The sequence below is a fragment of the Trichomycterus rosablanca genome, chromosome 11 (assembly GCF_030014385.1).
Source record: "Trichomycterus rosablanca isolate fTriRos1 chromosome 11, fTriRos1.hap1, whole genome shotgun sequence".
Taxonomy (NCBI): domain Eukaryota; kingdom Metazoa; phylum Chordata; class Actinopteri; order Siluriformes; family Trichomycteridae; genus Trichomycterus; species Trichomycterus rosablanca.
In genome coordinates this window covers 20307680-20409395 of record NC_085998.1, presented here as the reverse complement: position 1 = coordinate 20409395, position 101716 = coordinate 20307680, and the positions used below count along the sequence as shown (strand labels likewise).

General features: G+C 40.2%; 1 protein-coding gene across 2 annotated transcripts; it reads left to right on the top strand.

The window, feature by feature from the left end:
• The first annotated feature begins 36578 nt into the window (after positions 1–36578).
• On the top strand, positions 36579–101489 carry bcl9l (bcl9 like). Of its 2 annotated transcripts, none has more exons than XM_063005274.1 (9): positions 36579–36943; positions 73910–73977; positions 74871–75275; positions 84057–84182; positions 90059–90221; positions 90405–90489; positions 96582–98970; positions 99075–99317; positions 99890–101489. In XM_063005274.1, the coding sequence occupies exons 3-9, from the start codon at positions 74954–74956 to the stop codon at positions 101092–101094; spliced, it is 4533 nt and encodes a 1510-aa protein (XP_062861344.1). In that variant the 5' UTR covers positions 36579–36943; positions 73910–73977; positions 74871–74953; the 3' UTR covers positions 101095–101489. The 2 variants fall into 2 exon arrangements, with proteins under 2 accessions (XP_062861344.1, XP_062861343.1); XM_063005273.1 differs by having other exon boundaries at positions 96579–98970.
• Positions 101490–101716: the final 227 nt, after the last annotated feature.

Here is a 101716-nt window from a genome sequence, read left to right as displayed (position 1 = left end):
TGAACAATTGGTAAAAAGTAAGCTTCATGTCTTTATAGACCTTGCTTTGTCCACAAGGGCACAACCATGCTATAACAGGAAAGGACATTCCATAAACTGTTGCTAGAAAGTTAGAAGCATATAATTTGCTTTATATAATTGATTTATTACACCTGTTGTGGCTGAAACACATGAATTTAGTCATTAGAATGGGTGTCCCAATACTTTTGTCCATTTAGTGTAGTTTGGTTCTCTGTACGTTTTTTTTTTTTTTGCAGAAATCTGTTTACTTTAATGAAGCCTATGTGCATAGAATAACTATTGGGAGCATAATACTTTACTGGCTTGTTCTTTTAAGGTGCAGCACAGAGTACAGAGAGATGATCGCATGTGTAGAGAAGCAAACTTTTACATTCATTATAGAATCCCCAAAGGGACAAAATGCACTAAATTCGTAAACACATACTGTACATCAAACATTGTCAGCACAATACACCACATTATACTAGCAATCCTATGGCAATTCAGTTAGCAATCGGTTAGTCAAAATGTCCAAGATGTCGAAGCAGCTAAAAACACAACTCAGGTACAGTGGTGTGAAAAAGTGTTTGCCCCCTTCCTGATTTTCTGTTTTTTTGCATGTTTGTCACACTTAAGTGTTTCGGAACATCAAACCAATTTAAATAGTAGTCAAAGACAACACAAGTAAACACAAAATGCAATTTGTAAATGAAGGTGTTTATTATTAAGGGAGAAAAAAAATCCAAACCTACATGGCCCTGTGTGAAAAAGTGATTGCCCCCTAAACCTAATAACTGGTTGGGCCACCCTTAGCAGCAACAACTGCAACCAAGCGTTTGCGATAACTTGCAATGAGTCTTTTACAGCGTTCTGGAGGAATTTTGGCCCACTCATCTTTGCAGAATTGTTGTAATTCAGTTACATTAGAGGGTTTTCAAGCATGAACGGCCTTTTTAAGGTCAAACCACAGCATCTCAATAGGATTCAGGTCAGGACTTTGACTAGGCCACTCCAAAGTCTTCATTTTGTTTTTCTTCAGCCATTCAGAGGTGGACTTGCTGGTGTGTTTTGGATCATTGTCCTGCTGCAGAACCCAAGTTCGTTTCAGCTTGAGGTCACGAACAGATGGTCGGACATTCTCCTTCAGGATCTTTTGGTAGACAGCAGAATTCATAGTTCCATTTATCACAGCAAGTCTTCCAGGTCCTGATGCAGCAAAACAGCCCCAGACCATCACACTACCACCACCATATTTTACTGTTGGTATAATGTTCTTTTTCTGAAATGCAGTGTTACTTTTACGCCAGATGTAATGGGACACACACCTTCCAAAGAGTTAAACTTTTGTCTCATCGGTCCACAGAATGTTTTCCCAAAAGTCTTGGGGATCATCAAGATGTGTTTTGGAAAAATTGAGACGAGCTTTAATGTTCTTTTTGCTCAGCAGTGGTTTCCTTCTTGGAACTCTGCCATGCAGGCCATTTTTGCCCAGTCTCTTTCTGATGGTGGAGGCATGAACTCTGACCTTAACTGAGGCAAGTGAGGCCTGCAGTTCTTTGGACGTTGTTGTGGGGTCTTTTGTGACCTCTTGGATGAGTCGTCGCTGCGCTCTTGCGGTAATTTTGGGTGGCCGGCCACTCCTGGAAAGGTTCACCACTGTTCCATGTCTTCGCCATTTGTAGATAATGGCTCTCACTGTGGTTCGCTGGATTCCCAAAGCTTTGGAAATAGCTTTATAACCCTTTCCAGACTGATAGATCTTAATTACTTTCTTTCTCAATTGTTCCTGAATTTCTTTGGATCTCGGCATGTGTAGCTTTTAAGGATCTTTTGGTGTACTTCACTTTGTCAGGCAGGTCCTATTTAAGTGATGTCTTGATTGAGAACAGGTGTGGCAATAATCAGGCCTGGGTGTGGCTAGAGACAATGTACTCAGGTGTGATAAACCACAGTTACAGTATGTTTTAACAAGGGGGGCAATCACTTTTTCACACAGGGCCATGAAGGTTTGCATTTTTTTTCTCCCTTAATAATAAACACCTTCATTTAAAAATCGCATTTTGTGTTTACTTGTGTTGTCTTTGACTAAATTGGTTTGATGTTCCGAAACACTTAAGTGTGACAAACATGCAAAAAAAACAGGAAATGAGGAAGGGGGCAAACACTTTTTCACACCACTGTAACTGAGTTTGGAAATCTCCCAACCAATTCTGTGGACACAGATGGGGGTGAGAGATGGAGCCTTGCACCGCCGCCGGCTGTTTTAGGTTTACATTCAACTATTAAAGTAGGCTGTGCTGTGCATTGTAGCTTTTATTGATTCTATCATTCATTTTTATGAGTATTATTCAATGACTGCAGTAAATTGTGGCACTTTAAAAATCTGTGAAATCTGTGATTTTTAAAAACAAGGTTCATGTAATTAAGCACATTTCCCCATTAATTTAGTGGGGCCCAACCTAAAAGCCTTCAAAATGAAATAGCCATCAGAAATAGGTTTCAGAAATAGGCTTACTATTTCATTAGTTTTCTTTGAGGTGTTTAATTGCTGACCTTTTACTGCCCTTTTGTATCAGAGACAGCACACTTCTTAACTCCAATGCACAAATGCAGCTGTTAATTATTTTATTATCACATATACTCCAACTGTTTTGTCCTAATTCTAACTGGCTCACTTACACAGATGCCATTATAAAACAAACAAACAAACAAACATTAAAGTTGAAACATTTTGTACACTCACAAAAGCTGGAACAGAGGCATGCTTACCACAAATGATGTAACATTACCTTTATTGACATCACTTATTCTTCATCACTTATTATATTATCATCTATTTATCACTTGTTGTATTTCTATTTCTTATCTATCAGTCTATCTATCTATCTATCTATCTATCTATCTATCTATCTATCTATCTATCTATCTATCTATCTGTCTGTCTGTCTCTGTCTGTCTGTCTGTCCGTCCGTCCGCCCGCCGTCCGTCCGTCCGTCCATCCATCCATCCATCTATCTAAGCACTGTCATCTCACGGCAAGAAGGTCCTGCGTTCAATCCCCAAGTGGGGCAGTAGGGTCCTTTCTGTGTGGAGTTTGCATGTTCTCCCTGTGTCTGTGTGGGTTTCCTCCGGATGCTCCGGTTTCCTCCCACAGTCCAAAGACATGCAAGTGAGGTGAATTGGAGATACTAAATTGTCAATGACTGTGTTTGATATACCATTGTGAACTGATGAATCTTGTGTAATGAGTAACTACCGTTCCTATCATAAATGTAACCAAAGTGTAAAACATGACTTTAAAATCCTAATAAACATCTATCTACATGTCTGTCTGTCTGTCTGTCTGTCCATCCATCCATCTATCCATCTATCTATCTGTCTGTCTGTTTGTCTGTCTCTGTCTATATCTATCTGTCTGTCTATCTATCTAATTACACTTGTTTGTTTGGGAACTGAGGATACTAATTGTTGTTGGAGTTTTGCAAGTGAAACTCTTGCCCGCTCTTGCTGCTCAACAGTCCTGGGTTGTTGTTAACTGATTCTCCTCTTCATAATATACATTTTCACTATGAAACAGATCAGTATGCTACTTTTCTAAGATCCCAGTATACACCTCTCTGTTAATGCTACTTTTACACATATGCAAGTCACCCATGTCATGCACTGATGCACTTTTCGCTAAACAAAAGCTCTGGATGATGCTTTTCATACTGGCACCGAGAACTCAAGGTCTGTTTTCTCGAAAACAATCTGAATTGTGTTCCACTCTCTGTCACTCCAATTGAGTTCAAGCCCAGAGAACTCGTCAGTGTTTCCACATAGAATCATGATCATTCTTATTTATATTAATGTTTCCTGCACTGTTTTTGTTATAAAGTTTTGTTTGACCTTGCGAGACTACTCACTAATGACTGTAATTCAGTACTAAATTCAGTACTATTATTGCGAACTTTAAAATCATTATACTTTAATGTGCCCAAAGTGATATTAAAAATTTTGGTCTGTAAGACATTTATCCTGGTAACTGTAAGTACAGTAACACACACACTTGCCCCATTCACAGTACAAGAGGTGTCACTCTATGGTTTATGAAAATCATGTAATTAATAAGCTACAGCTTTATACATTAGATCTTAAACTAAAGTAATACCTTTGACATTTTGAAACCAGAGCTCTTCACCACTATCATTAACTCAGTAATTAAAGGAATGTCTGTTGGAAAATAGTATTACCTTCCTTTAGAGGTTTACAGTTCCAAAGGCTTGTAAATTATATGGCAAGGTGCATTGAAGCTGATATGGTGCTCATGTTGCCCAAAAACTTACTAAGACACTTTGTCGTTTTTCAGTAGATTTAGTTTGCTTGTTACAGACAAACAAAAAAATATACAACAGGGCTGATTATGCTGTGGCATGGTTGCACAGTTTTGGTAGTTTTGGTGCTGCCTAGCAATTACACCTTATCCAGACCAAATCAAAGTGGTTATGTATAAAGATGTGGTAATTGAATATCTATATTCCATAAAACATGGTTTGCTGTAATTTATTTAATCATGTATTTTATTACAGACAACAAGCATTCAACAAACATTTATACATACACTCTTAATTTAGAACAGCCAATTCCACCCATGTTTTTGAGCAGTGGGAGTTACCAGGGTTACACGAAAAACATGGCCACATGAGGGACATGTCAATTAACCATAGATGATCAAAACCACTTTACCAGCTGTGTCACTGTGTCAACCTATCATGGGCGGCTCGTTCCTTAGGGCGACGCACCACCAAAGGGCGAAAGGGAAGAAATTTTTCTATCACATTCAACCAGTGTTAAACTAGCTGTGACTGTTCTGTCTTGCCTCTGAATATCGTAGTCCAATCAGCGTCGAGTTTAAATTAGCAACTACAGAATTAGGGCCACGCAGACCAAATTTAAACAAGTATATTAAGTAATGTAATTTTTTAATTGTGAATTGTGATTGCACTTATTGTATCTCCCCAATTGTTTAATTGTACTTCTTTATTTATTGCACATCAGCCCCGATGCCAGTCTTTATTCTGGATCTGCTGCACCTAAAATAAAATGCTATCTGATGAAGACTGAATTAAATTGTTAGTGTGAAGGCTTTACTTAATTTTATGATTAATAGTAAAGCTGGTCTCTCTCCATGTTCAAAGTTATTTGTGAGGGCAAACTGACAGATGACTTAAGATGTTAATTACTTAAGCTTTAATTTACCCATTGAACGGGTCACCTTGGCCATCATCGCAACAATTGCCCCCCCTGAGAGATTTGGCAGGAGCCGCCACTGCAACCTACTATATTTCAGCTCAGTATATTTGTAAAAGTGAAAAAGCTTTCTCAAATTAGTTCTTTAGAGCTTTACTAATATAGGTTTCATGCCTCAGAGTGAGGCATGGTTCCTGTCTAGCCTCAGTCATGCCAGTACTGACTTACAGTCTCTTAACACTGCTCCTAATTCTCCACTTAACACTCAGTATGCCCTGGCACTGCTCTACCATCACTGGTGCTTACTTCTTTCTACTATTTTTGGTTGGAGAAGGAGGAGTTAACTATCTTGCTTCTGCCAATTTGTGGTGAGCCATTTATAATTCGTTCTAAGCCACAGTGAAGAGGTTTCTTGGGTTTTTGCAGCAGAATCTTGGCTACGGCTTGAACTGTTTGGACAGTAAAAGCAGGCAGGCATCTGTTAAAGAATAAAAGCCAGGACCCAAACAGTCGGCTACATCAGAACGGTACTTCAAAGCTTTGCCACGTGGACTCATTTGCAGCGCAACGTCCTAAAACAAACATTTTGCTTTTACAGATGTTTTTCATTCTGTTGTGAATTCCTACTGCTGCTATACAGATCTAAGGAATTATAGCGTTCTACTTTCTGACCCAATTTATAGGCAAACAATGGAGAGTAGGTAAGATTGTTTGAAAATGAATCCAAATGTGTGTATACAATATGTGAAAGAATAGATAAAAGAGTTGGATCATTGGATGCAATAGAGATGCTCAGGTTGATAGATAGGATGAATGATTACACTGTTTCTTTGAAACCTGTTTCCCTGCTCTTCATTCCCAGTCTCTCAACCCTGGTGTGCCTCCTCCTGGCCTACTCTCCAACCTCATATTAACAGCATCATGGGAACAAGTGCACCCATTGTTGGCCCCCAAATTCTTCCCCTGGTCTTTGACAGGATCTGTTAGACCTCTCTTTTCTCTTCTCATGCCCGCTATTCTTCTGCTGTCTCCATAGCACACCCTTAATGACTGTAATGCTTCTTGTATCTAACTCCTTATTATGCACCTCGTTCCAAGCTGTAAGAGGTCACACAACCATTTGGAGCTCTGTAATACTGGTTCAGCTACAGACCAGGTTCAGGAGCATAAACCATTAGCTTCTTAGCCAGAGGGAAATTCATAGATCTCTGTCTGAAAGTTAGAAATGAAATTCTATTGTTTTAGTAACGATTTTACAGAAATGCAAGTTGCTCAGGTGGCGCAGTGGTAAAGTACGCTAGCACACCAGAGTTGGGGTTTCGAATACATCGTATTGAATCTCAGCTCTGCCTTCCGACTGGGCTGGGCGTCTGCATGAACAACGATTGGCTGTTGTTTATAGGGTTAGGGGTAAAAAGTCGGATCATAGGTCCTCATAACTGGTGCAACTGCTGCCCCTGCTGGCTGACTAATGGCGCCTGCACAGGGCTGAGGAATAATGCTGATGCTGATAATGCCGTTTGTGTATGAACTCGACTCGTGCAGGTGAAAATGCAGTCTGTACTGACTGTACGTGGAGGGGGCGTATGTCAGTTAAGAGGCGTCCTCAATCAGCGGTGAAGGGTCGAATCAGTATAGAGGACGCATTCAGGGTAATTGGACACGACTAGATTAGGGGAGAAAATTGGGGGAAAAAAGTGGGAAATTTTTTTTTAAATAAGAAATACAGGCACAAACCATTTAATTGTTGAATATTTCCTTTTATTAGCCACTAATCTTGATCAGGGTCAAAGTTGCCTTATGCATAAACTCTGAACAGGGCAAACCAGTGCAGGGCAACACACACTTATTGTCTCACACCTAGAGGAAATCTTTACACATGGTCAGGAAGCCTACACAGACAAAGGCTGACCTAGGAGAAGTGCTATTAAACAAAATAATTCAACACCGTCTGATTAATTAGTGTAATCAGAAATAAAACTGTATTAGTGCTTTAGTATTAATGTATTCAAAAAGTCAGACTTATTTATACTGTATATATAAGGAGATGGAAGCATGGTCTATGATCCCTAATCATGTGCTCTGCAGCTTCAACTGAGTGTAGTAGAATGTGATTTTGGGACCTTCGTCAGTGTCGTAAACAGCCTGGCAGGTGTAAAGCCCCTCCGCCTCAGCCTGTACACGCCTTATAAACAGTGTAGAGATGTTGGTGGCCAGAAAGGTTTCACCCAGTGTACTGGCCAGCGGCATGGTCTTGGGCCCAGGACCGTAGTTGTATGCAAGTGCTTCATTGCTGTCTGAATCTGTTTTTGAGTAGACCCAGATGAAGAGAGTAGGCATGGAGGATCCACAGAACAGGGACACAGTGCTGTTTACTGTAGTCTTTACTTGCTGCCTGATGTAGGCAATGTGCTCGGGGTCCGGGATCTCCAGGCCTAATGATCCGTATCATTTCCATGCATCACATAGGTACAGAAATAGACACACAGGTTGAGATAATGTTAGTGGTCAAGAAAGCGGAATGTTATCTCCTAAGCTGGAAAATCTTCTGTAGTTAAAAGCTGAAGCTGCTATCTTTGATGTCAGTTGCCTAAGATCAAAAGTATTTTACATCATACGCTTTCATGAGATGAAGAAAATACTTGGGTGTAATGAACATTATCTAATTCCATTTAAAGTCTTTATTAGAGATCATTTCAAAGTCTGAGTACTTAACACAATCAACCTTAAGGAATGCTTAGCCTTAGAAGTAAACCAACTGAACTGAAATATACTGTATATATATACAGTGGGGTCAAAAAGTATTTAGTCAGCCACTGATTGTGCAGGTTCTCCTACTTAGAAAGATGAGAGAGGTCTGTAATTTTCATCATAGGTACACTTCAACTATGAGAGACAAAATGAGAAAAAAAAATCCAGGAAATCACATTGTAGGATTTTTTAAGAATTTATTTGTAAATTATGGTGGAAAATAAGTATTTGGTCAATAACAAAAGTTCAACTCAATACTTAGTAACATAACCTTTGTTGGCAATGACGGAGGTCAAATGTTTCCTGTAAGACTTCACCAGGTTTGCACACACTGTAGCTGGTATTTTGGCCCATTCCTCCATGCAGATCTCCTCTAGAGCAGTGATGTTTTGGGGCTGTCACTGGGCAACATGGACTCCACAAATTTTCTATGGGGTTGAGGTCTGGAGACTGGCTAGGCAACTCCAGGACCTTGAAATGCTTTTTACGGAGCCACTCCTTCATTGCAGACGGGCCTGGACATGTACTGGCTTAAGCAGGGGGACACGCCTGGCACTGCAGGATTTGAGTCCCTCTCGGCGTAGTGTGTTACTGATGGTCCCTTTGTTACTTTGGTCCCAGCTCACCGTTCTCATGATCATTTTGACCCCACAGGATGAGATTTTGACCCCAAGGGAGATTATCAATCGCCTTGTACTGTATGTCTTCCATTTTCTGACAGGTGTCTTTTATACAGATAACGAGGTCAAACAGGTGCCATTAATACAGGTAACGAGTGGAGGACAGAAGAGCTTCTTAAAGAAGAAGTTACAGGTCTGTGAGAGCCAGAAATCTTGCTTGTTTGTTATTGACCAAATACTTATTTTCCACCATAATTTACAAATAAATTCTTTAAAAATCCTACAATGTGATTTCCTGGATTTTTTTTTAGTTGAAGTGTTCCTCTGATGAAAATTACAGACCTCTCTCATCTTTCTAAGTAGGAGAACTTGCACAATCAGTGGCTGACTAAATACTTTTTGACCCCACTGTACTGTATATATATATATATATATATATATATATATATTTTTATTTTTTTTTCAAATCAAGAAACTAAATATACACAGAGAGTGAAAACACTCAACCAGTAAAATATTGTGTTGGCCAATAGCCTAATCTGTATGTTGTCTTAAACATATTTACCTTTATGTTTAAACCATGTCAGTTCATAAAACTTGCTAAATTAAATATAATGTATCACATTTGCACAGCACAGATCGGTTCTGGTCTTTAGAAAAGACTCTTAAGTGCTTTGATCTATTTAGTACTAAATGCAAGAGGTAGGAAAATGTACTTTTTCTGGGACTCACAGCCAGTTTAATTTTTAAGTATATATGTGAAAATAATTAATTACAAATAATATTAAATAATGGCGTAATCAAGTTGCACCATTCTTAATGGTGCAAGTTAAGTTCAAAGACTTAGACTATGTATATACAGTATATAACCCCACTGCATGGTCAAACAGCATATCTACTAGTAATGAAGCTCTTGCCCAACACTGCCTGCTGTGTTTATAATACACCTCATACTGTTGTGTTGTTGCTCCTTACCTTCTGCCAGAATTAGTAGAATGCAAAAATACAGAAAGGAAAAATGAGCTCTTTTTAAATGGATCCCCATAGTGCAACAAATCACTGAAAGAAATGTTGATAGGAGATCGGCAGACTTCAGATATTGAATAAATCGTCTTAAAAGCCGATCTTTAAGCCACAACAGACCTTCCAAACCAGCACTGTACATACAAAGGCTATACGAGTTAACCCTGAGTTTAAATAAATTATTATAACCTTACTGCTGAGTAAGGTTACCTATCTTTCTTCTTTGTTCCCTGAGAGGAGGGCTAGAGTATCAGGATTAGCATTTATTATTAAGAGGATAGGCACAAGTTTTTGAAATTCAAGCTGGCTGTAACTTACCTAGCTGGAACACACCTTTCACACTTTTGCACACTGTTTACCCTCTAGGCAACAATTACCAAAGCTCCCTAGTGTGATCAACACATTAAAATGTCAACTTTTTGGGTCTGGTTTTGTGGATAAACATGACAAATTGTAAGGTAACTGTATATTGTGACACATTCACCTCATCACCAGTATTAAAATTATGTGCAACTTAAGCTATAGTAGCCCTTGTGTTGGTTTGTACTTTACATTATAGCCTTCATGTCCTCTAGCATCAGTGAGCCCTGGCTGCCCAAAAACCTGTTTGCATTGTGTGGCTTATCCCTCCTCAGAGCACTGTTGGTGAGTACTCACTATGCCTGCCTGTGTGCACCTGTTGCTGTTTTGGAGTTACTTCAACCCAGACGTCTGGCCATAACATTTTGCCTTATCAAAGTCACTAAGGTCTTTACAACTATGTGGCTTTTAACATGTGTATTACAAGTAACTACTATAAGCCTAACATTTAATATATTCCCGACCATGACATCCACTGCTGTTATGTAATAGGCATTATTATGAATATTTTGAGGTGGAAATAATGTTTTGGCTCATTTTATGTGCTCAAATACATAGTTTCAAAAAAGCTGGGACTGGGGTATGATTATCATTGTTACATCACCTTTCCTTTTAAGACTGTTCTGTAATCATTTGGTATCATTTGAGGACACCAACTGTTGTTTTTACATTATTGCTTGATATAACAATGCAACTGCTCAAATGTCTTTTGCAAAACTGTTGCAAATTAGGCTTCAAAATGTGCTAGGTTTTAATACTAGACAGGTCTGGACTGCAGGCAGACCAGTTAGGCATGTGCACTCTCTTACAATGAAGCCACACTCTTGTATCAAATACACTCAGACATCGTCTTACTGAAACAAACAGAGTGCAGATACTCTATTCTTATGTCCTAATATTTCATAATGTAAATGCCCACATAATTGGGGTTTAAATGTTTAATTAGGGTTGCAGTGATTTTTGAGCCTATACCAGGAACACTGGGTACAACTCTTAAACATTCACTGGACAGGCCACCGGTCCATCGCAGGGCACCAAGCATGCACATAAATTTGCACACACATATTCAGATTTAGGGTAGCCTTTTTCTTACTGGCATGTTTTAAAAGATGGAAGGAAACCAGGGTACCCAAGACATTAATTTGTTGTTATTTGGAGGGAATACAAACACCTTATCATCATGCAGTAAATTACTATTTGTTTAAAAAGATTATTAAGCGCCCTGGTGGCGCAGCAGAATATTCAACTAGCACTTGCCACCGGTCGACTGGGCGCCATCTAGCAGGCATAATTGGCAGTGCCTGCAGCAGACACGTTTCTGCTAGTGCGGGATGACCGGACTATATGGGTGGGGTCTTCAAAATCTGTGTAAGGACCCTGATTAGCAGATAGAGAGGCGCCAGTGCAGAATGCATGGGTGGAGAAGGGGTCCGCTACAGGCTGCACGTGGGCCGGGGGAGGCAATACCTGCCTCGACTGCAATTAGGGATCCCCCAGCAGCGGAAGACAAATTGACTATGCTAAAATTGGGAGAAAATGCATAACTAAAATAGGGGAAAAAAAAGTTTATTAAATAACTTTTGTGCTTTATGTTTCTTGCACTTTTATTAAATTATAACAGTGCATTTTATGGAAAAGACACCTCTGCTTTTCTTCGGACGTCCTGCAGCTGGTACAAGCCACAAACCAAGTGCGTTTACATTTACAGGTTAAAGAAAATAAAGTCAAGCTAAAGTGATGAGTTTAAGAGTGGGATGAGGAGCCATGGTATGCTGGCTGAGCAAATTCCTCACTGACGAAGCACGTCTTATTAAAGCAGTCTCAGCTCTACAGAACACTGCAGTATTACACAAGACCCTGGACACATCTGCTCTGGTAGACCCATGGGCTAGGGAGGGAGGAAGCCATGAGGAGACTGGAAAATGTGAGTTGTTTGGAAAACAAAATGTTTTGGGAGAGGGTTGTGTTGGGGGGTCAGAAGGGTGAGAGGAGACACGATGGAAAAGAACTGGCAATGGGGGTGCAGAGTGAAAGATTACTGAAGAATCTAAGCCATATCTGAGCCCTGGGTAAAAGCTTGCAGGTGTAGCCCTTTTAAAGGCAGATCTTGCCTGGGTTCTGGCATCACATAGGAAAAGTTCTGTTATCGTTTAGAAATAAAAGGAGGCATGCTGGGTGTGCTGTACATGTAGTCCCTTTTTACTCTAGTACCTAAAGTAATGTATGTTGTTGTGATGCTGTTGTTTTTATTAAATAAAGAAAAATTATGAGGAAAAGTGAGGTACACAATTACTGCAAATTAGAGAAAAAACTAGACTGAGACTTAGGGCTTCAATTATAGACATAAAAACAATATAAAAAGATGCATTAAAACACAGTATAGTTTTGAAAACACTGAATAACAACAAATGTAGTAAAATTATTTTAAAAATACTGTATGCATGAAGAATCAGTTTATATGCATGAAATGCTCACATTTGATATGAACATGCACACCAACTCCACCTACAGAACTTTTTAAATGGTGAGCCACTTAGCTACAGGCACGATGGCTCAGTGGGTAGCACTGTTACCTCACAGCAAGAAGGTCCTGGGTTTGATTCCCAGGTGGAGCAGTCTGGGTCCTTTCTGAGTGGAGTTTGTATGTCCTCCACGTGTCTACATGGGTTTCCTCTGGGAGCTCTGTTTTTCTCCCACAGTTCAAAGACATGCAAGTGAGGTGAATTGGAGATACAAAATTGTCCATGACCGTGTTTGACATAAAAAATGCAACTAATAAATCATGTGTAATGACCTGTCCTGTCATGAGTGTAACCAAAGTGTATAAAACATGATGTTAAAATCCTAATGAAATAAAATAAAAAAATATATAAAAGGATGGCTGCAGTACTTGACTGCATTTCCAGCATTTAGCAGATGCTTGTCACCAAAGGCACACAGTTTTAACTGTATACAATTCAAGCAAATGAGGGTTAACAGCGTTGCTCATGGGCCCACCATTGGCAACCTAGCCACTGTCTTTAAACAAAATGAAATGAAAACAAAATTACAATGTACTTCTGAAAATGTTTAAAACAGGATTTTAAGTTTTTCAGTAAACATGCACTAGTGTACCAGTGCACAAGACCAAAGAGATTTTAACACACAGTTTTAGAGTATAGATACATTCATTTACACATCGGTTTATTTATTTCATTTCATTTGTTTATTAATTTCATCCAGTCATTCATTCATTTATTTTCACATGGAATAATGGAGGGTTCAGTGTCTACTGAAAACATTGAGCATAAGATAGAAATACACACCTAACAATAAACTGCAGGTAACACACAGTGATATATTCACTAATTAGTCACTTACACCTGTGAGTAATTTAGAGCAGCCAGTTCACCGTCTGTTTTTGGAAGCTGAGGGGAAACATAAGAAGATACCTGTGGAACATGCAATACTCTTTACAATTGACTGGACACAAGCTGTAAGCATGCCCTCACATAATCATGCACGCATACTGTACATACTGCTTTATTTTCTTTATAGTGTATATTGGGTTCTGAGACCATGCAACATGGGAGTGAAGGGAGGAAGAGTGAAAAGAGGGAAAATCAGGCTGATCAGAGAGAATGTCCTGCGTGTTTGTACAGTACATCCGCTGATCAGCCATAACATTAAAACCACCTCCTTGTTTCTACACTCACTGTCCATTTTATCAGCTTCCATATGGAAGCACTTTATAGTTCTACAATTACTGAATGTAGTTCACCTTGTCTCTACATACTTTTTAGCCTGCATTTACCCTGTTCTTCAATGGCCAGGACCACCACAGAGCAGGTATTATTTGGATGGTGGATCATTCTCAGCACTGCAGTGACACTGACATGGTGGTGGTGTGTTAGTGTGTGTTGTGCTGGTATGAGTGGATCAGACACAGCAGCGCTGCTGGAGTATTAAATACCGTGTCCACTCACTGTCCACTCTATTAGACACTCCTACCCAGTTGGTCCACCTTATAGATGTAAAGTCAGAGACGATCGCTCATCTATTGCTGCTGTTTGAGTTGGTCATCTTCTAGACCTTCATCAGTGATGCTGTGTTTTATCCACTCATACCAGCACAACACACACTAACACATATAAATATACACTGTATTATAAGTGTCTAACTTTATTTGCTCTTTTGTATTTAGTTTTCTTCAGTTAAATTTTCTCATCTATACAATAACCTTTTTATAATCTATCTCCTTGTTCACCACTGACATGCTGAGTTACTATCTGCAACTCTCTGGTGGTTCACTAGCCTTAAGAGGGATAAAATGCAAGGACAAAGACACACTATGTTAGAAATAGAAATAAATGGGAAAATTATTCAATATAAAAATAAAAAGTCTTCAGTAAATGAGTTTGGATTTTAAACCGGGGACCTGACATCACTCACCCATCTTTTTTCTGTTGTTTAAGAAAAAAACTACAAGGTCCTGACAGCACAATAGAATCTCAAAGTATGGCATTTGAGAAATTATGCTCTACAGTACTCTAGTATGCTGTCTAACCTGCCCTTTATTTGATACAGATTTTCATTTACCAGACACAAGCATGTGAACAACGCTGCTCATTGTCCTGCTGCTAACATATATGATCAACAGTAAATGGGCACTCCTTCTAATTATTGAGTTCAGATGTTTTGGCACGACAACATGAGTCTAAAATGAATTATAGAAAATCAAGTACATGCATGCAACTTTGTGGCGACATTTTGGAGAAGTCATTTTCTGTTTCAGCATGACCGATCAACGTTAGTGCCTGACCTCACAAATGCTTTTTGACTGAATGGGCACACTCCTAAATCTTGTAAAAAGCTTTTCCAGAGAGGTGGAGGTTGTCATAGCCGCGAAGGGGTGAACGTCATATGTTTTGCTTATGCCCTTGTTTTTTACAGTTTTAATGGGATGTCAAACAAGCTTATAGTCAGGTGTTCACAGACATTTGGCTATACACTGATCAGCCATAACATTAAAACCACCTCCTTGTTTCTACACTCACTGTTTATTTCATCAGCTCCACTTACCATATAGGAGCACTTTGTAGTTCTGCAATTACTGACTGTAGTCCATTTGTTTCTCTGCATGCTTTGTTAGCCCCCTTTTCTTCTGTTCTTCAATGGTCAGGACCCACACCGGACCACCACAGAGCAGGTATTATTTAGGTGGTGGATGATTCTCAGCACCGCAGTGACACTGACATGGTGGTGGTGTGGTAGTGTGTGTTGTGCTGGTATGAGTGGATCAGAGACAGCAGCGCTGCTGGAGTTTTTAAATACCGTGTCCACTCACTGTCCACTCTGTTAGACACTCCTACCTAGTTGCTCCACCTTGCAGATGTATAGTCTGAGACGGTCGCTCATCTGTTGCTGCACAGTTTAAGTTGGTCATCTTCTAGACCTTCATCAGTGGTCACAGGACGCTACCTATGGGGCGCTGTTGGCTGGATATTTTTGGCTGGTGGACTATTCTTAGTCCAGCAGTGACAGTGAGATGTTTAAAAACTTCATCAGTGTTGCTGTGTCTTATCCACTCATACAGCACAACACACACTATCACACCACCACCATGTCAGTGTCACTGAAATGCTGAGAATGGTCCACCACCCAAATAATACCTGCTCTGTAGTGATCCTGGGAGAGTCCTGACCATTAAAGAACAGCATGAAAGGGGGCTAACAAAGCATGTAGAGAAACAGATGGACTACAGTCAGTAATTGCAGATCTACAAAGTGCTTCTATATGGTAAGTGGAGCTGATAAAATGGACAGTGAGTGTAGAAACAAGGAGGTGGTTTTAATGTTATGGCTGATCAGTGCATAACATAAATTGTGGACATACTATAGTAAAAAAGGTGTAGCTGAACTGCTGTTGGGATATAGGGACCTGTATTTGAGCACCAATAAATTCATGACATGGTTTATGTTGCTGTAAGAGAAAGTGTTAAGTGTGAGGGAGTATGATAAAGAGTTTAGACAAACTGACCCAGAAAAGGCAGGTGGAGAGCAAGCTGTGAGTACCACTGAGCCCTTCTACAAACAACATGTGGAAAGGTTCTGGCTTCTAATGTAGCGTGGAGCATTTATGTACTGTGTGCATACTCTTCCTTCCGGGTGAAACAGTAGTATGAGCCTGTGCTGACTATAGAGATTCAACGGCAGGCTGTGCTTCACAATCTACTGTACATCAACTTACTGTTTATCTTATTCCACCTCCCACTGATTCACTGTGAGCCACTGCCCTAACATCTTTCTTTTGGCTGTTCAAGAAAGCGACTATTCACAGTGCTCCTCTTGCTTTCTGTTCTGTCAACACAAACAGAAAGGTGGAAGACATAATAACATTAATAACGGCCGCTCAGGTGGTGCAGCGGTAAAAACACACGCTGGAACCAGAGCTGGGATCTCGAACAATGATTGGCCTGTTGTTCAGATATGGGCGGGACTAAAACGGATGGGGTCTGCTAGCTGATTGATGGCGCCTGCACAGAGATAAGAAAAGAGTGCTCTCAGGGTGTGTCTCTCCTGAGCTGCACTGCACTCGTCAAAGTGCAGGTGATAAGATGCATACGGCATGCTGCCCACGTGTCAGAGGGGGCGTGGGTTAGCTTCCTTCTCCTCAATCAGAACAGGGGTCGGCATCGGTGGAGAGGAAGCATGATGCAATCGGGCAATTGGACGCACTAAAAAGAGAGAAAAAGGGAAGAAAATGCATAAAAAAATATTAAAAAATAAATAAAATAACATAAATAAATCAATCAAATTTTGTTTTTAAATAGTCCAGGGGTTAAATGTTGATTGTAAATGCCCACTTTTTTATGAGCTCTGGTACTAGAAGTAAATTAATCTGCTATATGAACAGTTTTGTGATGACTTTAATACATCAAAACAAACACCAATGGGATTTATAATCACATTAAAATTATTATTTTTTTAAACTATGAAAATGAACCCAGAACTACCCAAAACTCATTGTATTGTACAAGGGTTCCGCCCTTTTTAAACTCTGTTTATAAAGAATTTAAAAAACAAATGACATAACTTTTCTACATTGTCACCTTCCGATGCATTTTTCAATCCGTAATGGTTTGAGATTATGCAGTGCCCGCAAAGTCCCTCTGCTCAAGAAGGCTCATGTACAGGCCCGTCTGAAGTTTGCCAATGAACACCTGAATGATTCAGAGGAGGCTTGGAAGAATGTGGAAGAATCAACTCGACTCGCCATGTTTGGAGGCAGAGAAATGCTGGATATGACCCCAAGAACACCATCCCCACTGTCAAACCTGGAGGTGGAAACATTCTGCTTTGGGGCTGTTTCTCTGCTAAGGGTACAGGAAGACTTCACTGCATTGAGGGGCTGATGAACAGGGCCATGTACCGTAGAATCTTGAATGAGAACCTCCTGGCCTCAGCCAGAACACTGAAGATGGGCCGTGGATGGGTCTTCCAGCATGACAATGACCCAAAACATACGGCCAAGGCAACAAAGGAGTGGCTTAAGAAGAAGCACATTAAGATCCTGGAGTGGCCTAGCCAGTCTCCGGACCTTAATCCCATAGAAAATCTGTAGAGGGAGCTTAAACGTCAAATTGCCAAGCGACAACCTCGAAACCTTCAGGATTTTGAGAGTTTCTGTAAAGAGGAGTGGGCCAAAATCCCCCCTGAGATGTGTGCAAACCTGGTGACCAACTACAAGAAACATCTGACCTCTGTGCTTGCCAACAAGGGTTTCTCCACCAAGTACTGTCACATTTTGCTTGAGAATCAAATACTTATTTCACTTAATCAAATAAAAATTAATTTCTAACCTTTATTAAATGTTTTTTTTTTTCTGGATTTTTTGTTGATATTCTGTCTCTCTCTGTTAAAATAAACCTTCCATAAAAATTATAGACTGTTCAAGTCTTTGTAAGGGGGTAAACATACAAAATCAGCACGGGATCAAATAATTATTTTTCCCAATGTATTTGGTTGAGCACGTAGCCACCGCTGCTTTCACATCATCATCACATGAAAATTTTCTCCCCTTAAAGCTTCTTTGAGCGGTCCAAAAAGATGGAAATCAGATGACGCTAAATCCGGACTATAAGCTCTCACAGTCTCTCAGACACGACCAATTACTACTCCTCCCACCCTCACCGTTTCCAACTAAAATATAAAAGTGCGGAAACTTTTTGAAGATCCCCGCTTATTATGTAATTATGTAATGTGCCAGATTGCAAAAAATGAAAGTGAACCCAGTTTGCAAGACACTTAACCAAGGTAAAGAAAAATACTGTGGCTAAAAGCCACAAACAAAAAGAGAAATAGGACTAAAAGAGCTGGACAAAATAACAGAAACAGAGTAACAAATGAAAGACAAATAAACATCCACAGCCAGCAACAGAGAACAGGCCAATTAGACTCTAGAGTTTTATTCTAGTCAGAATCTTTTATCTATTTGTCACAGACCTTTCTCGCCACATTTTTTGTTTTTCTTGCACTGTACAGACCTTAAACAAGTCTACAATTATACACAATTACCTCTTATGATCTGGCACGGCTTCTGTCGATTCCACAGCTAAAGGGATAAAGGCAGCTGAGAGATTAGAAGTACAGCTGTAACCTGAAGAGGAGCGGCAGAAAAGACCTTCAAAGACATCATCATGCTGGCTTTCTCATCTGCCCTTCCAGGCCAGACAGCTGCATGCTTTAGACAAATCAAGGCCAGCTCAGTATGAGAGAGACAGCTGATAGAACTGCTATTTCTGGCCATGTGCCCTCAGCTCGTCTCTAGTGGTCATTAGGGCGGAAGGAATAGAGTGGATTGGAAAAGATAGCTTCCTGCTGTTTGCTCACATACTCTTAAAAGAGTTACTGGGCAGTTCCTCAAGCACTTTATAGACATTGTAAAGATCCAAATTACAATTATAATAATGCAGGTCTAGTGATATTTTTTCTTATTTATTTACACTGATCAGCCATAACATTAAAACCACCTCCTTGTTTCTACACTCACTGTCCATTTTATCGGCTCCACTTACCATATAGATGCACTTTGTACTTCTACAATTACAATGACTGTAGTCCATCTGTTTCTCTACATACTGTTTTAGCCTGCTTTCACCCTGTCCTTCAATAGTCAGGACCCCAACAGGACCACCACAGAGCAGGTATTATTTAGGTGGTGGATCATTCTCAGCACTGCAGTGACACTGACATGGTGGTGGTGTGTTAGTGTGTGGTGTGCTGGTATGAGTGGATCAGACACAGCAGCCCTGCTGGAGTTTTTAAATACCATGTCCACTCACTGTCCACTCTATTAGACACTCCTACCTGGTGGTTGGTCGACCTTGTAGATGTAAAGTCAGAGACGATCTCTCATATATTGCTGCTGTTTGAGTTGATCTTCTAGACCTTCAAAAGTGGTCACAAGATGCTGCCCACAGGGTGCTGTTGGCTGGGTAGATTTTTGGTTGGCTGTGTTTGACATTAAAGACTTGAACTGATCAATCTTGTGTAACCAGTAATTAGCTGTCCTGTCATGAATGTAACCAAATGTGTGTAAAACATGACGTGTTAAAATCCTAATAAATAAATGAATAAATATGCCAAATTAAAAAACCTCCCCTAAAATACAACAGAACTTTCACTTTTTACTTTGCAAAGTAAAACACATCCTACTGTGGTCAATATTTTGTCAAAATAGCAGCTACACTATGTGGTATGCAGTATGAAACAGCCTTTACCAAAAGTAAGCTCAGTCACCATTGGCTTAGAGGCCAAAAAACAGAAACACTGCTTCAAAATAAGTTAATATAAAGTTTGTTTATAATCAATGGACAACAAAAATGAATAAACTAACAGGCATGAAAAGCTGGCTTGACTGTAGACAGTTTTAACCATGTTTCAACAGTTTCCTTTACATAGAAAACTTTTTGGTGTTTTTGAACACCTGACTGACCACCCAGAACAAAATATTTTTACAATAAAGTAATAGTTTGGATTTTTCATGACATTTGAAAGAGACCACTGTTATGTGTAATATTTACAGAGTGCAGTCAACTGTTTCAGTGGCACAGCGAAGCCACCAGCTATTATGTCATAATCACTAACAAGAAATAAGACTTTACTACAAATATTTATCACATTGTTTGTACACCAACCAATGAAATCTTATTTGCTCTATGTATATTTTCAACCAATCATAATTTGAGAAAACCTTCAATAAACTTATGAGAAAAGCAGATTCATGGTAGTATTTTAAAATGAAGAAATTTGTGTTTCATGTATTTATTCACAGAAAAAGAGCAGCTGCAAAGTCATTGAAATCCTAAGACAGGACATGCATGTTGCTTACAAATGTTTGTGTGTATGTGAAATTTAGATTTTGCAAGTGACTGATTGATTGGCTATGAAACTGCTAATGAACTTGCATCATATAACAAGCATAAACAAGATACATTTGAATATCAATGTCTTGATTTACATTATTAAAACCTTAGTAAATTATTTAATATTAGCCAACCCTAAACAGAATTCTATTAAAATGCTTTTTTTTAAGTTTGTTTGTTTGTTTATTAGGATTTTAACGTCATGTTTTATACTTTTGGTTACATTCATGACAGGAACAGTAGATACTCATTACACAAGGTTCATCAGGTCACAAGGTTGTATCAAACACAGTCATGGACAATTTAGTGTCTCCAATTTACCTCACCTGCATGTTTTTGGACTGTGGGAGAAAACCGGAGCACCTGGAGTAAACCCACACGACCACGGGGAGAACATGCAAACTCCACAAAAGACCCGGACCGCCCCACCTGGGGATCCCCCAGGACCTTTTTGCTGTGAGGCGACAGTGCTACCCACTTAGCCACCGTGCCACCTTCTTTTAAGTAACAGGTAGACTGCTAGTTTTTGTTCATTTATAAATGGAAAGCTTTTGAAGATTTTGTTTTTGTTGATAATAGTTACATTGTGGATCTGAATTGTAATATTATCTGATCACCAGAAAATCAATCAGAAAAGATGTCTTAAATTCATGTTGTTAATTCGATTGAGTTTAAAAGAAAGATTTGAAAGAAAGATAAGTTCAAATTACAGCATTTTATTATATACTGGTTTTAGGCAATCTGGACTGCATCACATTGCTGCCCCCCTTCTCTCCTTTCTTATGAATTCCCCTTCTCTTTGTCATATTTTTTGCATTACTGCACACCTTTCCCATAATGCACTGCTCCAGGGCTTTTTGTCAAAAGTTTCACAGTGGTAATGTACAGTATATGCACACCTGTTTTTACATATTTAGACGATAATTGGGTGGCATAGTTGCTTCACAGCAAAAAGGGCCAGTCCTTTCTGTGTGGAATTTGCATGTTCTCCTTTTGTCTGCATGGGTTTCTTCTGTGGGTGTGTGCGCCTTCTGAGGGACTAGCAACATGTCTGGGGTATTTCCTCTTTTTTGCCCAATGAATCAGACCCACTGCAACCCTGACCAGAATAAAATGGTGGTACAGCAGACAGTGAATAAATGATTGAATACATACAGTAGCTCAGATGTTCTTACAGGCCAGAAAATAAGCATATATATACACACATATATACACAAGGGTTCTTCTCTTTTTTTTTAAGTCTATTAAGAATTTCAAAACAAACGACATCACTTTTCTACATAGTCACCTTCTGATGCACTTTTTTCAAGCGTCTTACCAACTTTTTAATACCATCAGCAAAAAATGTTTTTGGCTACTTACACATCATCATCACATGAAAATGTTCTTCCCCCTATAGCTTCTTTGAACGGTCCAAAAAGGTGGAAATTAGATGGCACTAAATCCGGATTACAAGCTTTCTAAGACACGACCAATTACTACTTCTCCCACCCTCACCGTAACTCGCCAACGTAAATATAAAAACTTTTTTAAAATCCCTCATATATATATATATATATATATATACATATATATATATATATATATATATATACATATATATATATATATATATATATATACATATATATATATATATATATATATATATATATATACATACAGTGGGGCCAAAAAGTATTTAGTCAGCCACTGATTGTGCAAGTTCTCCTACTTAGAAAGATGAGAGAGGTCTGTAATTTTCATCATAGGTACACTTCAACTATGAGAGACAAAATGAGGAAAAAAAATCCAGGAAATCACATTGTAGGATTTTAAAAGAATTTATTTGTAAATTATGGTGGAAAATAAGTATTTGGTCAATAACAAAAGTTCAACTCAATACTTTGTAACATAACCTTTGTTGGCAATGACAGAGGTCAAAGGTTTCCTTTAAGTCTTAACCAGGTTTGCACACACTGTAGCTGGTATTTTGGCCCATTCCTCCATGCAGATCTCCTCTAGAGCAGTGATGTTTTGGGGCTGTCGCTGGGCAACACGGACTTTCAACTCCCTCCACAAATTTTCTATGGGGTTAAGGTCTGGAGACTGGCTAGGCAACTCCAGGACCTTGAAATGCTTTTTACGGAGCCACTCCTTCGTTGCCCGAGCGGTGTGTTTGGGATCATTGTCATGCTGGAAGACCCAGCCACGTTCCATCTTCAATGCTCTCACTGATGGAAGGAGGTTTTGGCTTAAAATCTCACGATACATGGCCCCGTTCATTCTTCCCTTAACACGGATCAGTCGTCCTGTCCCCTTTGCAGAAAAACAGCCCCAAAGCATGATGTTTCCACCCCCATGCTTCACAGTAGGTATGGTGTTCTTTAGCATTCTTCTTCCTCCAAACACGACGAGTTTTACCAAAATGTTCCATTTTGGTTTCGTCTGACCACATGATATTCTCCCAATCCTCTTCTGGATCATCCATATGCTCTCTGGCAAACTTCAGACGGGCCTGGACGTGTACTGGCTTAAGCAGGGGGACACGCCTGGCACTGCAGGATTTGAGTCCTTCTCGGCGTAGTGTGTTACTGATGGTAGCCTTTGTTACTTTGGTCCCAGCTCTCTGCAGGTCATTCATCAGGTCCCTCCGTGTAGTTCTGGGATTTTTGCTCACCGTTCTCATGATCATTTTGACCCCACGGGATGAGATCTTGCGTGGGGCCCCAGATCGAGGGAGATTATCAATGGTCTTGTATGTCTTCCATTTTCTTACAATTGCTCCCACAGTTGATTTATTCACACCAACCTGCTTGCCTATTGTAGATTTACTCTTCCCAGCCTGGTGCAGGTCTACAATTTTCTTCCTGGTGTCCTTCGACAGCTCTTTTCTCTTGGCCATAGTTGAGTTTGGAGTCTGACTGTTTGAGGCTGTGGACAGGTGTCTTTTATACAGATAACGAGGTCAAACAGGTGCCATTAATACAGGTAACGAGTGGAGGACAGAAGAGCTTCTTAAAGAAGAAGTTACAGGTCTGTGAGAGCCAGAAATCTTGCTTGTTTGTGGGTGACCAAATACTTATTTTCCACCATAATTTACAAATAAATTCTTTAAAAATCCTACAATGTGATTTCCTGGATTTTTTTTTCTCATTTTGTCTCTCATAGTTGAAGTGTACCTATCTTTCTAAGTAGGAGAACTTGCACAATCAGTGGCTGACTAAATACTTTTTGACCCCACTGTATATATATACAGTATATATACCTGTATATATATATATATATATATATATATATATATATATATATACATACATTTGTTTACAATCAACAAAAAATTCGGTTCCTATCTGAATACATTTCTTCACACAGATCTGCTCATCATTAAAAAAGAAAGTCATGCATGCAGTGCTCTCTGTCCCAATAAGAAACAGACCATGAACCACATCATTACAACATCTAACTACCACTGTATGTTTTTTTAGATATTAAGAGCAATAACACACACTGCACAAAACATGAATAAACAAAGAATTGTCCATAGGAACCGCCCATGTTTTCTCTCTCCCTGCCTTATTTTTGGTTATAAAATATAAATATGACGTTTCATGCAGCTTTGCTTAATAACATTACATTAAAAACGACCCCCTCTGTGCCTTTCACATCTGGAAGCTGTACAGTGTTTGTCAGAGAGCTTGTATGAATTGCTCCTGGCAAGTTGCACAGTCAGTCTGGGATCAATTACAGGGACAGCGTTTTGCAAGCACAAAGGGCAAGAAGCAAAGAATAGTGCACAAGTACACAAATACATGTGCATTCTTACCACCAATTAGTTTTTCACATCTGCAGCTTAAACACTGCATCTTCAGAGATGAGTAGTAGATTAGCTGTCATCTCAGACAAATGGGTAACGGGTGGGTTTAGCAGTTTAGCAGGGGCTAGAAAGTCTGCCCACATGCACAAAATTTTGCACAATGACCTTTTCTCTTCCACTGTTATCAAACTTTACAATACTCAGAGCTACAACTAATGGCAAGTCATAAATTAAAATCCATAAATGTGCAGTTGTTGTACATTGGCCACAAACTAATACTGATGTGAAAAGGGAATTAGAAGGAAGGAGCTGGAGGAGTAGGTATTATTTAGGTGGTAGATCATTCTCAGCACTGCAGTGACACTGACATGGTGATGGTGTGTTAGTGTGCGTTGTGCTGGTATGAGTGGATAAGACACAGCAATGCTGCTGGAGTTTTTAAACACCTCACTGTCACTGCTGGACTAAGAATAGTCCACCAACCAAAAATATCCATTCAACAGCGCCCCGTAGGCAACTTCCTGTCACCACTGATGAAGGTCTAGAAGTTGACCAACTCAAACAGCAGCAATAGATGAGCGATTGTCTCTGACTTTACATCTACAAGGTGGACCAACTAGGTAGGAGTGTCTAATAGAGTGGACAGTGAGTGGACACAATATTTAGAAACTCCAGCAGCGCTGCTGTGTCTGATCCACTCATACCAGCACAACACACACTAACACACCACCACCATGTCAGTGTCACTGCAGAGCTGAGAATGATCCACCACCTAAATAATACCTGCTCTGTGGTGGTCCTGACCATTGAAGAACAGGGTGAAAGCAGGCTGAAAAGTATGTAGAGAAATAGATGGACTACAGTCAGTAATTGTAGAACTTCAAAGTGCTTCTATATGGTAAGTGGAGCTGATAAAATGGACAGTGAGTGTAGAAACAAGGAGGTGGTTTTAATGTTATGCCTCATCGGTGTACATTACCCCCGTGAAACCTTTGCAAAGCAGCCCTGGAGCAGTGCATTATGGGAAAGGTGTGGGTTAATGCAAAGAATATGACAAAGAGAAAGGGAATTCATAAGAAAGCAGAGAAGAGGGGGGTCAGTAACGTAATGCAGTCCAGATTGCCTAAAACCATTATCTTTCCAAATGGTTTATAATGCCACGTGGTGATTTTGTCATAAACCTGAACAGAAGGAAATGCTGATGCAATGTGATTGATAAGCAAAAACAGAATTATGTGCATTCTTAATTGTCACTTTCCAAAGCTACAAGAATTTGAAAAAAGTCAACCAATATATTACTCTTTAAATTTATGAAGCTATGTTTATAATAATAATGGCAAGTCAATTTTATTAACAGGTTTTAATGGAAGCGTAGCATTTTTACATTTGAAAAAAAAATGTAGTTGTATTTGGAGGACAAGTCTTTCAATAAATTGTTCCCGTCAAGATTAATAGCAGTCAGTACGACAGCGTATTAGGGCCACTTTAAAAAAAATATTTTTTTAAGTTTCAATTTTGAGAATAAAGTCGATTTTGAGATTAAAGTCAAAATATTATGAGAATAAAGTCGAAATATTACGAAATTGAAGTCGAAATAATTATGAGATTAAAGTCAAAATATTATGAGAATAAAGTCGAAATATTATGAAATTAAAGTCGAAATAATTATGAGATTAAAGTCAAAATATTATGAGAATAAAGTCGAAATATTACAAAATTAAAGTCGAAATAATTATGAGATTAAAGTCAAAATAATTACGAGATTAAAGTCGAAATATTATGGCCATAGCAACCTCCTTGTGTTAAAATGAGGGATGTTCATGATTTGTTATTCTTTCATATCGGTTTCAGAAATAAAGAAATCCCCAATCTCCTGCACATCAGTACCAGTTTGTTATTAGTATAAGGACAATGAAATGGTTTTGCAATAAACTGGGTTGATTTAGAAGAATGTGCACCAACGGTGCGCTTGCGTCTGTGTCGTCAGCAGTACTTCAACTTATGGACTCGTACGATAGACTAAAGCCATATGGCATCGCTAAAAATGATTGCATTGACATGTTTAGTCTTCATGTCATGTGGATGGAAGTGTACAATACAAACAACCACCCAAAAATAATCGCGGGTTATTGGATAACCACAGTAACACTCAATGAGTGTGTTCGAAAATCTATGGAGCTCTCTACATAGACAGCATTTTACGTCATCCTATGTGCGCTCCTGAGAATGAGGCTGTTCGAAATCCTAGATGCCTTAATAAGCTGTCTAGTTAGGCATCTTAAAATTTCAATGTTATTTTGACTCAGGAACAAGTGAGTAGTGATCAAGGCAATCCCAGCATTCAGTGCGGCACCTCTTCTCTCACAAAAAAATTAAAAAACATGGCTGACTGCGGAGAAATGAATGGAGTTAGTTTCAAACGTAAATAAATTATTATTGATTTTTTATGCTTGCACAAGTGTTTTTATTTGCAAGTTCGGGCTTGTCGGCGAATTTAACCATTTTCGGTACATGAAGGGAGATGTTAGTTGACATGCTAGCGCGCTGTGCCACCCCATCCCATTGGTTTGAATGGCAAGATGCTAAATGCGAAACCCGATGGAATCGCTGTCTAAGTAGCGCGTTCGAATAACCTGCCTTATAAGTCATTGACTTATTAGAATCCTCTCTACTGAGGCAGCTGCCTATGTAGGCAATAAGACAGCAAGGCAGCTCCCTAGGTTTTCGAACACACCCATTATAAGCTGCCCTCAGTGCTTGCGTGCCGATCCAGGTACTGAGACCCGTGCTTCTCTGAACTGACAAGGCTACGACGGCTGCACACTCTCTGGCCATAATCTTTCGACTTTATTCTCATAATATTTTGACTTTATTCTCATAATATTTCGACTTTAATCTCGAAATCGAAACTTATACGACTCTATTCTCAAAATTAAAACTTACAAATATTTTTACAGTGGCCCTAATACGCCGGCATAGTTTCTAATAATAGTGGGAAGTCAACTTTATTAACATGTTTTATTGGCAGCATAGGATTTGTATATAAAAAAAAAAAAAGAGTTGTATTTGAAAAATGTAGTGCTGCAAAACTGAGATAAGTCATTCAATAAATTGTTCACGTCAAGATTAATAGCAGTCAATTGCCTTGTTACTTTAATTTTTCTAGAGTTTACTTGAAGAATTCACTGTTTTAAAAGCTCTCTAGTGTCATCCAGTGGTCACAATGCCTCAATACATTATGTACTTAGAATTACAAGGCAATTGTATAACACAGCAAACGTGAAAAAGGAAGAAAAAAAGCCAAAGTGCCAAATCAAAAGGAAGCTGCAAAGCAAGGCATTAAAACAAAGAGTTTGGACTGGTCCTGACAAGTCATGACAGAGGAAGACAACAGTAAATAGCAAACAGTCAAAATTGTATGTATGGTGAGGTTGGAGTGACAATAGAAATCAGATGGGAAGGCCTGTCCAAAAGTTCAAAATCTCTTTTTCTGACATTTTAGTCAGAAATCATAAGGGAATGGAAAGACGAAATTGTTAAAAAAAAAACAAGGAGGATCAGAGGGGGAAAGGTACAGGTAAAAACAGAAAAGAGTAAGTCAAATTCAGTCCTTTTAGTGTTAATTGTGTTCCTATTAAATGTTTCTGACTAACCCTAAAATTATTATTAAATATAATCATAATATTACATAATATATTATACTACAGGTCCTTCTCAAAAAATTAGCATATTGTGATAAAGTTCATTATTTTCCATAATGTAATGATAAAAATTAAACTTTCATATATTTTAGATTCATTGCACACCAACTGAAATATTTCAGGTCTTTTATTGTTTTAATACTGATGATTTTGGCATACAGCTCATGAAAACCCAAAATTCCTATCTCAAAAAATTAGCATATCATGAAAAGGTTCTCTAAACGAGCTATTAACCTAATCATCTGAATCAACGAATTAACTCTAAACACCTGCAAAAGATTCCTGAGGCTTTTAAAATCTCCCAGCCTGGTTCATTACTCAAAACTGCAATCATGGGTAAGACTGCCGACCTGACTGCTGTCCAGAAGGCCATCATTGACACCCTCAAGCAAGAGGGTAAGACACAGAAAGAAATTTCTGAACGAATAGGCTGTTCCCAGAGTGCTGTATCAAGGCACCTCAGTGGGAAGTCTGTGGGAAGGAAAAAGTGTGGCAGAAAACGCTGCACAACGAGAGGAGGTGACCGGACCCTGAGGAAGATTGTGGAGAAGGGCCGATTCCAGACCTTGGGGGACCTGCGGAAGCAGTGGACTGAGTCTGGAGTAGAAACATCCAGAGCCACCGTGCACAGGCGTGTGCAGGAAATGGGCTACAGGTGCCGCATTCCCCAGGTCAAGCCACTTTTGAACCAGAAACAGCAGCACTGGACTGTTGCTCAGTGGTCCAAAGTACTGTTTTCGGATGAAAGCAAATTTTGCATGTCATTCGGAAATCAAGGTGCCAGAGTCTGGAGGAAGACTGGGGAGAAGGAAATGCCAAAATGCCTGAAGTCCAGTGTCAAGTACCCACAGTCAGTGATGGTCTGGGGTGCCATGTCAGCTGCTGGTGTTGGTCCACTGTGTTTTATCAAGGGCAGGGTCAATGCAGCTAGCTATCAGGAGATTTTGGAGCACTTCATGCTTCCATCTGCTGAAAAGCTTTATGGAGATGAAGATTTCATTTTTCAGCACGACCTGGCACCTGCTCACAGTGCCAAAACCACTGGTGAATGGTTTACTGACCATGGTATTACTGTGCTCAATTGGCCTGCCAACTCTCCTGACCTGAACCCCATAGAGAATATGTGGGATATTGTGAAGAGAAAGTTGAGAGACACAAGACCCAACACTCTGGATGAGCTTAAGGCCGCTATCGAAGCATCCTGGGCCTCCATAACACCTCAGCAGTGCCACAGGCTGATTGCCTCCATGCCACGCCGCATTGAAGCAGTCATTTCTGCAAAAGGATTCCCGACCAAGTATTGAGTGCATAACTGAACATAATTATTTGAAGGTTGACTTTTTTTGTATTAAAAACACTTTTCTTTTATTGGTCGGATGAAATATGCTAATTTTTTGAGATAGGAATTTTGGGTTTTCATGAGCTGTATGCCAAAATCATCAGTATTAAAACAATAAAAGACCTGAAATATTTCAGTTGGTGTGCAATGAATCTAAAATATATGAAAGTTTAATTTTTATCATTACATTATGGAAAATAATGAACTTTATCACAATATGCTAATTTTTTGAGAAGGACCTGTATATGATATATTATACAACCCCAAATCAGAAAATGTTGGGGCAGCACAGAGCTTCTTACATTTACTTTGACTTTTATTTCACTGCAGACAGGATGAACCTGAGATATTTCATGCTTTGTCTGCTCAACTTCATTTCATTAATTAATAAACATCCATTCCTGCATTTCAGGTCTGCAACACATTCCAAAAAAAGTTTGGACAGTAAAGCATTTACCACTTCTTAATATTGTCATTCCTTTTCACCACACCAAGGACACCAAGTGATTTAGTGTTGTCCCATTCTTCCTGCAAACACGTCTTAAGATGTGCAACAGTACGGGGTCGTTGTCGCATTTTTTGTTTCAAAATTCTCCACACATTCTGTGTTGGGGACAGGTCAGGACTGTAGGCAGGCCAGTCCAGTACCCGTACCCTCTTCTTCCACAACCATGCCTTTGTAATGTGTGCAGCATGTGGTTTTGCATTGTCTTGTTGAAAAATATATGTACGTCCCTGGAAAAGATGAAGTCTTGAAGGCAGCATATGTTACTCTAGGATCTCAATGTACTTTTCTGCATTAATGCTGCCAACACAGAAGTGTAAATGACCTTTGCCCAGGGCACTGACACAGCCTCATACCATGACAGACCCTGGCTTTTGGACTTGTTGCTGATAACAGTCTGGATGGTCCTTTTCGTCTTTGGTCTGGAGCACACAACGTCCTTTTTTTCCAAAAAAGACCCGGAATGCTGATTCATCTGACCACAATACACGTTTCAACTGTGTAAAGTTTTACATGGCATTTGTGCATGTAACTCTGTATTGAAGTGCTTGACAAAGGTTTGCCAGAGTAATCCCTTGCCCATGTAAATGTCTAATGCTAAGCTTTGTCCAGGGCCGCCCTGTGCTTATTGTTTCTGGGTGGCCACAAACCAGTAAAACAAACAAATGTACAACAACCTTATAAATAGATTTTAGTTATCAAATCATGGATTTTTCTATTTACTTGATGTTTTTTTTCTGTTATTGTTTGTAGCTTTCTGTGTTTTGCTCTCCTAAGTGTTTGCAGTTTTGCAGCATACTGGATTCTTTAGTGCTGTTTTGGCTTATTTATAAAATCTTTGGCTTTCATTAGCTGGGTTTTTCCTAGATTTCTGTGAGACAATCCCACAGTTCTATAATTCTTTAAATCATTTCTTCTCACCCTCTCATCTTATTCAGCCCAGCCACCCTCTCTCTGAAGGTAAACCAATTTTCATTCTTGTTTTTAGTCTTTAGATCTTTGCCAGTTTCCATGACAACACATCTCTTTCTCTGTCTATCTCTCTTTCACCACATATTGGTATATTTTCATTCCGTAATGTATTGCTTTTTCTTTTACGTCTGTATTTATCTCAGCACCTTCCTCCACTGTCTCGCTTTGTTTCTTTTCATGACCTATTAGGCTCCTCTGTCCAGTTCTCATTTCCTCACATAATTGATAGTGGCAGTGCTGGCATATCACAGCAGAAGGTAGTGAACAAAAATAAAAATAAAGCAATAGATAGAAAAGTGAATGAGAACAACCTCTTTAAACAGGAGGAGGAGTTGCTGCCAGCATTTCAAAATGTCACTGCACACGTAAAGTGATTAGCTGGAGGTGAATATAAATTGTTTTCTCATGACAATGACAGCAGTAAGTAGATTTGTTTGTTTATACAAACGCAATATGTAAAAAGTATGTATAAACCATGTAAAAACACACTTTAATGAAAATACTTTCTACGTGTTAAGTATCTCTTTCCTTTTCCCTTTTTAGCATATATCTCATCAGTTCACAAGTTTAATGTCAAACACAGTCATGAACAATTTTATATCTCCAATTCACCTCACTTGCATGTCTTTGGAATGTGGGAGAAAACTGGAGCTCCCGGAGGAAACCCACGCAGACACGGGGAGAACATGCAAACTCCACCCAGAAAGGACCCGGATCGCCCCACCTGGGGATCGAACCCAGGACCTTCTTGCTGTAAGGCAACAGTGCTACCCACCGAGTCACCACAATGAGAAATATCATTCATATTTACTATTCACTTCATACAGATAAGCATAACAATTGGTTCATAGTCTAAGCTCAAGGACTGGAATCTAATTAATTTAGTGGAAATCCCACACATTAATTTACTCACACCTCAAAAGCAGCCAATAAACTCACTGGCGTGTTTGCTGAAAAGGAAAACATGATTGTTACAGTCATGGCTAATGTAGATATCTAACAACAATTTATTTCACACAAACTTAGCTTTGCACAGAGTTTGTACACTACTGTACACTACACAACTTTAAGCCAGATCTTTTAGTCAAGTCTGGTTTTTTGCCCTTCGGTGTTTTGGCAGGTATCCATGATCAACAAATAGCCTCTGCTGTAAGACTCAGTGATGTAACTTTCTTAGCACCTGATCAGGTTTTTGTATGTAAGTATGTATTGTGTAAGTATGTTTTTGTATGTAAGTATGTATTGTGTAAGTATGTATTGTGTAAGTATTTATTGTAAAAGTATGTTTTAAATTATTAGTATCAACTTAAATACGTAGGTATTGCATCTGAAAACTTAAAAAATTATTACAAACACAAATAATGAAGTGGAGTGTATTAGAGGCTGCAAGTAATGTTTCAGCAGGAAATATTTGTGGTATAATATTCACATAGTAACGCACACTATGTTTACATATTTACTTGCACTGTTTTTTACACAATGTTAACAGTAGAACAGAATAAATAATGGCAAATATGTTCGCTTATCACCAATAAACTAATTTAGAAAATGGTAATTACCATAAAAAGGTTTGTAGTAAATTACCGATTTTTGTATGTAATTTTTCACAACTACTGTTTATTGTACTTTTAATCCTATTTTGGATGGCACAGTGGCTCAGTGGGTAGCAGATCTGGGTCCTTTCTGTGTGGAGTTTGCATGTTCTCACCGTGTCTGGGTGGGTTTCCTCCGGGAGCTCCGGTTTCCTCTCACAGTCCAAAGACATGCAAGTGAGGTGAATTGGAGATACAAATTGTCCATGACTGTGTTTGACATTAAAAGACTTGAACTGATGAATCTTGTGTAACGAGTAACTACCTGTTCTGTCATGAATGAAACCACAGTGTGTAAAACATGACGTTAAAATCCAAATAAATAATCCTATTTTACAGCATGATGTATGTTCTATACAGTCATTTGCAATATTTTGTATATTATGTTAACTACAAACCTCATTGGAACCAGGAAATTTCTTGTAATATAAAAACAACAATGTGTAATTTGCAAAGAAAATAATTTCAATGTTTTAACTGACCAACGTCATCATTTTTTATATTAAAAAAATTAGAATTTTATGACTGCAAAACCTTCAAAAAGTTGGCAGATGGCACGTTTTCACCTTTATTATAAATTATGCTTTCCAACTGCTTGGAAAATAGGAATACTAATTGTTGCAGATGTAGACTGCAATTCTTGCTTGTTACAAGACTTCAGCTGTTCAACAGTCTGTGGTCACCATCGTCTGGCTCTTCTCTTCATGATGTGCCAAACATTTTTAATAGGAAACATATCAAACCTGCAGTCAGTCAAGCACACTGTCGTAGCTCCTACATAATGAGGCCTAGCATGGTGTCATCAAGGTGATGGGAAAAGACGGCAGCATATGTCTCTTCAAAATCCTAATATACACATCCGCGTAAATCAGACATCACACATATGGCTGTTACCCATGGGCAAATAATGATGGCACTGATGCACCCTCATACCATGGCAGATGTTGGCTTTTGCACCTTATGCTGATAACAGTCTGGATGGTCCTTTTCATCAGTGGAATAGAGAACTCGACATCTGTTTTCTTCAAAACAAGCTGAAACAGGGACTCGTGAGCACACACCACACGTTTTCACTTTCTTTCATTCTATCTGATATGAGCTCAGGCCCAGAAAACTGAATGGCATTTCTGCATAGAATTTACATATGTCTTTCTATTTGTGTAAGAATTTCAGTGACAATGGTTTTCCATATACAATATATATATATATTTTGGCACCGAGCATACCAAGCGATAAAGTGCTTCAGGTGTTATTTTTCCCATTTTTCCTGCAAACATGTCTTAAGGTGTGCAAAAAGCTGGGTTGTCGCATTTTTAATTTTAAAATTAAAAATCTCCACACATTCTATACCAGGGACAGGTCAGGACTGCAGACAGGCCAGTCCAGTACCTGTACTCTCTTCCTTCACAGGAATGTCTTTGTAATGTGTGCAGCATGTGGTTTTGAATTGCCTTGTTGAAAAATGCATGGACGTCCCTGGAAAAGATGACGTCTTGAAGGCAGCTAATGTTGCTCTAGGATCTTAATGTACTTTTATGCATTAATGCTGCAATCACAGAAGTGTAAATTACCTTTGCCGAGGACACTGCCACAACCTCATACCACGACAGACCCTTTGGACTTGTTGCTGATATTAGTCTGGATGGAGCACACACCATGTATTTCTTTTAAAAGACAAATATGGTTTTTTTTTGTTTGACCACAATACATGTTTCCATAGTGTGAAGGCAAATAACTGCCTTGCAGTGTTACAGTGCAGATTTGAGAAATTCTGATAGACACATGTAGAGTTTCCAGTGCGCTGCACCACCAGAGGGGGTGCTTACCTGTGAAATAAGAGAACACCCACTGCGCCTTGATCACAAACTATATGTCATACACTGTATTTATACACATTTGCACTGCCTCATGTGTAGGTATTTAAAATAAAATCTGTCTGTAGACACAAATCAGTAGGCATAGTATTTTATTTGGATCAAGATTATGTATTTAAAAAATGACAAATTTATAATGATTTATTATTGGTGCCCTAGTGTTGCAACAGTGTTGGTGTCCCATAGCTATTGAGAAGGGTTTGATTAAAATGTACTGTTACCATCTGTGATATAGGGGGTGGTTGCTGAGGTGTAGTTATGTGGTTGCTAAGGTGTAGCTAGGTGGCTCATAGTGTATTTAGCTCATAGGGTCTAATTGATGTCTAATTGGCTGTAGAGTAGTTGAAGCTGAGGGGTTATTTAGCTGTTGGGGTAATTAGGGTTGATGGGTAATTGATTGTAGGGTAGTTGGGGCTGAGGGTTTATTTAGCTGTTGGGGTAATTAGGGTTGATGGGTAATTGATTGTAGGGTAGTTGGGGCTGAGGGGTTATTTAGCTGTTGGAATAATTAGGGTTGAGGAATAATTGGCTGTGGGTTAGTTGAGGCTGGGGTTTTAGGCAAAATATAACCACAAGAATTATAAAAAATAATAATAATTATTATTGTTGGTAGTAGTAGTAGTAGGTAAACAGCATATACATTTTATTTAATTAGACATAGTGGCTCAGTGGGTAACACTGCCGCCTCACAGCAAGAAGGTCCAGGGTTCAATTCCCAGGTGCAGTGGTCTAGGTGTCCTCCAGTGTGGAGTTTGCATGTTCTCCCCACAGCTGTGTGGGTTTCCCCTCACAATACAAAGACATGCAGTCAATAAATAGGCAAAATATAATAACAAGAATCATAACAAAATAATAATAATTATTGTAGTTATTAGTAGTATTAGTAGTAAGTAAACAGCATATACATTTTATTTAATTAGAGATGGTGGCTCAGTGGTTAGGACTGTTGGCTCAAAGTTAGAAGGTCCTGGTTCGATTCCCAGGTGTCCTCTGGTGTGGAGTAATAAGTAGGCAAAATATAATAACAAGAATTATAAGAAAATAAAAATTATTGTTGTTGTTATTAGTAGTAGGTAAACAGCATACACATTTTATTTAATTAGAGATGGTAGTTCAGTGGGTAGGACTGTTGGCTCAAAGTTAGAAGGTTCTGGGTTCGATTCCCAGGTGGCGTGGTCCAGGTGTTCTCCGGTGTGGAGTAATAAGTGGGCAAAATATAATAACAAGAATTATAACAAAATAATAATAATTGTTGTTGTTATTAGTAGTAGGTAAACAGCATACATGTTTTACTTAATAGGACATGGTGGTTCAGTGGTAGCACTGTCGTCTCACAGCAAGAAGGTTCTGGGTTCAATTCCCAGGTGGAGTGATCCAGGTGTCCTCCGGTGTGGAGTAATAAGTAGGCAAAATATAATAACAAGATTTATAACAAAATAATAATTATTGTTGTTGTTATTAGTAGTAAGTAAACAGCATACACATTTTACTTAATAGGACATGGTGGCTCAGTGGTAGCACTGTCGCCTCACAGCAAGAAGGTTCTGGGTTCAATTCCCAGGTGGAGTGGTCCAGGTGTCCTCTGGTGTGGAGTAATAAGTAGGCAAAATATAATAACAAGATTTATAACAACATAATAATAATTATTGTTGTTGTTATTAGTAGTAGATAAACAGCATACACATTTTACTTAATAGGACATGGTGGCTCAGTGGTAGCATTGCCGCCTCACAGCAAGAAGGTTCTGGGTTCAATTCTCAGGTGGAGAGGTCCAGGTGTCCTCCGGTGTGGAGTAATAAGTAGGCAAAATATAATAACAAGATTTATAACAAAATAATAATTGTTGTTGTTATTAGTAGTAAGTAAACAGCATACACATTTTATTTAATAGAACATGGTGGCTCAGTGGTAGCACTGTCACCTCACAGCAAGAAGGTTCTGGGTTCAATTCCCAGGTGGAGAGGTCCAGCTGTCCTCCGGTGTGGAGTAATAAGTAGGCAAAATATAATAACAAGAATTATAACAAAATAATAATCATTATTGTTGTTGTTATTAGTAGTAGTAGTAGGTAAACGGCATATACATTTGTTGGTAGGACTGTTGGCTCAAAGTTAGAAGGTCCTGGGTTCGATTCCCAGGTGTAGCGGTCCAGGTGTCATCCTGTATGGATGTAAGTTTGCATGTTCTTGTCGTGTTTGTGTGGGTTTCCTGCGGGTGCTCTGGTTTCAGTCAGGTTAACTGGAGCTACTCGAGTCCCCCTAGATACGAGTGTGTGTAAATGTCCGAGGTTTTTTGGAACTGGACCCACCGTGACCCTGAATTATACTTAATGATATACATTTTTGCTTGTTATACAAACCTGTTTTTGCACTCGGTAATCGTGATAGCTGGTTCGGCTGACAGTGGGTAACTTGAGCAAACGGCACTCAAGTGGGGGTGTGTGTGTGTGTGTGTGATCGGTTTCCATCAGCTGCTACTTGTGTGGCTTAAGTGAGTGAGTGAGTGTTGTGTGGTACCTACACTATAATGTGCGATATGAACACAGTGTCCTGCCCTTCTCTGTCGGAATAATGCTGTGCTGTCTTCTCCGGGACTCTTCCGCTTTCATTCGAGCCACCGCGTTTTTGTAGCGCTTATCCGGATCAGCAGGTAGAGCCGCTGTGGGATCTGCACCGCACTGGACGCCTGTAGGAGCTTGAAGTCAGAGCCACTCGGGGTGATGTCGGCTCGGTTGTCACTCCTCACAACGGCTTCCCCTCGGACACGGCCGAATGGGGTAGGAAACCTATCAGTTCCACTTTAAACATGAAGCTCGCCTTCGACCGTTTGCAAACTCGACACCGTATACACCGTTCTGTCAGACATATGGCTGTAAAACGCTACACATTACGCTGAATACATCGCCTGTACATAATGTAAAACGTTAGCTGAACGGAAGAGCAGGTAGCCCGCTGGTGTTTGCTAGCTACGGCAGCTAACTGGCTAGCAAAGCTATTCATGTACTTGAAGCTAATAAGCTGACGACAAACAAGCCCATTAGCACTACAAGGCAGGCGGCAGGCCGTTTCCATTGTCATGTCAATTTGCACACAACAAAAAATGGCTGTAGGAAGAATTACAGACTATGAACTGGCCCTTTGAGAATTCTGCTTCTTTGCACATTGCATATTAGTTTATTAAATGTAATACACACACATGCGCTTGGAGGTTTTGTCTCGGTGTGCTGTCGGTGGCGCAGGCGAGTCGGTAGGTGCTAACGCTGGCTGACGAGCCGTGTGTGACAGCATAAACGTGTTATAAGCAGGCATAGTCAAGGACTGTTACTGTATGCTTAAAACTGTGTAATATCTATATAAACTTTACGAGCATGCGTAGTTTATGAAAGTTAGGGTAAGATTTAGGTTAGGGGGTCAGCCGTACTGTGGGTTACTGTAACTGATCTATGACAGATTGGATATTCATGCCAAGACTTGTTGATTTGAAGAGAATAAATGGTTGCATGCTGGACGACTATTGGGTTTGGGATTTAAAAATAGCAAAACTGCTTGAATAATCCCAGAATTTTGAGTTTTTTATGTTCTTTTAATAATTACGAAGGGCGGCTCGGTGGGTAGCACTGTCGCCTCACAGCAAGAAGGTCCTGGGTTCGGTCCCCATCCTTTTCTGTGTGCATGTTCTCCCCGTGTCTGCGTGGGTTTCCTCCGGGAGCTTCGGTTTCCTCCCACAGTCCAAAGACATTGTAGCATTTACATTTTTGGCATTTTTAGCAGACACTTTTATCCAAAGCGATTTACAGTTCTGTGACAGTGTATTGTCTAAGCAATTGGTGGTTAAGGGCCTTGCTCAAGGGCCCAACAGTGGCTTGAATCAGCAACCTTCTGATTACTAGTCGTCTAGTACCTTAACCACTAGGCTACAACTTCCCTCAAGACATGCAGGTGAGGTGAATTGGAGATACAAAATTGTCCATGACTGTGTTTGACATTAAACTTGGGAACTGATGAATCTTGTGTAACGAGTGACTACTGTTTCTGTCATGAATGTAACCAGAGTGTGTAAAACATGACGTTCAAATCCTAATAAATAAATAATTAGGAAGAATTGATATAGAAACTGGATCCGAAATGTTACTGTGTAGGTATAAATCTGATAAAGAACTAGACATGAACACCTTTTAGATTATGCCACATTAATACCTGCAAGTTCTTTTTTGCGTAATACAAAGACAGTTTAATTTTCTTCCTTTTTTTCCTTATTTAAATTTTTTTGCTAAAAATGCAATAAAGCATTTAAAGTCTGGCATTACACATCAATTGTTTATTAAAATAGTTAAACATGACTGTTTCCCCCTAACAACAATGCAACCAGATCTAACCTAAAATACAGTGGTACCTTGTAACTCAACGTCCCCTAAATTCAAAATCTTTGAAACTTAATGCCCTATGTCGAGAAATTTGTACCCTTAAACTCAACGTTTCCCTTAAACTCAACGTGTTTAGTTTGTTTCTTTTTACAAATTTATTTATGTAATTTCAAATTAACAATGAACAGTCGCTTTGTTCAGCGCTCGGCTTGAGCGGTGCGGTAAAACGTCATCAAAGTGTGCATATGAGACGAATCTACATTTGTGTGAAATAACCGTCGATTCACTGAAAGCTCCACATGTATCTGTTTATCTGGATTTTCCTCACTGTTTCACTTTTAAACTTGTGTTACAGCTCGGGGTTCTGAGAAATTGTAAGAATCAGCTTTTTATTTCAGTGTTTTTATATTATATTTGTGTTATTTTCAGTGTATATGTGTCAAAAACAACCCCATTATTTTACATTAGCCTAAAATATATGCAAGTCCACGGGACCATGGAACACACTAACAGGTTTCCTATACATCCTTATGAGAAAAAAAAAAAAAAAACTTGAAACTCAAGGTCTTTTAAACTCAACACCAGTCTCAGAACCAATTGACGTTGAGTTTCAAGGTACCACTGTACAAGGAGTGGGCAAAATAAAAAAAAAAAAAGACATTGCATGAAATCTTGACCTTGAACACAGGTTCTGAAAAGTCATGTAATATTAACATGGCAAAATCTAGTTCCAAAATATCCTTACATTGATAACATGATAAAGTATTGGACGATATTATCAGTTAAATTTTGCATAAATTAAAGGCTTGGATGCTGATTGTGTTCTGATGTCTTTGCTTATTTATTTTTACTCTTTGTAGATCTTATGCAGATGTTTTAAAGTTCCATAGCTAACAGTTTAAACATGTTAAAGCTCATAGCTTGATATTGGTTGCTGAACAAGTTATCAAAAAGTATGGAAATAGTTAGAAGTGTATGAACTGTTAAACTGACTAACTTGCCATTACAAATGCAGCTGGCTTAATACTATGATATTTAGCCCACTTTTGCTGTCACAGTCAATGAGCTCATAAGACAGTATAACTGTAAAGAATTTATTTGCTTGTAAATCAAGAGTTGTGGCATTAGAGCTCACAATAACGTCAGCTATTATTAATTCTGTCAGCCAGTTTAGTGCCATTACGCCCACGACACCTGACTATAGTAAATTCTGGATTAAAATATCACTCACTCACTTTCTTAACCTCTTATCCCATTAGGGTTGCGGTGGGGTTTGTGCTGGAACTTATCCCAGCTTTTCAATGGGCGCAAGGCGGACCGTGACAGCCTGGACGGGCCGCCAGTCCATCGCACACACACACACCCATTCACCTATAGGGCAATTCAGTGTCTCCAATTAACCTGACTGCATGTTTTTGGACTGTGGGAGGAAACCAGAGCTTCCGGAGGAAACGAGGACCTTCTTGCTGTGAGGCGACAGTGCTACCCACTGGGCCATCGTGCCGCCTGGATTAAAAATCTCTTACTACATTAAAAGTGTAACTGCTGCTATGATGCTTGTATAAAAGCAACCAATAGGACAGCTTTAAATAACACTTTTCAAATTTGCAACTGTGATACTTATCTAACTATCGTTCAGGTAAATATATCCAAACAAATATGACATTAAATATGTCTGGCCATAGTCTGATTTTACTATTTGTAATTCTGTTTTACATTCTGTTTTAAAGGAATAACATATTTACAAATAGACTGAGACCTTGCTGTGGTTTTCATGACCTTATTTTCAACACAAGACTGAAACATGCTGATTGATGATGCAAGCAGAATTTCTTTGCATCATGTACCTAGCATTTCAAAATCTTTGCAGTATAATCTGACATGGAGAACACATCACGAGCACAATCAGTCATGAAATATGGTACATACAGTAGTAAACTTCTAACACTGCTAAAAGCACCAAATTGACAGCAGCGTCTTATTTTATTTCATTTTTTTCTGTTAACAGCATGTATTTGTAAAGGAGCACGTTGACTGCAGGCCTTGCTTTAAAAATAACAGTGTAAGAAACATAAGAGGAACTAGACGTGGAAAGAACTCTTAGAACTTGGGCTTAGAAAAGAAATCTGTGTAAATGTTGAAGTGTGGGGAGATAATAGGAAGGTGTTGAAATATGAAAACTTTGTTACATTACATGAAAAGTAAAATGCGGAGTATATACACTCACCAAGAACTGACTTATTAGAGTGTGTTTAGTAGAGGTGTGTACTTATTTGTAACACCTGTCTTAAAGCATACATTCATTGGCCATTTAACTCATGTGCCAATGTGTGTTAATAATTTTCCAAGAGGACACTTTTTGATCCCATGGCACTGTTGGCTTTATATTTTTGGATGGTGCTTTATTCTCCTCTTAGCATGGACACTCAGGTGTATAAAAACACTGCTTCACAGGAGAGGAAGAATGCCTTTATTTATCATATATACATATACAGATTTACAGTACAATGAAATTCTTTCTTTGCATATTCCTGCTTGTCAGCCATTGTACGGCACCCCTGAAGCAGAAATGGTTAAGGGCCTTGTTTAACAGTGGCTGCATGGCAGAGCTGGGATTCAAACTCTCAACCTTTCAGTTTATAGCCCAATGCCCTACCCACAAGGCTACCACTGGCTGCTGGCAGACCAGTTGGGTCTGGTTTGGTTGGGTTGAGGTATCAACACTGTGTAAGGACCTTGGTTGCCCAGGGCGCCTGTACAGAAAGTGGAGGAGCCCTCTGTGCCCTCATGCGCAAATCAACTGAAGTGTGGGTGAATAAGAGGGGATTAGTGGACTGCGCACACATTGTCGGTAGTGTGTGTCGGAACCCTTCTTGGATGCCGTTGGGATTGGATTGGCAAGCTAAATTGGGAGAAAAGTGGGTAAAATGCATAAAATAGGGTTCCGTTGGGCTCAGTTTTTATTGATTGATGGTGGATGAAGGTCAGTGATTGTGTATATATGGTAGGTATAGCTCATAAAACTACACATGAACCTAATTTCAAGTCAGCTATTCCATTAGAATGTGCTCAGTGAGTTTATGTAATGTCAAGTGGTTTCCACGACTTTTTGACATCATGAAACCTTCATAGATAGTTCAAGTTCTGGAAATAAAAACGGGAGCATTCCAATCTCAAAGCAATCAGGACTTGGAAGGATTGTAACTTTTAGTGATTTACCAAGCTTGGAGAAACAAAATACAACCACAAGCACTCTCCATTAAAATCAGTTGTTGATGGATTACAGTTTAGACCAAGGGTGTCAAACTCATTTTCACCGAGGGCCACATCTGCATTATGGTGGCTCTCAAAGGGCCGTTTGTGACGTAAGTCTTGGACAATTTGTTGTTTTTTTTTGGAGGCTAAACTCTGTATTTGGTGTCAAAATGCCAAATTTATACTGTATATTTATAATGTATATCTACATTTATATTGTAGTCCTTTACCACAGACACGGCCTCATAACACAAGAGACGCACAGGTTTTTCTTCTTGAAGCACAAACTTGTATTCACTCTCCCATTATTTATTAAATTTCCTTATTTCTGCTTCAATTTTCTCTTCTTGTACATTTTGGGATTATTTGTAAATATTTCTCAACATCACTTGCTGGAAAACCGCCTCAGTTAAACGCTGGTGTGGAAACACTGCCATCCAGTGGTGGGATGCGGTCACTTTGCGGGTCACAAAATCAGCATGCATTGTGGGAGATGCCGTTTTTGTATGATTTTACAGTGTATTTTAAGTCAATCATATGTATTTTAAGCTCTCGCTTGAGTTTGACACATGTGGCTTAGACAATCTTTTAATGTCTTGACCTGCAAGATTATTAGTCGAGCAGTAATTTAGCTTATTTTTTTACTAGGTAGTATTTGGGGCATCAAAGTCTGCAAACGAGAGTATGTGCATATGAGGTACTTTAGCATGATGCATCAAATTGTGGGTGTAACTTTCAAATGTTTCATGTTATAATGTAACATACGTCCAGACAGAATTATTAAAGCTTTGAAACAGTTTTTTATTTGGAGCATATTGTTAGAATAAGCCGTCAATGCTGTACACTTTATACGCAGTATATGGGATATTAGTATAAAATGTCTGAATTTGTTTAGTAGGATGGCAGAAGAATATGTAAAATGTAATTGAACTGTGTGTGGCTGCTTTTGGCGTGTTGCTTCTCCCTTTAGTCAGTTCTGTAAGTGTGAGATTCTGCTGCGCTATTTATAGTGACACAGGGAGCAACTTGATCTGAAGGCCTGAACGTCCCATTATGCCTCTCCAGCACACAAGCTTAATGTTGCATATTGACCGTTCTTATTCCAGCCACATTTGGCCTCTAATGTGTTTAAGCTTAAGTTCTATCAGGAGAGTTTACATGAAATGTAATGTGCCGTGTCGGACCTGAAATACTATTCTGCAGCATTGCTTCTGTGCTTATAAAACTGATGTTAAATTAGCGTTTCATATTAACTACAGTAAAATGTGAATAAAATTAGGGCTGCAGGTATTGGTCTAATGCTGTGCCCATGTACATGTATTTGTAGAAATACTCAGATACAACAGCACCCGATCCCACTTCATAGCAATACAATGTTAAGCAGGTAGGTGGCGAAGGAACAATGTCATCAGTTTGAAAAAAATTAGCATAAGTAATTAGGGATGTCCTGATCACGTTTTTTTGTTCCCGATCCGATACCGATTCTCAAACCGATACTTGTATTTTCTAGATATTGTCTAGATAAGAACTAGATAATACTGTTCACACAGTGCACACTTCAAGTACATTACAGGTATTAAAATTAATCCAATGTATATGTTTAACAACTGAATAGCTCTGCAGTGCTGTAGGAAAAAAATTACCTGCATCCAAGCTATTGCTTAATGTTCTTTTATTTTTACAAAATCAAAGTAAACAAACTTAGTGCAGCATTGTAGTAGTAACACTAGAACACTCAAAATGAAGTGAGATAATTACAGTTTCACTTTGAACTTTACATTCAAAGAACATAATTCTGTTTAATGCAGTGATACACTAAAAATGAACAGAAATCTCCACTCACAAGTGGTGTAGCAGCTTAACTTGAATATAAAAAAACAAGTAAGTTACTTAACAGCATTAAAGTAAAACCAGTAGTCACTCTTTTGTTATGAAGGAAAGCCAGTTCATAAAGTGCTTGTATTGTGACAATGGTTTGATGGACGTTTCTACTTGAAGTGAGTGTGTTTTGACCCTTTGGGGCTTCCATAGTGCATGGAATAGCGTGCTTGGCTAACGCGATGACTCTAGCTGTCCGCTATTCGGTACCGTAACAGAAGAAGTTAATAAAGTGTTATGCTCCCGACAATTTGTGAATATACCGTGTATTTATTTCTTTATTAAGCAAGTGCATCACTACCACGCTCGGTTACATAACTAAGCCAATCAGAGTGCTTGATACTGAGATGTCGTTCAGTCTTGTAACACGTAAACTCGTAAAAGCTGTCTAAGTTTTCATACTTGGATTAAAAGTTATTGTTTTTTTAAACTGGAGTGACTCACACACCATATAAACAGTAAAATTCTACAGTAATAAACGCAGCTCTGCTCCTACCGCCTTGTGAAACGCTCACATTGCCGACATTACACTTCACTGTTGGACTTGTTTCACTTTCCAATTTAAAGTATTTCCACACAGCGGACATGCTGACGTAAAACGAAGGATCGGGTTATGATCGCCATTAGTAAAGCCGATACCGATCAGTTAAAAAATGCCTTGATCGGCCCCGATTCCGATCTTTGAGATCGGATCGGGACATCCCTATAAGTACTTGTAGCAAAGTAAATCCGACTGCAAAGTGTCCACCTTGGTTAAGGTGTGCTACAGCTCTGGGGTAGCACTCTGCTGTCCTGATTATGTTCTGGAGTTTGGCCTGTTCTTGTAAGGTGGAGGAACCACACTAGCTTGTTATGAATGATGTTAGGATGGACTCAATGATTGCAACAGGTTGATTCCTTGGCAGGTTGAATTTCTTTACTTGCTGAGCTATCTTGGCGATGGAGACTGTTTTCCTCTCCCACTTTAGGTCCCTGGGTATGGTGGTGCCCAGAAACTTGAGTGACACCACAATAGAAACCACAGAGCTGTTGATGTTAAGAGGGGTTAGCGAGGGGGTTTGCACCTGAAGTCCACCACCATCTCTACAGTCTTTTGAGTGTTGAGCAGCATGTGGTTGCTGCTGCACCGGGAGACTGGTTACTTGACCTCCTTTCTGCAGGCCAGACTCATCACCAGTGGCTATAAGGTGTCATCAGCAAACTTCAGGATCTTTACGGCTGGTTCCTTAGAGACATAGGCATTTAGTTAAAGGTTCAAGATAAATAACAAATCTTGTATTTTATTGAATTTTATAAAATTTTCATCATATAGTTCGGTACCGGTATGGTAATAATAAACATGCTTGTTTTGCAGTGCTACTTTTCCTGACCTCCTTCAATATTTTAAGTATACAGCCAGCTTTAAGCCTGAAAGATCACTCAGCCACTTTGCAAGCCAGCTGCCAAGTTCTGTTGTGACACTGGTTTAGATAGCTAAGTATTGCATGTTTGGTTCAGAGCATATTTTGATACTTCAAGCTACATAATCACAGAAATTAATTGATTTTACTGTATTTACTTTTCAGCAGAGTTTCTTGTGACTTTTCTGCCACTCATCATTTGTTACTAAGGCTCTACCTAATTCACGGCTGTGAAAATTGCGTCACGAATTGTGAAATGAGATTATGCAACTTGCTATGAAATTCAAAATGTAAGGTTTGTGTTTAACGATGTAACATTTTACATTTGTGTAGCATTTAAGTGGCTCACATTTACTGGTCAATTTGTACTATGAGGCGGTCCTAGCATTCCTTTGGCAATTCAGTTAGCAGTCTGTTAGTCAAAATGTCCAAGATGTTGAAGTCTAAAGCAGCTAAAAACATGACTCAGGTAACTGAGTTTGGAAAACTCCCAACCAGTTCTGTGAACACAGAGGGGGGCGTGTCAAAACATGGGTGAGAATGTTCGTCTTTGAGACCGTCGCTGGATGTTCTAGGTTTACATTCAACTATAAGGTAGGCTGTGTATTGTAGCTTTTATTCTATCATTCAATGTATGAGTAATTTAATGACAGCTGTGAAATGTGCCACTTTTCTTTTAAAATCTGTATAGAAGAACTTTGTAGTTCTACAATTACTGACTGTAGTCCATCTGTTTCTCTACATACCTTTTTAGCCTGCTTTCACCCTGTTCTTTAATTGTCAGGACCACCACAGAGCAGGTATTATTTAGGTGGTGGATCATTCTCAGCACTGCAGTGACACTGACATGGTGGTGGTGTGTTAGTGTGTGTTGTGCTGGTATGAGTGGATCAAACACAGCAGTGCTGCTGGAGTTTTTAAATACTGTGTCCACTCACTGTCCACTCTATTAGACACTCCTACCTAGTTGGTCCACCTTGTAGATGTAAAGTCAGAGACGATCGCTCATCAATTGCTGCTGTTTGAGTTGGTCATCTTCTAGACCTTCATCAGTGGTCACAGGATGCTGCCCACGGGGTGCTGTGGGCTGGAAATATTTTTGGTTGGTGGACTATTTTCAGTCCAGCAGTGACAGTGAGGTGTTTAAAAACTCCACCAGCACTGCTGTGTCTGATCCACTCATACAAGCACAACACACACTAACACACCACCACCATGTCAGTGTCACTACAGTGCTGAGAATGATCCACCACCTAAATAATACCTAATCTGTGGTGGTCCTGTGGGAGTCCTGACCATTGAAGAACAGCATGAAAGGGGGCTAACAAAGCATGCAGAGAAACATATGGACTACAGTCAGTAATTGTAGAACTACAAAGTGCTCCTATATGGTAAGTGGAGCTGCTAAAATGGACAGTGAGTGTAGAAACAAGGAGGTGGTTTTAATGTTATGGCTGATCTGTGTATGTGTGGACAGATGTTGGCTTTTGCACCTTTTGCTTGTAACAGTCTGGATGATCTTGTTTGTCACAGTGAACTTGCCAGCTGTTTTTTTTGCAAAAGCAAGCTGTAACAGGCACTCATCTCACCACAGCATGTTTCCACCTTCCATCTTTTGTTTCATCTGAAACGAGCTTGTGCCTAGAAAACCTGGCAGTGCTTCTGCCTAGAAATGATGTTTGGCTTTCTCTTTGAGTAAGAGTTGCATTTCCTGAGGACTGTGTTTAATGACGACGCTTTTCCAAAGTAGCCCATGTTGCTGTATTAGTTAAAGTTTATTACTATCTTCTAACAATAGAGTAGAACATGATAGGACCAGTCATGCTTTGAGAAATTTTCTTTTTGAACTGATTGACGATCCTCACATGGCGTTTGGTAGAGGTTAGCTAGGATCCAACTTTGCTTGCAGATACAGAGCCTTTGGTGGATCCTCTTTTTACCAGTTTTACCTGTGTTAACTGTGTTGCAGGCTTCAAATTTGGAATTTGGTCAGCCAATATATTAAAAGTCATTTCTTAGAATCTTGCTCAGGCGGCACGGTGGCTCAGTGGGTAGCACTGTCACCTCACAGCAAGAAGGTCCTGGGTTCAAACCCCAGGTGGAGCAGCCTGGGTCCTTTCTGTGTGAAGTTTGCATGTTCTCCCCGTGAGTGTGTGAGTTTCCTCCGGGAGCTCTGGCTTCCTCCCACAGTCCACAGAGAGGTGAATTGGAGATACTAAATTGTCCCTGACTGTGTTTGATATTAAACTTGTGAACTGATGAATCTTGGGTAATGAGTAACTACCGTTCCTGTCATGAATGTAACCAAAGTGTAAAACATGACTTTAAAATCCTAATAAATGAATAAATAGTATCTTGTATCCTTAAACTCGATGTGTGTGCGATATAAAGGGGGTTAGTGTTAGGGTGCATTTACATGAGAAGCGGCAAAACCGCTTTTGCTCTGCTGTGCTGTTGTTTTCAGTGGAGTGTGGCTTCCTTAAGCGATGCACACCGCACACTTTTGCCGTGTTTGGTCTGCGAGTAGTTCACAATCTTTTGTTGTATTTTTTAAATAGATTTTTAACTGTTTTTCAATTGTATTTCAGTGTTTTTATATTATATTATATTTTATATTATATTATATTAATTATATTATAATTTATATTATATATTATATTTTATTTTATGTATTATTTTATTATATTATATTATATTATATTATATTGTATTGTATTGTATTGTATTACATTATATTTTCAGTGTATACATTTTAAAAGCAACCCCATTATTTTCATTAGCCTAAAATATATGCAGTTCCACGGGAACATGGAATGCATTCACAGGTTTCCCATACATCCTAATGGGAAAAAACCCTTGAAGCTCAATGCCTTTCACACCACACCCAGAACCAACTGACGTTGAGTTTTAGGGTACCACTGTAGTTGGGCTGGTTACTAGAGATGGGACGATCGATCGGCTATGAATCGGTATCGGCCGATTTTTAATCAAAATATGCTATCGGCGATCGGCGATATTTCCTAAAAGTAGCCGATCCGATCGTGTGATATATAAAGATCACGTTAAGTTAACAGCTCAGTGGATTGATCCAGACTTTGAGCTACGACGCGCCAACCATCACATCACCATTCATCAACCATTGTACAGAAACTATCGTGAAAGCTCTTCATGACCTAAAATAACATCATTAACGTTGTGCATCATACATACGATGTAATTTTGCTAATTGTAATATTAACTTTAAAAAGATAATTCAACCCGGTCACATTTGAGTCGATTCTATCAGCACGTTATATAAACTCCTGGTTCACTTTGGTAAATCGTAAGCGGTTCTTACTTGTGATGTAGATGAGAACAGAAAACGTTACAGAGCCAATACGAGGCAAAAGTTTATTCATTACCAAATTCGTTAGTTCAGGATCATCTGCTGAACTTTTAGCTCCTTAGACGGAACGAGTCTGACTCGGTTACAGATCTGTGGTAATAGCAGTTTAATTAAGCTTTTTAATGTAAGAGAGTCACACAGAATGTTCTGTAGTAGCTGGTGTTTATTTAAAACCACGACATTTAATTAATAACAGTAAACACGGAGAGATAACTGAGAAGAGAAACTTACGCTTTGCGAAAAATGACTCGTGAATCAATGAATCACTTATAGCGATACAGTGAACAAAGCGTCTCTTCTAAAGGTGCGCACACACACACAAACACGCGCGCGCTGCTCCGGTTTATCTTCACTGTGAGGCTCTTTTTAAGTTTATTTATTTTATTTACTGCTAACCACAACCCCCCCCCCCCCCCTCGCAATCGCCTATCGGCCGATGTCCCCGATCGTCCCATCTCTACTGGTTACTCAATATTTCCCCTAGGTGGATGAATAAGTAATGCTGGTCAGATTTGGATTAGCACCCTGTTTTGTGCTTATTATTTTTGAGTAGGCTCCGATCAAGGCGAAGCTGGTATGGTATGAAGCAGCCATACATATATTGGCTGCATCTGAAATCTCATACTTAAACAGTGCGTACTTAATTGGAGGCAGTGCGCACTGCTCCTCCGGTAAAGCAGTAAGCTCTTTCAGTACAAAAGTGTGCAGTATGCATGCAACCTTAGACGTACTACGTCTGCCATCTTACCAACGCCAGTTATAATGATTTTAAAATCGGACAAAATTAATTCTGTTGTTTTCCACAAAGCTACTCATAACGTTATTCAGGATTGTACTTAATCATAACATTTTTAATGTTTGTCTTACTCCGCTTTCCGCCATCTTTCTTCTTCGCTACAAATGTCTTTGCAGCTCCAGTCAGATTATGGGAAAGATTAGTGTGAAAATGGCTGTCCAGGCAGTAGGTCATCCGGGTACTTTTCACGTACTGTTTAATGAACTCTACGTATTCGGACACACTACCTGCTTTCGCATACTGCTTTCACGTACTGTTCAGTATGGAAGTATGCGATTTCGGACGCAGCCATTGTCTTATTTATGTACATTCAAATTATGTACATTCATTTTTCACTGTATTGAGTCAGAAACAGATGAACTGCTCTATTTCTGGAAGACATACATGATATGCAGAACTGAATAGTACTTTAATGCTTGTGTGGCCTAATTTGACTGGCTGAAAATAGCTGCTTTAAGGACGTGGAATCATGATTTACCATAACGCCTTGAGAACAGCAGTACACCAGTGTGTACTTTAGTCATGTGACTGTATGACATTTCATCCCAAATGTGTATTGACCTTTGGTCGTTGTGAATGGGAAAAGAGAAGCAGTATGTGTTCATCCCTCTATGTTAATATTTGCTTGCCGTCAGCTGCTGTAAAATTCCTATTTGTGGAATAAAGCATGCTGTGGGCTTAGGCAGTTATTTGACACACATCTCACATAGAGTGATTAATTGTTATAATTTTTTGTAATTTCAGTCAATGTCAGTGATTAATCATTGACCCCATAACCAACAAGAGAGGTCATTGTTTGATTAATGCTGTTGGTTAAAAAGCTCATTTAAATTCATTTTCCAACAGCTTATTCTTAATTCCAATTGAAAATGAAGCTGCAGGAATTCAAATGTTTCTTACTTCATTAGTTGATGAACAAATAATCAACAAGCTCATAGCATCCCATAAGAGAGCACGCAACAGTGTATAAACTCCCACATTCAGATGCAAAACCAGTAATAAACTATATTACAAACAGATGGCAGGCCGAGTGGGACACTGAGGATCGAAACAAGCTCCATGAAATATGGCCGAACTTAAACACCAAACAAAACTTCCAGTTGGAAAAACGCAGCAATCAGGTGGCAAACACTTGGTGTTGAATCAGACATACTTTTTTGTTCTTTTTTTTAACACACTCCCACTAAGTAAGAGGAGAAGAGGCTCCATTATGCATTATATGACACCTGCCAAGTGCCTATATCCATCAGGCATATTCTAATTGACTAAGTATTTACAAGTGCGGCAAAGACTTGTTTTTCCTCAAGTTAAAGCTGAAACATTACTCAAAGTGTTTGTGAATATAAAACTGAAAGCACACACACACACACATATATATATACACTGCCTGGCCAAAACAAGGTTTTAACTAAGCAAATAGTTAAGAGCCTCCCATTGGATAATTACTGCATGGGTGATTATGTTTCAGCTGGCAACAAGTTATTTAACCCTAACTGATGCAGTGAGTAGCTTCTCATTTGTTAAACAACCATGTCGAAAGACATCCTGTGGTCGTGGAAAAGATGTTAATCTGTTTCAGAAGAGTCAAATTATTGGCATGCATCAAGCAGAGAAAACATCTAAGGAGATTGCTGAAACTACTAAAATCGGGTTAAGAACTGTCCAACGCATTATTAAAAAGTGGACGGACAGTGGGGAAACATCAACTTCGAGGAAGGAATGTGGTCGGAAAAAATCTTTAATGATCGATCACTTAAACGTTTGGTGAAATGAAATGGTAGAAAAACTACAGTAGAACTCAGGGATATGTTTAATAGTGACAGTAAGAGCATTTCCACACACACAATGTGAATGGAACTCAAGGGATTGGGACTGAACAGCTGTGTAGCCTTAAGAAAACCACTTGTCAGTGAGGCTAACCGGCAAAAACGGCTTCAATTTGCTAGGGAGCATAAAGATTGGACTCTGGAGCAATGGAAGAAGGTCATGTGGTCTGATGAGTCCAGATTTACCCTGTTCCAGAGTGATGGGCGCATCAGGGTGAGAAGAGAGGCGGCTGAAGTGATGCACCCATCATGCCTAGTGCCTACCGTACAAGCCTGTGGGGGCAGTGCTATGATCTGGGGTTGCAGTCGGTCAGGTCTTGGTTCAGCAACGTTATGTGCCCAAAGACTGAGGTCAGCTGACTACCTGAATATACTGAACGACCAGGTTATTCCATCAATGGATTTTTTCTTCCCTGATGGCACGGGCATATTCCAAGATGACAATGCCAGGATTCATCGGGCTCAAATTGTGAAAGAGTGGTTCAGGGAGCATGAGACATCATTTTCACACATGGATTAGTCACCACAGAGTCCAGACCTGAACCCCATTGAGAATCTTGAGAATCTTTAGGATGTGCTGGAGAAGAGTGCGCAGTGGTCCAAATCTCACATATATATACAGGGGTTGGACAAAATAACTGAAACACCTGGTTTTAGACCACAATAATTTATTAGTATGGTGTAGGGCCTCCTTTTGCGGCCAATACAGCGTCAATTCGTCTTGGAAATGACATATACAAGTCCTGCACGGTGGTCAGAGGGATTTTAAGCCATTCTTCTTGCAGGATAGTGGCCAGGTCACTACGTAATGCTGGTGGAGGAAAACGTTTCCTGACTCGCTTCTCCAAAACACCCCAAAGTGGCTCAATAATATTTAGATCTGGTGACTGTGCAGGCCATGGGAGATGTTCAACTTCACTTTCATGTTCATCAAACCAATCTTTCACCAGTCTTGCTGTGTGTATTGGTGCATTGTCATCCTGATACACGGCACCGCCATTGGATGCACATGGTCCTCCAGAATGGTTCGGTAGTCCTTGGCAGTGACGCGCCCATCTAGCACAAGTATTGGGCCAAGGGAATGCCATGATATGGCAGCCCAAACCATCACTGATCCACCCCCATGCTTCACTCTGGGCATGCAACAGTCTGGGTGGTACGCTTCTTTGGGGCTTCTCCACACCGTAACTCTCCCGGATGTGGGGAAAACAGTAAAGGTGGACTCATCAGAGAACAATACATGTTTCACATTGTCCACAGCCCAAGATTTGCGCTCCTTGCACCATTGAAACCGACGTTTGGCATTGGCACGAGTGACCAAAGGTTTGGCTATAGCAGCCCGGCCGTGTATATTGACCCTGTGGAGCTCCCGACGGACAGTTCTGGTGGAAACAGGAGAGTCGAGGTGCACATTTAATTCTGCCGTGATTTGGGCAGCCGTGGTTTTATGTTTTTTGGATACAATCCGGGTTAGCACCCGAACATCCCTTTCAGACAGCTTCCTCTTGCGTCCACAGTTAATCCTGTTGGATGTGGTTTGTCCTTCTTGGTGGTATGCTGACATTACCCTGGATACCGTGGCTCTTGATACATCACAAAGACTTGCTGTCTTGGTCACAGATGTGCCAGCAAGACGTGCACCAACAATTTGTCCTCTTTTGAACTCTGGTATGTCACCCATAATGTTGTGTGCATTGCAATATTTTGAGCAAAACTGTGCTCTTACCCTGCTAATTGAACCTTCACACTCTGCTCTTACTGGTGCAATGTGCAATTAATGAAGATTGGCCACCAGACTGGTCCAATTTAGCCATGAAACCTCCCACACTAAGATGACAGGTGTTTCAGTTATTTTGTCCAACCCCTGTATATATTAAGGCTGTCGAAGTTAACGCGATAATAACACATTAACGCAATCTCAATTTAACGCGATTTAAAAAAATAGTGCCGTTAACGCAAATTCTATTTGGCCCTGCGAGTCATCCGTAGTTCATGTTGAGACTTGTCCGTGCACGGCATCTCTCATTAAGAGTAGAGGAGTAAGTGCCCAGTGGCAGAGCCAGACAATTTTCACAGGGGTGGCCAAACTGAGACCATTGCTCACACAGGGGTGGCACAGAAACTGATACCTTTTTTATGTGGTCACTCACTCATTTACCTATACAGGCAGTGAGTGCCATGTAGAATTACATCACGAAGACCCGCATTGTTATGTTTTGTACTTAACCACGAAATACAAATGACACTAGTTATGTGGAGAACGTGTTGTCTATTTTGCTTAATCCACAACTTGGAGCATCACACTTAAACATAACACGCCGTTACCCGCTGGTCACCCGATACACATATCAGCTCATTGACGTACAACACACAGTGGTAACGTGATACGCAGATCACGTAAACGATATATATCACACGCATGATAATAATAAGCTTTTTTCTCTCTTAATTTTCCCTGACAAGTGAAAAACCAAAATATAGCAACCTTAACATTATGAGGAAGAATTTCAAAGATATTCCTTTGCAATACTTTATCATTTCAAGAATATGATACAGACTGACCAACACTATTAAGCCAAATCAGCATTGAAAATTGACTTTACTTTTAATAGCCTTCTACAATGCTGGTGCTTCTTAAAACTGAATATTTTCTTTTAAACAGAAGTGTTATTTAAATGCTATTAAATTGTTTTCCAACAAAATCCGCCCAATTTGGCGGATAACCGCCCAATCTGGCAACACTGGAACGCGTTGTTATTATTATCGCGTTAACTTCGACAGCCCTAATAAAAACGTATTGTGATATCCAGTTAGCAGCGTAGGGTTTATATAGCAGCAGGTAGAATAAGGTGAGAATAAGGAGCAAAAACAATGCAATATTGTACAAAGATGCAAGTAATATAGTCACTAGTATGAGTTGTCAGAACCCAGGGAACTAGACTGTGTTGATTGTGAATGAGTTTTTGTGTATGTTCGTGTATGTACACCGATCAACCATAACAATAAAACCAACTCCTTTAAAAAAAAAAATAAAAATTAACTATATGAAATTCTGAGATTAATCGCGATTAAATTTTTTAATCGTTTGACAGCCCTAATATATATACAGTATATTCTCATGGGGTGTCCTAACTTCTTTACATGACTGTATATATGGATTGGCATTAAGGAGCTGTTTTTCCTTCTAGTTGGCCATAAGAAAAGATACAAACCTTGACCCTTTGATTTTGCCCCATTTACATTCAAAACCAATGAATTGCTGAGTCACTTTTACCTTTAATGCTTTATCTTTGGGTTATTTACACATGCAGCCTCATTAAGATCATTTGCCTGGTTGCATTTATTTACTCTTGGGATGTCAAAAGTGTTGAATTTGCACTGAATTAACAAAAGTCTACAAATGTATCATTATTGCAATTCAAAGCAAAGAAATTGAAGACTCTGCCAATACGTTTTAAGTTCTAGTTATTGGACCTTTACAGCTTGCTGACTACTTTATCTAATGTGATTTAATGTCAAATAGTCTAAATTCTCATCTCCGCTGTCTCAGACCTCGTCTCAGACCTCGTGTCTTTTCTACACGCTATAGCTGTATGACCACAGCTCTACACCTGGCTTCTGTTTCACTGTCAGTACGTTCACTTCTGGCCTCGTATTCCTTCCTCTGTTCTCACACACCTTGGATCTGCTCAGGCTGATGTCATGTTTTGTTACCACAGCAACCTGTTTCAACACCCAGTGGAGTGATCTCATCTGTGTGAAGTCCCACGTTGCATTGCAAAGTTGCCCCCTTTATAAAGCCGGCATTGTACTTGAGACGAAAAGGTTTTTACTCGAAATGACTCGATTGCGTAAGAGAGGGTGGGATTTGACCTACAGTATGTTGTGTAAAGGCTCTTAACTGTCTTGAGCTGTGATTCGTGTTCTGATACCTCCTCCCCCTGACTGTTATGGTCTGAATATTTCACATGGCTTTACCTGGTTTATCTTATTGGGATTAATGATCAGATTATAAGTATCAGTCTAATAATAAGGCTGGGCGGTATGACCAAAAATTTGTTTTACTGTATTTTTTAAGATTCTGACAGTTTCATGGTATATCACGGTATGTTTGTTAGCAGTGTTGATCGGCTTGCAGTTATGGTTTTATTGCCTAATGGGGCAGCATGCTGGTTCAGTGGGTAGCACTGTGACCTCACCGCAAGTAGGTCCTGGGTTTGATCCCCAGTTGGAGCGGTCCGGGTCCTTTCTGTGTGGAGTTTGCATGTTCTCCCTGTGTCTGTGTGGGTTTCCTCCAGTAGCTCCGGTTTCCTCCCACAGTTCAAAGACGTGCAAGTGAGGTGAATTGAGATTACAAAATTGTCCATGACTGTGTTTGACATTTAAGACTTGTGTAACCAGTAATTACGTGTCCTGTCATGAATGTGACCAAGGTGTGTAAAACATGATGTTAAAATCCTAATAAATAAATAAATTCCTAATAGTTTCAGCAATCGTTATTTAAATAAAATAAAAGCATACATTTCTTTCCAGTTTGGATAAAAATCTCTGAAAGCATCCGACCGAGCTGGCACATGCACACTGAGGGTGAGGTGGGGTATGTTTTTAGCGAACAGCGTTTATCGAACAATGACTTCTTTGACTGTTATCTGTTAAGCAGTTAATCATTGACATTTCCACTTAGAATATAAACAAAACATGAAATTTAACCAATGATGTCTAAACTTTTGCATATGCCATAAACAATGCATATGCATATGCCATGACCGTATGCCATAAACAATTCTGTGGAATATCGACACTGGATATTACATGACAGATCAGCTGTTTGCACTGAGTGTGCTGCACACACTGTAATTTGTGTTCAGAAAGTCAGTTTGATCACCTCTATAATGAAGACCTTTCCAACTGTATTCGTTAGTTTGAAAGTGTACACATGATTTTAAAATCTAGAAAAATGTGCGCAGGTTCATTCAGTTCCCTTTTATTTGTTATCAGATGTTTGGTTTGACTCACGGCCTCCTCTGAACACATTCTCTGTTTGTAGTGGGCCAAAGTCTCTTTTAAAGATGCACATTTCTTTTGAAGTAACTGCCTGTTCTACGGTTACACCTTTTAAGCAGCTTAAGGTACATCATTTACCTTACCAGCTTATCTTACATAATAAGGTAAATAATTTACAGTACTAACTAACACGATTTGGGGTTCTCAAACTTCTCAGACCTAGTTCTACTCTTGATTAAACCAGGACCTCCAGATCACACACAGACTGAAACACAATAGCCCTATACAGTGGGGAAAATAAGTATTTGATCCCCTGCTGATTTTGTAAGTTTACCCCCTTACAAAGACTTGAACAGTCTATAATTTTTATGGAAGGTTTATTTTAACAGAGAGAGACAGAATATCAACAAAAAATCCAGAAAAAAAACATTAAATAAAAGTTATAAATTAATTTGTATTTAATTAAGGGAAATAAGTATTTGATCCCCTACCAACCAGCAAGAATTCTGACCCCCACAGACCAGTTATGTGCCCATGAGGCACACAAATTAGTCCTGTCCCTGTATAAAAGACTCCTGTCACAGAATCAGTTTCTTGTGTTCAAATCTCTCGACCACCATGGGCAAGACCAAAGAGCTATCAAACGACGTCAGGGACAAGATTGTAGACCTGCACAAGGCTGGAATGGGCTACAAGACCATCAGCAAGAAGCTTGGTGAGAAAGAGACCACTGTTGGTGCGATAATTCGAAAATGGAAGAAATACAAGATCACAGTCAATCGCCCTCGCTCTGGAGCTCCATGCAAGATCTCACCTGGTGGGGTAAGAATGATTCTGAGAAAGGTGAGGTCAGTCCAGAATTACACGGGAGGAGCTTGTCAATGATCTTAAGGGATCTTGTATTTCTTCCATTTTCGAATTATCGCACCAACAGTGGTCTCTTTCTCACCAAGCTTCTTGCTGATGGTCTTGTAGCCCATTCCAGCCTTGTGCAGGTCTACAATCTTGTCCCTGACGTCCTTTGATAGCTCTTTGGTCTTGCCCATGGTGGTCGAGAGATTTGAACGGAAGAAACTGATTCTGTGACAGGAGTCTTTTATACAGGGACAGGACTAATTTGTGTGCCTCATGGGCACATAACCGGTCTGTGGGGGTCAGAATTCTTGCTGGTTGGTAGGGGATCAAATACTTATTTCCCTTAATTAAATACAAATTAATTTATAACTTTTATTTAATGTTTTTTTTCTGGATTTTTTGTTGATATTCTGTCTCTCTCTGTTAAAATAAACCTTCCATAAAAATTATAGACTGTTCAAGTCTTTGTAAGGGGGTAAACTTACAAAATCAGCAGGGGATCAAATACTTATTTTCCCCGCTGTATGTATAGTAAGTTTATTTATTTGTTTATTAGGATTTTAACATCATATTTTACACACTTTGGTTACATTCATGACAGGAGGGGTAGTTACTGGTTACACAAGATTCATCAGTTTAAGTTTTTTTCTTTTTATGTCAAACACAGTCATGGACAATTTTGTATCTCCAATTCACTTTACTTGCACGTCTTTGGACTGTGGGAGGAAATCGGAGCTTCCGCAGGAAACCCACCAGAACACTGGGAGAACATGCAAACTTCACACAGGAAGGACCTGGACCGCTGCACCTGGGAACTGAACCCAGGACCTTCTTTTTGTGAGGCGACAGTGGTACCCATGGAACCACTGTGCCGCCCTACAGTGAGTTTGTAATATTGTAGTGAGCAGATGGATGGATATAGTGACGGACAGTGTTTGTGCAGTCTTGCAGTATATTTATTAATTAATTCATTTACTGTAACCAGTTGCCAGTCCATCACAGGGCAGACACAGACACACACACATTCTCACCCACACTTAGACTCCAAATGGCCTGACCGCATGTCTTTGGAATTGTGGGAGAAAACCGAAGCACCTGGAGGAAATCCACACAGGGAGAACATGCAGAATTTACAGAGAAATGATCATCACTGCTAGGTCGGGAAATCAAACCCAGGCCCTTCTTGCTGTGCTCACCTAACAGCAAGAAGGTCCTGGGTTTGATCCCCAGATGGAGTGGTCCAGGTCCTTTCTGTGTGGAGTTTGCATGTTCTCCCCGTGTCTGTGTGGGTTTCCTCCTGGAGCTTTGGTTTCCTCCCACAGTCCAAAGACGTGCTAGTGAGGTGAATTGCGATACAAAATTGTCTATTGTTCTAATAAATTATTAAATAAATAAATCTAAAGAGCTACTTGAAAAACTACCTGGAAAAGTATCACCAGTGGTTTAAGAACCACTGTGCTAGACAATTTGTAGATCATGAGGATCTTTCAACCTGAGTGCAGGTCCAGTGAATACTTTCAATAGTCGCTACAGTTAAACTACTGTTTGCCCTACCTAAACATACATTCATTTATTTATTGTCTGTTTTATCAGCACTTATATCCTATTCAGGGTCACTGTTAGCGCTTTTCCACCAAAAGAACCATGGTTCTTGAACCGGTTCTGTTCAGGTTTCTTCGAACCTTGGTGTTTTGTAGAGAACCGACCCGCGTTTCCACCAGTTTTTGGGAACCAAGCCTGCGTCATCAGTGGTGGGCGTTACACAAAGAAAGTAAAGAGCAACATGATGGCGGAGCCGTGATGTGTTTGTTGCAGTTGTTGTTTTCTTTAGTTCATTGACGTGAGAAGCGTTTTGGACTTCGCTTTCACCGCGACTCTCTCAGCGCTCGCCTTGAGCCATAAAATATCATTAAGGTTTCAAGACACGAACAAACGTTAGTGTAAAATAACCATCAAATCCAGTCTGAAAGCTCCACATGTATCTGCGTTTAACTGGATTAAACACAGATACATGTTTATGCAGCTCGGGGTTCTGAATCCACAAAAAGCTTCAACTAAATGAAGCGTAACGTGGCTTAATGTACTAGAAGTACCACAGAGGAACACTCAATTTCTCTCTGTTATTACGGGTTATAAGTGCTCTGTACTGGTTATAAGTTCTCTGTGCTGCCCAAATTCATCGCTCATTGTTTTAGTACAAGAAGCTGCGTTACGCTTTATTTAAGTGTTTATTCTGTCCGGGTCACTTTTACCACGTCATATCACACAGTTAATCGCTTTGAAAATATCAGCCAATATCAGTGACAGACTGGGTCAAAATTTAATCTGTTGAACTTTAAAATATGAAAGTGGTTTAAATTCTATATAATGTTATAAAGTCTCATGTGAAAACATCCACTCCTAAACTCGACACTGTGACACGCCCACAGATGGACGTCACGGGTCGCGCTGAAAAACCAAGTATTCTGTGGTGCCAGATTAGAACGCAAGTTCGCTGTCTGGAACCTCTTTTTTTCAGTGAAAACACGCGGAACCGGTTCAAAATCAAGTTCGGGAACCGGAACTGAACCGGAACCGCGTGGGTGGAAAAGGGGTATGTGGGTACATTTTACTGGGCGAAGGGTAGGAAACACCTTGGACAGGTTGCCAGTCTATCACAGGGCAAACACACACACATTCACACTTACGGCAATTTTAATATCTCCAGTTAACCTAACTGCAAATTCCACACAGCAAGTTCTAGTGCTTAGTTATGGCTTTGAACGACAAGGGAAGTGGTAAACAAAAGAGGGTGCATCTAGGTATTGCTGAAAAGTAAGAACCTATTAAGGAAGTGGAAAGTGGTGTTTCTGTGGCTCGCGTGTGTGAGGAATATGGTGTTTTACATTACTTATTTACATATTTATTTACGCTGTTTATTTGACTGTTTATCATACGTGCACGTTTAGCACTTTTGTGGACCTTAGTGCTGTGTTTCCCCCTGGAAAAAAAAACCTTGCTGTTTTGGACAATCGCATTTTACGGACCCCGTCCCCCCCTTAGTCCGTTAAATCGAGGTTCCTCTGTAACTGAAATTAGAATATGGCCATTCTGTAATTACAAAAAAAAAATTGGATTTTGCTTATTCAATTTATGTGTAGTCCATTCTTGGATTTAAACTGGATTTTACAGATTAGCATATTTAGTTGTGTTTAGCCACAAAGCCACAATGAGCAGTTTCAGGATAAGTAAAAGTGTGATTGCTATCTACAATGCAAACCACTCTCCATATTTCACAGTTTACAACTCACCATGCTGTGTTTTTCTCACAATACCACAGTTCTAATTTAAAGTGGAATAAAACAGTTCAGTCATTTGTGAAACAGGGAGAATCTTTGCTGTTGACTTTGACATGTAAACAGTTTGTCTCACTGGCCACAATTCAAAAAGGTCAGCTGCAAGCTGGGTCAAAGATCAATCCGATTAAACTTTGAGCACAGCAGTAAGTTGTAAAATATGAACGTCAAAGTCTATGCGGTGTACGAGGCTCAGGGTAGTTCAGTGTTAAGGTAAGCAGAGCCGCCAAAGTTTCACTTTGCTGGTGTGTAAATCAAACAGGTGTGTTTTTCTCCTTTATACTTTTTTGTAATATAAAGACAAGTACAAACTCCATGATCCATGATTTTGGTTATATCATCCATCCATTTACAGAATGTATTTATTTATTAGGATTTTAACGTCATGTTTTACACGCTTTGGTTACATTCATGACAGGATCGGTAATCACTGGTTACACCAGATTTGTCAGTCCAAGTTAAATATCAAACACAGTCATGGACAATTTTGTATCTCCAGTTCACCTCACTTGCACGTCTTTGGACTGTGAGAGGAAACCAGAGCTCTTGAAGGAAACCCACACAGACATGGGGAGAACATGCAAACTCCACACATAAACTAGGAATCGAACACAGGACCTTCTTGCTGTAAAGTTATTAAAGTCTTAACTTAGGTTTCTATTTACTGCAGTGGGGTGACTCGGTGGGTAGCACTGTCACCTCACAGCAAGAAGGTCCTGGGTTTGATTCCCAAGTGGAGCAGTCTGGGTTTCTTTGTAGAGTTTGCATGTTCTCCCCATGTCTGCATGGGTTTCTTTTGGGAGCTTTGGTTTCCTCCCACAGTCCAAAGACATGCGAGTGAGGTGAATTGGAGACACAAAATTGCCACTGATGGTGTTTCATATTGAACTTGAACTGATAAATCTTTAATTACCTGTAATGAAATGTAATAAAAGGTAATTACCTGTTTTGTCATGAATGTAACCAAGTGTAAAACATGACATTAAAATTCTAATAAACAAATCAACAACATTGTTTGTTATCTTGATTATAAGAAAGGTCAAGGTACAGTGGCTAGACTTTTTTTCTTATCCTCGATGATAGAAAATTCAATTAGGGCAACACAATTTTACCACAAGTAAGAACTTAGGAGCACTAACAGCACCCTGTCTGAAGAAACTCTGGTTTGTGGTTTTCTTATCTTTAAGATTCTGTGCGGGTCTTAAGTTTGTCCGTACTTAATTTAAAGTTCAAGAGGCAAAAGAGATTCATTTTTTTAAATAACTAATTTGTGGCCTGCTGTTCTATGTTACTTTGTTAACAAAGTAGCTCTTCTTGTTCCTTTATGGTACTTTTGAGCTGCCTATCTCTCATTAGGTAATTACTATGAGTAATAAGTAATTACTATAATACTTGATTATACTTACTTTGTTCATTTAAAGCATTGTTTATTCTCGTTATTAATTGCCAGTCAACCTTATACACAGTGCTTATGGTGAATAGTGCTGATCCTGTCTGTTTGGATCTTCAGGCTTTTTAATAGCTTATTTCTTGTTCCTCTAATTATATCCATCGATCTTGCTGACCTTTCTCTTTCTCTTTTATTTTCAAATTTTCCAAGCATTTTCTTTTCCAATAAATTGGTCTGCTTCACAATGTGAGTTTTTCTTCTAACAATTACATTTGTTATTCTTCTTTGCCATCCAGAGTTGCCTCGCAATGCGAATCCTGCCAATTACCCATCACGATTAAACACATACTGAGTGCCCTAAATACCAAAGGGAAAGACAAAAATTCTCCATAGTTGGGACAATGAAAGACATTCTTAACCTTGAAAAAGCAGAAAAGCTTCATTGCAATCACTAAATTAGGAATACATATATAATATTAGAGACTACCTAACAGATACAAAGCACGCACATAAACCTTTCCTGCCGTGAATGTAACTTACAAGAGTAAACACGGCGTTAAAAGATCTCTCTCCCATGACTGGTGCTATTACGACCTCCGCTGGCTGATTGATGGCACCTGCACAGAGATGAGGAAAGAGTGCTCTCAGGGTGTGTCTCTCCGTACACAACGCTGAGCTGCCCTGCACTCGTCAAAGTGTAGGTGATAAGATGCATACGGCATGCTGTCCACGTGTCGGAGGGGGCGTGGGTTAGCTTCGTTCTCATCAATCAGAGCAGGGATCGGCATTGGTGGAGAGGAAGCATGACGCAATCAGGCAATTGGACGCGCTTAAGGGAGAAAAAGGGGAGAAAATGCATAAAAAAAAGATGGATGGATGGATGGATAGATGGATAGATTGCAATCCAGGGTACTCTCAAATGTCTTGACCAGCCCTAAAGTTTAAAGGCGTCAGTGTCTTTCTTGTCCTGCTTTTTATTGTACAGCTTTCACATACATAAAGAACCATAATGAAATATTTACCTTGTCTACTATAAAAGAATGAGGTATGAATTCCAGTGTTTCTTATTTGGTAATATATATTATATTGGTTAATACAGTTTTATTAATATATGACATTTAAATGTTTGTTTAGTGACATTTCTACTTCTGCTGTGGCATAGAATTGGTACAGAGAAAAGTCATTTTACTGGTATTGCCATCAACAACTAATGTCTGTGTCCTGATCACTTTAGTAATAAATATTTTACAGCTAGTCTATGCTAAATTAAATAGTCAATGTAAATGTCATAGTGTGCACTTTTCAATGACTAATTGCAAGCCCAAAAATTAGATGCAGCCAGTGAGAGAGTTTGAAAAACAGGGAATAGGGTCATCTATGGAATGAAATGTAGGAGGAGTGTTTATTTTAGTGTATGTATAGGTGTGTACTATAGGTGTGTACAGAGTGCTGTACAGGCACTTCAAGCCAAACTTTATTTGGAAATATCTAAATTGCTCAGACAGTAGCAGGCCAAAGGGCAGCCTGCCAGGTAAGATTTGGCAAAGGCTCAAGTACAACACCATAGGCCCTTTGATCTGCTATGATAAATGTGTAGATTGTGTGTGTGTGTGTATGTGGTTGTGTATTTATAGAATATTCTTGATTGTTGCGAGAAATCAGATATCGGCTGATCATGGTTTTACATGTATCTAAGTTTCTGATTGTGTAAAAATACAACATGAGTCAATAATACAATTTCTATTAATAGATGCATATAACACTAGCATGTCTTTTGAAAAGAATTCAAAATAGCTGCCCTAAATAGCTTACTACTACTTACTTTAAAATAGTTATAAATATAAATATATACAAATATTATTGGTGAATTAGTATTTAAGGTTAATAGAAGGGGCTCTTACTGTATGTGATTGCTGTGGACTGAAAATAGCTACATTAGTCGCACTATTTATTTCTTTTAGAACAAGTGCGGCAAGCCGCTCAGGTGGCGCAGCGGTAAAAACACACGCTGCAACCAGAGCTGGGATCTCGACTACATCGTATCGAATCTCAGCTCTGCCTTGCCGGCTGAGGCTGAGCGGCCACATGAACAACGATTGGCCTGTTGTTCATATGGGTGGGACTAACCCGGATACGGGTCTCTCTCTGTCAGACTGGTGCAATTACGACCTCTGCTGGCTGATTAGAGGCGTCTACACAGAGATGAGGAAAGAGTGCTCTTAATAAATAATTTTTGCAGTGCAGCATTGGTATTATGGTTTGGTGTGGACGATAAGGTTACAAATACTGTAAAGCTTGAGTGTATACCGATGTATTCTGATAGAAACTACTGTATATTATGCCCCTGTCTCACGTTTTTACATCTCCTCCCCCGGGTTTCCAAACCCTGTATCTTGCGTTGTCATTGGCTGTAGTTCGACACTGCACTCACTGCCAGTCGGCCGGCCGATTCAGATATTTAACATGCTAGATATTTTACTTCAGTCCACGAGCGCGCAGCGAGACGCTCGGATCGAGTTGTTGAACAGTTCACACACCGAGTTGCCTATGAGCCGGCACATCTAGCGGCGACCAGTCGGCGAAAATCAGGGCAAAAATCGTGTAGTGTGAACAGACATGAACACAGTGAGTGTAGATTTTAAATGGTAGTCGGTGTTAATTAAACATGTAAATCATACAATAATAAAGATCCAGACTGTATCGAGCGGCACAGTGGCTCGGTGGGTAGCACTGTCTCCTCACAGCAAGAAGATTCTGGGTTCGATTCCCAAATAAAGTGGTCCGGGTTTTTTGTGTGTGAAGTTTGCATGTAAAATTAAAATGTATTTTGATTACTAGGTTGGTGTCTCAAATCTAATTGTGTTTAAGATGTGTACCGGTTCCGTATGACTAGAATGTGTACCGGTAACGTATGAATAGAATAAATGTGGAAGGAGCAAATACGTTTAATAGGATTTGATAAATAAGAGACATTGCTAAGCATTAAAGGTCCATACAAAGGAGTGGGAAGTAGTACTCGACTGCAGCACTGTTTTTCTCTTAAGCAGCACTAGAACACACTTCCCAGCAATCATCAAGTCAGCATAAACTGGAAAGCTTGTCCTATAATAGAGATAGGAACAGTAATTGTTATCTCAGCTTCAGCTGGAAACTGGAATAATATGTGACCATTCAGAATTCTGCATTACACTGCCACTAATTAAGGTTCTTAAATTACAAAAGTCTTAAAAAAGAACGAAACCAACATCTTACTTAAGAACAAAACATGAGCTTAGCTGTCTGAGTCAGTGCAAACTTACCTGGACTTCTAAAATGAAAAACTAAGTGGATACATTTTGGATTTGCATGTACAGTAAGTGCAAATTATAAATCTGCTTTAAAATGGTCAATTATAGCAAAAACTGACATAAAAAGGAACTTATTTTTGTTTTGCAGAAAGATTTAGCTATTTATCTTCTTACACCAGCCACTAATTTGAAAGAGATTCCAAACTCTTTTGGTTAAGCGAGAACAAATCTGTCAGTAAAGTCATTATTTTTATAATTTTGTATTATTAGTAGATTGATTATGAAGGACGGCACAGTGCCTAAGTGGGTAGCACTGTCGCCTCACAGCAAGAACGTCCTGGGTTCGATCCCCAGGTGGGGCGGTCAGGGTCCTTTCTGTGCAGAGTTTGCATGTTCTCCCCGTGTGTGTCTGTGTGGGTTTCCTCCAGGAGCTCCGGTTTCCTCCCACAGTCCAAAAAAACATGCAGTCAGGTTAATTGGAGACACTGAATTGCCCTCTAGGTGAATGGGTGTGTGTGTGTGTGTGTGTATGTGTGTCTGCCCTGTGATGGACTGGTGCGCCCTGTCCAGGGTATTACTGTGTGCCTTGCACCCCCTGTGACCCTGATTGGATAAGCAGTTAAGAAAGTGAGTGAGTAATTATGAAGGAAAGACTTCCCATAAGTGTGATCTTGAAAAGTGTAAACAAATGGGCCGTCTTGACAGTTTTTAATTGAAATAAACAGCGCTTCCTTAGCGCCCCGACATCACCGCGTGAGAATTTGTCTGCGGTGTAATTGTATATTTTGAAATACTCTGAAAATAGAACATTACTGCTATATTACCATATTTTACATTTTCAATGGCATTCTTCTTTGAGTAAATGTGTATGTGTGTGTAAGGGAGAGCGAGAGGGAGAGCATTTAGAACATTTATTCTAAAGCTTACACTCAACAACTTATACACTCACTCACTTTCTAAGCCACTTTTTTTTTATCAGGGTCATGGGGGGTGCTGGAGCCAATACCAGCTCTCAATGGGTGCAAAGCACAGAAAAACCCTGGACAGGGTGCCAATCCATCGCAAGACAAACACACAGACACGCACATTTAAAAGCAATTTTTGGTATCTTACTTTATTTATTTATTACCTGGCTGCATGTCTTTGGACTGCGGGAGAAACCCACGCAGACACGAGGAGAGCATGCAAACTCCATACAGAAAGGACCCAGACTGCTCTACCTGGGAATAGAACCCAGGACCTTCTTGCTGCGAGGCGACAGTTCTACCCACTGAGTCACCATGCTGCCCACAAATAAACTTAATTATGATGCTGGCAGTAAAAAGGAGCAAAGTGGTAGCAGACTCACTGTCCATTTTATCAGCTCCACTTACCATATAGAAGCACTTTGTAGCTCTACAATTACTGACTGTAGTCCATCTATTTCTCTACATACTCTTTCACCCTGGTCCTCAATGGTCAGGACTCTCCCAGGACCACCACAGAACAGGTATTATTTGGATGGTGGATCATTCTCAGCACTGCAGTGACACTGACATGGTGGTGGTGTGTTAGTGTGTGTTGTGCTGGTATGAGAGGATAAGAGACAGCAGTGCTGCTGGAGTTTTTAAATACCGTGTCCACTCACTGTCCACTCTATTAGACACTCCTACCTAGTTGGTCCACCTTGTAGATGTAAAGTCAGAGACGATCGCTCATCTATTGCTGCTGTTTGAGTTGGTCAACTTCTAGATCTTCATCAGTGGTCACAGGACGCTGCCCAAGGGGCGCTGTTGGCTGAATATTTTTGGTTGGTGGACTATTCTCAGTCCAGCAGTGACAGTGAGGTGTTTAAAAAATCCATCAGTGCTGCTGTATCTTATCCACTCATACCAGCACAACACACACTAACACACCACCACCATGTCAGTGTCACTGCAGTGCTGAGAATGATCCACCACCCAAATAATACCTACTCTGTGGTGGTCCTGGGAGAGTCCTGACCATTAAAGAACAGCATGATTGAGGGATAACAAAGCATGCAGAGAAACAGATGGACTACAGTCAGTAATTGTAGAACTACAAAGTGCTTCTATATGGCAAGTGGAGCTGATAAAATGGACAGTGAGTGTAGAAACAAGGAGGTGGTTTTAATGTTATGACTTGATCGGTGTATATACCTGCAACAAACAGAGAGAAACTAACACAGAAAGAGAGAGCGAGAGAGCTCTGAATGAACCTTTACACTGTTTATATTTGTTATGCACTGTTGTATTTGCATTATTTCCTTTTAAAAGGGAGAAAGAGAAAAACTAGACAGTGATACCGTCGTGTGCAAGAGCTTTGTGGTGGGAATGGAGGTGGTTTTAAGGTCATCACCCTGTAACAGCACTGAAATGGAAATCTGTGTGGGATCTTGTCGTCGTCATTAGTTGAACTCTTACTGGAAGACGCGTATGAAAGTGTACATGTGTGTGTTCTTTGTGTACTTTCTCCTAATCGTTCAAGCCCCAGCGTATATTATAGCCATAATATTCTGATAAGGACAAGGGCGGTTATTGACAATGCATGAATACTTATGATTTTACTACTTCATTATTATTTTAAGGATTTTAACTTTTATCTCCCCTCCTAGTTATTAAGTTCAGGTATTTTAGCCACAACAGGTGTTTAATTATAATACTTTTAAGTTTGTGGCAACAGTTTGGAATAAGTTCTTTTATGTTCCAGCATGACTGTGCCTATGTGCACAAAGCAATGTCTACAAAGACATGGAACTCCAGTGCCCTGCACAGACCTACTGTTTAGTTACCAGCGTCTCTATAGTGCATTATAGACTTTCTGACACAAATTGTGGTTTTCACAAAGGCAAGAATGGGTTGTCATGAGTCAGGATTTGGCCCAGAAGCTGATATCCAGCATGCCAGGGTGAATTGCAAATGTTTTGGAAAAAGAAGGGTCAGCACTGTAAATATTGAGTCTTTGCATAAACTTTATGTATCTGTCAATAAAAGTAAAAAACGTATTAAATGCTTATAATTGTACTTCAGTATACCATAGAAACATCTGACGAAAAGATCTAAAAACAGTGAAGCAGCAAACTTTGTGAAAACCAAAATTTGTGTTAGTCTCAAAACTTTTGACCACGACTGTACAGAGGGTTAAAGCTAAACAGTGTGGCTGCTATTTTGAGTTTTCTTTACATAATCTTGATGGACCTAGACTAAGCTCTAAGATATTTGTAATGGCCCTAAGACACACCTGGGCATTGTTTGGCAGCCCTTTGGCTGCCCCCAATGTGACCTGCATGAAGTTATTCAATTCAACTTTATTGTCATTATACACTGCCTGGCCAAAAAAAAGGTCACACACTCTAATATAACATTGCTGAACCTAGACCTGACCAACTGCTGCAACCCCAGATCACAGCACTGCCCCCACAGGCTTGTACGGTAGGGACTAGGCATGATGGGTGCATCTCTTCAGCCGCCTCTCTTCTCACCCTGATGCGCCCATCACTCTGGAACAGGGTAAATCTGGACTCATCAGACCACATGACCTTCCTCCATTGCTCCAGAGTTCGATCTTTATGCTCCCTAGCAAATTGTAGCCGTTTTTGCCGGTTAGCCTCACTGACAAGTGGTTTTCTTAAGGCTACACAGCTGTTTAGTCCCAATCCCTTGAGTTCCCTTCACATTGTGTGTGTGGAAATGCTCTTACTGTCACTATTAAACATTTCCCTGAGTTCTACTGTAGTTTTTCTACCATTTCATTTCACCAAACGTTTAAGTGATCGCCGATCACGATCATTCAAGATTTTTTTCCGACCACATTCCTTCCTCGAAGTTGATGTTTCCCCACTGTTCTTTCACTTTTTAATAATGCGTTGGACAGTTCTTAACCTGATTTTAGTAGTTTCAGCAATCTCCTTAGATGTTTTCTCTGCTTGATGTATGCCAGTAATTTTACTCTTCTGAAACAGATTAACATCTTTTCCACGACCACAGGATGCCTTTCGACATGGTTGTTTAACAAATGAGAAGCTACTCACTGCATCAGTTAGGGTTAAATAACTTGTTGCCAGCTGAAACATAATCACCCATGCAGTAATTATCCAATGGGAGGCTCTTACCTATTTGCTTAGTTAAATCCAGGTGGTGACCTTTTTTGGCCAGGCAGTGTACAGTACAGGGTTGTACAGTATAACGAAACACTGTCAGGTTACATCTCCAGTGTAGGCAACAAAAGACAATAGTAAAAGACAAAAAAAAAAAAAAGGTAAAGGTGCATAGACAAGACAAAGGTGCAAGGAAAATGTGCATAGGCAATACAACCATACAATGTGCATAGGTAATACAATGTGCATAGGTAATACAATGTGCATAGGTAATACAATGTGCATAGGCAATACAACAATACAATGTGCATAGGCAATACAACAATACAAAGGTGCATGCATAGACGTGCAGGTCTATGCATAGACGAGGCAAGGTGCATAGGTGCATAGACAGGTCTGAGGTAGTGGATTAGCAGCTTATCAGGTGTAAATAAGTGTACATCATACATGCAATACAAATGCATTGTTTTTAATATATAAAGGGACTGCAATTTACATACATTTTAATTTACTTGTGTGTAAGTGCATCCAGCCTCACTGTAATGTTTCGGCGAACAGGACTGTGATTGATAGAAACGGTAGAGTTTTTTTAACAAGACATGAACTTCTAAGTATTTATTTACTGAAGTCAGATGTAAAGCCGTTTAAGGATGACAGTTTAAATCTCCATTACGTTACTAAACACAAAAGTAATACAAGAACTAGAATGATGCAGAGCGCTCACATCTGAAGCTTTGCTAGCTAAACTGCAAAAGCAACAAGGAAACTTGCTAATTCTTTTTTGTAAAGTTTTACACATCCAGGACTGGAGCGGTAATTGTCGTAATTATACTCCCAACAAAATTTGTGTATAGTTAATTAAAAAACTTGCACATTTTGTTCACACCTGTTTTCAGGAATGTTGATTAAATGCTGAAATAATGTTGATGTTTTAATGCTGCCTGCTTTTTATTTTCATTGTCTAATTGTAACACCTACTCCTAACAGTAACAGCTTATCAAAACTGTACAATTTACTGCTTTCTATAAAGAGATAGAATTAATTTTGAGCAGAATTAAGTTCAGACTGTTGGTCTGGCCCTCCACAACAGACCCAGTTTCTCATGTGGCCCCTTGAAAAATGTAACTGCCCACCTCTGCTTTAAGATAATCAGTTTTATATCCTTCCCAGATCTGTTCTTTTCTATGAATATATTTAAATTCTAATGTACCTTCCCTTTAAATGATTCTGTGTTTTTACATTACTAATAGACTTCACACTGCACTTCCACTTTAGTTAGCACTTTAATCAGTATGAATGAAATGTAGACAGGTTTACAGGTGAAGTGTTTGTGGATTTATTGTTGTACATTTGGATGCAGTGTGATGTAAGATGACTTGTTGAGACCTGTACATACACAGACAGAAATGCACTTAATGGTTTTGTTCTCACAAGCCTGTGTGATGATTGTGACTCAAAGGCACAGTCTTGGACAAGTACAGACACAAATACACACCCTCTGTTTCCAGCAGACGTCTACATACACCAGGGTTGTCCAAACTTTATTAGTAAAAGCCAGACTTAAGGTTAAGGGTGAATTACTTCACATGGTCACAGTGGAACAGCTGGTGCAGCGGCTGCCGCATGGCAACATGAGTTTCATCCTTGCTTCCATTCATTTTCTTTGAGAAATTTTCCCATGTCTGTGGTGTTTGTGTGGATTTTTTTACAGGTATTCCAGTTTCTCCCACCTTTCAAAAACCCCCCAAAAAATTACAGTGGTACCTTGAAACTCAGCATCAGTTGGTTCTGGGAGTGTTGTTGAGTTACAAGGTACCACTGTAACTGCTTTAAATGGTTTCTTTTTGTAAGTAAATACATTTTTTAGGGGTAACCCTGCAATGAACTGGCACCTTGCCCAATCACGTCATCCTGTTCAGGGTTGCAGCGGGTTCTCCTCTCCTCCTCCTGGAATACCGTGGACAGGGCACCAGTTTATTACAGAGCTTTGACCATCTTCCCCTCAGACATAGCCAGTGATTCTGTGTAGATGCCCGATTGGCTGATAGAACTTCTGAGATACGAACCCCCATCTCAGCAGTGGTGGGCTGGCGTAACAGACCGCTGTGTCCACTTACCAGAACTGACATGCAAAGCCCAATGAAAGATCAAATGTGACAGTTAAAACTAAACCCTGGACTTCAGTACTGCATTAGGTCTTGTTTAAAATTGGTTCTTCATTAGGTTAACTAACAAGATCCGTTCAGGCATAACTCGATTCATGCTGCTAAGCGTTCTTTTGGCATGCTGGTTTATTGTACGGTATATGATGTTCCAATTCATCCTAAAACTGTTTCATGGGGTTGAGGTCAGGGCTTTGTGCAGGTCACTAGAGTTCATTTATACAAAACCCATCGAACCATGTATTTATTGACCTCACTTTGTGGCACAGTCAAGCTGAAACCTTCCTAAACTATTGCAACAAAGTGAAAGCTTATCATTTATTAGAAAGGGGTGTAGTATAGCTTTAGTGCTGCCACCTATACGTAAAAAATATTACAGGCCATATAAAAATAATCCATGGGCCACTTCAGGGTTTTTCAAACCCAAATGGGTCGCAAAGAAAAATAATAATAATTAAATAAACTTGTACGTGAACGCCCCCTTGTGAAGGATTTATGTTACATCTTGTATAGAGAGAGTAAGATTCATTGTGTTGCCTGGGTCATGGACAAAATGTGGGTCGTCTGAAAAAAAAATACACATAGAAGAGATGCAATAGAGATGCAAACCATGGACCAATGTCTCTGCAATAAAGAAGTAACATGGCTAGCCTTTTAATGGTTTTGGCAGTGCTGGTATAGGCAGATGGAGTGAATGAATGAGGGTTCTTAATTGGCCCTATGGGGGTTTTTGTATTAACCAATAGAATGTTATCAGATTGTATGATGGCCCAAACTCACCTCTCTTTCTTTAGCAAGCTTCTGTAGCCACTGTTGGGCCCTTGAACAAGCTGGTGTATGGGGAAAAAGAATTTAGTTGTGCTGTACACGTGTATATGTATATATGGCTAATACAGTGGTACCTTGAAACTCGACGTCAGTTGGTTCTGGGAGTGGCGTTGAGTTTGTTTGTTTATTAGGATTTTAATGTCATGTTTTACACTCTTTGTTTACATTCATGACAGAAACGGTAGTTACTCATTACACAAACTTCATCAGTTCACAAGGTTATATCAAACACAAACAATTTTCCAATCAGTCAATCTCCAATTCACCTCACTTGCATGTCTTTGGACTGTGGGAGGAAACCAGAGCACCCGAATGAAACCCACACAGACACGGGGAGAACATGCAAACTCCACTCAGAAAGGACTCGGACCACCCCACCTGGGGATCGAACCCAGGATCTTCTTGCTGTGAGCTACCCACTTAGCCACCGTGCTGCCTGGCGTTGACGTTAAAAGCCGTTGAGTTTCAAGATATTTTTCCCTTAAGGATGTATGGGAAACCTGTTAATGCGTTCCATGGTCCCGTGGAACTGCATATATTTTAGGCTAATGTAAAATAATGGGGTTGTTTTTGGCACTTATACACTGAAAATAACACAAATATAATATAAAAACACTGAAATACTATTGAAAATAGTAAAAAATCAATAAAAAAACAAAAATTCTTCTTCTTCTTGCTGCTTTTAAAACACACACAAGTTGATAGTGGAGGTGAAGGTTACGGAGACCCTAAGGTGACCTCCCTTAAAAAAGAAATAACACGTGGGAACGAGATAATTAAGTCGTGGCCACGCATTAATAAGGAGTGGGAATGAGATCGTGGCCACGACTGAAAAGGTTGAAACAGTTGAATATTGTTTACTCTGTTCCCTTTCTTGACTATCGTGTCAATAAACAGAATGGACGATTAAAGCATTGTACTTGCTTACTTTATATTTATTACATCTACAACAGTAGCAAACATTAACGTGTGTATAAACATCACTATGACAACCCGCATACATCTGTGTGTGCGTCGCTCTAACAGTTCCTTACTGAAACATAAAACCATCACACGTTCCATACATTAACACATATAGTTAGGGTATGTATGAAACAGTTAAATATGGTGTGATCATCTGTTACACCCAGGAGGGAGACTGCATATTACATCAAGGCTCCAAAACAAACAATCTACGGTTAACTATATGTGTTAAGTAAGGAACTGTTAGATCTGTTACACACAGATGTATGCGGGTTGTCATAGTAATGTTTATACACACGTTAATGTTCACTACTGTTGTAGATGTAATAAATATAAAGTAAGCAAGTACAATGCTTTAATCGTCCATTCTGTTCATTGACACGATAGTCAAGAAAGGAAACAGAGTAAACAATATTCAACTGTTTCAACTTTTAATAATGCGTGGCCACGACTTAATTATCTCGTTACCACGCGTTAATAATGCGTGGCGACGCGTTATTTTTTTTTTAGGGGATGTCACCTTAGGGGCTCCGTAGAAGGTCATGTTTAAATGTGTATTATAGTGCTAATTCTTAATCAAATCTAAAAGAAAGAGAGGATACATAATTACTTAATAGTGTTGAGGAATGTTTAATACTCTGTGGTTTTAAATTGTGAATTATAGGAGGGCCTTGTAATACGAGAAACTTGACCTCTAGGCGAAAGTCTTTACCCCTGATCAAAGCTTTCATGTCTTGTTCTTTTTTTCTTGAAGGGGCAAATATAAAAATCTGTTGAATTTTGCCTCCTTGACCCCTCTAATCTTAACTCTCTGATTGAATATGAATAGTACACAAACACATCTTGTCTTCTGTGCATATTTACTATTAGTGTATATTTTAATATTGCATATTTATTTGTGTTTGTATATATTCTACAGATTATTGTGGGCAGTAAAGAGATCTGAAGCCGGAATGCCACAGTGTGCCAGATCGTCATTAAAGTGAGGTAAGTACTAACACCCTCTTCCTTACTCTGTGGTCTCAGTTACTAAATGTTATGGACTAACATCCCTAGCCTGCACTAAGCTAAACATTTGTGTAACTTAAGACTGTATAACTCTATAATGTCCGTTTAGCTCAAATCTAAAGGGAAAACAACTCAAGGATTCGTGTTTGCCTTGACTTTCAGGCTTAGTTCTTTTTCAGCTGATTAATTATGGTTATTATCCAGCTCTGCAGTGGCCACTTAACATTGCACAAAGCAGTGCATTCTCGGCCAGTGCATGCTATGTCTCAGCCCAGGGTTTAAACACACAAAAATACAAATGCTGACGAGAACTCTTCAACCTGTGGAGGTACTTGTGTGCCCCATCAATGCCCTATGCCCCACTGCTTGTTACCCCTGGTGTCATCATTTTTAAAAACTTTCCCCAGACTCCATTTCCAGCACCCGCATTTCGAGCATAAGTAAGCTGCGCTTCCCAAATAAATATCAATCCCTCAATTGTCCTCAGTATTCCAAACTGAGGAGTGCTTATGCAACACATTCGGAAAGTCATTTAGTGATCTGAAGATTGTCTTTGTTTACTGTTTTGCTGTTTATTTCATTCATCTAATGTTAGTTTAATGTCCATTAAACAATTTATTCAAAAACTAATTCTAATAACCTAGTGGTAGCTTAGTGACTAGTAATCCAAAGGTCGCTGGTTCAAGCCTAACACCATGTTGCCACTGTTGGGCTCTTCAGCAAGGCCTTTAACCCTCAGCTGTAACAATGATAAGTTGCTTTGGATTAAGGGGCTGCTAAATGCTGTAAATGTAATGTAAATAAAGCACTATCTGTAATCAGACACCCAAGTGTAGTGGTCTTCTCTAATTCTTTTTTTACTCTCTTTACAGTGCAACACTCACTAACAAGCAGACCACACTTTTTGTGCTCTAACACAATTTCCTCGGCTTTCTGTATATCAGCAATCAACCAAATGCACCCTGAAAATAAACTGACCAATCATGGGAAGCAAGTGAGCAGGGGTGCACAGTCACAGATCTCCAGTGTAAATCAGCAGGGGTGTCAAGAACCTGCAGGAAACCAAGGTTCAAAGAGCACCAGGTCAGGGAGCCATGATGTCAAAACAAATCAGATATCTTCAAGCAACCCTGACCTAAAGAGTGTGGGCCAATCAGGCAGTACTGCTGGTGTGGGCAGGATGATGAAAACCAAGGCTAAGAGGGAGAGAACCATGTCACTGGATGTAGCAGACCAAAAAGACACCCTTGCGTCAGTGCTGGAGTCAGAGGCTAAAGGTATGTCTGGTACTTAAGCACAGTTCCTCCCAGTGCACATGCCCATGCTACACACTAAAATATGTGTGGATACACACACAAACACACACACTGGATTTAGAACGTTTTTAGACCTCATGATTATTTGCACATTTTGTTGCACATTAAGAATCAAATGCTGAAATCTCTTATTTACAAAAGTATTTAGACACTTTAATGTGGCAATTAGGGATGTAACGATACACTCTACCCATGATGCGATACGATTCACGATACTGGGTTCACGATACGACATACGAAGTTTCTTTTTATTATTTCTCTTTTAAAAAAATAAAATGCTGTATTTGTGCTTATCTTTTATTTATCTAAATAATGAATGCCCTTTTATTTCTGAGGTAGGTACAAACTATGCCAAATAATGATTTTTGTGTAAAAAAAAACAAAACTGAAATGATATTTTAAAACAAATCCAACATTATATAAATAAATGAATAACACAAATAAAGAAAGTATCCTCACATAAATAAATTTGGCTGGAAAATCCCCTACCTGGCAACTTTGTGAAGTGCCGTAAACCAGGCGAGGTGAATAGTGCCAGTGCCTTCTGCTGTTTAAAATGAATATTGATTCATCTTAAATGAATAACCGATTCAAATCGTGGCACATGTGCAACGATTTTTAACTGTCTTGTGGTGCATCGTTACATCCTTAATGGCAATCCGAATTGTGATCGGGTGCATCCTGTTTTTTTTTTTTTTTTAATCATTATGATGTGCCTAAAACTTAACCGGAGTCCATATGTTTCAAAAAAGCTTGGAAAGAAACACACCTAAGTCTGTAGGGCCCCACAAGTTACAGTGTATTGTTAGGACAAAAAAAAAAACCTTGAAGTCTAAGAAACTGTCTGTTAATCTCCACAATCGAACTGTGTTAAGGCAAAGATCAGGGCAACGATATAAAACAATAAATAGGGCTTTAAGTGTTCTCAAAGGCCTCAAAAGGATAACAGATGCCTGAATATATTTGAAATGATAGCTTGGCAAAACTTTTAACCTTCCTAGAGTTGGCCATTCAGCCAGTTGCGCAAGAAGAACCCAACGGTCACTAAGTCCAGACAACAGTTTCTGTAGTACTCCATAAATCAGCCCTTTTTAGCAGAGTGGGCAGGACAGATGCCAATGTTAGGTAAAAGGCATATGACAGTCCCCTTAGAGGTTGTACATGACTCTGGTAAAATGAGAATTCTTTGGTTGTACAAGATTACAAGTTTGGACAGAACAGCAAAAACTGTCTGGCAATGACAGGCCCTACACATCATCTGCCCCTGTTTTGAAACATAGTGGCAGTATCATGCTATTGGATGCTTCTTTGGGGCAAGTCTCTAGATGTTATTAAGTGGCCCAGCCAAAGTCCAGACTTAAACCCCATCAAACATCTGTACTGAGGATAACAATTTACAGAAATTTACCTCACAGTTTCTAAGTACTTGGGAGGATCTGCCATTAAGAATGGGATAAACTATCTAAATACTACCTTAAGTATCCAAAAATGTAATTGCTGTACTTCTACAAATTTAAAACATCTTTCCTATATACACCGATCAGCCATAACATTAAAACCACCTCCTTGTTTCTACACTCACTGTTTATTTTATCAGCTCCACTTACCATATAGAAGCACTTTGTAGTTCTACAATTACTGACTGTAGTCCATACGTTTCTCTACATGCTTTGTTAGCCCCCTTTCACGCTGTTCTTCAGTGGTCAGGACTCTCCCAGGACCACTACAGAGCAGGTATTATTTGGGTGGTGGGTCATTCTCAGCACTGCAGTGACATGCTGGTGGTGTCTAATAGAGTGGACAGTGAGTGGACACGGTATTTAAAAACTCCAGCAGCGATGCTGTGTCTGATCCACTCATACCAGCACAACACACACTAACACACCACCACCATGTCAGTGTCACTGCAGATAATTATCCACCACCCAAATAATACCTGCTCTGTGGTGGTCCTGTGGGGGTCCTGACCATTGAAGAACAGGGTGAAAGCAGGCTAAAAAGGTATGTAGAGAAACAGATGGACTACAGTCAGTAATTGTAGAACTACAAAGTGCTCCTATATGGTAAGTGGAGCTGATAAAATGGACAGTGAGTGTAGAAACAAGGAGGTGGTTTTAATGTTATGGCTGATCAGTGTATATAGACAATCTCAATACAGTGTTACACATCATTCTGTGACACTGATGACAATGATGTTGAACATCTTTTGGCTTTTGGAGCCCTATAAAATCTGTAAGTCATCTAAAAGTTATCTGTTAAAAACATTAGGCCAGAGTCTCTGATATATGAATATTATGTGGTGATGAAGCTTGAGTGTACCTTTAAATCTTGGGGTGATACTATCTAGAGGTGTGCTCCTGGCAAGGTCACCCCAGTCAAAAAGAAGGTTCAAAGGTTCACTCATGGGTAACTAAAAAATGTGGGTTGCAGCACAGTTCTTAAAAACTTCTGGTTAGATTCTTTAGACGACAAGGTGCAGCCTTGGTTAACCTGCAGGGCTGACAAGAGATTGGGCTTCTCAATCTATTTGATCCCACAGAGCACAAATTACTAGTCCGTGGAACAATTCCATACTGGCTCAGAGGTCTGTCAGGATAAAAAGGTCCGAGCTACCCACTGTGAGAGACAGGGTAGGAATCGAGAAGTGTACTACTGGCTCATCAAAGTTTGCAACAGAGAGAGAAGACATTTTAAAGTGCAAAATAGAAACTGCAGCGGACAGAGAGAGAAAATGCAAAGAAGCATAAGATAAACTTCAGACTTCATGTCAAGATAGGACAGTGAAATGTTCAACGTCTTAATTCACATGGCAAATTATCAATACTTGGTAATTAGTTGGAGACACTGAACATCAGCATTTGTGGGTTGTCTGAGACTAAGTGCTCAGACACTTGACACGTCAGTACGTTGGCTGGACACACAGTGCTATTCTCAGGCAAATAGTGCCGTAAACATTATGGAGTTGCTGTCTGGGTTCACAGAAACATTGCTACATGCCCAGCATCCTACAACCCAGTGAGTAGCAGAGTCCCATCAGCCACATTTGCCACAAAGCTGCCAAGATGCAGACAAACAAGATACAGAATGTTAAAGAAAAATGTTAATTTACACTAGAAGTATTAATACAGAATCAATTAGTATGTAGAAAATGTAGATATGCTTAGGGCATAATTGCCAGTAGTCATATTCCAATATTCTAGGAATACTGCTTCAACAGAATGTTACTGGATGTGTACGTATTGTACGTGATAAGTGCCTCAATTGCATTGTATGACATCCAAAACCCTGTTCTAGCTGATAAAGAACAGTTCCTATGTTCCAGCTAAGAAATCGCTACAAGGTCACCGAAGAAAGTATATAAGGGTGTTTATTTTATTCCTGTGTTACCTCATTTACAGTCTCCAGTGTGATCCTTCTCTGCAGACAAGATTAAAACTCCTTTCTACTCACAATCCAGTTTTTGAGGTATTTCATTAAGGGTTTTTCCACTACAAATTGGCGCCCAACGTGGGGCTCGAACGCCTGAGATTAGGAGTCTCATGCTCTACCGACTAAGGTAGGTTTTTCCACCACAAGGGATTAAACAGTTCTACTAGGAGATCGAGTGTGATCAATAGTTGTGTTCACTAGTGATTTCAATGCAAGAGCTGGAGAAGATACCGAAGAAAGGGAAGTACTTTGGAAATGTAGTCATGGTGCGAGAAACTTTCAGATACTGGTGGATTTCTGTGCTGAACATAAGTTGATCATCACCAACACACTGTTCCGCCTACAGAACAGGCACAGATACACTCGTAAGAGTCCAAATAGAGATGAACTCAGATTGACTACATCCTGATCAGTCAGAAGTGAAAACAGTTGGTTAATAATGCAGACACATTCCTCAGTGCAGACTGTGACTCTGATCGTGTAATGCTGACGATGAAGCTCAGATTCCAAAGCAATTAAATCAGAACCTTGAAAAAGCTCAGAAATGACCTGTTCTGTAATCTTGTAATGTTGACGATGATGCTTAGATTCCAAAGGAAGCAAATCAGGACCTTAGAAAATAGGAAATTGCCAACAGTACAGAAGAACTGCAACAAATGCAAGAACTGGATTTCCAGTGACACCTTTGTATTTGTACAACTTGAAGCAAAAACAAAGTCCCCTAAAGAATACAGAAAACTTCCACATGAACTCAAGAAGGTGATCAGAAGAGATACACAAGCTGAGTTGAATTAAGTATGCACCTAAAAGAAAATGCAAAGAAAGGCTACAGCAGACCTAAGTTTCAGATGGTGAATAAGCTCACCAAACCATTCCAGCCTTAAACTACAGCCATCAAGTACAAATCGAACAAAAGAAGATACGTCAAAAATAGAAGGACTATGGTAAAGAATTATACAGTAATGAAGAGGAGAACATACACATTGATGCTCAAGAAAAGTAACCACCACCACTGAAGTAAGAGATCAAGTGTGCCATGCTAGAACTGGCCAAGAGAAAGGCACCTGGTCCAGATGACAACAGTTGAACTGCTAAGGTTTGGTTAAGAGATGACTGAACAAGCTGCATAAGGTCTGCAGGAAAGTCTGGGAGACTGGGATCTGGCCAGAATGTGCACAATCCATCTTCATTCCACTACCTTCCACTAAGAAAAGTAACTTGCTCCAATTCAGCCACTACATGACCATTGCACTGATCTAACATGCTAGCAAGATAATCTTGTGAGTAATCCTGAAACGAATGCAGACCAAGCTTGAAAAATAGGTTGCCCAAGAACAAGCTGGATTTAGGACAAGAAGAGACATGACGGATCACATCACAGACCTCTGGGATCATCATGGACTAAGCAAGAGAACGAAACCAGGCACTATGTTTGTATTATTGATTTCACAAAGGCATTCAATATATAAAGAATGATCAGTTATTGATAACCATGCTTGAGATGGATTTTTAATCATACATCAGCTTGAGATGAACAGCCAAGCACACGTCAGCATGGTTTAGGGTAAGATAGGGAGACTGACAAGGATGTAACATTTCTCAAGGTTTAACATTCCTTGAAGAACAAGTGATGAGAAAGGCACTTTAGGGATTCGCTTAAGGATTGGTGGAAAGACCTTTAGCAGTCTCAGGTACTCTGATGACATTGTATTATTGGTCACATCTCCAGAAGAACTCCAGGATCTGGTGTGTCTTATTGAGAAAGCTGCGAAAAAGTATAACGAAAGTGATGGGCAGTTTTGGCCTAGCGGTTAAGGTACTGGACTACAGTTCAAGCCCCACCACTGCCAGGTTGCCACTGTTGGGCCCTTGAGCAAGACCCTTAACCCTCATTTGCTCAGACTGTATACTGCCACAATACTGTAAGTCGCTTTGGATAAAAGCATCTGCTAAATGCCGAAAATGTAAACATGATTGTAAATGACGAACACTGGAGAATTATTGGAGATTATGGTTGAGGGTGGAAAACAAACAAGTGGTCTTCTTATATTTGGGAAGTGGAGTATAGCCAACTGAAAGTGCCGCTGGAGTCAAGAATAGTAGTGAACATGGCAATGATGCTCAGATTGACAGGGATATGAAAACCCAAGTCAATCAGCTCCATCACCAAGCTACTACTGATAAAATCTTGGTCTGGCCAGTAGCCACATATCGATGTGATGCCTGGAGACTAAGAAAAGAAGAAGAAAGACACACTCAGGCTTTTGAGAACAAGCGAATCATAAAACCTCTGATAATGGCCTGGAGGAAGATGATGACCACTGATCAAGTTTACGAGATAGCCAGAACAGAAAAGGAGCTACTGAACCACTCTCAGAAGATGAGGAAGACCAAGAATAAACTGGATTGACAACATCACGGTGTGGATTGCGTTATCGGGGCTAATCTGATACATGATACAAATTACATCTAACAGAAGTTATTAGTAGTTAGCAAATGTTCTTGCTATTATTAGCTATCTAAATTTCATATTTACATATATACATCCTGATTTATGAGATGGAGGATGTTTCTAGGACATTTAAGTAGCTGTTTGGCATGACACAAAGCCATTGTTCTGTCAATCAAACACACTCCTGTTACTTAAGTCTGTACGTTTAGATTTACATTTTCGGCATTTAGCAGACGCCTTTATCCAAAGTGACTTACAGTAGTGTGACAGTGTACAGTCTGAGCTAATGAGGATTAAGGGCCTTGCTCAAGGGCCCAGCAGCAGCAACCTGGCAGTGGGTGGGCTTGAACCAGCGACCTTTTGATTACTAGTCCAGTACTTCAACCACTAGGCTACAACTGCCCCTACTTTCTGTAATAAAGTGAAATCTGTACGTTTTGTTTATATATACCGATCAGGCATAACATTATGACATAACATAGGTAAAGTGAATAACATTGATTATCTCTTCATCACGGCACCTGTTAGTGGGTGGGATATATTATGCAGCAAGTGAACATTTTATCCTCAAAGTTAATGTGTTAGAAGCAGGAAAAATGGGCAAGCGTAAGGATTTAAACGAGTTTGACAAGGGCTAAATTGTGATGGCTAGACGACTGGGTCCGAGCATCTCCAAAACTGCAGCTCTTGTGGGGTGTTCCTGGTCTGCAGTGGTCAGTATGTATCAACAGGGTCATGGGCGGCCAAGGCTCATCGGTGAGCTACTGTAGCTCAAATTGCTGAAGAAGTTAATGCTGGTTCTGATAGAGAGGTGTCAATACACAGTGCATCGCAGTATGTTGCGTATGGGGCTGCATAGCTGCAGACCAGTCAGTTAGGAAGGTGGTCATAATGTTATGCCTGATCGGTGTATGTTTGTGGTTTTCTATTCACATTACATTTGTTTATTTATCTTTTGCATTTGTATTATGGCTGTAAGAATGGGAAATAACTAACCATAATGTAATTCTGCTAACCTGATTAATCTTCCTATAAAAACTGTTTTGCACACACACCCACACCTTCTCTCTCTTGCTACCATTTTTAACACAATAAACAGAATAAAAGGCAGCAGGTTTAAGCCATAGTGGTTATAATGAAGAGAGGAAAATAGAGACTTCACTTTTGCTCTCTCTCTCTCTCTCAATCTAACTTAATCTCTATCAGCATGCAGAAAAGACAAACAGAAACACATTTAAATATCATGCAAGTCATTGGGCAACTTCAAGCAACTCTACCCCCACATCTGGACAGAGCCTGTGATTAAAGCCTCTGTATGTGACGATTAAAGAGAAAGAGAGAGAGCAAAAGCTGACTCATTCATTTAAACAAAATGATGTCTGCAGGGAACATGCAGAAAATGCATTAAAGGTCAGCTATTTATCACTGTTTACTACCCAAGCTAACGACACCACAAGTTAAAATTTTTTTCTCTTGCGCTTGCACACCCTTACAGTCTCTCTCATATTTTGTCTATTTGTCTGGCATTCAAGGTTGTAAGATAACAAAAGGTGTTTTTGTCTTCTTAGAATGAACACATGCAGTTTGAGCATCAATTTCTTTGCAATTACACATCAGTGTGGCTAAGCAGCAGTTGAACTAATGGTTACAAATGCCAGGGTAGGATCTTAGTTTTATGTTAGGCTCTGAGTTGGTCAGTTTCAGTCATTGAAGGAAAAGTTAAGGAAATGCTGGTAGAGTTGACATGAACCCATAGATTGCATTTGTTGACAAACTGGAGATCCTCTTCCTGCCTTTGCTTCTCAAAGCAAAATCCGAAATCGCATACTTCCATACTGAACAGCATGCAAAAGCAGTATGCGGGAGCGGGAAGTATGTCTGAATATGTAGTATTCATTAAACAGTATGCGAAAAGTACCCAGCTGGCCTACTGCATGGGCAGCCATTTTTGAGTTTGCAAACAATGAACACTTGCAGTTCGATAATCTATCCCATAATTCAAGTGGAGCTGCAAAAATGCTCGTAGCGACGAAGAAAGATGGCGGAAAGCAGAGTAAGACATTAAAAATGTTATGATTAAGTACAACCCAGAGTAACGTTATGAGTAGCTTTGTGGAGACAGACAGAATTAATTTTGTCTGATTTTAAAATTGTTATAACTGTGGTGATGCGACGCCATGCATCACGTGACGTTGGTAAGATGGCAGACGTAGTACGTCTAAGGTTGCATGCATACTGCACACTTGCGTACTGAAAGAGCTTACTGCTTTACCGGCCGAGCAGTGCGCACTGCCTCCAATTTAGTACGTACTGTTTATGTATGCGATTCCAGACGCAGCCCTTAGGCTTTTGTGGATTCTATTTTTGTTCTAAATCATGATTGCTTGTTGACATTACCTGTTGAAATCACATCATTATGTAGTATTTTTATTTATTTATTTATTTTTAACCTCATCACAAGCCTGACTTGCCCTCATCCTTTTTTTGGAACATGTTTCAGGCCTGAAAAGCAGGAATGAATGTAAATTAACTAATGAAATGAAGTTAACCAGACAAAACATTAAATATGTTTGGTTCCTACTGTATGTCATGAAATAGAAAATTAAAGATAATGTAAGAAACTCTGTTTTTATTTGCATTTTCCATACTGTCCCAACTTTTTCTGATTTGGGGTTGTAGTTGTTTTACCAGTAGAAGGTTCCTGTTTGCTTAAAAGTAGACATTTTGCATAACAGTTAGTTAAAATTCTGTTTTGTTTAGGTATTTTATGTATTTAAATTACTTGATAGATAAATCAATGACTAAAATGGTTGCAGCTCTCATTTTGTGTATTATAAACTTGTTTGGTTTTGTGTGTCCAGTAGAGGGCATAATACGCAGTAAACGTCGCTGTGTGCTGGAGAAGAAACAGCCCTATAGTGGAGATGAGTGGTGTTCAGGAGCAGAGAGTGAGGAAGAGGAGGAGAAACCCCTTAACACTATTCCCAGTGAGATCTTACAAACACAGGCACACAACAAAATCACACTGACTATCCATTTACTAAAACTCTATGCTTTGATCCATACCACTTGTTCTGTCTGCATTCATTTTTGCATACTTTTTTTACATGGGGTACAGTTGCTACAAGAATGCAAGTTTTCCCCCTATGTTTCCACTACCATTATCACAGAAAATATATGGCTAATATATTACTAACTGAGACACTGTGTTATGAACACGTACCAGATTTAATAAGCTCTACATTTGCATTTCGTTTACAATAATACTTTAAGAGATTTTATGTGGAGCCAAAACACTTACCATATAAAAGCACTTTGTAGTTCTACAATTACTGACAGTAGTCCATCTGTTTCTCTACATACAGTGTATCACAAAAGTGAGTACACCCCTCACATTTCTGCAGATATTTAAGTATATCTTTTCATGGGACAACACTGACAAAATGACACTTTGACACAATGAAAAGTAGTCTGTGTGCAGCTTATATAACAGTGTAAATTTATTCTTCCCTCAAAATAACTCAATATACAGCCATTAATGTCTAAACCACCGGCAACAAAAGTGAGTACACCCCTTAGTGAAAGTTCCTGAAGTGTCAATATTTTGTGTGGCCACCATTATTTCCCAGAACTGCCTTAACTCTCCTGGGCATGGAGTTTACCAGAGCTTCACAGGTTGCCACTGGAATGCTTTTCCACTCCTCCATGACGACATCACGGAGCTGGCGGATATTCAAGACTTTGCGCTCCTCCACCTTCCGCTTGAGGATGCCCCAAAGATGTTCTATTGGGTTTAGGTCTGGAGACATGCTTGGCCAGTCCATCACCTTTACCCTCAGCCTCTTCAATAAAGCAGTGGTCATCTTAGAGGCGTGTTTGGGGTCATTATCATGCTGGAACACTGCCCTGCGACCCAGTTTCCGGAGGGAGGGGATCATGCTCTGCTTCAGTATTTCACAGTACATATTGGAGTTCATGTGTCCCTCAATGAAATGTAACTCCCCAACACCTGCTGCACTCATGCAGCCCCAGACCATGGCATTCCCACCACCATGCTTGACTGTAGGCATGACACACTTATCTTTGTACTCCTCACCTGATTGCCGCCACACATGCTTGAGACCATCTGAACCAAACAAATTAATCTTGGTCTCATCAGACCATAGGACATGGTTCCAGTAATCCATGTCCTTTGTTGACATGTCTTCAGCAAACTGTTTGCGGGCTTTCTCGTGTAGAGACTTCAGAAGAGGCTTCCTTCTGGGGTGACGGCCATGCAGACCAATTTGATGTAGTGTGCGGCGTATGGTCTGAGCACTGACAGGCTGACCCCCCACCTTTTCAATCTCTGCAGCAATGCTGACAGCACTCCTGCGCCTATCTTTCAAAGACAGCAGTTGGATGTGACGCTGAGCACGTGCACTCAGCTTCTTTGGACGACCGACGCGAGGTCTGTTCTGAGTGGACCCTGCTCTTTTAAAACGCTGGATGATCTTGGCCACTGTGCTGCAGCTCAGTTTCAGGGTGTTGGCAATCTTCTTGTAGCTTTGGCCACCTTCATGTAGCGCAACAATTCGTCTTTTAGGATCCTCAGAGAGTTCTTTGCCATGAGGTGCCATGTTGGAACTTTCAGTGACCAGTATGAGAGAGTGTGAGAGCTGTACTACTAAATTGAACACACCTGCTCCCTATGCACACCTGAGACCTAGTAACACTAACGAGTCACATGACATTTTGGAGGGAAAATGACAAGCAGTGCTCAATTTGGACATTTAGGGGTGTAGTCTCTTAGGGGTGTACTCACTTTTGTTGCCGGTGGTTTAGACATTAATGGCTGTATATTGAGTTATTTTGAGGGAAGAATAAATTTACACTGTTATATAAGCTGCACACAGACTACTTTTCATTGTGTCAAAGTGTCATTTTGTCAGTGTTGTCCCATGAAAAGATATACTTAAATATCTGCAGAAATGTGAGGGGTGTACTCACTTTTGTGATACACTGTACATTGTTAGCCCCCTTTCACCCTGTTCTTCAATGGTCAGGACCACCACAGAGAAGGTATTATTTGGGTGGTGGATCATTCTCAGCACTGCAGTGACACTGACATGGTGGAGGTGTGTTAGTGTGTGTTGTGCTGGTATGAGTGGATCAGACACAGCAGCGCTGCTGGAGTTTTTAAATACCGTGTCCACTCACTGTCCACTCTATTAGACACTCCTACCTAGTTGGTCCACCTTGTAGATGTAAAGTCTACAGGATGCTGCCCACGGGGCGCTGTTGGCTGGATATTTTTGGTTGGTGGACTATTCTCAGTCCAGCAGGGACAGTGAGGTGTTTAAAAACTCCAGCAGCGCTGCTGTGTCTGATCCACTCATACCAGCACAACACACTCAAACTCAAACTCAAAAGAAGCTTTATTGGCATGACAAATAAGGACATTCGTATTGCCAAAGCAAGTTACAGGGAAATATAAAAATAAGAAAAAACAAAAATATACAGAACAGTTACATGTGCAAAAATATTATAAAATAGAATAAAATATTAATAAAAACAGTGCAAAAATAATAACAATAAAAATTATAATATTTACATTAATGAGGTAGAAAAAACGATCAGTTTGCGTGTGTGCGCGTGTGTGTGTGTGTGTGTTTATGTGACAGTCACCCACTGTCCCTCACCTGGTGGCAGGTGTGAGTATAGAGTGCTGCTAGTGTGCAGCTCTCTCTGTGCTCCCCCAGTAGGTGGGGCAGTTTGTCGGGGTCTGGGAGGGAGGTAAAGTTGGGGATGATGTTATTAAATTTAGGGAAGAATTGGGAGCGGACGTGGTGGTACTTGGTACACCGGGTGAGGAAGTGCAGCCCCGTCTCCACGGCCAGGTCGTGTGCGCTCAGTCTGTACCTCGTCAGGGTGTTTCTTAATTTAGGGTCGGATACTGCGCTCAGATAATCTGCTGCACTGTAGTGTCTGTTTAGGGCCAAATAACACCGCATTTTACTCTGAGTTTTAGTTTCAGTTTCCCAATAATTCAGATATTTAGTTCTGAGTTTTTGTGTAATTTGGTTTATTCTAATTGGGTTTACAGATTTCTCCTGTTCCTGAGTCTTTATTGTGTTAGTGTGTGTTAGTGGTGTGTCGGCGTGTGTTATTACAGTGTCTGTGTGTACACACACTAACACACCACTGAGAATGACCCACCACCTAAATAATACCTGCTGTGTGGTGGTCCTGTGGGGGTCCTGACCATTGAAGAACAGCATGAAAGGGGGCTAACAAAGCATGTAGAGGAACAGATGGACTACAGTCAGTAATTGTAGAACCTATTTGGTAAGTGGAGCTGATAAAATGGACAGTGAGTGTAGAAACAAGGAGGTGGTTTTAATGTTATTGGTGTGTGTGTGTGTGTGTATATAGCGTATAGCCAGTGACGTCAACCAGGCGAGGCGTATAGCACCAGTGCCCTCTGCTGTTTAAAGTGAATATCATTTTACATGTCAAATCGATTTGAATCGTGGAATTTTTTAATCGGTTATTAACTGTCTTGTGGTGCATTGTTACATCCCTAACAATTTTGATTAAATTGTGGAACAAATGATTTCTTTTCATTTTTTACTTTTATGTATATTTTTATATGAGGTCTTATGTGTCAGTCGTAGATTTTGTGAAAAAAGAACAATTAATGATCTGTTTATTTTACAGCTTCAAATATAATTTTTCCCACTTTCAGATCATATTTTTTTTCCTGATCTGGAAACTTGGGTATGGTATTAACAAAAAGGACCGTGGTATAGCTGTATAGCAAAGATGCCTTCCCCAAAGTTACCTGTGGGAAAGATGACTCAACATCTTTAAGCCAAATACAACGTATTCAGTGAAAAACTGATGTTAGTGAGAAAGGTTTGGTTTAACAAGCTGTTTTAGACAACTTTGGCACCCATTGCAGTATAAGAACAATAAACTCTGACAGATTATGCAGTTCAACAGCCATAAAAGGAAAAATATTTTAAGCTGGGGAATTTGTCAAATTTAGTTGGTGAATTTTATACTCCACAGTTTCCAGCTCAGGTTTTTGCCTGTGTGTATGGTCTGTATGGTAGCATCTGTTTGCCAGAATGTCAACTATAAATCGACAGTGGTCACAGCTGCACAGAGCCTTATAAATGTGCTCACTAGTTAGCGCTAGTCCCTTACTTCATTTTTAGCTTTGGCAAATTCCCCACCTAAAGATGTTGTTCCCTTTATAGCTGTCAAACTGCACAGTCTGCACTTATACTGTGTTTGTTTTTTTGTTTATTAGGATTTTAACGTCATGTTTTACACTTTGGTTACATTCATGACAGAACATGTAATTACTCATTACACAAGATTCATCAGTTCACACAGTCATGGACAATTTAGTATCTCCAATTCACCTCACCTGCATGTCTTTGGACTGTGGGAGGAAACCGGAGCACCTGGAGGAAACCCACGCAGACAGTGGGAGAACATGCAAACTCCACACAGAAAGGACCCGGACCGCCCCACCTGGGGATCGAACCCAGGACCTTCTTGCTGTGAGGCGACAGTGCTACCCACTTAGCCACCGTGCCGACTTATACTGTGACTGATGCCTAATGTTGTCTAAAACAGCTTGCTATACAGAACTTAAACACTGATGCACCACTGCTTTAACATGATCATCACATGAAAATCTTCTTCTTCTTAAAGCTTATCTGAGCAGTCCAAAAAGGTGGAAATCAGATGGCCCTAAATCCAGACTATGAACTCCCTCTAAGTCTTTCAGACACGACCAATTACTACTCCTCCCGCCCTCACCGTTTCCAACCAAAATATAAAAGTGCGGAAACTTTTCCATTATACATATACAGGTGTACAGTACATTAAAATAATTTTTTCAGACATACCAGCTCGTTTGGAAGCTGGGGTCAGGGGTCAGCCATTGTATGCTCGAGGGCTTAACAGTGGCTGAATGACAGAGGTGGGATTTGCACTCTCAACCTTTTCATTGTCCCAGCGAGTGTGGTGAGTATAGTGTATAGAAAGTGATGAGTCATATTTCACACAGACAACATTGAAGCATCAGTCTGGTTTCAAGGCATTTCAAGGCAGCACACTCAACAGAAACAGCTCTTGTGACACTGAGACCGCAATGGTCATTAAAAGTGGCCTTTTGTGTTGAATTTGGAGAAACCACTTGTTATATTAGTTTGGTTGAGCTGTTTTAATCCTTCTTGTTTGATTGATTTATTGTAGCTGAAAGTTTGTAAATTTTGCTATAATAAACCTAATGTGCGATGGGGTTGCAACTGTGCTGTGTATTTGTTAATGCCTATGGTTTTGGTAGTTCATGGTCAAATAGCCACATACTTCTGCCCGTAGAGTGTGCCAAGATTGACTTACATTTGGTGTTGGATAGAAGGATCTGTTTGGTAAATATGTAATTTTGTGCCTGACCCTATTAAACATAATTAAAGTAACGGTAACCTTAATAACTTCAACTACAGGTAGTTTAAGCCTGCCCAACAACTACCCTACCCACACCACTACTGGGCCACTGAGCAGCATCCTCCTTAGCTCTCAACTGCTTGCATTGTATATGGTTACAATTGTAATTCTCTCTGGATTAAAGCGCCTGTTGTAAGTGTTTATATGAATAAAGGTCTGCACAAGTGATTGGGTGGAATTTAGCTCTACCTAGTGACTGTGTAAACCAAATTGTGGACAGTGTTTGATGCAACATTTCAAATGTTTCAAAACCCCAGCACAGAGCTAGCCAGGATTGTTTCTTGTACTGCAACAGTGCTACTAAACTAAATCTACTAAATTAATCTTACTATTACTATTTCATTTTTTGTTCTTTCAGGGGAACATGTAATGTCATCCTCTGAGCAGTCTCTCTCAGCTGCAGTGGGCTCAGTCAGTGATAAAAACAGACCAGGTTTAGGGTGTGCTCTCCGTCCTGGGGTACATTCTGACCAGCCCCTGCAGCAAGTAGTGTACGTCTTCACCACCAACCTAGCTAACAGGTGAGTCTTTTTAATCATGAGTAGTGTAAAGCTGACAGAAAGAACACGTTAAGTTTGTGTTTTGTAAATATATTGTGCCATTTCTATCAAAATAAAATACTGTACATCATTCATTTGTTTTGAATAATTTTGAAAAAAAATACCACTATTTTCGTCCTATGTGTTCTTGTGTGTGTCCTACAGTGCTGCAGAAGCAGTTATACATGGCCAAACTGAGTCAATCCTCCTCTTTCACCAGCAAAATGTTCCTCGCACCAAATTGGACCAGGTTTGTATTGTATAGAATTCATTTTCATCACACAATACACACACACACTCAAACACAGACAGACAAAGTAAAAAAGGGCTAAAACCCTTGGTGAATTTGCGTGACAGCATTGAGAGAATTTGTGTGAGAAAATCTGCTTAAGAGTAAAAAAAGGAGTTCCTTCTAGTAATTGGAAGGTCACTGGTTCAAGCCTCACCACTGCAAGGTTGCCATTGAACAAGGCCCTTAACTAATAATTATTGAATTATTTTTAATCAAAGTCACTTTGGATAAATGCATATTCATTTAAGACAACATTGCCAACACCACTGGCAGAAATATAGCCCTAAAACAGGACAGACCCTCCACCATGTTTCACTGAAGGCCTACTAGCCCTCATTCTTTTTTTGTAAAAGTTGTTTCTTGGCGGTTACCCTTCCAAAAAGACAACTCCTTATCAAGCTTCTTCAGACTGTAAAAGGGTCAGCTTGGATCCTGCCTGATGCCGAGTCAGATCCTTCTTCTGGTCTCTTATCAGGTTTTCTTGGCCTTCCAGTCCTTTTTTGTCTTTGATCTCTCCTGATTCTTCAGATTTCTGCATAACAGCTTGAATACTACATCATAAGTATCCAGTTTGTTTGCTGATTTCCTTTTGGAAGTGGCCTTGCTGATGCAAAATTAGGATTTTATGTATGTCAGATACTGTGATCTTTGGTATTTTGAATGAAATGATGTTATTGAAAGTTGGTATTATACATGTTAGCAAGCTTTCAATGAATTAAACTCATACAACATGTACAGTCGTGTGAAAAAGTTAGGACACCCCATAAGAACCTTTTTCTTTTTGAACATATTTGAACATATGAACATTTGAGCTTCATTTGAATAGTACTGAGAGATGGAGCTTATATCATTAAACGAAAAAAAATTGTAAACACAAGTTGTAAAATGTAATGAACAAAAATGGAAATTTATTGTGAGGAAAAAAGTTAGGACCACCCAACCTCACACACACACATTTATTACTACTTAAAATGTCTAAAATTAGAATCCGGTGCACCATATCAGCTGCAATGATTAGACAGTCGTTAGAAGACATTGGAGTTTTATTTAAACCTCAGACATTAGTTTGGTTTGCTCTTGATTGTTGAAGTGAGTGGTATCAACATGGTGAGATCTAACGAGAGCTCTCTGAGGCCTTCAGAAAGAAGGTTGTAGATGCATATGAGTCTGGGAAGGGATTTAAACAGATCTCAAAACAATTAGAAATCAGCCATTCCACTGTCCGGAAAATCATTTACAAGTGGAGAACATTTAAAACAACTGCCAACATGGCCAGGTCAGGCCGTCCTAGCAAGTTCAGCCCAAAAGCAGACCGCAAGATGCGTAAAGAAGTCTCAAGTAATCCTACAATGTCGTCACGGGACCTACAGGTAGCTCCTGCCACAGTTGACGTCAAGGTACATGCATCTATCATCAGAAAGAGACTGCACAAGTTTGATTTTCATGGGAGGTGTGCAAGGAGGAAACCCTTGCTGTCAAAAAAAAACATCAGAACAAGACTAAAGTTTACCAGAGAACATCTAGACAAAGACCAGTACTTCTGGAACAATGTGCTTTGGACAGATGAATCCAAAGCTGAATTATTTGGGCACAGCATTTGAGCACAAGAACCTCATACCAACTGTGAAGCATGGAGGTGGAAATGTCATGGTTTGGGGATGCTTTGCATCAGCAGGGCCTGGCAAGCTCTCCATTAAAGAGTCCATGATAAATGTTTCACTGTATCAGAGGGTCCTTAAGGAAAATGTAAGAATCTGTCGAAAAACTGAAGCTGACATGGAGGTGGACCATGCAACATGACAACGACCCAAAACATTCCAGTAAATCCACCAAGGAATGGCTCAAAAGGAGGAAATGGAGAGTTCTGGAATGGCCTAGTCAAAGCCCGGATTTTAATCCTATTGAGATGCTGTGCATGCAAGAAACCCCTTAAACTAGGGATGTCCCGATCCGATCTCAAAGATCGGGATCGGGGCCGATCAAGGCATTTTTTAATTGATCGGAATCGGCTTTACTAATGCCAATCGTAATCCCGATCTTTTGTTCTACGTCAGCATGTCCGCTGTGTGGAAATAGTTTCAAGTGGAAAGTAAAACAAGTTCAATGCGAGCGTTTCACGAGGCGGAAGGAGCAGAGCTGCGTTCATTACTGTAGAATTTTAGTATTTATGTGGTGTGTGAGTCAAGGATCACTCCGGTTTACAAAACAACCTAGTGATGCACTCGTTTAATAAAGAAATAAAAACACGGTATATTTCAGAATAGTTGGGAGCAGAACACTTTATTAACTTCTCCTGTTACGTACCGAATAGCGGAGAGCTAGAGAGAATTGCGCTATTTCATGTTCTATGGAAGGCCTAAAGGGTCAAAAACACACTCACTTAGTTTACAAACGTCCCTTGTCACAATACAAGCACTTTAAGAACTGGCTTTCCTTCATAACAAAAGAGCCTTTCCATTTTACTGTAATGCTTTTAAGTAACTTTTTTCTTATATTCAAGTTAAGCTGCTACACAGATTTCTGTTCATTTTTAGTGTATCACTGCATTAAACAGATTTTTTTTCTTCGAATGTAAAGTTTAAAGTAAAACTGTAATTATCTCACTTATTTTGATTGATTTTGTTAAAATACAAAAACATTAAGCCAATAGCTTGGATGCAGCATTTTTTCCCTTCAGCACTGCAGAGCTTTTTAGTTGTTAAACATGTACATTGAATTAATTTGAATAACTGTAATGTACTTGAAGTGTGCACTGTGTGAACAGTATTATCCAGTTCTTATCTAGACAATATCTAGAAAATACAAGTATCGGTTTGAATATCGGTATCGGATCGGGATCAAAATTAATAATCGGGATCGGTATCGGAAACAAAAAAACGTGATCGGGACATCCCTACCTTAAACCTCACACAGCTGAAGAAATTTTGCATGGAGGAGTGGGGAAAACTTTCTCCCAGTTGATGTCAGAGCCTGGTAGATGTCTAACTGAGGTTATTTCAGCCAAAAGGGGACACAGGGCATAGGGTGTCCTAACTTTGTCCTCACAATAAATTTCCATTTTTTTGTTCATTACATTTTACAACTTGTGTTTTACAGTAGTTTTTTTCAGTTTTATTTGATTAGTTATATAAGCTCCATCTCTCAGTACTGTTCAGATGAAGCTCAAATGTTCATATGTTTAAATATGTTCAAAAAGAAAAAGGTTCTCATGGGGTGTCCTAACTTTTTCACATGGCTGTATGTAATGCTCAAGCATGTATTGCACAAACCAGGTGTAATAGACATTTTTCAGTTATTATAAATTAATAAATACATAACCATGATAAACATTAAACCATATTATGTTGTCAGTCATATGTGAGTTTACTTGTGCGTTTAAAAGAGGAAGTAAAATCCTGTGCAGTCATGTGATGAGTTCTTATGCAGGTGTTTCTATTTAAGGGGAGATACATTTGTTTAAATAGCTATTTAAGTCAGTGCACTTGTGCTTTGTTCCGTGTTTTTGTTAAATTGAATTTTTGTAGTAAAGACACATTTGTCCAATAAAAATAACTGTTATTTATGTTTTGCAATTGTCTGTCCATATGCTAAAAATCTCATTTCTTTTATGTCCAGTTGACTGTTGAAAATAAGTGTCACTGATCAGCCATAACATTAAAACCCCACCTCCTTGTTTCTACACTCACTGTCCATTTTATCAGCTCCACTTACCATATGAAGCACTTTGTAGTTCTACAATTACTGACTGTAGTCCATCTGTTTCTCTGCATGCTTTGTTAGCCCCCTTTTCTTCTGTTCTTTAATGGTCAGGACCCACACCGGACCACCACAGAGCAGATATTATTTAGGTGGTGGATCATTCTCAGCACTGCAGTGACACTGACATGGTGGTGGTGTGTTAGTGTGTGTTGTGCTGGAATGAGTGGATCAGACACAGCAGCGCTGCTGGAGTTTGTAAATACCGTGTCCACTCACTGTCCACTCTATTAGACACTCCTACCTAGTTGGTCCACCTTGTAGATGTAAAGTCAGACACGATCGCTCATCTATTGCTGCTGTTTGAGTTGGTCATCTTCTAGACCTTCATCAGTGGTCACAGGACGCTGCCCACGGGGCGCTGTTGGCTGGATATATTTGGTTGGTGGACTATTCTCAGTCCAGCGACAGTGAGGTGATTATCCACTCATACCAGCACAACACACACTAACACACCACCACCATGTCAGTGTCACTGCAGTGCTGAGAATGATCCACCACCCAAATAATACCTGCTCTGTGGTGGTCCTGTGGGGGTCCTGACCATTGACAAACAGCATGACAGAGGGCTAACAAAGCATGCAGAGAAACAGATGGACTACAGTCAGTAATTGTAGAGCTACAAAGTGCTTCTATATGGTAAGTGGAGCTGATAAAATGGACAGTGAGTGTAGAAACAAGGAGGTGGTTTTAACGTTATGGCTGATCGGTTTGTATGTATGTATATATGTATATATACATATATACAGGGGTTGGACAAAATAACTGAAACACCTGGTTTTAGACCACAATAATTTATTAGTATGGTGTAGGGCCTCCTTTTGCGGCCAATACAGCTTCAATTCGTCTTGGAAATGACATATACAAGTCCTGCACAGTGGTCAGAGGGATTTTAAGCCATTCTTCTTGCAGGATAGTGGCCAGGTCACTACGTGATGCTGGTGGAGGAAAACGTTTCCTGACTCGCTTCTCCAAAACACCCCAAAGTGGCTCAATAATATTTAGATCTGTTGACTGTGCAGGCCATGGGAGATGTTCAACTTCACTTTCATGTTCATCAAACCAATCTTTCACCAGTCTTGCTGTGTGTATTGGTGCATTGTCATCCTGAGACACGGCACCGCCATTGGATGCACATGGTCCTCCAGAATGGTTCGGTAGTCCTTGGCAGTGACGCGCCCATCTAGCACAAGTATTGGGCCAAGGGAATGCCATGATATGGCAGCCCAAACCATCACTGATCCACCCCCATGCTTCACTCTGGGCATGCAACAGTCTGGGTGGTACGCTTCTTTGGGGCTTCTCCACACCGTAACTCTCCCGGATGTGGGGAAAACAGTAAAGGTGGACTCATCAGAGAACAATACATGTTTCACATTGTCCACAGCCCAAGATTTGCGCTCCTTGCACCATTGAAACCGACGTTTGGCATTGGCACGAGTGACCAAAGGTTTGGCTATAGCAGCCCGGCCGTGTATATTGACCCTGTGGAGCTCCCGACGGACAGTTCTGGTGGAAACAGGAGAGTTGAGGTGCACATTTAATTCTGCCGTGATTTGGGCAGCCGTGGTTTTATGTTTTTTGGATACAATCCGGGTTAGCACCCGAACATCCCTTTCAGACAGCTTCCTCTTGCATCCACAGTTAATCCTGTTGGATGTGGTTTGTCCTTCTTGGTGGTATGCTGACATTACCCTGGATACCGTGGCTCTTGATACATCACAAAGACTTGCTGTCTTGGTCACAGATGCGCCAGCAAGACGTGCACCAACAATTTGTCCTCTTTTGAACTCTGGTATGTCACCCATAATGTTGTGTGCATTGCAATATTTTGAGCAAAACTGTGCTCTTACCCTGCTAATTGAACCTTCACACTCTGCTCTTACTGGTGCAATGTGCAATTAATGAAGATTGGCCACCAGACTGGTCCAATTTAGCCATGAAACCTCCCTCACTAAAATGACAGGTGTTTCAGTTATTTTGTCCAACCCCTGTATATATACATGGGTACAACATGTTTTGTTGCAATTGCACATCACGGTCAGGGCTTTTATTCCAAATTGCAATGTATAGAAGCTGCTAGTAACATCTTGGTACCAGATACCACTAGACGCTTTAAAGATATTTTAGATTTCAAGACTTGGCAGATCAGAACTGTTTTGACAGCATACTGGTCAGGTGGTCATAATGTTTTGCCCTACCTGTGTATGATTCCACACATTCTGTTCTGTTTATTGTTTCTCTGAATCTCTCTAAAATCTAAATTCTCTGTTCTTCCCCATTTTGCTCAGCAGTGCACTGGTGTTGGGAATCTACCCAACATATTAGAACAACTCAGCTCTAACAGCACTCCTACCATGGGCACCCCCAAGTCTCAAAGTTGTACACCTCGTCCAGCCTCTGTTGGGATTGTTGCAGGCCCACAAGCATGCAGAAGTAGCCCGTCTTCCACTGGTCACCCAGAAGATGGGGTTGCACAGGTCCGTCCGGGAGGAACACCCAGTTACGATAACAGTGTGACCTCTCACCCGTTAGGACCTGGAGGCGTAGGCGCACATCGTGTGGGGGCCCAAGGGTGTGGAATGGATGGCTCAGGCGTGATAAACTACCCTGGTGCAGGTGTATCTCCAAGTGTTAGTCCATCCATTTTGTCCGCACACCTTCAGTGTGTGGGCAGCCAAGGTAGCACTGATGGACTGTCTAAAGAGCAGCTAGAACATCGTGAGCGTTCTCTTCAGACGCTGAGGGACATTGAGAAACTGCTTCTGCATAGTGGGGCTGGTGCCAGCCATGGAGATTCAGGAGATCCCAACAGCAATCCCAACAATGGGTCTATTTCTAACAATAATACTGAAGGATGTAGAGGACTGGACAATAGAGAAATGGGTGGTCTGAAAGCTGGCAACAGTGGCCATTCCCCTGGTGTGCCTTCTATTGGTGTAATGAAAAGGCATGAGCCTCTACAGTCCTTAATTTCACAAACACAGAACCTTAGTGGGCCCAATATGGATGAAACTTTGATGTTGAGGCACCCTAGCTTGTCTCCTCACCACCAGTTGTCTTCCCCTTTAGCACTGGACATGGGTCCAATGCTAGGTCCTGAGGGGCTTACACCAGAACAGATAGCTTGGAGGAAGCTTCAGGAGGACTACTATCAGGAGAAGCGGCGGCGACAAGAAATTAACCCTCACAGGCACTCTCAGCATTTCCACATGATGCCTGAGATGGGAATGCCAGGGGGACCACACCTAATAATAAGAGGTCCTCCACCTCCATATCACAGCAAGCCTGGAGACCAGCAGTGGGGGCAGAGGCCTATAATTACTGGTGGTATGGAAGGAAATTTGAGAATGATTGACATGCATCAAGAGGGACCTCGGGGGCCCAGGTTTGTTGGACAGAGAGGACCTCCAGGTGGTGGTTACCCAGGAAGCCCAGGAGCCATATTACCCATAGAAGGGCTTGGCCCTCAAAGATCTCCCAGACCAGGAATCAGCTGGATTGATGACCTACCACCTAATATGGGTGGAGTAGGTCAATTCCATGGGTGCTATCCTCCTAGTGGGCCTGGTGGACCTCCTCAGCAAATGCAGAGTGGTTTGGATCGCCCCTTAACAAGGGAGGAGATATTTCATATCATGGAAAAACGACAGCTACAAGGGCTTCGCAGGCTGGATTTGGAGCAGTTATCCAGACAGCAGCAGCATCAGAGAGTTCTCGGAGGTCCCAGGATGATGGATAACCCTGGTGGACCAGGCTTTCCCAATCCTGGCATGGGAGGTGGTCTCTCGTCCCGCGAAGATACAATGAACTTTCCTAACTCTCAGTCCATGATGGGCTCTCCTATTGATGGTGCAGGTGGGGGAGGTGGACCTTTATTAAGAGACATGGTTAACTCGCCTTTAGGTGGAAATTTGAACATGAACACCAGGATGAACATAAACCTACATCAACAGCAGCAAATATTGGCCCAGAAATTAAGAGAAGGTGCTGGGCCAGAGATGTTAAGCCCAGAAGACTCCCGCATCAGGGCTATGCAGAATGGCCAGGGTGGTGCTAACAGACTAATAGTCCCTGGACCAGATGGACAGCTTCAGTTTCCCAGTCAGAATCCCTTTTCTGGAGGAGAAGGAGATGGATCCAATGTACAGCATTCGGGGCCTGAGATGTTTGGATCTAATCAAGGTCCTCCCCAAATTAGTGGAACCTCAAGACTTAGTCATATGCCCATGAACACTGGCCAGAAGGCTTCAGACCTTGGTTCACGTCATCCATCTGACCTTTCTGTTAATGTCAATTCAATTGGCTCCCCAACTTTGCCCCCTTCTCACCAGCTGAAGTCACCATCCCTTAGCCATGAACCTTTACCCCTTATACCCTCTCCCTCTGCTCCAAGCTTAAAATCCCCCAACCAGCCATTGTCTACTGGACCACCACACCCTCCTCTGCCTGCATCTTCCGGTGCTGGTACACCTACCACCACTTCCATGAAGTCCCCTCAAATAATGGGTTCCTCCCTAGGACTCAGATCACCATCTGGTTCTCCAGGACACCTCAAATCTCCAGCCATGCCTATTGCCTCTCCACGATGGACTGCTTCACCCAAGACTACCCTGGCCAGCCCTGTGGGGACTACCGGCAGTAAGGGAGTAGGCAATGACGGGAACATTTCCACTGAAACAGGTCAATAATGGTTTATGCTATATTTAGATCATAGCTTATTGTTCTGATTTGTTATTATGTTTAATTATTGTAAGTTAAATCTTTCTTATCCTGATTTTCTGTAGGTATATCCTTACCCCCCAGAAGTTCTACATCAACTCCCAGTGGTCAGCCTCCCAGCATGCCTTTCACCTCTTCCCTGGACACACCTACATCCCAGAATCATCTGTCCCTTATTATGTCTCAGATGTCTAAGTATGCCATGCCCTCCTCTACTCCACTCTATCATGAAGCCATCAAGACGATTGCCACGTCCGATGATGAAATGCCTCCAGATCGACTTCTGCTTCCTGGAGCCAATGTTCAAGGTCTAGTCTTATAAGCATAACTTTCATTTCTTTCTGCCATTAGGTCAATAATCTAATAATTAAACACATTTTACATGAAAAGAAATACAATTGGCGCCCAGGTGGCACAGCAGGATATTCCGCTAGCACACCAGAGCCGAGATTCTGAACTCCTCGGTTCGAAACTCAACGTTGCGACCGGTCGGCTGGGCACCATCTAGCGGGCATGATTGGCAGTGCCTGCAGCAGACACGTTTCAGCTAGGGCGGGATGACCGGACTATGTGGGTGGGGTCTTTAAAAGCAGTGTAAGGACCCTGATTGGCAGATAGAGAGGCGCCTGTGCAGAGTGCGTAGGTGAACAAAAGGGTTCCACTAGGAGGCGTGAGCAGCAATATACCCACCTCGACTGCAATCAGGGATCCCCCAGCAGCGGAAGACAGATTGACTACACTGAATGGGGAAAAATGCTTAAATAAAATAGATTAAAAAAAAGTCTGTTTTACAATATATTGCTGCATATGTTTGCATTCTTTAAATATATTTGCTGAAAATACTTTCAAGTAATTCCATTATTGTTGTATTTTATAACAGGAAACATGGTAAATCACCAGTCCTCACAGATGCTCCTGTCCTCACAAAGACCAATGGAACCTCACAGTAGCCCTTCAAGCCCCTCTGAAATCGTGCTTCAGGGAAATCAGCAGTTGTCCCTCGATCCGCCTGGGCCACTGCAACCTTCCCCTAATCCCATGGTCATGCCAGTGATGATGGGAAGCGGAGGGGGTCCTCCAGATGGCATAGGACCCTGCAATTTGTCTCCTATGCACCCTCCAAGCCAGATGGGGGGATTCCCTCGCATGCAGGCACCCCTACATTCTCCTGTAGGAGTTATGGGCCAGCAGTACCCACCACCTTCTGATGAAATCTTACCTGCTGAGCCGGTGCACCTCCTCAGCAAGGCCATGTCCCATCAGCGGCCACCGCACCCATCTGACACTTTCCCATCTATATCCATAAGTGAAGGCCCGGACCTGAGTGAGGTTATCAGGCCCACGCACACAGGCATCCCAGAGTTTGATCTGTCTCGTATCATTCCTGCCGACAAGCCCAGCAGCACCCTGCAGTATTTTCCCAAGAGTGAGCCAATGTCCCAGCTCTCACATACCCTTCACCAAGGGCAGCTACCTCAGCATGCACCTTCAGCGCAGCTCCTGAAGCAGCTCTCCTCGTCTGGGCCCGCTAACAGCAGCACGCCTTCTTCAAACCCTCACATTGCCAATCTGCAGAACATGATGGCCGAGCAGCAACTTTCCCTGCAGCCATCGCACTGTGGCCTGCGCCCTGGCCTGGGCATGGCCCAGGGAGGCTCTAGAGGTCTAACCTCAGGCAGCGGAATGGGGCCTGGGCACATGTACCATCCAGGACATCCCATGGGTAGGACAAGTATGCCATTACCACAGCAACAGCTCTATCAGCAGCAACAAGCAATGATGCATAACAGCCTCTTGCAACACCAGTCCTATCAGACACAGGGCATTTTGTCCCCACAGCAACATCCACACAATCTTATTGCTCAACAGAACATGATGATGATGCAAGCTAAACAGAGGGGCATGCCTATTCCCGGGGAGCACTATGGCCAGCAAGGGGCTCTCATGTCCCCTCCGGGTCCCATGATTGGACCGCCACACCCACAATCGATCATGATGGGACCCCAGGGAATGAGACAGAGAGGCTTGTCTTTGGATAGTCCGCTAGACTATGGGCCTGGAGGCATGGCGAACATGCCCTTCTAAAATGTTTTTCTGTGAACCAGTACAAAACTTTTCCAACTAAGACATGCTTTTTATCATTGTTTTTCCTAAATGTGGCAATCAAATGATAAGTTTGTTAGTAATAATCTTTTAATTATGAGATAACCAGCAAAAAGTTGAAATAGTGGCAAATCATACTACTACAAATTCTGAAGCCATTTTTAAATGTCTGTATAATATGTACATTTCAAAGATAAATGTGTTTGCTTTTGTGAAAATTTTTTCTGGCTTATAAATGGTTGTGCAAGGGAATATATAAATATATATTATATATAAATATTAATATCTGTATAATTGCTGTAAATAAGATGCCATTTGTGCTTGTTTGCAAATGCTCTGTATAACTGTGACTTAATATAAATCTAAAAACACATAAGAAAAATCTGATCGTTTACAATTGTGTTGGTCGTGTTCTTTTATTTATATATATATATATATATATACAGGTGCTGGTCATAAAATTAGAATATAATGAAAAAGTTTATTTATTTCAGTAATTCCATTCAAAAAGTGAAACGTGTATATTATATTCATTCATTACACACAGACTGATATATTTCAAATGTTTATTTCTTTTAATGTTGATGATTATAACTGACAACTA

Excerpts from the sequence above, each read along its gene's own strand:
- bcl9l (XM_063005273.1), top strand. The coding sequence starts at position 74,954 with ATGCACCCTGAAAATAAACTGACCAATCATGGGAAGCAAGTGAGCAGG. Across the intron at positions 90,222-90,404 it reads ACCACCAACCTAGCTAACAG|TGCTGCAGAAGCAGTTATAC; the intron begins GTGAGTCTTTTT and ends TGTGTCCTACAG. Across the intron at positions 90,490-96,578 it reads CTCGCACCAAATTGGACCAG|CAGTGCACTGGTGTTGGGAA; the intron begins GTTTGTATTGTA and ends CATTTTGCTCAG.